At 39.1% G+C, this 144,179-nt stretch overlaps 5 protein-coding genes across 5 annotated transcripts; 1 reads left to right on the forward strand and 4 right to left on the reverse strand.

The window, feature by feature from the left end:
* Window positions 1-4,154: 4,154 nt before the first annotated feature.
* UBE2D3 (ubiquitin conjugating enzyme E2 D3) lies at window positions 4,155-38,951 on the reverse strand. Its single transcript, XM_065633831.1, has 10 exons — window positions 38,711-38,951; window positions 28,415-28,495; window positions 27,460-27,470; window positions 24,948-25,712; window positions 11,557-11,620; window positions 11,441-11,472; window positions 9,015-9,092; window positions 8,081-8,186; window positions 6,626-6,719; window positions 4,155-5,023 (listed from the first exon to the last, which is right to left on the reverse strand). The coding sequence occupies exons 1-10, from the start codon at window positions 38,949-38,951 to the stop codon at window positions 4,978-4,980; spliced, it is 1,518 nt and encodes a 505-aa protein (XP_065489903.1). The 3' UTR covers window positions 4,155-4,977.
* On the forward strand, window positions 38,828-47,916 carry CISD2 (CDGSH iron sulfur domain 2). The gene is made up of 3 exons (XM_065634069.1): window positions 38,828-39,052; window positions 46,307-46,518; window positions 47,553-47,916. Exons 1-3 carry the CDS (start codon window positions 38,950-38,952, stop codon window positions 47,640-47,642), a joined length of 405 nt encoding a protein of 134 aa, XP_065490141.1. The 5' UTR covers window positions 38,828-38,949; the 3' UTR covers window positions 47,643-47,916.
* A 5,518-nt stretch (window positions 47,917-53,434) lies between these two features.
* On the reverse strand, window positions 53,435-68,315 carry LOC135988253 (sodium/hydrogen exchanger 9B2-like). Its single transcript, XM_065634068.1, has 11 exons — window positions 68,223-68,315; window positions 66,504-66,687; window positions 64,810-64,980; window positions 62,032-62,174; window positions 60,383-60,510; window positions 59,349-59,524; window positions 58,697-58,803; window positions 57,421-57,570; window positions 55,000-55,108; window positions 54,649-54,785; window positions 53,435-53,674 (listed from the first exon to the last, which is right to left on the reverse strand). Exons 1-11 carry the CDS (start codon window positions 68,313-68,315, stop codon window positions 53,435-53,437), a joined length of 1,638 nt encoding a protein of 545 aa, XP_065490140.1.
* Window positions 68,316-85,240: 16,925 nt separating this feature from the next.
* CENPE (centromere protein E) lies at window positions 85,241-120,910 on the reverse strand. Its single transcript, XM_065634281.1, has 44 exons — window positions 120,855-120,910; window positions 120,489-120,580; window positions 119,129-119,218; window positions 118,932-119,050; window positions 117,743-117,862; window positions 116,745-116,826; window positions 116,481-116,548; window positions 116,334-116,405; window positions 114,726-114,777; window positions 113,844-113,931; window positions 113,527-113,653; window positions 112,719-112,838; window positions 111,392-111,550; window positions 110,108-110,252; window positions 108,750-108,841; window positions 108,374-108,430; window positions 108,126-108,293; window positions 105,943-106,017; window positions 105,579-105,701; window positions 105,083-105,217; window positions 104,303-104,480; window positions 103,680-103,834; window positions 102,303-102,617; window positions 101,173-101,484; window positions 100,837-100,995; window positions 100,200-100,406; window positions 99,031-99,306; window positions 98,764-98,922; window positions 97,710-97,931; window positions 96,409-96,571; window positions 95,989-96,206; window positions 94,828-94,965; window positions 93,714-93,914; window positions 93,485-93,631; window positions 92,356-92,568; window positions 91,312-91,521; window positions 90,565-90,774; window positions 89,504-89,725; window positions 88,667-88,870; window positions 87,994-88,106; window positions 87,385-87,482; window positions 86,927-87,089; window positions 86,230-86,492; window positions 85,241-85,338 (listed from the first exon to the last, which is right to left on the reverse strand). The coding sequence occupies exons 1-44, from the start codon at window positions 120,908-120,910 to the stop codon at window positions 85,241-85,243; spliced, it is 6,684 nt and encodes a 2,227-aa protein (XP_065490353.1).
* Window positions 120,911-121,589: 679 nt separating this feature from the next.
* Window positions 121,590-128,144, reverse strand: LOC135988560 (radial spoke head protein 6 homolog A-like). Its single transcript, XM_065634610.1, has 6 exons — window positions 127,883-128,144; window positions 127,145-127,376; window positions 124,755-125,510; window positions 123,450-123,594; window positions 122,498-122,615; window positions 121,590-121,833 (listed from the first exon to the last, which is right to left on the reverse strand). The coding sequence occupies exons 1-6, from the start codon at window positions 128,110-128,112 to the stop codon at window positions 121,590-121,592; spliced, it is 1,725 nt and encodes a 574-aa protein (XP_065490682.1). The 5' UTR covers window positions 128,113-128,144.
* Between the last annotated feature and the right edge of the window lie 16,035 nt (window positions 128,145-144,179).

The following is a 144,179-nucleotide window of genomic DNA, read 5'->3' on the forward strand; positions in this document are numbered from 1 at the left end:
AACAGTGGTCTTTGCCAGAGCTATGACACATCTTTGCTATTTACCTTCACAAATTTGTCAGAAGGGGTTATAGACTCACACTAAGCTCTGTACATAAGGTTGCAAACTGCAGTTCCTCACTTTGATGCCAAAAGAATTTGAGTTGCATATTCAGTAAAAAGCTGTGTTCCAGAAAATTCCCTTTAAAAAAAAAGACGACAGGACTCATGACTAGATGGACATGATTTCCTTTTACACTTGCAAAAAATACTGTGATATAAGAAGTACTGAGTCTTACCTGGCCAGAGAGAAAAAATAGACTTCTCTTTTCCTCAGCATAGATGAAACTGTCATATTCAGTGTCTATCAATGCTTTCTAAGACAAGAACATCACCAGTTAGGTAGCTCTTCAAGAACACAAGAAACAGCTTAACTTGTGCGTTCCCTCTAATGAATCACGACATCACATCTAAGAGACTAAACTCAAGTCAAAACTCCCATCCCAGCTAAAGGTAAACGCATTTCCAAGTTCTGACCCACAACCCTAGGATGCCAAAGCAGCTAAAGCAAAATGAGCCACCCAGCTCTCCCGCTAGCATGGGGACAATGAGCTATCACCATCTTCTAAACAACTGATCATACTCTGGGCATGTTAAATCTGTGATGAGACAACATACAGTTAATATGAAGATGACTGAAGTTGAGGCAAAAGCCAGAATTACCTAGGTGATTTGCAAAGCCTAGAATTCTCGAATTCTTGAGTATTTCTGCTTGAAGCTCCTGAAGGGGAAGCAATCTCAACAGCAGCGATTTTGCTAAAGAGAGCAGCCTGCTCTCCCAGAGTCAATCAACCCCACATCAAAGACCAGCTAAAAGCTTCTGAGAAACAACTTCTTTTTCCCAAGATTCTACATCCCCTGATGGAGCTTCCTCTCCTCACAAACTAAAAACATTCACTGTTAGATGATGATACTGAATTCTCACAAACATTTCCAAGGGACAGACAAAAAGAAAAATATTTTGGGCGAATTGGGATGTTTACCGGACATCCTTAAAAAAATTCTTAAGTATCGCTTTACACAGATCTGTCTTATCACAGTCACAGTCATGGATTATTTATCTCATTCCTTTATTCTAGTGCTAATTTGTTTCATTTAAATTTAACTGAAATGGTTGTCTAAGCCTAGTTTTCCTGTATAAAACTACACACAAACCAGGGAAAGAAACTGGATATTTTTTGGGCGGGGGACACATATGAACACAGCAAGAAATCTTCAGCCGAACTCCAACTTCTACTATGAAGTTTTATTTATATTTATAAGACTTGCAGACTGAAGATTTCCTCTGCATCACTAGGCACATCTTATGGACCTATGGTATCTTCTTCAGATGATAATGCCCGTAAAATACTATTTTTTAATAACAATGAAGGCTTTGAAATAAAATGGCTAGAGAGAACAATTGAGTGGAGGCTGCAGAAAAGAACACAAAGTTATCTTGAACACTTCTAGCTGTGAATGTTTAAACCATTACATTATCTGTTAAATAACGCTAATTCTTTTTTGCATAAGCAACTATCAAATCTAACAGGATATAGTGTATCTCCACAGCTTTATACGAACCAGATGCCTTTTAATCGTTTACCAGACTGTTGTTCCATCCCTCCATAGCAATCAGACCTTACTGTTGTGGTCTGCTTGAAGCTAGACTTCTGTTTCAGAAAGAATTAGCACTTACAATCTCTATATAAAAGCTTTCAACAGTGCAACTGAGTAGAATGTTTTTACACACAAATGTACAAGTGTGTTTATACTCATTTTGTCAATGAATACAGAAGATGCTGTGCGCACATCAGCAGACAGGAAAAGATATCCCTAATCAACACTGCAGATAAAAGCTTTGCCTGCATCCTGAAAAGACTCAAAAATGTGCTTAAAACCGCTGCAAGTTTTTCAAGTTAAATTTGAATAAGCTAACTGGAATCTTGTTGTCAAATTCAAACTCCATCAAAACATAGCAATAAATCTTAAAAAAAAAATTTCCAGGAACAGCACTGAAGTGTTAAGTATCTTTCCTTTTTCCATGTTTGTTAAATCTAAGTGCCTTGGCTTGACATGGTGTTCTCTACAAATACCTTCAGATAAAAGCCATTTAAAAAAAAAAATATATATATATTTTGCTCAATTCAAGATTTTTAGGATAGATCTAGCTCCTGTGTTCTGAAGCTATTATTGTATTTATCATCCTGAAATGTCTTTTAATAAAGCTGAAGTACAACCCACTTTTATGTTTTTCAAAGCTTCAGTTTTCACATGAAGATAAAATTGAATTTTTTTCCCCTCCAGATGCTTCATATTAATCAAAATCTACTACGTGCTTTTTAGAATATCTGTAGTTTTGGTAGGTATATTTCTCAGGGGTAATTACTGATTAAGCTTTTTGTTTTGGTAAAAATCCTTAAATTCTTTCATCATCTTATTAGCTCACATTAACCAGCTCCTCGTCCTGCCCCCCCACTTGAACCACAAGCCCAAATACAACACGAGACACAACCAAGACAAAACACCTGCTGTTTCCCACTTGGCAAAGGGAAGATGCTCAGCATGACCTCCAGCATGCATATAACACATTGACAATTCACCCACCATTATTTCATCAAAATAGAGTCTAATTACAAAAAATGATCACAGAAGTACCATCACAGATGTACGAGAGAACTATACAGTGGTCCAAACAGGATTTCCATCTTCCATGTCATATTTTACTATATCCTCCTTCCCTGACCCTTCCTCATCCACAGCTCCTTGAGTTTATAAAGCCTGATGCCTCACATCTCACATTTTTAGCTAATCATGTGATTTCATCAGCTAGGACTACAAAACAAAGTAACGAGCATCAAATTAACACAATTACCAAGAAGGTGACAGCAACATTTGCAAGCTTAGAAATATAAATGTTTATCTCAGCTGTAATGTTACTGGCAGCTGCGTTTTAAGTATATCCATTTTTCCAGCAAAATGGTATAAGCCAAAAAAAAAAAAACAAACAAACCACTTCAGTTAGCAAAGCAGAAATACTGCACGAACTGCAACTTAAATTTCAGAACGTCATTTCAGTGCTGTTAAAGAGAGCCCAGGTTTCTAAATTTCAAGCCAATTAGACTTTAAAATACGTTCACTTTCATAGCTTAGAACCAGAACAAACCATGTCCAAACTACATATTCACATTTTTATAAAAATTAAGGTTTAACATTTATTTTACATCTAGCTTTCCACATCCATGTGGGGACAAGGAATCAGAATGTACATAACTATTAAGCAGTGCAAAAGTGGTGCCAGTGTGAAGTCACAGATGCACAATAAACTGATAATACAAGACTAGAGAAAATGAAGCTACGGATGTTAAGAAAGGAAACAAACAAAAAAAATTCAAACAAGGAAAAATATGAAGAAAGAGGGCAGGAAAGGGGAGAGCTGGATGTTTAATAATGCCCTTGTTGCTGCAGAGATAAGCTAATGGCACAAGACAATGTTTCCTGTAGAACAAAGATCCAATAGCAATGAGTCTTTATCCACGTTTAGTCACCTGACAGGAGGAAAGTGTCTGTTGTATTAAAATAGTCATCAATGCAAATGGCAGCATGGCTGAACAAGTGCTTTTCAACGGTAACGAACATCCCACATAGTAAAGTCACTTCAACACAGCCTCATGACAATTCCCACATCAAAACAGTACTTTATTTTATATTTTTTTTTGCCTCATCATTACTCTCACATTAAGATCTTTCAGCTGTCAAGCGTACAAGGTGAAGAAAAAGGTTCTCAGTCAGCAAACACGGGTGCATCGGGAAGGGTCTCCGTGACACACCACTTCAGATCTGCTGGGTCCCAAGTCCATCCTTGAACGCTGGGCTCCCAGCACCACGTGTAGCACACGACTACGGCTACACTACTACGTTAGCTTATTAATTCTGCATACATCAGGCCGAACAATGTGTCAACCTGCAACAGACTGAGCATTATAACTGAAAATGGCAAAAGATTCACTCTATTGAACTTTACATCATTATTTGATGTTAAACAATGAGGCAAATCCCAACAGTATATACAAAAACCAGCTTTGCTTTTACAAAAGATTTTGTTTCCCATATTGATTAATCCAGGCAGCTAACTCATTGGTTTATGCAACTTTATTGAAGAAAATAAATCAATTACTAGTAGAGCTATTAGTTGATCACTCATCCATTGACAACTTGCATCATTTATTCAGTGCTATATTAAACAGTGTTTTGGAAGACAGATTAACTAATAGCTCCAAGCCTCCTAACAAAATTTAAATGAATTACAAAAATGTTCTTAGACCCTATTTTGGAATACAAGGGATGTTTGACTTCCAATTTCCATTCTCTGTAAAACAAGAACTGGTCATTCCTTTATTGACATGCATAAGATACATCACATTTTCTGTTCTGTTGATGCTATAGATTCAGTACCAATTCTCCAGACACATCAGTTATGAGCAAAAATACATAATAAAACCTCAGTTCTCTAACACTGGCAGGTTTTGAAACAAGATGGATGTTGCTACAGCAATGTTACTTCTTTGATGGGAGAAAATTGAACATCCATCTCCCCTCCCCCCTTCAGGTGATATCTTCAGTATCTGTTAGAGCAGTGAGGAATGTTTTTAATCTCATAACCAAGTTAGAATGAAGACATTGGCCACATAATACACATGCTCCATTAAAAAAAAAAATCTGAATCTTGGGCAATTGTTCTTGTGTAACTACTTTACAGATTCTAAAAGCAGTTATTGTCCAAAGCTGGAAGAACTAAAGTCTTCTCAGATGAGCATGTGCATGAATGGAAGGAGGTAAACAAAAAAATAAAAAAGATGAGGTCTGAGAGGGGAGCAGCCGGATAAGAAAATCAAAAAAGGAACAGTAATTTAAAGTTTATTCCAGCTATAATGCAGGTTATTCTGACTTTAAGGTAGCATCACATGGCATACTTCTGAGTCCATTCCCGAGATATTCTGTTGTACCTGCAGATAAAAGAGGGATTGGTGTCAGCACGAAAATGACAATTTCCTAAGCAGTTCATGACTAAGTATCACTTTATCCCCATCTCCCTATTCTCTTCACACTAAGAGAAGTCTTCTTCTATACTATGATATACTTGAACTGAAAAAACTGAATGACTCCCTACCTAGACTAACTAGAATATTCTCTAATTTATATGAAACACTTCAAATTCAAGACAAGCAGATTTGCTAGAAGTCCGCTGTGAAAAACTACCGAAAGGGAAGGAATAGAGACCACCTGGGGTGGGAGAGGGAAGAGCGTTTCATTTAAATATCGACCTTAGGTAAAGATTATGGAGTTATCACATGCCATAAGTAAAGATTACTTGGGTTAATAATATCATTGGATACAAAATGTCCATTTTCCCATTTTAGAGTAAAACAACAGTAAGCATTTCTTCACACTTAATATTCTGTTTCCACATGAATATACTATTCAATTTTTAAAAAGGACATTAAAAGAATATTTACACACACTATTTCCACAGGAATTAATCTGACAATTAGTTTTTACTTAACTCCATGCTTGTCAGTAAGAAGTTAAATTTTCAACTATACAAGCAGAACACAATCCCCGTACATTTCCCTAGCTTATATATAGAACACAGGCACTGCTGAATAATCAAAAGTTGAAGTTTGGATTGTCTAAATTCACTCGTGTCTACACATGAGGTCTTGCTGCAGGGCATCACTTTTAATGAAATTCTTACAAAATCTTGCTAAATACTTACCAGAATAAGTTGACAAGCTGGTTTAAAACTCAAAAATTACTTCACACTATCTTTTTTTTTTTGGCCATGCAAGAGCAGTATCTGTGAGAAAGAGTGACTAGCCAATCCATTTCACACTAACCACAGACCAAGCTGTTAAATATCCAAGTTCAGTAACTGGTGCATCCATTATCTGTTAGTTAATCCAGTGCCTTAGAGCATGCAGCACCCAGGTGCTGACAAGTTTCCGTTTGGTTAAATGCACCATAATGTGCAGATATTCTTACCCTACAGCATAGCGTATTTCTCTGTCCACTCTCTTGCTAACCTATTGTACCTAATTGGACAAGTATGTTTAGCATTAATATATATATAAAAACCAAAGTCTACTTCACATAATTCTATCTGTGCAAAATGTTAAAAACACATAAGGGGAAAAAAAGTTTTTTCAACACAGATAGGAAAAAGCATTCTGAAGCCTTTTTTCAAGGGGAGCACCAAAATTAAAGACCAAGCTGCTACCAAAAGAAACCACCAAAAATCAAAGCTAGCTATCTTTTTCAGTATGAAGATCTAACTAGATTTATGCATGGTAAACAAAACATTAGGCAATACATACTTTAAAACACTGCCACGCAAATGAGAAAAACACCGTCTCCTTCACCCGCAACTCCAAAGACACTAAGTCCCTTTGTTTTTACATCAGGGATGACCAACAATAGGTGGTACTTTGACATACAAGTTCTCCCCATCCCAGATTCTCACAAAAGGGTCACTCAACACAAATGCTGCCCAACAATGCACCCTTCAAAATTTTTGTTAAAATATCACTCTTACACAACTCTGTACTTACTTGTCTCTGTCTGTTTTATAGATACGTGCAATCTCTGGCACTAGTGGGTCATCTGGATTTGGATCACATAACAGTGAACAAATGGATAAGAGAACTGTAAAAAAGAAAGACAATACTCGATAGCAAAACAGGAGCAACAATCTCAGAAACAATGGAGCACAGATCTTTGCATTAGCACAATGTCGGCACAGGAGAGAACCTAAAAAGCATTTTCCTGATATATGGCCAAAATAAATTCGTAATCCACTCTAAATAAAAAGCCCAGAAAGACTTAAAAGTCCGTAAGAACTATTTGTTTCCTATTTCCCAATACTTAGAGCTGTCAGTACGTACATGAGAACAGCACTGTTGTACCCTGCACTACAACGCAACAGCCAACAAAAGCACATTATTATGTATGCTCATGATCAGCACATTCCATGGTTTGAATTACTAAAACTTCTTTTTTTTTTTTTTTTTAAATCGGACTTAATTGTTTCCTGTTGTATGTAAGGTAGCAATACCCTGGGTCTGCACTGATAAAACTACGCATGTTGCAAAATAAAGTAGTAACACTTGTAGGCGGCTATGAAGACTTCATCCTCTACCCTCACAGTAGCTTTGAAAGAAAAACAATAGTGAAAGCACTAAAATGTAGGGAATCCACATTCAAATCACAAACCTACTCCTCTAACAGACAGGAATTACAAGTTCTATACACAAAGGAGCGTTTTGATGGATCTTTTGAAGCCACAGAGACTAGTGGCTTTGAGGTAAAACAAAATTTGATCATGAAAATATCTGAAAATTAACTGTTATTTGCTATAGTAAAATGAGGAAAACTACAAAGCTTCTATTGCAGCACAACAGCAATTTATCCTGAAGTAAAATGAGTGAGCTTAGTTCATGAAGTAACATAACACAATGCCAGTGCACAGTAGCAAAAAGCAGTATGCATCAATAACAGTTTTCTTTTGTACATCTACCACAGAGTTATGACAATATAACTCTGCATGTAAATATAACATATTTATATAACAATATAACTCTAGACAGACTCGGTCAAAAAACAATGCAGATTTCATTATTAAAAACTGACTTTAAATTAATATACAAGCGTGTATCTACATGGACAGCTGCAAACAAGCAGTTTCACAGTCTTAGCTCAAATAACACCACCACAGCCCTGTTTCAATCCAAACGCTGGCAGATTCCTCCAGGATCAAACTAGTAAGCTCTGATAATAATATTAAAGCAAGTAAGTGCCCTGACAAAGCCTTAAACAGCCATATAGCAGAAGGTGTTAGAAAACCCAAATATCCATTAAAAACACAGTAAAGTAGCGTTATCAAACTGGCAAAACACAGGCTAGAATGAGTAAGGGAAATCAAGAGATGACTAAGAACTCCAGACAATCAAAGCTAGAAGCACAGTATTCAAGACAAGCCGGAAGTATTTCTCCTTCACAAAAGTTACCTTTAGAAATAGTTAAAGCAGGAGACCACTGTGATCTTAGAATATCAAGACAAATGCTGCCATTACTGTTAATATTTGGATGATAGATTCTTGTTGTAAATGCAACCTGCAACAAAAAAAAAATATGAAGAGTGTGTTTTGGTCTATGACGACAATGACATCACCCTTTCTCCTCAGTCAAGTTATCAGTCAACTCAATTTACTCTAAAAGAAAACAGATTAGGCAGCTAAACTGCATCAAATTCATGGAAATGCACCCAAGCCACAATCTCTCAGCTCCCATTTACCAGGCCCTCTATTTCCAGAGAGAGGGCAAGTGCAAGGCTGTGTTTTGATAACAGGTGCCTGCATCATGATGAAGACACTCAACAGAAGTGCCTGAACCACAGTACCACTGCTATCACAGAGCTGCAAAAACCCTCAAACATTGTGGTGACTCCCAGTGTGCGCTTTCATATTGACTGAAAACTGGAAGACAATGCTAGTGGCTGATACAGCTGCAAAGAAGAGAATATTCTGCTGGTTTTGGCAAACAGATGCCATCTTCCCTGATTTTAGGCGCTCAGCAAGTTAATCCCTATCCACAGTGTCACATTCCTATAGATCAACCCAAACAGCTACACTGTGAGACTTGACAGTCCCCTCAGCAAGAGTTTTATTATAGTAACACAAAGCTAATGAGTTTTCCTATCAATTAAGAAAAACAAAAATAAACCCAAGACATTCAGAATTTACATATATGAATTTGCTCCTAAAACGTATGCCAACACACTCACTCTTGTGGTAGTCAGAAAGGGATATAGCCATCTAAGATACTATAAGAATGCGTGAAAGTAGTGAGAACTTTAGAACATTACAACACAGATGCTGACAGTTTGTCCTGTACTTGGTTCTTTAAAAGAACTAATTTTACAAATGAGAAAGCAATACTTACCTTAGGTGGTTTGAAAGGGTAGTCTGTAGGAAAGTGAATTGTCAAGAAGAATACACCACCCTGATATGGACTGTCATTCTGTCAAAGTAAACAAATAATTATCCTATTACCATCTTTAGGACTAAATATCACTGAAGATTTTGTTTTTCAACAAAAGTTATTTAAGCAACTGAACTGTTTAATCCATTAATAAAAAGACAGATGCAATTAAAATTCAATTACTACTTCCTCAGGTTAGCGATACAGAACACGTACAGGTCACTTTCTGAATGGACCTCTCTGAGCTAAGGCTTTGTAGGCAACAGCTGCTCTAACAATCCATTCGGACAACTTGGCACAAGCATCCAAAAGCCTCTGAGACAGCTCCAAGAAGCGATAGTACAGAGCAGGGGTCCCGTCAGGTTCAAAACCCTGAAGTTCCATGTTTGGAGCTTATTTGTTACGACCACCCAAGCTTACAGTGGTCATGGGCTGCTCTAAAGGCCTTCCTTCCATCCCCTTTTAAGTTCTGTCCTTGGCTTAGGCGCTGCTCAGCCCTCCAGAAGACCTACAAATACACAGCTAATTCTTTGTTCATTGCAAAAAAACCCAAAACAACAACAACAAAAACAACCTCACCCCACCAGCACCGAACAAAAAAACACTCCCATCAAGATTAAAGTGAAATCTTCCTCCCTTTCTGTATTAGAAATTCATTGTCATCTAGTACGGAAGAGTATTTCACATTTCCCTGCTCCACGGAAACAATTATGAGGACAACTGGTTCAGGTGTTAGCAGCAAAGCAACAAGTGGAAGTGAAAAAAGCTGATAATAAGCAGAGAATAAATGGAGCGACTAAATAGGGATTGCCTAAGTTACTAGTTATGAGAAGATGTAAGAAGTTTTCACTTGAAACTACAACTAAATTTCTGAAATAGAGCTAACAACTTCACAACTAACCTGAGGACTCATATTAACATTACTATTTCAGATTCATGGCAAGAACTTTTCACCAGTGTAAGGAAATAACTCCATCTTACTTATATACCAGAAAATGAAATTCTGCATCACAAGTGACTCAAACCTAAAAACATACAGGTTATACCCTCTCCAAACTCCGCTGAAAGCCTCGCAGTCAAGACACAACCTCCATTTGATCAATAGATACTACGTGAGGCCTTGAGGAGCCAGAAAGCAACCCTGTACTGCAGACAAATTTTAGCAACTAGAGGAACCCCTCTTAGAATGTGTTAGACCAATACAAGCTCTCTCACATCTAAGAAAACCCCAGCCTGGATAATATCGCATTGCAGAGGTGGAAAGCCAGATGACTGGTTCTACAATCCTTGTTTGTTAGTAAAAGCACAAAGCAACACGATGGGACCACTAGAGCCACTGATGCCACATATCTGTCAGGATACTGCCCAGTCTTGAAACAGAAACGCAAACCTTTTGACACCACAAAAACTACATGAGGAGAAAAGCAGTACATTCCTAAACCAGAAGAGGAAGCTAAAAACAATCATCTCAATTTAAACACAACTGCTATTTAACACCTTATGGCCACGCAGACACCAGCCACATAAAATCATACTCAGTAAAGTGCAGAACATTCTTTGCCTTTTAAACATTAATATAGCTATTAAACAAATGTATCTTTTTGAAGCACCTAGTTACAATCAATGAGGACCACGGACTTTGGAATGGAGAGTCATTTTTTCCAGTCAGGTGGACCTGTAATAGGCACATTTTCCCTAGTGGTCTCCGAAAACCACACTTGTACCTATAAAGTCAGGGCAATTCAGCAACACTGATATTTAATTCCTACTCTGTAGCCTCACCAGAAGCACCGCATTGTGGTTGCAGGTCTACTGGCATCCAATATTTGTCTTCTCAAGTTACAGAAGGTTTTGTTTTCTAAATATAGATAACCAGCCCTGAGAATGCCAGATGTCAAGTGTTTGCAAGTTACCTTTTCAGTAAAGGCAAATATTTGCCTTCTTTAACAAGGAAAGAGTCACATTCAGGTTTCAGATGCTTATTGTACATTTAACACACAATTTTTTTCCTCCAGTCATAACAAAAACCTAACACTTTAGTGACTTTTTCCCTTCTATATCTAGATGTTTTCTAGGTCTCAGTACATGACAGCAGACCAAATATGGATTCCCTGTTCTAAAATCCACACAAAAACATCCCATCTAATTCCTAACACTGGGACCAGCTCCTACTACAAAGCTCATGCTAGATTCAAACTTTAGAAAAAGTTAAATGCAAAGTTTCTAGATATTAAGTGATAATGGCTAACATTGCCCTAGAGGATCATTTCAGCTGAAACACGTGGGCCTGATAAGGGGCGTTAAAACGTAGAACAAAAAACCCCACAGTTTCCACCTGAATAAGAACTACTAGTTTAATATTACGTCACAAGAATTAGAATACTTACAGGTCCCATAATTGTGGCTTGCCAATGAAACACTACAAAAGAAAAACTCCGCATTATTATCTATGCATGATATGCTTTGAGTTAGCAGAGCAACACACAACTGAACGGTTACTTACTGTCATCTCCAACGGGACCTGCTGAACACTGTGCTGGAGGGTCACGGGCTAAGTCACTAAGTTCCTTTAGGAAAAAAAGAACAACAATTAAAAAAATTATTCAGAGAAGAAACACTAATGAACTTAGTCATTTTCACTTCATGTCCAGCAAAAACCTTTAACAGTTTTCCCATATACAAACACAGGAGAATGCGCAATAACAACTATGAGAATCACTAGATCGGTATCAAAAATGCCTTTATAAGAGACAACAATCACCAAAACCAGCTACGAAGGTAAACAGCTACAATGACTATGCTTTTCCAAATAAATATCACAACTGTAAAGACATTCCTGCTGAAGGACAGAAGGAAGAGCAGGACACAGCGCCTGAAGTGGGCCAAGTCTAACCACTTTCTGATCACAATTTTCAAGGATTCAGTCTCAGCTAGAGAAGCCCAAAGTGGAAAGAAAGCTATTGATGAGTCTTCATGAAACAGAAAGCACTATGTAATGTAACACCTGATACTAAGGCTCAGAACAGGAAGAAAAAACAAAAAAATCCCCACCAAACCAACACAGAAACTTAAATTTCATTTTCCTCACTACCCTCATGAGGGATACATCTTACATAGATTAAAGGAGACAGGAAAATTAAAGATGCTGACAAGTCTTGGAATCAGGCAAAATAACTATATTTTTAATTTTAAACTTGACATTTAAGACAATAATACCTTTAAAATTCTGAACAACTGAGCTGCAGAAACAGTTCCCTCCCTCTCCCATTACAGCGGGAATGAAAACAAACTTCAGATGAAGGATTCCTTGTGTAGTATCAAGGTTGCTGTGATTAGTCAAAGAAGCTCAGCATTACTTGGTTTAAACATTCAGCAAGTTACTTGCTTGGACAGTGTCTTTTAAAATTAAATTTATACTCTTCCCTGCTCTCTTTTGAATCTAAAAACAGCTTCAGGAACTTCTATAAATCTGCGCTTGTCAAGGCATCTAGAAGTCATAAGAAATGGGAAAATCTTCAATCCCTCTCCCATATATTAACAGTTGCACACAAGTTATTTTGCTGCAAGTCTATACAGGCCATTAAAAAATGAACTTTCCATTACTTTTTCAGACATTTAAGAAACCCAAGCATACCTATTATGCTGGAAACATATGCACATTTGCACCAGACAGCTGTTTTGTCTGGGAGGATCCTAATGTACATACTTTAAGTTTCACAAATTCTGCACTTGATAAAATTTAGTAAGTGTAATCCAATATGAAGTGAGGGAAAAAATACATTTCCTGTAATTTAAACACCTTGTTCTTTGGCAGGACAATGGCTCCTGCAAACACTGAGAGAATAGCACTACTTCAACATGGAGAAGTCCATACAGTAAGAAAAAACAACAAAAAAAACCTTACTCCTGCATTTCCCCTCCCTACACATGGTATTTTTGATGAGCTTTCCAATTAATCAAATTTCATTTTTGCACTGGAATCGGACTATTTCGTAAAACAGAACTGTATCAGCAATGGCACAATGAAGTTAATATTACGGTTCATTTCACTGCTGCTGTTATTTAGAAGTGTAGGCAACAGCTCTTTCCAGATCATCACAGTAAATCCATTTTGAGGACATTTCTCTACACTCCCGTTATTATTGTGAGTCCCTGTGGTAGACTTATTTCTGCCAAGAAATATCACTTGTTAGGTCCATATGTTGTTCAGTACCTTCCAGAAAAAAACACTAAGTTAGATTTATACTGTCCATGCAAATGCAAGAAATATAAAAGAACCTTCAGAAGCAAGCTCTTCTGAGTTTCAGAATATTTTTGTTTTCCCATTTAACAAATACAGCAGGTTTTGTTAATCAGCTTATTTCTCTTGTTTTCCAATTCTAAGAATGATCAATTGTTCCCAAAAGTTCCACTGGATCTTTCATCCCTTAAAAGTTGTAGCAATAGAATAACCACAAAGACACAAATGTTACTATTTTTATGTACTGTAGTTATTACTGGATTATTTAATTAATCAGGGAAAAAGATCAGATCCTATTTTTTAAAAAGCTATCACAGGGATTAAGAATTATGAAAAGGCTTTTCACACAGTTTATGGAAATTATCAAAACAATTAGCATTAAGACAAGGAAGGGCAAGAAAAGAACAGCATGAAGTGGACTGTCCCAGGAACATGCATTAGACTAGACAGTTCTTCTAAGAGCTAAGTCTAAGAAATTAGTACTCAAGATAAAAATACGGTATTTCAACACAGCAGGAAAATTAGAGTATATTTATAATTCAACTAGGACAAGCAAATACAAGTAGGATTGCAAATGCAAGGCAAAAATTTACTAAATTCTGGTGAAAAAATTTGTGCAAAAACCTCTCCAGTAACATTAAGAACAATTTACAAGCTGAAACACAGTTGTAATATCAGTCTCCAGTCATTTCAAAATATATATCCATGCAGAGTTACTTGAACTGTTCTAGAGAACACACAAGCAGTGATTTTTCATAAGCTAAATGACTAAAGTTTTGTCCAACCCAAACCATTTCTGTAAAAAACAAAACAACCACCAAAAAACTGTGCTAAACAAAGCAGCTCAAAATACAGGTGAGGTTGGGAACACACAATACACCACTTGCATCTCAACCACAAAGCAAACCATTTATCCACTAAATTCAGAAAGAAAAAGCTGCGGCGGCACACATTCTTGTGTTTGCTTCTCTCCGATAGTATGGTCAGAACAGTAAAGTTGCAACTGGAATAACTGGAAACTCAACAACCAGAGGCACACGAGCTGTGACATTTGGAGCCCAGTTGAAGCACTTCATTCAAGGAAAGGGAGGAGCTTTTTTTTCTTTTTTGCCTTTTTTTTTTTAAAAAAGCTTCCCACTCAGCAGCAGAAACACAAACTGACCCTCCTCAGCTCAGCAATCAAGAGCAACTATTCTGCAACAGGAAAATATTTAATCTGAAAAATATTTTTTATCGCAAAATTAAGCTTAATCATCTCCATGAGCTAATTTAATTTTTTTTTTTTAAATCAGCTCATAATCATTCCCCTGCTTTCACCCAATTTCTCACCAAGGTAAAGTCCACATCAACTTTCATTTTACAAAGAGTTTAATGGGTATTTTAGAACTAAAAAAGGTTCCCAAGCATTGTTCTGTGGAATTTCTACATATAGGGGCTTTATACTTCTAATATTCCTTCTGCTGCACTGCTGACTACCTCCAACTTTGCTTCTTTTTCTTTACATTCAGTTTTGGTAGTGCTTTCTATTGTCAGGAGGCACTAATCCACACCCCAAACTTTCTAATAAATCCCCAGAGCAGGACCCACATTTGCCTGGAGTCAGCTGCTACAGTTTTTCACTTTGTAGGTGGCTTAAGAAAAAAAAAATATAAAATGCCAAGAAGCAAATTCCAAAAACTTCACATAGAAACAATAAGCCGTATTTGGTTCAGAGTGACGTGTTACATGCCTGTTGGAAAGGTTTAGTCTTGAATTACAACCGTGACTAGTAGTCTCCCATCACTGCCAGAGGTTTCCAGTGTAGCTCCAGCATATCACCATTTCTGTGTCCCAGTTTCCAAATATAAAGTTGTGATAGTTCCCACCTCCCCACAGGGATGATTAGTCACTTAGCATTTTACAGATTTAAACACTGTTTAAGGAGTAAGTGCCAATGCTGCTGTTAGAGGACATACAAAAAGCAATGCATGTACAATTTTGCAGTTTTGGAAAACTGAGAGATAACTGGAAATAAAGCAGCAGCCCGACCTGCTTTAACATAAATGCAGTGCGACAGCCTTCTGCCAGCTTCACGTTAATTGTGTAGTAAGATGTAATTTTATTGGTGAAACCACCACGGTCTTAATCTTCTTTCTTCATCCATTCATCAAAAAAGCTAACAAAAAATAAACCTGCCCTTTCAAGGAAAAAAATGCTTATAAAAGCTAACTGATCTGCTTGTTTTGCACAATTATAATCGCAATGATTATACATTGTAAATTGTATAACTTACAGTCTATTAAAAATTATTCTATGATAACTAATAGAGAAAATATGGCTTATACTTCAAGTGATGATCCAAAACATTGATGTGCAAGTGTGAATGCAGGACTACAATCCTATTACAAACCACAGTGGTTTTTTTTCTTTTGACAGTAAAGCTGCTAAAAAACCCTCAACTCCTCTCTACCAGATATTTAAAAGATCACAGAAGTTATTTAAAGGGTGACGAAAATTTAAAGGATACCTCATCCAAATATGCATAAGTAAGGCAGTGAAGGAAAATAACTTCCGGGAACTAGTTCCTTTTCTCAAGGTACCAAGCAGAGCAGCATCAGGGCCGGCTCCTTTTCCTCTCATTTCTCAGAATTCATACTCCCTGTGGCACAACTGCTACATTTTTCTAGTTTAAGCTGGGAATAGCCAGGGCTTATTTTTAATGATAGTAGCAGCTGACTTAAATGCAGAGTGGCAGAAGATCACTCATGTTTCCTCCACAGGCATCAACTCACTGTTAGATTTAATACTGGTTTGTAACACAATTATTTGCTAAAATCAGATATTGCAGCTTTCTGGTTTGTAGTCAAGAAAGGATAATGGAAAAAAATGGGTTAATTTGCTTGAAGTTTCCAGACAGTAACTCATTCTACCTTGGAGGGCATGAAAGGCAATATCAGGCTAAATTAGAAGTTTAAATAAAAAAAGAGGCAATTAAAAAAAAAAAAAAAAAAAAAAATCAACATTTATTAATTTAAGTGCTTGTCTAACATTGCCTGTGTCAAACAGGATATTTCAAACCCTAAGCATCCAAAAATTCATCACTGCATTAGTCTTACTCATTAGCTCACAGCTGAAAACAGCTTTAAAAAAGAAGGATTGGAAGCAGCTATAAAGGGAGGGGAAGAACATTTAAGCCTGTTTGAAGATTAAGTAGTGTCAACCAGCAAAGAACTACTGCCTCATCCCACACACCTGCATCTGCAACATTCATTTCAGCATGAAAATTAATTACCCCTGGAAGCAGAAAATAACAGTTTGAAAGAACACTGAATGTGAATTTCTAAGCTGAATAAGAAAGCAGTGGCACAATACACATCGCAACACAAGCGTAACCAGCAGAAAATTATCAGTTTCAAACAAGGTGGCCTTACGGCTGACACTTAATAAATGAATAAAAACAATGTATAATGACAGTGCACAATACAGAAAGATGTAGGTTTCTGTTTTTAAAAAAAAAAAGCCAGAACAAATATGCCAAGAAAACACATGAAGAGCAGTCACAGAAAGCAGCAAGGGCCAAAACGCACAGAACAGTTTTTAAGAAACCCAAAACATGATCCGGAATGTAACTGTTGTGATTGTCCCTATCTTGATTATTCTGCTTGTGCTATTTTTTATGGTTCTCCTTTCTCAAGCCTTTAGTACTAACATTTTTGGGCTACACACTGCATATTGTTTGTACAATGTCTAGCAACAATATAATAATGGTATATTACATGACAAACACACAAATATTAATGTTTTAAGCTTCACACTCAAGGAAGGAAATGCCAGACTGCTGCGCAACTGTAATTAAATCACTTTGTGTGCTTGGGCTGTGATACAAACTACTCAGAGGACTACATGTTATCTTTTCAAAGAACCTACCTCTTAGTACACAAGCCCTCGTGAATGAGAACATTGTCTACAGCTCTTCTCATCTGTTCTGAAATCTGGAAGGTGTACAATGCAGGTAATGGTTTTCAGCAAATTTCAGTTAGCACAGCTAAAATGGCTCTCTGTTGTATATTCCAACATTTTGCAGAGTTCACCTCTGTAGCTGGACAGATCCAACTTGAAAAGGAGCTCAGTTACTGACTTTTGCTTTCCTGGTCACTCACTAAAGGCGTTTGGAACAAACTCAGAAAGAAGGTGGCAACTACACACCTATAGTTGTGCTTTGAACTCAAAGGTATGGCTTGTTTCCTCCAGAGTAACAAAACCCACAGCAACTGTCTTACTCAAGGTGAAGAAAATGTGACTGCTTTACACACACCAATTCTGAAGTACTATAACAATCACCATCCCCTGAAAATAACAGAGCTATTTGAACATATATGCTCAGTGTAGGATGAGGGCTGTGCACGTTGACTAAAGCACATTGAAGGGAAAAGCGTGAAGTGAAAGCACTGGCTAACTACCTATTTGATGATAACTGGCTATTTTAATTCTGGCATTTCCAAGCTTTTGAATATCAGACCCTAAAACTTAGCATGCTTTTTTTCACTGCAAGAACCACACTGGTCTTTGGTTCTGTAACCCAGGACTACAATGGAGCCCGCAGAGAAGAAGGTAACTCGTATAAACAGGCCACAAGAGAAGCAGCAAGATGCACCTAGCTAAAAGAAACACAGTGACTGGGAAACAAAGGGACAGATTAAATTCAATACAGACAAATGTGAGGCGATGAATTTGGAAGTAAGTTTATGTTCAAAGTAAGGCAGCAGCATCTGACACATCAACCAGAAGCAGCGTCTGTGCACGCGCTGCCCCAGACTCCGTGTGACACAGGCCAAAACACGACAACTGTGGGGACTGGCAGCGCACAGGACAAATTTCTGTAGAAATCACAAGTGGCCTCAATTGGGCACTTAACCTCAGCAAGTCTGTGCTTTCTGAAAAAAGGTACAAGAATTCTCCATGTTCTCAAGGAAATGCATGGAAAGGAGGATCATGTAACAAGAAGTTATCAAATTAATATTCTAACAAATAACACCATATCTGTAATCACACTTCATTGCTTAGGTGTAGTCTGATGTATTATTCTGAAATGTAATTATTTAATCTAAAGAACTCTGAAAGTCAGCTTTCTTTTTAAAAAGCAGCCTTGACTTTGACTAGTCCTTGTTTTGTATGAATCCAAAGATGCATGCAAAAGCTACTGCAATATACCATATGGGTATATTCTACAAACACAACTATGTGAGGATGATTCTACTAGCTTATCTACAGCTGCACAATTACCCTGTGATATTATGCTATTGTGTATAACTACCCTTCATAATGGTTCTGCGTTTTGAACAGCCAGTGGCAGAGATGCAGAACTAAGGGTCTGTCTACAGGATTAGGTGCAGTTACACGATCAGCTCACGTTGAGCCACTAGAGCATTAAAAAAAAAAAATACAAAACTGTTTCTGGAGTGCAGCTGCTTTTACAGCTGAGTTCCACCACAGCTATCTAGGGAACAATGATGTCCATGAAGGTCTTTAAAAAGCTTAAGGGGAAAAAAAAAAAAAGGAAAAAGTGTTTAAAAGCATACTTATGAACATAGTGCAAACTGAATTAGAGCAATGGAAGGGGCCCATTGCTCATCCGGCAAATTGTCATTCAGGAGATTCTCCTATATTATTCGAAGCAAGAAGAAATTGAAACCAAGTCTAAAAGGAAAAATCAAGTTTGCAGTTATCTGACTTTGAGAATTATCTGGCACTATTACTCAAATAGGCCAGCAAAGGTTGGGAAATCTTGTCTGAGAGCAGGACATTCATATTTACTAGACACTCAAAAGAACTCTTGGAAGAGCTCACAGACATGACAAGCACCTGGGCAATCTAACTCCAGGTTACAGAGAAAGCTCCCTATAAGGTTAACTGAGCACTGAACACAATCCTCATGGCCTCTGTCAGGAAGACCTAAAGCATTTTAGCTTCTGCACTCAGTTCAGCTTGGAACTCTGGTGTCCAGATGCTTGTGGAAAGGATTAAACATTTGTCTCCTTTCTTTTACTGGGCCTTAACATTTGAAAAGCAGTCAGGAATCCTTCCATCTCACTTTCTTAAAACCAGAATAGATAACCATCACAATTACACTGGAAAAAACTGCAGGAGATCTTGAAAACGTCTAGCATATCACTCACCTCAAAGGGATGAGGTTCAGAACAAAGGCTTCCTTTACACAAAATCTTAATACTTAAGTTTACTGTTGGTAAAAAGGCTCTCAACAATGTTTAAACAAAACTTTTAAAAATCCCCTCTATCTATTTAGCTTTCAGTCCCAAATCCTGCAATGCTCTATTTGGCTCATTTTTCAGTATTAAACCTTGTCTACATCCAAGTGTTTTAGGAAGAGTTGCCAAAGACACAAACGCCAATTTTAACTTGTGAGCATGATTTTAACTTTTTTTTTTTCTGCAAGGCTTCCCCAACACAACCTACCACATTTAATGTACCAGATCAGTGCCCCATAAAAAGCCCACTGAACAGAAAGTTTCTTTTAAAAAAAACCTCCAGTACTTTCCATTTAGACTTTGAAGCGTTCAGATTCAAGTTTACGAAACTGTTCAGCGTGTGCAACTCAACACAGTTTCAGACTCTCTGCTGATAAAGCCGGCTTGACAAAAGCAATTGCATATAAAAATGCACTACTGACTACAATCGGATATACATTCTCACTGCTGCTTTCATTTCTTACCCTAATTTATTTTTTTTCCAAATATCATACTAGCAGGTTACTGCATCACATCAGTCGCAGGAGAAAATGCATGCCCATAGCCTTTTCGGTGTAAATTACAGCATCCTAGCCTAAACTATCACCAAAAGTCAGCTTATATTGAGATATTGGACCTAATGCTGAAGCGCAGACCACACGTTCCCATCTGCCAGCTCTGACGCACGGGGGAGGGACCTACACGAGAACACAGGGCAGTCGGTTAAAGTGGCAAAACCTTAATATTTGCAATAGCAAGATTTATTGGAGATCACATATCAGTGCCCTAACCTGAATTACACAAAAGCTCTACCCTTTTCCACTCCTCCTTACCAGCTGTCACTTGACATCTCAGACAAGGTTAAGAACATCCATCCTCTTTCTGCTTCAACAGTTCAACCCAGCAGACGCAGAGAAAACATCTGCGGGAAAGAGGATGATGCCAGGCTAGAGGTGGCCTCCACAGTTTAACTGCTCTGTATTCAACAGCTGCTGCTTACAGCTGTTTACATCCTTCCCCCCTCCTTTCCCCATTAATGTGTGAGTGCAAAGAAAGGCATTAGTGCTTCAGAGCTGGTTACAGACTGGGGAGGCAGTTGAAGGGAGCTCATTCTGCAGTTCTACATCAGCCCTTCTGTAGGAGAAACTCATGTAAGGAATACTAGCAAAAGTACTGGCTTCCTCTCAAAAACAGATCTCAAAAAGTTGGAATGATCATAAAGAAAAATGCTGGCTGGACAGCCTTTTTACCCTACAAATTATCCCACCCAAATCCTCAGCATACTGGAGAACTCCGTTTTTAAGGTATGCCAGAAGTACCCATCTAATGAAATATTGATCTCTGCAGTTCTGTAAATTACTTAAGATTACGATCCCCTTCTTCCCTCATTCCAATGCACACATTTAAAGATCTATACTGACTGGGAATTTGTTTCACAAGCATAGTGCCCAATTAACAGGAGAAACCTTTAAGTTTCTGCAGTCCAAACTTTCTAGTTAAGGAAGCATCAATTTTCCCCTCTCATAAAAAATGACTAGTTCTTAAAAGACATCCAAGACCCTAACAGTAAATGCTGGACTTGAATACAGGTATGTGCTGGTTTTGGCTGGGATAGAGTTAATTTTCTTCATAGTAGCTACTATGGGGCTGTGTTTTGGATTTGTGCTGAAAACAGTGGTGATAACACAGGGATGTTTTTGCTATTGCTGAGCAGGACTTGCACAGAGTCAAGGCCTTTTCTGCTTCTCAAACCACCTACCAGCGAGTGGGCTGGGGGTGCACAAGAAGTTCGGAGGGGGCTCAGCCAGGACAGCTGATCCCAACGCACCAAAGGGATATTCCACACCATAGGATGTCACGCTCAGCATATAAAGCTGGCTAAACCAATGCAGATTTCCATGCTGCCTTCATTGCTGCATATCACAATCTCTGAAAAATATTACAGATCACTCCAGAGTTAGTAGCATTTCTTATTATGAGCATCTGGAAGAGTGGGATTAAAGTTGCAATTAATTCTACATCTAGGAATAATGCTGGAGCCTGTAGCCTTGAGGAAAAGAGTTATTTAGTCTCCACCACTGTCAATGGAAGCCTTCTATCTGTACTTAAGTAGTGATAAATGGTTTTGCCACCTTCAGCGTTTAGCTTTCAGGATTCCAACTCCACTTAAGATTTTCTAATAAAATACTCCTACATGATGATGCTGACTTGTGTTATGCTTAACCAAACGGATATAAAACACAACAGGCACAAGTCGTCTTAAGGATTTCACAGATGAGACATTTCACGCATACATCTCCTGTATTAATTCTATTTTTAGTCTATCAAGATCACCACTTAGGCATTTTATACTGCCTCGCTTTAACGGATGCATATAGCAGTGATAAAATGGATGTACATCAATGATGTAGTATTCTCAAGTTTTCTCAATTTTATGCATTCCCAATTCCCCACTCCTACATAAACGTTTCCCTGCTACTAGATCATCATCATTTGAACCTGAAGCGCCAACATTCTGCAGCAATTACGGGATGTGCATTTAGCAGGGCCCACTCAACGCTTTGGACAATGTGCCACAAGCATTTAGATACAAGTTCATAAATCAACATCAATTTGTTCCATTGCCTTTATGATAATTTGGGGGAAAAAAAAATCATCTTCATGAAAGGAAAGAGTTAAAATTAAGACGTAGACTCACATTATTCCTTGGCAAAAGCACTTACTTGTTAAACTAAAATAACTGCCATTCTCATGCAGAGCAAGTCGTATCAATAAAAGCAGAGTTTTGCCAATCGAACACAGGCTGCCCTCAGGGCAGATGGCACAGATGTGACGATGAGTTCCAACAAAACATAATCATTCTGGGACTGGCTATGTACCTGACAACTACTTCATTTTGAAGAGAGCTTTATGAAGGGTGTTCCAGAAGAAGATGAACCAACACATAACATGTGAATACTCAGGTACTTTCATTTCCAAATCAAAAGCAGAATTTGCCAGTTTTGTTTTAAGCAGTGGTTTTGTTCTGAATGTGAACCATACTTCAGATTAAACTTAGACTCGCTAACACAGTCTGGTTTACCTAATATAATAAAAAAAGAAAAATCTATTTTGCTTGATACATCAAGTCCACAAAGAGGTAGTTGGCCAAATAGACCGAAAATAGTTTTGCTGGTGCATCTGGAATGTCATTTGCTGCAGGAGACAATGAATTCCAGCCCTGACAGGTAATACCACAATTCAGACTAACCAGCTATGTGTGATTACAATGTTCTGAGGTCCCAGTCTCTCTTTAGCCTGTTCTGATCTAGTGCCAATAACATACTACAAGGAAGCAAGGAGTTTCAAGGTCTGATTGTGACCTTACGATTGGAAGACAGGAGATCCCATCTCACTGGGGACACAGTGCCATTCTCTGGCTTTACCTGTTGGCAAGACCAAAATCTAAATTCACAACCACCTTGTTACAAAACAGGCCCTGCTATTTTTGGATTTCAGCCTCAATCCGAGTAAACATTCATATCGGAAGCCATGCTTGGGAAGAGAGCAACTTGGAAGCAATGGTTTCAGTCTAGCAAAACATCACTATTTTGACTTTCCAAACTGGCAAATACAAAATCAAAACTGTAAACTCTATGTGAATTTGGAAGCATGTCTTGTAGCACCGTGTGATTAAACTGATTAAAAATAGCACCTTAAAAACAACACACACAAAAAACCACCACAAGAACCCTTGCCCAAACGTCTCACCAATCCTAAACTCTAGCACTGGGTAAAGGAAGGAAGAAGTTTGCTACTACACAGTGCCATAGAGCGCAAGGACCAATGCAGGACAAGAGGCTGCTCACAACTGGCCAAAACCTTGAAGTCAAAGAGCAAACTTATTGATTGAAGAGTCATGCTGAATCGTTTTAAGGTTGTGACCACCAGATTACTATGTAAGTGGGGGTTTGCCTTGGTTTATATTTGACAACAAATTCCTACCTGCGGTGCCTGAATGTGTTTCATAAGCACGAGCTGATGACAAAGCATACCAGGGAGTATCCTAGCTGTGCTTCAACTCAAGCGATACCATCCACTAGCAAAGGGGAACAAGTTCTGATGGCAGATTCAAAAAGAATTGTTTTGAAATTCCTGTGATAATGCAGCCGTAATTCAAAGACAATTCACTCAGCCAGCACTAATCCGGAACAGATCTCAAATTTTCAGGGATAACAGAACTATCCTTTCACTAATAAACAGCCTCCTTTTGACTAAAATATGCCCACAAGAGACGTGATGTTACAGGAAGACTAGTAGGTGGCAAACTTTACACACCGCCTATAAAAGGTGTTTTGTGCACCAAAGTTTAGTTCACCAATTCCAGGACACACCGACTTTCTGCCATCTTGCATCTTGGCAGAGGTGACCAAGAAACTCCCCTCGGCTCTAGAAACACGTAAATGCTCCACGTAGCTCGCGTAGGAGCACAGACCAACAGCGACTTCCCGGTAACGCCACTGCGATTACACCCCAAACCATTCCCAAACCCGCCGAGAAACCCTCCAGCTGCCCAAGCGCAACCTCACGTCGGGAGTCTTCCCCCCCCCCCCCACCTCCCCGCCCGGGGAGAGGCTCTAAAACAAAAAAAAAAAAAGGCGAAAAGCCCCTTTCATCACCTCGGCATTTTTTCCGAGTTAGCCGCGAAGTTGCTCCACCCGGCTCCGATTGTGCAACGCGGGGCGCGCTCCCGCCCGGCGCGGGGGGCGAGGGCGGCGGGAGGGCCGGGCCGGGCCCGGGCTGGAAGGGGGGAAGGCGGGGAGAGGATGATGGCACCGCGGCAGCTGCTCGGGCGCCGAGGAAAGCGCGGAGTGTGTGTGCGTGCGTGTGTCATGTTATTGCAGAAAGCGAGAGATCCCGGAAAGAGCCCGAACTAGGCGAACCCGCCGCCATCTTACAATGCGGGAAAGAAGTTACACGGCACAGGGGAGCGAGCGGCCCGACAGGCCGGCTGCCTGTCCCGGGGACAGCCGCGACGGGACACAAACCGCCTCCGGCACACACGGACCGGCACCATCCGGGCCGGCCGGCGGCGGGGGAGCAGCGGCGGCGACGCCACGGCCGCTCCGGGTTCCGCTGACATTTCGGCGTCCCCGGGAGCTGCCGCTCCCCGCCCGCGCCCCAGGCCCAACCGAGCCCCCCGGCCGCCGAGGTTCCAGGCCTAGCCCCGGGGAAACCGGCCGCACCGGCCCGGCCAGGCCGCGGCCTCGCCGGAAGGAGCCGGCCCGCTGCCCGGCCTCGCTCCGCCGGCCTCCCGCCTCCCCTTCCCCCCGCCGCGAAGCCGTGCCCCTCTCCTCCCGGGCGGAGGAAAACAAAAATAATTAAAAAAAAAAAAAAAAAAAAAAGAGAGACCCGAGCCGGGGAGGCCGCAGGAGAAGCCCCGGCGCTCACCTTGTTGATGCGTTTGAGCGCCATTGTGTGCGAGTGCCGCCGCCGCCGGGCCCGTCTGTGCGCCGCGGTGACTCCGCGCTCCGCTCGCGCCGAGGGGGGGCCGGGAGGGAGGGAGCGAGCGAGGAGGAGGGGGAGGAAGGCGGGCAGGGGGAGGGGGCAGCGGCGCTTCTCCTTCCTCCGGAAACAGCCGAGGGGGCGCCCGAGCGGAGCCCTGCCTGCCTGCCGGCGCCGAGCCCGTGCGCCGGGGAGCCTGGGGGAGCGCTCCGCCCGCCGCGCCGCTCCCGTCACCGCCGGGAGGAGGAAAGGGGGTGTGGGGGAGAGGCGCCGCCCGCCCGGGACAGAGGACGAGCGAGCCCAGACGCCGCGGGAGGCGGAGCCGACGGGAAGGGCGGGACGCGGCGGACACGCCGCCAGCAAAACCCCCCCCGGCCCGGGGCGAGTGGGAAACGGGGCGAGCGCTGCGGCCCAACCCCGCTGGAGGCGCGGGGCGGTCTCGTGAGGGACGGGCGCCAGTGCCGCGCCGGCGGGAGGGGCCGGTGAAGGAGCGCTGTGGGGCTGCCCGCGGGCACCTCGGCGAGGGCAGCGGTCCCGCCGCCCCGCTTCCTGCCGCCGCCCGAGCACGACCGGCCGGGGGCTCCGCTGCGGCGGCGCGCGCCGCTGACGACAGCCACCGCCCTCCCACGAAATGGCGGCGGCCGGACCTACATGCGTGAGCTGACGCGGCGGCGCGGTATCCCTCCGCGCGTCAGTCGGCCCCGTGGGTGTCTGTCAGCGCCGGCGGGTGTCGTGCTGGGGAGGGACCTGGCCTGGCCCCCATCGGGCCGCGCTGGGGTCGGGGTATGGCCTGCCTCCGTATTCGGCATCGGAGCAGCTTCCCGCCCCCCACGTTTCCGCGCCCGGCCGTGTGGCTGCGCGGCAGGCGGCTGGAGTGCGGGGCACGGGGCCTGGGCAAAGGCCAAGGGGGTTGCAGCTGTCCCTGTGGTGCCAGTGGTGTCCGCCTTTGCCCGGGGCAGGAGCTGCAGCAACGAGGAGCTCAGGCCTGGTGCCCGAAACTTGGCTCGAGTTGTGTGTGGACGCATGCGACTAAACCAACCCGAGTTTCTCAGTACGGGGCAAAAACATCCCCAAAGGGAAGGCTCGGTAACGGAGGCTGGCAGCACAAGGGCCAGGGTCATCAAATAATCGTTTAATTTGCAGTGATACCTCCTGTGACACTTGCAGCTCCTTGGGGGCTTTATTTTGTGCAGCGCAGATGAACAAACCACTCGCTCTCAGCCAGGCTCCTTTTTTTCTCATAGTAATAAATCGCGTAGATTTATGCATAGTTGTGTACATGTTAAGGACTCCTGTGAAGTACCAAGCAGAGAAGGATTGGCAGACTGCCCTTCTCCTGCAATGAGGGGATAGACCATATTAATAAACGTGGCATTGGCTGCCCAGGGAGTATGGATATGTAATTACTTAAACCCATTGCACTGAAACACGGCTGCATTCATTATAGCGCCTTTAATGCGCTACTGTTAGTTTTCTTGCTATGTAGGATGCTGATTTTTGTCTGGAGAAAGCAGCATATTCGAAAAACCTGATTGTGTAACAACAGTTTCAGTATGAAGCTTGAGAATAGCCAGCAGTGAATTCGGCTAGCAATGCGCGCCTTTTAAAAAAATAATGTAAAAAATACTACTGTGGTAGGGCTGCCATGGTTTTTTAGCATTTGTGTCACATACAGGCTAGAGAGAAAACAATGCCTTGTACTTGTCAAGTCCAGTTATCTTTCTGTGATCACATAAACCGTTTCTAGCAACTTCCTTGTGTAGTCTTCATTTTCTGCTTGTTGTTGTACTGAACAGAATGTTCAGGAACTGTAGTCCCAAACCATTTCATGAATGTTCTTATCATCATTATTAAGAATATTGATGCAAACCACCTTGCTCTTCCTTGCCTGCTCTGGATTCCGGATGCTATTAAACTGCTCCAAATCACCAGCGTGTCCATCTTTCTGTCACAGACATCTTGCTCTGCCTTGTAAATTGCTACAAACTTCTTGAACTTTTTATTTATTGTTTGTCATCTCAGGAGGTTTAGGTAATTAACAGTATTCCAGTTCTACGTTCTTAATTATTATTTGAGGTTAATTACCTCTACTATGACTCTATATTAAGAGTTTTGATCTGGTTTGCGATTCGCATTTTACCTTATAATGGAAGGAATGAAGAACAGCACAAACACAGTTTAAGGTGTGTAATTTTCACTACTAATTTAAGACAACAGGAATTGCTAATGTGGTAAGTCAAGTTTTGTTTGTGTGGCTTCCAACAGTTGCGTGTTAAAATCAATATCTCTGTTAGCATTTGACCCCAAATAGAATTTAAGATGTATTGGGTAGCTCTTGTTTATAGCCATTGCTCAGAAACAGGTTTGTATATGTTGGTTTAGTATGCCTGTTTAGACAAACACTTTATTACACTCACTGGTCACTTTTTTAAACAAATCCGTCAATTTCAATACTTACCTTTAAATACACTTGAGAAAAGTAAAAAACAATTACTTATACAGGAATGGAAAAGGAGATGCACTCTCACAGTTCCGTGGCCATTTCTGCAAGTCACAGCGCACAGTCCTGCTCAGAGAACATTATACTCCTCGCCCTCATCTCTTTTTCCTCAAATGGTGACGCAAAACTCATATATTTTCCCATCAGCTTCTGGAAGTAAATAAACTCAAATAGATTTTTTTGCTTTAGTAGGAATACTCAGGCAAGTAAGGCCTCATAGCCTTAATATATGGATGTGCCATATTCCAAGAGTCTCTCACCTTTACCACATGCAGCAGGTGTACTATGACGCTGCTTGCACGGCTACCTCATGTAGTAATACAAAATACAAGAGGCATTTTGATGATGGTTGCTGAATATGGGCGTTGCAGCTTATTGCACAACTACCCTGTCTATTTGGGTTTGCTTCATTTTAATTTGATTTTTGAAGCTAATCCTCAGAAGTGGCTGAAGAGAGGTATTAACCATGTCTAATTCTCAGATGGTGGTGAAGTTGGGTTAGATTTTCAGAGGGTTATTATGCAAAATAGCTCAGTAGATGTGGCACGGTAATAAACAGTTTGCACAAAAACACTGAGAACAGACCAGCTCGTTTGAACTCCATCTTTGAATTTTGTTTCCTTTTTCAAGTATGGCATTACAGAGCCCTGTGCAGCCAGGTGGTCGATAACCTCCAAAGGCTGAATTTGCCAGTCCGTTTTTTCTGCTTTGTGATGGTCCAGCAGAGCAAGCAGGAATGGAGATTGCCTTGATATACTGTTCTAGAACTTCCCTCAGCATAGAGGGGACTTGAGGGAAAAGCAGCCCAGCCTTAGTTTAAAGGTTAGCGTAGCTTGCTTGCACATCAACATCTGCTTTTCATTTCCACTTGCCTGAGACCAGCCATTTTTACATTTTGAGCATGGTCTCCTACCTGTCTTCAAAATGGGTGGAGCAACCGAGCACCCTGAACACCAAGCAGCATTCCATACTTGCTTCAGGATGCTTCGTCTATCTGAAAGGGGGAAATGAGATGCAAAATGTTTCCAAAAAGATCTTCCTTTTTAGGAAAGAAAAAAAGTTACTTCAACAAAAGCAAGACATTCTTCTTCTTAGTCCATCTGGTAGGTCGTTACTAGTTCTTGTTTGGAGGAGACAAAACACAACAGCTTCTGCTACTGGAAAACAAAGCGCTAAGATCAACAACAACAACAACAGCTTCTCCCTGTTTGCATGTATTACCAGGCCTTAATTTTCTCTGCAGCATCCTGTCTGACTTGTTTTTCCTTTAATTATCCTAAATCAAGCTTGCAGTCAAATCCATCCTTAATGTGAGCTCAACTCACTGTATTGGGGACCCTTTTGATTCCGTGGAGACCACAAAGAGTAATATCACAGAAGCTGATAAGATTATTCCATTGGCTTTTTTTAACCCAACAAATAAAAAGGCTGAGTTCGCCAACCCAAGTGCCATTACATGACAGTGAAAGAAAAGCAGGTTTGTGGATGTCAGTGGATTCCACCTGATCAGTGTTTTAAATACCTGGGCCCATTATGTCTCCTTCTGTTAGGAAGAAGAGGCAGCAAAACCCTTTCACATCTGGAGTCCAGCCCAAGATCAATGTGTTAGGCAGCAGTTGGCTTTCTAAGGAATATTAGATAAAAGGTAACTTTTTGTCTTATATTCCAACTTGGCAATTCTTCACCTCACATCGTTTCTTTGACAGCTTCTCTGACATTCTCACTGAAACAATTTCCAAGCTATTCTACATGTTTCCTCTGTATAGTACTGCTTTTTGTCTCACTGCTAGGTCATGGGGCAAAACCCCAAGTCCCTACATTCATCTGTTTTAAGTTTTTGCTGCTCTACGTAGGGAGTTGTACAATCTAATGTTTAAGACCACATAGAAAAGCTTGAGTGCTTTGTTGAATAATGGCATGCTAAGGTTTCATGGCTTGCACAAGGCCATGTGGGATTCACAAGAATATAAAATACTTCAGTAATTCCAGTGAGATCCACAGACCAAATTTCTCCACAGAATCTTCCAGACTTCAGGATTTTGTTTAGCACTTCATTATTTAGCACTTTTTTAGCCTCATAGTGACAACAGTTTTCTTTCAGTTGAAGAAAATATTTTTCTTCTCTTGAAATCCTTACAGAAAATAAGAGCTAGTTTACAAGAAGTTTTGACAACATAAAATTTGTTACGTTATTTTCACAGACCTAAACAATGAAAACTCTGAAAATTGCTACTGGATATTTATTAGTATTCATACAGAGTACTCATTTGTTTTTTCTCAGCAAAACCACCATTTGATCTAAATGAAAAAGAGATTCAAGTCAGCAGCAGTTTGTGTCAACAAGAATATTGTTCATTTTCTGTGCTGATTCAGCCCTGTGGATATTGAAGCATGAAACTCACATGAGCATGTGCACGGTGTAATTACAATGCCAATTTTGAAAAATGAGAAGTTTCGTTGACATGCATTTACTAACTACCTTTGTTTTGTTCTTTCGTATGAATTCTTTACATTCCTGAATAAACATAGATAATATATGCATACATAGCAAAATAGCATTTTAAAATAGGGGCGCGAAGCTCTGAGCAATTAGTCATAGCTACTAAAATAAAGTAACACAGGCTGAATTCAGCAGGTGAAACTCCTCTCTGGACCAAATTTGAGTTTTATCAATTTCAGTAGGCCAGGGTACATCAGTTGGCGATCTCCTCAAAAAGCTGTTTAATGGTGACCTACTTTACCCCATCCCTTTGGAGGTGGTTGCTTTCCTTGTTATACCTCTTTTTTTGGCCCCTCAGGCTGCCTTCACACTGCATGCTAAGTCTGGAGGAGTTACACTTTTACCAAAAATGACCAAGGTCTTATGGCAATTTTCAGCAGTACTTCATTTGGCCTATTGTGTTTTACCAAAGGAGACGCCAAAGGCCTCTCTGAAGCGCCTTCAAGATACGTCTATTTTTATTACTTTGACAGAATCAATTACTAGTCAGATTTGGACCATCCTAGTTTGGTTGCTCCTCCAGTGTTTGTTCCAGAATGCAAATGTACTAAGCAAACCACAACCTTGGAGGAGTGTTTGGGTTTAACAAATGATTTGGCCAGCATACCTAATACACTATAAAAATTGCTAATCCAGATAAAATGTTAACGATTAAAGTTAATTATTCAACAGGCTAGCTAAATTTAGTGTTATACTGAAGTTCTGTAGAACATCCTCTCTCTCTTTCCCTCCCCGGTTCTGTTTTATACAAAATAATGCTATGTTTCCCTGGGGAAATTATTACATAGTCTTGTAGATGGCAGTGGTTTAAATGTTTGATGCTGTATTGACATATTTAAAATAATGATTTAAGTAAATAGGAAAGTCCATAGAAATACTTCAGGGTTTGTTTATATGTTTGTTTTCTTTGTCTTTGAACTGACAGGAGTATATTTAGACCATGTATTTAACTAGCCAACTATCGTGTGGTACTAGGAGTCATTTCACTTTTCTTTTTGTCCTTTTGAGCGAACTCATCTTTAAAGATTTGGTTGATCTTTTCTGGTTTTGGTATGTCCCAGTTCACCATAAGATGTCCAAGAGCTTGCTTCGACCTCAAATATCCAGGTAATTACAGCCAAATATATCTCTTTGAAGGAAGGAATAGTATTCTTGTTTGTCGTCATACTGTAATTCAGGAAATATTGCTGATTACTCTAAATCACCAAGACTGGAATTAGTCAGTTATTACACTGTCCATCATTATGGTTAGAGGGCTGGATCAGGGCAGAATTTCTGAGAGGGTGGATTGTGACACACACGATAGTCATGAAACATGGTCAGATGTTGGCAAGTTGTTGGAAATTTTGCAAATTATAAAGCAAAGGCAACCTAGCTTCTGTACTCCTGGCAACTTCTATTTTCCAAGGTCAAGCATGCTTTTCAGCCTTTCAAGAAATATTACACAGATTTGTCACTTTTACAAGCAATAGATTCATTTTTATAAAGAAAATGAGGGCTCCAATTTTTTTTTCCTTTGGATAATGGGATGTCATCTTAAAAACAAAACAAAACAAAACAAAACAATGAACCAAAGAAAAAAACACTGAAAAATACTGGCTTAAGGAGTTGGTAGTAGGATCCAAGTTACTAATTTTCTCAGTCATAGTGATTTAAATTCAAGTTAACAGGGAAAAAGATAATTTCTTAGTCCTTCCTGACTATTTGGTGGCCTCTGTTAAATGATTTTATGATCTCTGTTTAGCTCCCATGTTAGAAAAACAAACACTGCTGCAATTAGGCATGGAGGACTCAGGTACTTGGAGACTAAATTATAGCTTTAACCTTACATTGTTCAGGATATTTGACAGGATCAAACCATATTGGACAGGCAATTTGAGGGACTATGTGCAGAATCCATTTCTACCGTACCCATTTTCTGCATAATCAGGACATTTCTGTCCCTGAAGCTGTCAAAATAACTCACATGAAAGTGTAAAAAAAACCGAATAAAAATAATTTCATTCCTCTTGGGGAAGCAGTTTAGAATGTTCTCAAGCATCTTAATAAATTAACTATAGACACCTATGATGACTAATTTTCAATAAAAGACTTTCTGCTCTAAAAAAAGGGGGGACTAGCATATTTTCCTAGTTTCCAATAGCACTCTCCTAGCACGTTGTTCGAGATAAATGCCTCTTAACTACCATGTACTTATTTTTAATTTATTTTTTACCTTTCAAAATCATTAGGCTTACATTTATTGTAAAATAAGTTTTGTAAACTTTGAGGTGATATATCTTACTTTTTGTGTTCGTTGCTTTCTCTGCTGATTCAAAGGCAAAAAAGAAACCAATTTTAAAGAAGTGTATTTACAGACCTAACAGCTCTCTGTACTGGGGTGAAGTGCAGAATTTATGCAAAATTCTGGCAATATCTTGAAAAGTGAGGAAGTAACTTACAAATCTTCTAGAGAATAGCCAACTACCTAGATCTGAAAGTGCGCTGTGGTATAGCTCACCTGCAGTCCACAGGACAGGGAGTGCCTAGAAAAAACAGAGAAGAAAAAGCATCACTGAGATAGGCATAAAATATGTTATGTTAATCTTATTTACCTCCTGTAGTACTATTCCATGTCATTGCCTTGGGATCAAGACAGCCACTTTTTCCCTGCTTTCATCTCCATCCATTAAACAAATATTTGTTGCCTGAAATGGAAGAGGCATGGTGGTTTGGTTTTGTTTTGTTGTTTTTGGTTGGTTGGTTTTGTGCTATTATTTTTTTTTCCTCCTCTTTATTCTTGTGAGATGACAGAGAAGGAGTATGGGTTACCATCAATGCCAGACCTGGCTAACCTTGAAAAGGGGAGACAGGCTCAGAAATCTCCACAGTGCTGTTGTCACACAGCAGCCTGAGGAGGAATGATAAACTGCTGTTTTACTGCAGTGTCAGTGGGCATTGTGACACAGGGAGAACTTAAGAGCAGAGTGCAGTCATATTGCAGAGATCATGCACTCTCTGCTCGGCAGGGGAAGCTGGTAGTTTTTCTGTGCTATAATTAGCCACTGCCAACGAGTGCACGTTGCGTCACAGGAATTAGTCTTGTGGCATTCTCACCTTTGCCTTCCAAAATGAAGTATCTCTCAGTGACAGCTATTATGCCAAAGGAGTAAAGTACTAAGGGAACAAATATACCCTTAGTTGCCTGGTGAAAGATACACAGTCTTCACTAATAGCAAAGATCGGTGCCGTTTAAAAGGGAATGGTGAGTGGTCCCCCGCTGAAAATATATAGACAGATATATAGCTTCTTTTCCCTGGAATTCCCATCATAAGAGAGCAGCTTGTAGTGTTTGGGTAGCGGTTTTAGTTCACATCTGTTCATTTAGCAGTGTGTACTTCCCAGATTGTGTCGGCTTTGTCTTCTGTTGGTCCTTTAGTGTAGGGGGGCATGGATCTGTTTTCCATCACTGCAGCTTCCTCACAGGGGACGACAATCTGTGGATTTTGCAGCCCAGTTTATTGCAACAAACCAGACAGAACCTGCCACAAATCAGTAACGAATCTGGTCTTTTATGGACATACTCTTGAATCCTAAGGATACTTGTTCTGATTTAAGTAAAACTGTTATGAATTAGCAACTCCCTGGAAGCCAATAAAGTTCCAAATCGGTGCAAGTCTGTGTGGAACCAGCAATCGGATCAGTCTGATCCTCATGAGCAGCACATACTGGATCAGCTACCTAATGTGGGTGGAAGAACTGGATGATTCATGTAATGGGTCAAAATTTAAAACTCATTGCAATATTAGAGTTACTGCATGCTTTCTTGTGTATCCTTAATGTTACTTGGCTGATGGTACTTAAAATAGTTTCATGTCATACAACTTGTTACTTTCTATGCTTTAAATAAAGGCAGTTGAAATCAGTAACTTAAGTGTAACTGAGTGGATATTCAGTTTCATCTTGTGCTATTTCTGTAAACATTATAGAAACCACTACTGTGGACCAGTGCTAGCCATTGTTCAGAGACATTTCTTGTTGGAAAAAGCACATAATGCAACTAGAATGAACTTTATCTAGGATGTTAACACTGAATACACCTATTTTTTCTTGAGTTAGGGTTTTCTTCAACTTTGTTTCATAACCAACTCATGCATAACATTTTCCACTCCCCAGCAGTAGTAATCAGAAAAAATAAATTAAAATGTTAAACCTGTGACTGAGAGATCAAAGCATGGTGGTACTTTTCTCGAACAAATAAAACCAGTGTCTACTGCTCTGTTTTCTCATGCACAAAGTTGCCACATTGGAACTTTATCCAATTCTTAGAAATCTTGCCATTTTTCTTTACATTCCTGTTTTCATTCTTCTCACAAATGAATTCAGTACAATCTGTGACAATAAATAGCATTCTAAGCCACGGGGAATTTTAAAATTCAACAATAATATATGCTATTAATAGAACACTGCAGTTACTTAGACAATTAAAATAGTACCTGCTTTCAAAACATAATAGTTATATTGTAAAATTATTGGACATTAGTTAGGTTAGAAAGTGATATCATGCTAATTTAGTAGTAATTTTATAAGATGAAAATTATGCTATCACAAAATTACCCTGTTGATTCTATCATAAATGTGATTTGTTTCCTTAAAACTCGTTTTTCTCATGAACACTTTGCCCACCACAGAATAGTAGTAGATCTTTTCAATAAACACCAGCAGAAGGCACTTAAGGTGCCAGGTCTCAGAGTCGAGTGAAACCATGACAATCTCAGCTTTCTCCTAAAGGCAGTTAAGCCTTTGGATGTAAAAGTAAGAAATGAAACCCTAACCTGCACGCAATGCAATTGCAACTTGCTTGCAACATTCATAAGCATAAAATAGAGGAAAGTGACCTTATAGATATGGTCTTATTCCAGTGTCCTGATTTTTTGAGATTCAGTTATTTAATATTTGGGTGTTGACAGTGCTGCATAACTAACTGATGGAGACATTGCATGAAATGAATCACAGTTCCTCCAGCCCTTCTGGGGTGTCATGGTTTTGCTTGCTTTTGGGGAAGTGGAAGAGACAGAGATCTTTGTGTACAGCAGGAACAACAGCTAATCAAACCCCATTGTGAAATGATTCTATGAATACAAAGGGAGAGGTGTAGCTTCCTCCTAGACAGGGCTTGTGTTTGCTGATCACAGAGGCCAGCTCTTTGGTGACAGGATAGTTTTTAGTTGACAACAGTATTTCGCCTGCTGCAGAGATTGTTCCAGGTACTCAGTATGGAAAATGGCAATGCCAATTCCAAGAAAATGGTTTTAACAATGTAAGACACCCTGTTGGTAGAAAAGCTCATTACCATGAAAGAGTGCTGAACAAATTACTGTGCTACTTAGGCTTGTTTCAGAGATGGAAGGACTGTGTGTCTGCTGCCTCAGCACCTTTCATCTTTTATCCTTACTGGTGTGTACTTGGTAAAAGAAAAGAAATAAATATAATGTATAAATGTTCTTTTCCTTTGCAAATCTAGACAGTAAGTATTATTTCATTTTACAGCTGAATTAAAGGCACAGGGAAATTAAGCAAATTTTGAAGGGTAACAAGAGAAGGAGCACAACCAGCTTCCTTTTTACCTGTGCTCAGTCTGTTGGACCAGGACCAACCAGCTTGTGGATGCTGAAGGCATCTCCTATTTCTACAGCAAGCCGGACCGATGCAGCGGTGTTCTAGTGACATTATGCTTGGCAGAATAAGCTCTGCCAAACATGATCTGCATCTGTGCCACAAACTTCTCTACCATTCTTGTCAAAGCATGCATAGTAGTAAGCTAATTGGGCTGGTTCTCTTTTGGGCTGTTTTGAGAATTTCATGTGAAAGACCTGAGCTAGCACTAACTATGTAGATCTCTTCATGTGGGCTCCAAGCTCCATCTTATTTGTAATGTGCTTGCTACACCTACTGCTGAAAGCAATAACTGTATTTCAGTATCAGAGACCTAAGTTCTGTTCAAGCATCTATGTTTGAGCTTTTTCTGCTGTTGTGTTTATTACAGCAACTCTATATATCCTACTCAATACCAGAGTTTCAGTGGCCAAATTCAGCGTGAAATGCATAAGCAGAAGCAATCTTTTCTTTTTAACAGTTCAGTTAACAGAAGCTAAATATGCAAGAATGAATTGTTGCGTATTCCTCTCCCTCAAAAAGCTAGAAAATTTTCCAGATATCCAACAGCACTTAGATTTGAAGCAAGGTCAAAAAGGATGCTGATAAAATCCTGAAGCAGCAATCTGCCTGTACAGTAAGAACGTCCACATAGGGTGTTAAACATGTTGTAACAGAAGGAAAACAACTGCCTGGTGAATCTGATGTTGACTGATTTTAAGTTCTGACCTCATAACACGGTCCCTGAAGATAAACTACTGCATAAAACCCCGTTCTCTTCTGCAGGACTGAGCAAGCCTGCAAGCTCACATTTTTGCCCTTAAGTCAAATAGGAAGTCTGCAGCCAAGTTGGAGAGTGAACACGCGTCTCCTGAGCCCTAGTTCAAACTGGATTTCTAAAGACCATCTTTTGCCTCCTCTTCAGTTAATAATCTCATTCAGGCTTCATCTTCTTTATAGTTTTTCCATAATCTATGACTTCAGCCTTTCATATACCAAAACCGTTCATCACTCATGTCAACTGACACCCACGCCGACGAGGCAAGACGTGGTGAGAATGGTTCCTCTCTGCAACATGTGCAGATTGTCTAGCAGTGCGCTGAGTGGAGCACTGATCAAAGGCAGCACAGCAGGGCACAGGAGCTTCAGTAAAATGTCAGCTATGTTCCCAGTATCACAGCCGGCATCTAGAGAAGGCTGGAAGAGCAGAAGAAAGGGAGGAGGAGGAAAGGACAGAAGCTCTCAGCTTCAATGTGAAGTTGTTCGATTCAGAGCTGGAAGATTTACCTTAAGTATTCTTCCCTCATAAAGTTCCACAAACAAGGTTACATCATGACATCTGATTTGTAATCTTTACAAAATAATCAAGCATTTTGCTCTTTCATTATCTTGTCTAATAGCAGGCATTTGCCTACACAAGAAGGAATCATTTTAGGACATCAGACGTGGTCATTACAAGGATAAACTTAGGTGAGGCAGGGAACTAAGATAGTCTGAGATCACAGGAATATTCTCACTAGCTAAAGAAGATGATTCATCAGGAAATGTTAACATAGGGTCACAGGTAAAGTAATATTCAGGCCACAAGCAGAACAAGCTGGATTCGTTTGTCTTGAACCTTGCTTCCAGTATTTGGGTTTTTTTGCCTTGGTTCTTTGTGGTGATTTTAACTTTTTGTTAAGATTATCCTGAATTGATCATTAAACCAAACTAGGGAAAGAGATCTAGCCCTCAATACAAGGCAAACATGACTGCCAAGTAGATTCAGCCAAAGACAGACCAGTGAGTTTGTCTGACTCAAGAAATGCCAATAATTCCTCTTTCATTACTTTGCTCAACCCTATTGACTTACCCCAAAACTTCTTAATTACCAATTCTGGGCTGTCAGGAAAAGTGCAGAGTTGATATGGGCAGACATGGTGTGGTTTCCAGACACTGAAGGAAGAAAGAGAACTGTGCTCCCGTCAAGACCACGTAAGGAAGGAGACGCATCTTCTAGAAGGATTGCACTGCTTCAGCTTTCCTGAAGTTGCTCGTGCTATGTGCTATATACACTGTTAGCACTTGGTTGATTCGCTCACGGTAGCAAAGCATCTTGAACCAAATAGTGTTTGACTTGTGACCAAGGCATAATGCAGGAGTTTTCAGGTCTGGCTGGATTGTCTAAATTGACCCAGAATAGCTGCCTACTTCCCATTCTTTCACCTGGCTATAGAGGAGCACTTTCCGATGCCTAATGACCAGTCTCTTGACACAAAAATTAAATAATGCACTGGAGATACAGCTTGTTCTGTGCAAGCTATTGCCAAACATGCGGCGTACAGGCCTCTCCCTGCAATATTAAACCTCTCAGCACTCACATTATCCCACCTCAGAAAAGCTATGATCCATATGAAAAACATCACAGAACCACAGAATGTCAGGGATCGGAAGGGACCTCATCCAGTGCAATCCCCCCGCCGGAGCAGAACACCCAGATGAGGTTACACAGGAAAGTGTCCAGGCGGGTTGGAATGTCTGCAGAGAAGGAGACTCCACAACCTCCCTGGGCAGCCTGGGCCAGGCTCTGGCACCCTCACTGGGAAGAGGTTTCTTGTCATATTTAAGTGGAACCTCCTGTGTTCCAGTTTGTACCCATTGCCCCTTGTCCTATCACTGGTTGTCACCGAGAAGAGCCTGGCTCCATCCTCAGGACACTCACCCTGTACATATTTATAACCATTAATGAGGTCACCCCTCAGTCTCCTCTTCTCCCAGCTCCAGAGCCCCAGCTCCTCAGCCTTTCCTCACACGGCAGATGCTCCACTCCCTTCAGCATCTTCGTTGCCCTGCGCTGGACTCTCTCCAGCACTTCCCTGTCCTTCCTGAACTGAGGGGCCCAGAACTGGACACAATATTCCAGATGTGGTCTCACCAGGGCTTTTACCTCGATATTGTTAAGAACGTCCACAGGAAATGCAACTTTGACACGACAGGCTGACGACAGGTCACACACAGCCTGCAAATCAAAAGCCGTACGTTATTGAAGCCACCCTCCCTTCCCCCTCCCCACCCCCCGGTCCCTCCCGGCGGTACCGGCCGGCGGCAGCGCCCCCGTCTGGGCTCCCGCGGGAAGCGCGGCCCGAGCGGAGGGGAACGGGCCGCGCCTCCGAGCGCGTGCGCGGCACCGGCGTGGCGCCGCCCCGCCCCGCGGCGCGTGCGCGGCGGGAGCAGCGTGAGGAAGCGCGAGGAAGCGCGCGGGGCTCCGCGGCGGCGGAGAGGTCCGTCTGTCCTTCCATCCCCTCTGTCCTTCCCTCCCGGCCGTAGCCGCCGCCATGGTGCTGGAGAGCCTGGCCCGCATCGTCAAGGTCCAGCTGCCCGCGTACCTCAGGCGCCTGCCGCTGCCCGAGAGCGTCGGTGGCTTTATCCGCCTCACAGGTACGTGAGGGGAGCGCGGGGGGGCCGGCGGCCGTGACCCCCTGCCCGTGACCCCCTGCCCGTCCCGCGGGCGGCGTGAGGGGCGCGGCGGGGCCGGGCGGGGCTCCGGCGCATCCCCCGGGCCTGCCGCTTCACTCCGCATTCCGGGCTCCATTCACTTTGTCCCGGAAGAATTTTTTCCTCACATCCAATCTAAACCTCCCCTGGCGCAACTTGGGGCCGTCTCCTCTTGTCCCATCACTTGTCACTCGGGAGAAGAGCCCAAGCCCCTCCGTGCTCCCACCTCCTTTCAGGCAGTTGCAGACAGCGACAAGCTCTCCCCTCAGCTCCTGTTCTCCAGGCTGAACAGCCCCAGCTCCCTCAGCCGCTCCTCATCACACTTGTGCTCCAGCCCCTCACCAGCTCCGCTCCCTCCTCTGCCCTCTCTCCAGCACCTCAATGTCCTTCTCGTGATGAGGGGCCCAAAACTGACCCCGGGATTCAAGGTTTGGCCTCACCAGCGCTGAGTACAGTGGCACAATCGCTTCTCTAGCCCTGCTGGCCACACTATTCCTGATACAAGCCAGGATGCTGGTGGCTTTTTTGGCTGCGTTGTTGGGCATTGGAACAGGCAGTCCAGGGCAGTGGTGGAGTCACCATCCCTGGAGGAGTTTAAAAGGCGTTTAGACGAGGTTCTTAGGGACATGGTTTAATGCTGGAGTTCGGTTGGATTATGGTTGGACTCGATGATCCTGAAGGTCTCTTCCAACTGAAATGATTCTATGATTCTATCTGTTACAGGTGTGGGGAACCCCAAACGTTAGTTGCTGTTGAAGTGTTTAAGGTGCCCTGCGAGGTAGATGGTAATAGAGTAAAAAGTAGCGATAGAGTAAAACCCACCATGCTCCTCGGCCCCACTCGTTTGCACTGTATTTAAAATTCCTCTCTGTGCAGCAAGTCTCAGGTCATGCACACACAGAAAATGGGATTTGGGCTGAAGGCCTAAAACACTCTCTCTTCAAGGTGAAGGTTATAGGAGCATCTATATTGATTAAAGTAAAAATAAATTGTTTCTGGGAGCCTGCTACATACACAAAATTAAAGGGTTTTTATCTAATAGTTTTTTGGAAGCATTTTCTAGGCGAGGGACTGAAAATACCTGTTCATTAATCATAACCCTATCACAGAGTAAACAAGAAAGAAAACTAAATCCCAGCAAATTCTTTAGATGTTCAGTGCATTTCAGTGCTTTGCAAACTGGAACTATCTGAGCACAGGGTCAGCTGGGATAATACAGGCAGAACCTCAAATAATGTCAAATGACAAGATGAGTTTGGTGATCATAAGTAAGATGAATGTTCTAACAAACTCTCTAGAAACAGGAAAAAGCCTTCAAAGGGTAGGATCAATCTTATATGTTTACATTGCAGCACTAAGCTATATTATTTTAATAGTGCTGGAAAATTATTTAATTTAGAACAGGCACAATTTATTTAAACCAGGTTTGAGTACTTTATTTCCCAGCATGTTTATGCTGCCTGGAAACTTAAAGTCCCATTATCTTTCTCATGACAAGTAGAGCCATTTTACATGAACTGTTCTTCTTTCCCCGCAACTACTCTCATCTGAAAATGTTATTAAGTGTATTTACTGAATAGAGAACTTCAGCTGCTACAAAATTAGGAGGAGGGGGATACAATAAGCTACATAACAGTGAAGCCTCTCGTATTCCTAGAATTTGGCAGTTTCTTACTTAAGTCGTTGCTCTTTTAACCACGAGTTGTACTTAAAAATTTGTTAAGCTTGGTTTAAGCTTGAGTTTAATCTCCTCTTGCCTCGTTTGTCCAAACATACACTCCTGTAACAGGATTATTCGTGTGGTCTCTGTATTTATTCACACTATTTAGTAGTAATGTAACTTATTCTGAAAACCTCTGGTCAGAACTTTTTTTTTTAATAGAATGATCCATGGGGGAGAACTGGTTTGCTGTCGTGTTATCTACCCATTGATGGGTACTTCCTTGAATTTGGAGGGAGGGCAAGAAGCAAACGACTGAAACCTTAAGTGGCAACCAAACATCTGAAATGTCAGTCCCAAACGTATGAAACAAAGGTAAAAGAAGAAACCATGTCAGAAATTGCTTGGAGACCTGGTAGGATTTAATGAGCATACCTGAAAAAAAATCCACTGCCTCTAGTTCTTAGTGATTTCTTTGACTGTTCTTGTGCTAAACACTCTAAGAAAGAGAAACAAAGGTACAATTAAAAATACATACCTATAGAGACAACATTTTGACACTCTTCATTTTTTTCAACACTCAGATAATATCTAATATCTGCTGTCATATATCTTCCTCTTAAAGTGGATACGAATGAAAATGGAGGGAAAATTAGGTGCTTAAAGTTATGGCATAGGGTAGATGCAACATGGTGAGGCTTTTCAAAATGAAATCATAGGACACCACATCCTAGGCACTTAAATTAAAAAATTATCCTCTCTTAGTGCTTAGAAGTTATTGAAAGTCATTGAAACCTCATTGCTCATTAAAGACTTTTGTACTTAGGTGTACTCAGAGCTGCTGACAGTTTAAAGTTTCATCTGAGAAAACTGGATTCTTTCAGCAAGTGCTGCCTCTTCTGTATTGTTGTTGTGGTCTTAGTTTGTCCTGTCCTAAAGTCACAAGCCTCTAAGAGCAGAGGATTCCCAATTCTGGGAGTTATTTTGCAGCAGCAGCTTACAGGATCACATCTATTGAATTAGTGTTAGTGAAAGACTATTAGACAATAGAGAAGATTAGTAAACACAAAAGAGAATATTAATCTGCTACTACAAATACAGAGGAGGATATTCTTTGGCAAATGACATATCAAACGTGTCAAGCATTTTTCTTTGCTTCTCTTTGGAAGGTAAGAAATAATAAAAATGTTAAAACATTTAAAGTGTGTTAGTATTTGTCCTTTGGTGGCATCTACTGAACTTAGGGACCAGCACTATAAACACTCGCTGGCATAGACCTTGTTCGCAAAGGGAGGCCAGAAGCCAAATCTGGAACAGCGCAGTATATTGCTTGTTAGCTCTTTTATTGCTTCTGTGAACCTTCATTAGCTTCCCGGCAGATGCAGCTTTGGTTCTCTAGCGCATCAGTTGTAGAAACAACAGACCAAAAGTATTGGGGAGAATCTATATTGTGCTGATTAAAAATCTCGAGACACCCGTTGTCGGTCATCACCTCACCAAATCACAACGGAAAGCTGTTTGCTTGGAGAGAGAAAGACTGTTGACATCCAGTGCAAAACTCCTGAAGCTAAAACCAGAGGGAGGAAGGAAAGAATGTTTGACCTTGAATTTGAAAGTGGATATCTAAATGGTTGCGCTGTTGCTGCTCAGAAGCCTCGTGCAGTTTCTTCTTGTAGCTGCTTTACCCTTCCCTTCTCAAGTTTGCTGAAGTGAACAGTGTTGTCTCATGCTGGCGTTGCTTTTTATCCTGCTACGTTATTAAAACAGCATAGACATTCACCTCAAAATAGCATGTGGTCAGAATGTCAAGGTTTATGGAAGCATCTAGGTGCTAGTCTTCTTTCCATAAACAGGATACAGTCCTGTGTGGGCTGTCTTACATTTGGCCTACATGTTAAGAGAAATTTTAATGTAAAAAGCTGCCAGGCAGGAAGAGGATAGTTTTGTGGATCATCTTTTAAAGTACTGAGGGGAAAGAAGGGTGATACCATTATAATAGAGTCCTCAGAACCCATTTGAATCATGAATTTGTCATTTGCAGAGTGGCTTGCTAACTTACCCATAGCTTTGGCTTTTAACTTACTTAAAGTGTGCTATGTCGCTAAAAGAACTGTCACCTCTTTACCTTCAGACTTGCTGCATAAGCTAATAGACATACTAAAGTGGTGTGTGGAGTCCTTTGTGTTTAGTTTGTGTAGCAATGAGAACACCCTTAAGAGACCCAAGCAAACAACAGAAAACTGTTAGGGTAGAACTGCTGATTAGTTCTGAAGAGAACATAATTAAGTAATTTGAATTTGCATTAAGAATTTAATCAGTTTAGAGAATATACCATCACAATTCCAATCTTAATTTTGGTAGCTAACACTCGTTAAAGTTTTGACCTGCAGTTGAGCTGTTACTGTAAGAAGCTGCTTTTGGGTCTGTATAGGGTCATTTCCACAGAAATTAGCTAAAATATAAATCGAAGTGAAAGATATCAAAAGAGTAGTTGGGGAAAAACAAGCAGGGACCACTTGATTTGATTTGACTGTCAGTGGCTAGCCTGTCCTTTTCTGTTCACAGTGTGTGTGTTTCTTATTTGTTTGGACTTGTTACTGTTAGACTAAAAGTTAAGATAACCCGTCCTCAAAAATGTTCCTCTGGCCTGTCATCTATGGCCTCGGCTTCTTGGAATTCTCTGGGCATTCATGTTTCAGTGATGTTCCTGATACTTTCCAGCACTTATTTTGGGATTGGTCTCTGTCTAACATAAGTCAAGTTTGAAGACTAACCTCTTCAATACTCTACTCTCTGTTTCTGGCTCCAAAGATTGCCTCTTCCCATTTAGCAGAACTGATAAAGAATTTCCAGAATCAATGTAATTGCTGAATTCTGAGTTACCAGCTGTGAAAATAAACAGGCTTGTGAATTGCCTTACATCTGCTTCAGAAAGGGATGAATGGCTTCAAAAACAAGGAGCAGCTTACAGTTGTAGGAAGATATCACTACATTAGTTGGGGTGAAGCTTTTCTCCCATCCCTGCTCACTCAGTCCAAAGATGTGTGACTTTTTTTACTTTGTGCCAGTATCTTGTCTCTCATGCCCTAGAAGCATGGTCATGATGATTTTTCAATCTAAAAGTATAAGCTTCTGGCAGTCTTTTGGCAATAACAAGTGTGCACATTGGTGTAATTGCGGGCTTTCCAGAGACTCCCAGATCAGAAATACATAGAGAAATCATTGGCTAGTGAGGACAAAACTCTTTATCAGCAGTTAGCATGATACAAATATTAAATAATAACCATGATATGTAATAATCTTGTACTTCCTATTCCTGTTTGTTTCTAATTTCTTTTTTCAGAGGGTACAGCTATTGTGTTCCTGTTTCATCTGGATGAACCCAGCTGGTTATGAGTTTCCCATAGAGATGACTACTGTTCCAATTTTTTTTTTGGTCGTATCAGGGAGTTTCAAGCTGTATTGAGATGTCACTTGCTGTTTAGTTGCTGGTCTCTTTTAACAATGTTTAATTCTGATGCAAGACATTTCCTTTTTGTGTGTCAATCTTAGCCCAGCTGTATTCATCACACACTTGATACGTGCTCTGCTTCTCGTTATGGTGTACCTGTTGGCACTTCTGTCTTGGAGTTCAGAGTAGCTTTGTAGAGATCTACCTCTTTGCCAATGGTCAGGTTAGATACTCAATTTGGGATTTTTTTCAGTGACCAAATTTTTTTCCTCTCTTCTAAAGTACGTTCCAAGTTAGTCCTTCATGTAAGGTCAGAAAGTGCATTTGAATTCCTATTGATGGAGTGTTTTGGAATAGTAATGATAGAAAAGACAAACAGGCACTGCTGTCCAGGAAACTCAGTATTTTGTCTAATTGAAAACATTTAAGTATCTCAGTGATAACTGTCATAATTTAGGGCTTACAGCTTTTTGGGGTAACTGAGAAAAGAGCAACAGAGATTAGTCTACTGCAGTGACTCTCAGCAAATTTTATCAGTTGTTTTGCATAGGGACTGCTGCAAGTGCAGGTGTGGAAAGACTACTGAAAGTTCTTGCAGTGCCTTTCGCATTTATACCGTTGTGGTGCATTCCCAGATAAATGCAATAAGTGTGGTTTTTACTTCAAAGGCTGTGGAAAGCTCAAAGAACACAAAAGTAGTCCCACAAAGAATTCTCCTCACATGGTATACTTCCAGAAAATTCAAATTATTAAGAAAAGGCCACTGTATTCTAACTGGAAAAGTATTAGCATGAATGTGTATTCTATTATTACAAATAAAATCGACCTGTACAAAAAAATGTAATTTCTGAGGGCTACAATCTACCTAGCATCCTTTGCTTGCTCTATTGCATTTCCTTGCTTGTACACCTTAATCTCAAAAAATAAAACGTAGAACAAAATTTTTGCTATGTTCTGATCCTAAATAATTTAAAAGAGGAACTTGATTACAGCGTCTTGTCTTACAAAGTGCTTGTGCAGCTATTTGTGCTCCAGCTCATTTCATTTCTCACTTAAAAATATTTTTAAACTCTCTTCCATTTCTGTGTGAGTGTTTAATTTAATGTATTCTCCGTAAATTTAGAAAAATGGTCTCTCCTTTATTGTACCATGGTACTTAAATTACACGAGACTATTGTCATAGCATGTTTTCCTGGAAAAGTGGATCCACCTTATAGATAGATATAGATCTTATGCCACGTGCTGATGAATTTCTTAAAAAGTCCAGTAAGTCTGTCTTTCTCTCACTGGTATGTCTAGATGATTTATAATGATGTAGCAAGGCAGCTCAGTCTGCAGAGGATACTTACCTGTACTTGAAAGAAGTTCCTTAGTTTGGTAAAGAGCAATTTTCCATAGCTTGACTTACCTGATCTCAGGACTCTTTCCTGCTTTGTGTATTGTAGAAACTAGTTGCAGATCCCTGAGCAAACAGAGCTCTGAAAGATAAAACCAAAAAGATTGGTGGAAGTTTTGCTAGTGTGTATCTAATAATCTGTATAATTTCTACCAAAAGTTTCTAAAAAAACTCATAACAAATAAAATGAGGAAAACTTCAAGAAGCTAAAAATCTGAAATAAGTAATTAGAAAAGGAATTGTAAAACATACTGAATACTTCTTCACATACAGAATGTTAAGATACCAGCACTGAATATACTTACTGCACCTAATTGTGCCCAGTTTGCTAGTTCACAGTGCAGGTTTACCTCAGGTGAGCAGAAACCCTGTAATTTTAGGGCTCCTCATTTCAATACCTCTTTTATTTGGTTTGGATTTATTCTCTTCCATTGAGTCATCTTCTAGAATGTTGAAATTGAACTTCAGATGACGTTCTAGGAGTCAAACTTTTACCTTGGCTACAGTAAACCCCACATTTTAATCTGGGCCGCCTTTCTTCTGAAGACTTACTCAATCTTGTTTGCCCTCAGAGCCTTGCTGACTGAGCAATGCCATTCCCTACCATAAGCTGAAGTCATTTGAGGGTAGCTGATGCTGCACCACACTGAAGTGGTGTCAAGAGCTGATCCAAATTCCACCTGTCTTTAGTTTCAGAATGGCTGCGGTTATTGCCTTTCCTGGGTGTGCTGGCCTTGCTTGGTTACCTCGCTGTTCGTCCGTTCCTCCCCAAGAAGAAACAGCAAAAGGATAGCTTGATTAACCTCAAGATACAGAAGGAAAATCCAAAAGTAGTGAATGAAATAAACATTGAAGATCTGTGCCTCACTAAAGCTTACTGCAGGTGTTGGCGTTCCAAGACGGTAAGACAACTTTGTGCTACGGTAGGATTAGAGATTGCAACTTGCATGTTTTTATCAGTGCTTTGTTGGTGAATTGCTACATGTTGACCTGTTGCTTTTCTGTGGAAGTGGAAAATGTTCCTGTTTTTTTTGAGAATAGCGCAGTTCTTATTTTTCTCCATTGTAAGTCTGTCTACACGCAGAAAGAAACTGGATAAACTTGTAAGAAACATGGTGGAGGTTTTCTAGAAAAACTTAGAGTGAGCACCTATGAGCAGATTAAAACCAAGCAAGCCTTGTTTGATATTTGGAAATACGTTGCAACTAATTAGAGCATAACTACTCTATTTTGCCAAAACAATGCTTAGAAAGTTGTTCATATTGTAATGAAAGTGAGGCTGGACCTGTACTGGTGAGGGAGAACATATCCCCACCTGATCCAGAGCAACCAGTAGATGACTGGTTTGGATAGTCCGTATCGCCCAAACCAACTAGATGTACATGGGTATTTTTCATTTACCCTCAATTTCTTTTGAACGTCCTGACTGCAGCCTGATTTTTGTCCTTTCTGGTCTGAATCCACTTCTGTTCTAACAAAAAAATCTGCCCTGGACCTAAGAAACCCTCTCAACTATTCTCCCTTCAGAACAATCAATACAGCAAAGTATTTCAGTTTTCCTTAAAGCAGTACTTTGTGGTTGCAAATGATTAAATCTATTAAGAGCACTGTTACTAGTTCCACAATAAACTTTAAAGCATTTGTGGCTGTGATGGCTGCTTTGCTTGCTGTTCTTTCAAGGTAAAGGCTCTGTCCCTAACTTTGTGTCTAGGAACAGAAATTTAAGGATCTCACAAACTTAGTTACCAGTTAGCAGTGGTTTTTTATCTTAGTAACATGTGTCCTGTGTCTGACAGGAGACAGCGAGTTTGATGTTGAAATAGGACATAGTCAGAGGAACTAGCAACATTATTAAAGTGCTCTTGGCATAGTATAAAAATCACCATGCAATTGCTGTACAGAGTTATACTAATTCCTCGTGTATGTTTTCTTCCAGTTCCCTGTCTGTGATGGCTCCCACAACAAGCACAATGAATTAACAGGAGATAATGTAGGTCCACTAATACTCAAGAAGAAAGAGGTATAGCTGATGCTTAATCCACTAGGTCATGACTGATATACAGTCTTTTTATACTGTTGTAGTTACAAAAGACAGCATTTTACTATGTGATTGGTATGATTTAGTCTAATGATTGCTGTAGATTTCTTTTTGGAATAAACTGCATTTAGACAGTGCTAAATCTGTCACTGTTTTGATACTTTATTCTGAGAAGAATTATGTCTGCCTTGGAAAACTGTAAAGTAACTATCTCTGTAAATAAGTCGTTTATTTCAACAATAAAATGACTTCCTCCAATTAAGCCTTTTTTTGTATGAACATGCATTTATAAAACAGTCGCAATTTCAAAATGACTGAAGTGCACCTTCTTGTTGATTTTTGTTCTGCTGAGAAGCCATGTGTTGTTCTGCTTTTCAGTAACAAATTTAAGTGCACTTAAGTGGGGAAAAAAGATCATAAATTCATCGTTTGAGAATGGATATCACTGAGGGCAGGCAGCATAGCAGTGTTAGGTCATGCTAGGTGAAGGTCTGGCCTGTGCGGTGCCTAAGCGGGCAGTTTGTTAGTCTTGTGCAAAGCAGCCCGGCTCAAACAGACCCCACACAGCCAGGCAGTCTCATACCATGTCCTAGCTGCAGTGCTCCAGTTCCAGACCATATAAACTCAACTATTGAGCAGGTCAGCCACTAACATTATCCCTCTATTTCAGGCTCCTGTGTTGATCATTCATGAGCTCTTGTAAAGAAACACAAATTTGCTCCTTGCAAATTCACTTGCACTGTAGATGCTACTTTTTGTAGCAGAGACTTTCATGGGAGGAATTAGTTAAATGACAGAATCAAGAAAGCAGAGCTGAGCTGTATTCTTGGCTTGTTACCCATTCAGAATGATTATTTGGGCAAGTCAGAACTTTGCTGTGGTATGGCTTAATTTCAGGTGCAGGTAAATAATTGCTACTTATCTAACTGTTAGACTTCTAATTAATTCTTCTAAAGTGCTTTATTCTTCAATGAGAGACTGTATCCTTCAGTTTAAAAACAATTTTTTCATCCATGCTACAATTTTAGATAATTGTACTACGGCAGATTTCAACTGTTTCTTAACAGCATTTCATTTGACCCATTGTTAGGCAGGTGGGAAGCCCCAGAGCCATGTGCCATTGCCAAAGCTGATCGCCACAGTGCTGAAACAGAAAGCAAGTCAGGAAGCAGTTCTCACGTAATGGCTCTCGCAGCAGCAGTAGAACTAAGGTAGATCATTCTAACCTGCGTTTGTAACAGCTGTAGTTCTAGGTACCTAAACCTTTTGCCTTTCAGCAAAAAATGGCAGATTAGGATGTGATTGTATGTTAAATGCCTGCTTTCACAAAGTGTGTCATAGAACTATGGTACAATCTTTAATGTTTACATGCTACATGGTGGTCTTACCTTGATGGGTGAGCAAACCATAAACATTATATTAGGATATAACATAGATAATAGGGGAAAATCCATAATGTTACTAAGTGTCTTGTACTCAGTCTTCACTTACAGGTGTGTTATTATATACAGGTCTGTATCTACTTCCAGTTTCTATCAGGATACTTTTGCACTCATAGTTTGATTTTCTCTTAAGCCTGAGAAGTAAACTACATACATGAATCCTGTTTTTGTTTCTGTTGCTCTACTCAGACAAACCCTGCTGGAGTAAGTAATAACAGCAAAATTGGTTTTGTTTCTCCCACAAAGCTCCTCTAAAAGGAGAATGACAGTGTGAGATTTAACTTTACAAGCAAGATAAATGACTATTTCCTTGCATTTCAAAATCTGTCAAGGTAATACTGTCTCTCATGGCCACAGAATTTTCTGTTAAAAATCTCAAAGAATTTACTAATTGGTTTGAATTATCTACCTAAAGTCTACAAGGATAGATAGCTAAGAAGTGTCTCCAAAGCGCTGTATCTCATGAGCAATTGAGAAAGTTGAACCAGTTACCTGCTATGATGTCTTGCCACTGGATGACTTTTCTAATCTAATTTGGAAGCTCCACACAAAGGGATAAACTTGCCCCTAATGCTAATAAAGGCAAGGACTGAGGCAGTAGACCAGGTCTTGAGGCAAAATCAGGGGAAGCTGAACTTGGCATGTCATGATGTGCCTTTTTTGCTTTATGGGAGCAGCAGTGTTTACCCTTCTCTTGATTATAAGTTTGAACAATAGTTATAATAGACCACAAGTAAACTCATAAAACAAATATGTTTAGAGAAAGGTGTCTGACTTGTGGCTGCTACTAGATAAAGTAAATGTAACTGAGGTACAGCTAGCACAAATCTTCATCTCTTGCACTCCGTTTATTTAAAAAGCAAAATGCAAGAACTGTGTCATTCACTGTTTTGTGGCTGTGTCACAACATGAGTGTTTCAGATAATTTTAGACAGTCTATATTCCCTAAAACACTCAGTTTGGCTGAAAAAGCGAAAGCAGTGAATATAATTACATTATCACTGCATTCCCTGACCTGCATGACTCCCTGCTTCCAGATGGCAAATTTCTGTCTTTTCGCATATGCTGCCTGCTGTAACTCTGCCTGCTGCTCACCACCAGGAACGTGCTGTGCCATCACGCCCTCCTGCTGCAGAGGTTCCTGGGAACCTTCTGGAACTGCACACACATACTGTGCTCAGTACTCTTGCACATTATGCCTGTGATTATGTCTGCATGACAGCGAGATTCCTCTGGTTATAGTTTATTACACGTTGTGCTCTAATTTTATTTCCTGCAAATAAGAGACTGGCATGGCATATTTTATTGGCTTGAATTTATGCATTATTCATCAGTGATTTAATGGCATTTTCTTAAAAGGGAGGTGGTCTTAAATGTCATGACTTCACCCACACAACCTCTGATAAAAAGTGAAATCATATCTCTCGAAGTTAACTGCTATTTCAAATCAGCTGAAATTGTCATGATACTTATTAAAAAGCTCCAGTCTCTTAGGTTCTTAGCCCAAATATAACATTTCTTTCATGACAAGATGCAAGTGTTTTGTTCCTTTCTGGAAGGCAAAAAGAGAAGCATTATAAAGCATTAATGCTTTTCATTTTAGATCTGCAGGTCTATGTAATAGCTTTAACCTGATTCTTCTGAAGATTTCATAAAAGCTGGGGGAAAGGTGTCTTGTGAGAAACATCCACATATGGTGACAAGGAAAGGAAAATTGATCCAATTTAGTTTAGATTAGTGAATAAGATGACACTTTTCATTGGTACAGCTATTCAAGCGCTCAGAGTGGTGGGAGTGATCTAATGAATAGAGAGTGCACTGAGGGTAAGGGAACATGATAAATCCTATTTATGAGATGCTGTTCTGATGGTGAGCAAGTATTAGAAGCTATCATGAACAAGGGCTGTTTATCAGAGCTTTGCTTGCATACCTAAGGTTGTATTCAAATTTAAAGGGCTATAGTCCTTACATGTCACACTTCTGTTATTGAACAGACTCGACGTGTGGCACAGTGATCCCTCCCTGCAGGAGGATTCTACTCTTTATAAAACGTTATGAAAAAGTGAACTATATAAAGCTTTTATTATACTCCTGTAAGTTTTACTCAAGTAGAATTATTTTATAGACAGACAGTGATGAACTGAACACCGTATTCTTTCATCAATTAGGTTTACAGACATGACAATTTCCAAATACAACCACCACCTACTAAAACTACCCCTATTTAAGTAGCAGAGTGCCTCTGTTAGCCATGCAAAATGTGCAGAACAGCCACCAAAGTCAATGTCTGACACAATAACCACCAAGCACAGCACCCTAATCATTCATCAGTGCAGTTTGAAAGCATCTTCCCTTCTGATCAGGGGACAAATGTGACCTGAAGATTTACATTCCCCAAGTAAGTGGAGAGAACAGCAGTGTGTATACTAAGCAGAATGTCAATATACTTGGCAACTGTTAGGGGAATACTTACCAAAGAATTTCCTGGTATTTTTATCTCTGCGCTGGAATTGCAGGGTATAAACCTTAAGTATTTCTCAGAAAGCTTTCTTTTTGGCTTGGAGAGGAATGCACATACAAAGGCACACATACTGAGCTGTAATTAATCTGTATACAGAAGCAGACATGGACATTCTGCAAATAATACAGTTTCAGATAGTTTTCTTTTAAAAGTATTTTTGTACCTTTTTACGTTACATTTTAAAAGTGTAAAAGCTAAAATAGAATTGATTAATTCTTATGCCAAAAATATCAAGACACATCAAATATATTCTCTACAGTGTTCTGTAAAATGAGTCCACTGAACTGTAGTATAGAAATTTGCAGGGAGGCGTTGCTCACCTTGATTACAGGCACAAGCTAACATCCATACTAAAAAACCAAAAAACAACCACCCAACCAAAAACCAACACCACCACACCTTCCAGTTTCTGAGGGATGCTGCACTAACTCCATGCCTCAGAATGGAGCTGGGAATTACCTACTTGGAGCTAGTTACTTGTACAAAACATAGCAGAGTAAGAAAGATTTGCTGATATCTGTCGATACTAAACCCTAACTGATACCAAAGCTAAAGGCAAGAGCAGGATTTTGGTCAATAGAGGAGGTTTGCTCCTGACTTTAGGACAGTCAAAGAGAAGAGAAAGGAAACTCTCCTGGGAATGCGAAAAACCAAATGTGAACTATATTGTAACTGACTGTGCGGGAGGCATCTATATTAAATAAGATGAAGAAAGCTACATTTGAACTTTTTGCTCCCCCTGGTCAAATGTTTCGGCAAGATATTCAACACGATCATTGCCAGTCATTACCATGATCCACAGCGGCACACAACTTGTGTTTCTGGAAAGAACCCCAGGACTCGTGGGTATGTGCTGAGAGTGCCAGCACTATGTCCCAAATGCTGCTTCCTCATGACAGCTGCCTTCGCACAGCTGCCTTGCTGAAGGTAGGTGAGAACGAGGCTCCTTTTGCTTTGTACCATCCCCCTCAGAACTGCATTTTCAAGGCTGTTCATCTAAAGGCTATTGGTTTTCTGCATCAGTCAGAGGTAAAAAATGCCCTGGCAAATCCGAGGGGCTTCCACTCTCCACAGTCAATGCAGCCAACCACCTCTTGGAAAAACGGGCACTAACTGGCTCTATTTTTAGCAAATACCTGGTTTTCTTTGCTGCAGTTATCCAAGTACAGATGCGAGAAGGACCTGATCATGGCATTTTCTCAACCAAATGAGTACTAACTTAGGACAAAGTACCAGGAGATACCAGTTGCTCTATGACCAGAGCTGACAGTGCCTTGAAGGCACAAAGGAGTGCACAACCTGTGAAGAACAGCAATAGTAAAAAAGGCAAGTTTTGGAACCTGAGCAAGGAAGGAGAAGGAAACACCAACCCATAGCAGGATTTGTTCAGTGTGTGTCAGCAGTCTCTTATTCAGAAGTTGCATTATTTGAGCTGTTGAACTTGTCATCTCACGGCCCAGTTTCAACTGTCAAGAAGTTATTCACATTAGTCTCCATTTTCTTCTGTTTATATTCCACTCCATGCCTGAACAATTCTGATCTTCTCCCTGGCCTCACACCCACACATTTCAAGGAACTGTTGACTGCTAACTTTTCAGTGACTCACTGCCCGGCCAGCCTGTTCCCTGTATGTTCAGCTATTTCATCTCTTAAGGCACCATCAACACATAAAAATATTTCATAAAACTCTACCAGGGCTGCTTTTAAAATAGCAGACATAACTGATACTTGTTTTGCTTTCCTCCAGAAAGATTACAAATGTGTTTACTCAACAGAAGTGTGAGGGCTGAAGGACCATATTCCTGTAGATGTCCATCTTAGGAAGGTTCACAGGCCTCTGCCTCTTCTCCAACCTCAGCACCTTCATCATCTTCCTTGCTATTTGTCTGAGCCTTCTGCAAAAGTCTGGGCCCTGCCAAGCCAATAACCAGGGCTCCGACTGGAGCAGTGATCAAGATAGCCAAGAAAGCTACTGTCAGTACATCCATTCCATACTTTTCCAGTTGCTCATCCTGATGACTTCTTGCCATGTCCAGGGCAAGGGAACCTATTGCAGCCTGCAGGAAAGAAAATATTGTTGAGATGGAGCAAGTGACCTTTAGCACTGAAACAGGGAAAAAATGGACTAAACATCAGTCAACATTTAACATATATTTGACATTTTTAGTACATCCAACCCATTTGTTTCTAGGCAGCACATAGGAAAGTAAATGTTCTATTACATCTATGAGAACAATTATCACTTGGCTACACTTTGAATTTCCTAAGGTAATGAGTTTATCTGGGTGATTCCCTCCTGTGAAGAACAGTGCTTAGCTGCCACATGTCTGGAGGATGTGTGATTAATGAAATGGGCCAGTATATCGTGTACCATGGCTGTTAGAATGCCACACTTTGGGAATGCATCCTGACAGCAGTCAACTGGTAGCAGCTTCTGAAAATTTAGTTCACAAATCTTGCAATAATCCTAGCCTGTTCTGATTAGTAGGTTTTGTTTGCAAGTAATCATGCTATTGAGGCAAAGTCTAAATGATAAAACTATCACTGAAATAAAGGAGCAGGAATGCGGCCAGCCTAAGGCTTCTCCAGCAATGTGGCTATCAAACTATCCCTTACCAAAATGACCACAAACTGAAAACCTTCTGAGCCTCTGGTGTGACTGTCCCTGGAGACACTTCATGTGCAGGAGGGAAACACTTCTACCTTTGTTTTGAGAGTTCTCAGAATCTGTATGTAAAGGCACCATAGCCTGCAATAGCTGAGAAATCGTTAAACTTCCTCTGATATATGTACAATTCACTGTCATTATTAAGAGGACAACCCAGGATGCAAGCAAAGCACCTTCACATAGAAGGCTCTCCAAGCACTTTTCAAGCAGACTTAGGGTGGTTTAGAACATGAATTGTCCATATACTACACTCTGCTGTTATTGAGTCTGATCCTTTCTCCATTTACTCCTATGCTACTTACAAGGAGCTTTGCTAAGGATAATAGATTTAGCCTAGAATTAAAGTCATGTTGGACTGTTTACCTGGACAGTGGCTTTGGGAATCCATGCCAGCGAGACAAATACTTTCTCCTTGAAATTAAACCCAGCAAAACACACCATCAGGAACGTTGCTATGATTCGCACAACCAGGGCAATGCCTAATGTAGCAACACAGAGCCCTGCAACAGACAAACACTTCTCAGTATTTTTGTGCATAGGTACCTGACAGGAATAAGCCTCCTAGAACTGTAGCTTTACATTGGGGTTCATTCTTGGTTTGGGTTTTGGTTTTTTTGGGGGGGGGTCAGCTGTAGTCTGCTTTGCTTTAGATTTCTTTATAGAGATTCTTTGGAAGCCAATAGTGAAAGCTGGATATTTAGTAAATGATCTTACCAACGGTTTCAGGCCTAAGAGACATAACAGATACTTCTGCTCCAATTAAACCAAAAAGAAAAGGTTGAAAGATATTCCATGCAACTGCAACAATTTTTTCTACTTCCCTCTGCAATCAAAACAAAAATTTCTGTAAATTCACAAAAATATGGCCAAATAGACAGAACATTTAAATAATCAAGGGACAAACTGAAGATGCATCATAATGATTGTCCAGAATTGCACCTTCTTTGACCTAATACTAAAAGATCCAAAATCAGTTGTGCACCTTTCAAAGGTCAGTGTGTCTAGCCCTGCTAGTAAATAAATGCTTGCTATCTCAATAAAAGAAATAAAGATCACTGATGTTTGAACATCAAGAGAGCAGTTTGCAGGCAAGAGGAGGAAAATAAAGCATAATGGATTTTCAGTATTTAGAAGATGTGATTTGAACAGTTTTGCCATGAAATTTCTGAGCCTTTGAGAACTTCAACGTGTTTTTCCATTTGCATCTGAGCAGAGTCAGACCCTCAGAAAGTTTCAGTCATGACCTAACTCCACTCACACTGCATTCAGAGACCTGCCTGAATGTGAGCAGGAGCAAAGTCAGACTGAGAAACTCTGAAATCCTGTAGTAGCAAGAAGTGTTGAACTTTTTTATGCAATGTACTGTGTAAGGGCAAAGCCATCTTTTCTCCTTGTGTTTACACCTAACAATTTTCCTAAAACAACTGCTGCCAGGATAAACAGGAATCTTCCACTTACGTGAAGAGGTACACATAGCATATCTAGTAGCACTTATTTTTTAATTGATGGAGTTCTGCAATAGCAAATTAACCTTCAGGTTGGTCTGTGTGGAAGATCTAAGTGTGACGCTCTGTCACTTAATAACCAATCCAGGGCCTAGACATGTCCTGTCCTTGGTGTTCTCTCTGGGACTGATCCTGCAACATGTCTGGCTCTTTAGTCAATGGAATAGAGATGACTACAACAGGAGAACTTCTGTAACCTTAAAGAGAACAAGGTGAAAATATACAGACCTCTAAACATTTTTATTTATTTGTCTCATTTCTCCCTGTTATCACACCCTTTTCTTCTTTGGGAAAAAAAAATCCTCTTTCCAGATGTTAGCATTATTTCAGTCTGTTTACTGCCCATTTAACTGTTCCAGCAATAGGTACAATGTTCCTTACTCTCTGTGGACAGCATTTGCCAAGTGACTTAAACCAGAGACAGTAGGAAGCAGTGGCCTTTGAGAAGCTCAGCAGGAAAATCTTGGTAATATATTGAGCATACAGTATGCAGACATCTCTGTGTCTGACAAAAGATGCTAAGGCTTTTGAAATAAACATCCTTCAGGCCAAGAAGCTTCATTCACTAATCAAAGGAATTGAAAACAAGCATTTACAGAATGCATATACTCTTACAGTCCTTACTTCTGAACTGGTTTAAAAAACTTCACAATAGAGAGCTTTATCAGTTGTAATATGCTTAACTAGTTAAGTCCCAAGATGAGTTTTTCTTCTTTTAAAATTGGACAACAATATAATACTTTAAATAGAAACCATGGTTTCTTTTCATTGTTTTAACAAACCTTGAGATCTTACTGAAGTCACATCTGGATGGGGATAATAATATGGACTCTATTATATCTGATTCCTTTTCCTTTCTTTTCTCCCCTTCTCCTACTGCATGTTGCAAGGCTACAGCTGTGGAGAGAAAGATGCCTTCAAAACGTTAAATGTAGATGGTATCAAGCAAAAGCAGCAGTGAGACATGCCAAGGTACAGAAATGCAGTGGGGCAACAACAGTAAGAAGCAGCAGGTTTAGTAGCTACGAGAAAATGACTAAAAAGCAGTCTTTTGTATGTTTTTTGTATGGCCTATCACCATGTATTGTAGGCACCCTGCTCTCTTAATTTATCCAGAATACACTGCCTGAGATTAGGGAAAGATGAGAGAGGATAGCTAATTACTGTTTTCCATTTCAACCCCCCCAAAAAACACAGGGAACAAAACCTCAGAGTATTCAGGCCATGCGCACAGCTGTATTTTGGACACCTATTTGTAAATCTTACCATAAAGTCACTGTGTAAGGTTACAGACACAGCGCTGGGACTTAAAGCTTTGGATTCCTAGTTAAATGCCTTGACAACTAAATCTCCTTTACATGGCATAAGATGTCTAAGAAAAGCCTGTGAGCGTTTTTCTGTCAGTATGTTAGGCTCTGTATCAATATACATTCACATATATGGTAACTTTCTGTGACGCTAAATGTTAAAGGCTTCCAAAATAAACATAGATTTTTTTTTTTCTTAATCCGTACACCCTCTAAAGCTTCATAGATACGCCATTACCACTCCTGACAGAAATTCAAACTCCTGTCAAGTCGTACATTCAAAGGAGTTTTGGTATGGTATGCTTCTTTATGTAAACATTCACCTTTTCATCAGACCATCCCACGCCTGCAACAAAAGCTAAGACTAATGTGCAGAGCCCTCCTGATCCAGGGAAGCCAAAGTAGATGCTGCCAAAAACAGCAAACATGGACAGCCCAAGTACAAAATACGACCTCTTCCATGCCAGAGATGCCTGCAGCCAAGGGAAGAGACAAAAAAGTGAATTTATTTTAGAAATGGAAGAAAAAGGTTACGTCTGTTAATTTTGAAAGTAACAACTTGAAAATAATTATTGCCATTAACCATTGTGAAAGAATCAAAGCCTTCAAGTGAGATTTGACCTGCTTAGTTGACCTGAGGGCTTTTTTGGATATCAATTCCTAAGAAACTTAAATTTTGGAAAGTTAATATTTTATTTCCTCTGCCCATCCAAAATCTTATTGCCAATAGGCTTTTTGTATCACAAGGAACAGTCAAGTACTAGAACAGTTTATCCAAGGAGAAGTAAATCCTTGCCACTGTATGTTTTCAAGAACATGCCAAGCAAACGTTTGCCAGGGACAACCTATTTTAATTTGATCCAGTCTCACAGCAGACAGTTTTATCTCTGCCATTATTCCCTATTTCTGTTGATCTGTTTAGCTCCTGTATCACACTTCTTACATTATTTAATAAGAAGAAAATTTAATCCCACTGAGGGCAATAGATGCTTTGCAAATTGACTTTAGTAGTCCAAAACATATCTACATTTTTCCACAATTTTCTGTTCACTTACTTGCCCCTTGATAGTAGATTCATCTACCACTTCATTTAAACTTAATTTTCATTGAAAGTAACACATTCTCATTAACGCTAATGATATGCACAATCACTTAAAACATATAATTTGTCTGCTTCACTCATTTTTAATCTTAGGCCTACTGGAAACATAGAAGTAAATGTGTGACACATCAATCTAATTGATGATTATTTTACTGTCTGAAATGGGTATCAAACCCTTTCTCCTTTATTTGTGGGCGTTTCCACCACCTTCAGTGAGAGCAGGATGGTGAGCTCGGTTTGGTTCCAAACTCTGCATCAGGAAGGACTGAGAGATCATACATTGTTATTGTTGCAGTAAACAAGTAATCACCTATAAAACACATCCTTACCTTATAGGCTTTGCAACCTGGAAGCTGTTAGCCCTGTACACAGCTTTCCAGCTTTCCACAAAAACAGCTTCACAGGAAGCTTGGAAATTAATAACTACAGAATATCATTCCTTAGCAAAGAATCTCTATTTTATAAAAAGTTGTGGTTTTTTTTTACTGGGTTTTTACCTGATCGTGGCTTGGGAAATATCGAACAAACATTCCCAGAATCCCCCCAGCCGCTATGCCAACAGCAACCTCCACCACTCCACGGAGCACGTTGTACAGAGTAGAACCTATTTGGCAAAAGAAGAACAGGTTCAATATGCTCTGCATAGACCCTGCACACACAAACCACCCTGTAGACCTATGAGGGTGATGATTCCAGGACAGTGTCTGCTTTAAATTACTTAGGGGCAAAGGGGCTAAGGAGGGAACCTATGGGCCTGGAAGAACTGGACAGGGCAACTTTCTCTCTGAAAGCTCATGCCAAGAAAGCGTGCCAGAGAAGCCAGAGAAAGAGCCACTGCGAGAACATTGCCAGACCCAGGGAAATTTGAAAGCGCTTATGTTGAGGATCCAAGGACCAGATTTGGCAGCTGAAGGAGCAGAGAGGGAAAAAATGTTGCCTGAAAGTTGTTGTGACCCACAACTCAGAGCAGACAAAGCTACACCAAGACTTTTGATCATGGGCAATTTCCCTCTCAATATTCAAGTCCATACATGAACTTTATAAGGAGATGTCATTAAGTTGCAAACCAGTCAGTCATAACAGAGCACACATTCTTCAAAATATCACTGTTTGTTCTGGATTTCACCACATACAGATTAACCAGCATACCGGAAGAGAAAGCCATCCCAAGGCAAGTGTTGAAGCCTGTGATAGCCAGAATGTCATCAATGCTGCCAGCTGCCATTAGCAAAGTTGGGACACCTTTCTCCACCCCATATCCCCCAGCTTGTAAAATCAGCATTGAGGGAACCACCACAGCAGGGGAGACAGCACCTAGAACAAAACTGGAAACACACAGCTTCAGCTTCTCTTAAAAAGAAAGCACTGAACTAAAAAACTTAATGTTCTGACCTTAATTCTTTTAAAGTATAAATACACAGACTTTTATAGAAGGTATTTGCCTTACCTTTCCCTGCTAATTACAAAGGAGGGATATTTCTATGTAGATTTGCAATCAGCTTTTACTTCCTGCCCAACTCAGAAGTATTAGAAGTGAAGGGCTCCACAGACTAAGACTGAAGTCTGCACTGCAGGCCAGTTATGGCTTTGATTGTCCAGTTTAGGACCCTGGTCTGGACTTGCTTTATGACTCAGTAGCCCAGTTCTTTCCCATAAAAATCAGTGTGTGGCAGAGGAGGAGGAGTTCATCCATCTTGCTCCAGTATATGGGTCTGGACCAAGTCCACCAGTTTAGATACAGCTAGATGGAAATATAATATAATACGCCATATCTTTATCCATGACTTGTGACAGGAAGACCGTTCTACGTGCATCTCCCTATGGGGAAATTCTGAATTCCAGTGTGAAGATTCTCCAAATTGTGGTATCATTTTCTAACCCTAAAAGCCCTCAGTGTTGTGGTTAAAGACTCAGAGATTGCACTATCCTTATTCCCAAGTGTCCAGATCACAAACACAGAAAAGTAATGATGCAAGTACTTCTCCACAGCCCGGAAATGTGACCTTTAGCCACAGAGCCAGACATGAATGGTAAGCAAACACCCACAGGGGCTAAGCACAGCTTCCTAACCAGCATTAATCTGAGGTCTCTGCTTGGCGCAAAGAAATAACAGCGCTTGAATCATTTAACTGTAATGTGAAAACAGGCACCTTTGTCACACAGGAGAAAAGAGAGTACATTACCCTAAGATAAATCCCCATTGCCATGGCAAATGCATGAAGAAGTAGGCAAGAACAGCAGCTGTGCATGTTTCTGAGAGGCACGGTCCAAAAGAAAGCCGTAAACAGACCGCTTTGAGTTTCTTAAGAGCCTGCAATATAAAAGCACATTCAGACATTAGTATCACTACCCTTGGCTTTATAGAGAGGAAATACAGTTACGATCTGATACAGTTTATTAAAAGAATCCCCTCTGAGCTGCAGTACAGGATATGACAGCTTTACATGGCCTAAGCTAGAGACAGACACAAGCACAACTGGATTTGGATATAAAATTCCAAGTGTGGCAGTGAAACCCGCTGAGTCTAGGTTTGACAAAGTTCCTGCATGTCACAGGAAGAAGCAGCAGAGAATTCTGTTTCGCAAACATGACTCTGCTAGGACAGGTTCCTGATTTTGACATGGGAAAAAAAAAAAGCCAATGAGTTGCACTTTTTACCAGCGCAGTTTATTCCAGCATCATCAGGGCTGAGAATCACCAGAGCAATTAACATCTTTGTCTTCACAGCTTCGATTACCCGAGGAACAATTGTAACTGCATCAAAGCATTGCTGCCTACAGACTCCTAGTGGCATTTTCAGTTGCACATGGGAGAAAAATGAGGCAAAGATGAAGTTCCCTTGGCAAAAAAGGTTGTCATGGAATAGAAAGAAAAGCAATCTCACGGAACTGGGCATCCAAACTGTGTGTAACAATACAGTCTGTGTTGTTACAAGCTTCAATATCCTGGAAAAATAGATGATAGTAATCTAGGAAACCAGGCATTTTTCAAGAATGACAAAACCCTGTTTTGCTAAATATCTGAAGTATTGGCAACTCCCTAGTTTTTGTTGGTTAACAAAAATCAGTTCAGTTGTTCTCAACTAGCTATACTTGACCTAAGTTTTATATAAACTTTAAGCAGTCCCTTAAACAGATAGGAGCCAATATAGTACAGTTTTATTTTGATCAGGCAAAGCCTTGCCTTCTTTAATTTATGGAACATCATGTTTCACAGTGTGTAAAGGAAGACTATTTTTTTTTCCACAGGAACATTATGGGCTTTATTGTGCTGTGAAGCATTGTTTCTGTAGTGCAGCAGAACTCATCTTTGCAATTAATATATTTGCATTAAAATGGCAACGATTAAAAAAAAAAAAGTACAAAAAAGACACCCAGATTTGGATTTTTTGGTTGGTTGTGGGGTTTTTTCGATTGTGTCAACACAAGCAATAGTCTCTTTCAAGGAATGGAGACCCCTTCCCTTACTTGTTTTAGTTTGTCAGTGTAAACTGACAGGGAATTTGTCAGGGAGTGTAAACTCTTCCTGACAGACCATGATGGAACATATGTCCTCAAGATGCTCTGCTCACAAAACGCAGGAAATTTCTTTAAGCCAAGTGGGAAAATAGTCCTAAAATCAGGTTTTTTTCAGGTGTTTTTGAAATTGCTTTCCTACTGTACAAATCCAACTGCCAAGAGTAACATATGTATACAAGAGAAACTCCGCTTTCTGTAATGCTCTAATTTGCAGATCCTCCAAGACCAAACAGTTCAATATTTTCAACAGAATCAATTATTCAGGTTTTTTTGAGGGCTGTTGTGTACTTTGACACAAATGGCTGATTCCATACCTTTGGATCCAGGCCAAGTCCTGCTCGGGTCAAGATAATTGAAAGAGCAATATTCCTCAGTGCTGCAGACCAGCGTAGGTTTATCTGGACAATGTCACTAATGAACGAGATATTTCGGATTAAGAAGCCAGCAAGTAGCATCCCTTAAATGAAAGCAAATAAGCTCCTGTCAAATGACTTGCTTTTATTGCACCAAAAATTTGCACAGAATTTTTAAAAATAGACACCATACTATGTATTTATGGGAGGCAAAGAAACAATTCATGTTCTGAATTATTAGCCGTGTTTTAACAATGCGGGGACTGAAGTACAGAAAGAGAGAGACATGTTTTAAGCGAAAATGGGCTCAGAAGACACCAAGTCACCAGCGAATAAATCCACGGGATGCTGACATGCAGCTTTAGTGCAAGTGAAGAGATTTCAGCTTTGTTCAGCAGGTGCAGGTCGTACTTATCATAAGCAAAGACACCTCTATATCCTTAAAGATATTTTTCTTGTTAGCTTGTTTTAACATGAAAAGAGGAAGATCGTCTGATATTGCATACTTATCTCAGAAGTTAGAAATGGTTAAAAATCCTCCTAGGTGTAAGAAATGCGGGTATCACGGGAACCATAATGCAGAGTTCATTGAGAAATAGAATCTAAACCAACTAATCATGGACTAACTTAGACATTCTAAAATGCTCTGGCAATATGACTCTTATACAAAGAGAGGAAAAAAAGGGGAGAAAAAAATCAGGAACTTGGTCTTATCCTCTATTTGAGCCACTTGAAAGATCCAAGCTTTTGCAAATATTAACAAAACTGTCTAATCATAGACTTCCTGCAAAGGTATTGGAACTGTAGTTCTGGAAGGATACAGAAAAGTACAGGAAAGGTCAACTTGAAATATACATCTGCAGAGATTCATTATAGGTCTTGATGATTCAAAGATACCTTTTTGTGGCTTAATTTTATACTGGCCATGTGAAGAAACAGGAAACCAAAAAAGACAAAAAGTAAACAAATACTATGCTTAGGCTGGTCCCAGCTTGATGTGAGTCTTGGCTGTGGACTTGATTTGTCCTGGAACACACTGAACTTTCAGACGTTGTTCTTCCCACCACTTCACGGAAAAAAAATAGTGGCATAATTAATCTGCGCTACCTCATGACAATTATATCAGACTAGCATAATGATCATATGCTCTTTGCAATATTTGCCTGAGGTCCAAGTCAATGGAGCTACCCTGACCTAGACATCTACTTAACAAAGCAAAAAACTCCATCTCAAAGGATATCTTCACTGTTCTGCCCCATGTTGCCTGCAATACATGCCTAAAATATACTGTAACTCAACTACAAGACTCAGCTGCACCTAGCACTAGTGGATTAAAGGCATGTAAGAGTACAAGATTTGTATTTTTTGTGTAAAAAAGAATACTCAAAGACATGGTCTGTCTCTTCTTCTGACTCATTTCCAATTTTCCTTAAATGCTGGGGATCTGAACAGTGAACTCTGTCCTAAGCAGCTCAACAGGCATGTCCTATCATGCTTAAGTTTCTGTTGTTCAGTATTACCTGTCTGACAAGCACTTTCATGCTCAACTCATAGACTCATAACTTTTAGATACAGATGTAATTTAAAATAAAGGGGAGAATCCAAATGGTCGGAAACTTTTTTTTTTTTTAAATGGGGGTGTTTACTTAGAAAAGGCATACTCCCTGTGTATTACATTCAGTGCTCCTATTATTGCAGACAAGCATGCTATATGCAAAACTTCCCTCCCTCTCATTTGAATTTTTTGAAACTAGGCAGTGCAAGAACATGTGTGCTGCCTGGGGAGAGCCGCATATGAACGACCGAGTCCTTCTGTAAGCAGTGCCACTGTGAGAGACACACCACAGGTCACAAAAATCACACCTGTGCACTACAGGCAGGTATTTGTAGCCCACTCTACCGTGAAGTTTTACTGTCTGTCAGCAGCTTTACTCATTTCTGCACTAAGCATGGTAAGGGAGCAGCATACGGTTGGTGAGAAGAACCTGGAGCTTCATTTTTCAGCTTTGTTGACACCACAGCACTTCATAATAGTGTAGTGATCTAACCTAAAACCTCCTCTCAGAAAGGAGACTGAAAAGATTCTGATGATGTCAGAATTAATGTCATTTTCATCTCCCATTTGCATTTTTATGTAAAATAAAATAAGATGTTGATATGAAAACGAATGTTATGATTGATTCAAAAGAACTCTCTTTGGAACTATTCCTTGTGGTGAATTTATCTTCTCAGGTTCCAGTTATCTTGAAATAAAGGAAGGAGAAGAAAGAAATTCCATTGGATTACCAGTAATAGGGAATTCCTGTAGTATTTTCCTTGGAAAACATTTCCATTGTGTGAGATACATGTGAAACAGCTCAGCAATAATTTCCTTATGAATTAATAATTCTACTGTAACATGAGGACTGGAGTAAGATTCCTGTTTAGTGATATTAAAACCAAATTTTAAGTAACTGTGACAGAGAGGACTGAAAGGGTCCTTTGAATCTGTAGGTATACAGTTCCCTGTCCCCCAAAGAATTAAGAGAAGAGCCTCAGTAACAGACAGACAACTAAACCTGAGACAGTTTGGAGAATTTTGCGCCTTCTTGGTGTGGACCAGATAAAAGTCACTGGGAAAAGCTACAGATTTTGAGCATGAAACAGTTTGTTCCCAACCCAAATATACCTAGCACGCAGATACTACTTGATGTTAAACACCACAAATATGCAGGAAGAAAAGAAGGAAGGATATCTTACCCAGAAGAGCAGGCAGAGGGGGTAGTGTTCGTATTTTAATGAATCCAAAAATTTTACCTCCAATGACAGCAAAAAAATAAAGAAACAGAATTCCAAACAGGTTTCCACCTGGGAGACACTCAGCCCCAGTGATTGACCAAACCACAGCCCAAACCAGGACCACGATTGCAACTGGAACAAAACAAGAAATATTCATATTTAATCATCTCTCAGGTGCAACTTTGTTTGCTATTAGATCACATTTGATTTTCTACTAAGGAAAAAGGTACCATGACTTTCAAAAATAAAATCACTTACCTTAAAAACTAGTTTAATCACAACAATGCATTTAATCTTTGGTGCTCCCTAAACTGATATTCTGATTTTATAGGTGCTAAGATACTTTAAAAAAATGGTAACAGGAACATCATTAGGGATTAAAAGTACTAAGGGAGCCTTGGGCCACTCTGGAAAGTGCTTAACAGGTCCCAAACTTAAAGCAAAGACTTCCACTAACTTATCTTGTATTTGCTTCTCTTCCTTCAGCTACTTCAGAACTGCAATACGAACCCGCTGCTGTACAGCCTGGCATATCTTTGAGCTAATGACTGCAGTTCCGGTCTAATTTTTAAAAGAATTTAAATATAATTTTTTCTTGCTGCATGTGCTTGTGCAATACATTGCTGCCCCTGGGGGAAAAAATAAAAAAAAATCTGAAGAAGGTCATGTCTCTGGACAGGCTGAATTGGTACAGATACTTCCCCTCATACAGCAATCAAAGAGGGATACTACACAGGAAAAAAATGTCCTGAAAAATATTATGAGAGCATTAAGTGAAAATATTACAAAATACATGACAATATTGTAAAATATGTGGAAACGTTATGCTCTTCTCAGGTTCCCAAACCTGTTCCTACAGTTATCCAAAAAGAACAGACATACACTGGTATAAAAGTAGAAGACTGAAGGAGAGGCAAAATGTGTTGAATAAATCTCCCTTTTCATAATCATAAGAAAATGTACCGCATTTTTAGAATGTTTTTCTTAATCTTAGTTGAGGGTGACAGGTGGCAAGGGGAAGACCAAACACAAATGCCTAAGAATCCCAAGTGAGAGACAACGGAGGCTGTGGAAGCAGGTAAAGGCTTTTGTTAGGAAAGGTCTGCGATAACTGCTTAGCCAGGCATTTTTGTCTGCGAGCCCTCAGTGCAGGGCAAATCTTAAACAGAATGGGTCAGTTTGCCTTCTAGTTAGGATTCTTGGCTTTGCAAGCCTGGGGTATTAAGAAACAAAAGAAAGTATCCCTGCAAAGCCTCATATTTGTTCGCTTCAATTAAACAGAAAGCCAGCCAGTGTGCCAAAAATGCCACTGTGTTTGTAATAATCTTAATGCTCTCACACCAAAATGAACTATCAAGATGAGAATTGGGAGGTCACTCTTCTGATGAAAACAATTTGCAATGCAAAAAACATACCTACCACATTAAGTGCAGAAGAGAGGCTGGAGGAACAAAAGCTGTATTTTAAATCAAATCTTTGTTTCACTTCATTTTTTTTTTCCCGCTAAAACATTGAAACATAAGTGTGATGTGCAAAACATAGCTATTTCCCTTCGTTATTTTCAAGAACAATAGACAGATATCATCACATCCAGAGAAATGAGTACTTCATTTGCCGTTTCTCAGTTTAATTAAACTCTGTCTTTTCTTACATACCATTTGTCACTGTTCGGGCCAGTAAACCCTGAGGAGGGCAAGTAAATATTTGCCTCCATGTTCTTTGAGGTATTGAAGACCCTGCTTTTGGTTCTGGAAGTTGCTGAGCGCAGTGATTCAAGAGAGCAGTTTCTTCTGTTTGTACATTCCCATCAGTGCCTTTGGCATCTACTGTTGGTCCCTCCTGAATGAAAACAATGAGACTCCCTCAGAAGTAGCACAGAATAAATTTGAAGTAGCATACAAGACCTGCAATCAGCTGTGGTGCACTAGATCCACACTGTCTACAGATGACTACGTTAACTAAGCAGTCGCTGTAGGAATGGTCCAGCTTTGTAGTAAATTTGGGATTTTGGGTTATGTCTTTGTTTTTGCACGGCACAAAGAACTGAATATGAGAGACTGTGGGACGTTTACCTTTTTACCTGCAACTGATAGGACTCCTGTCCTAATACAAATAGCACCCATTTAGCAACAATATCAGCATATTTGATGAATAAACAATATTAAGAGGCCAGGTTCAGCTTGTCTTGCATACAAGCTAAATATTTATCAACATCTTCTACAATTTAATAGAGTTCTGCTTCTAGACTGGATTCCACAATACAGTTAATGATTGGCATAATTCCAGTGAGACAGTGTCTGCAATATAACTCCTCAATAACTATTGTTGCAAAGCCTTGAACCAAAATAACAAAACCTGCTTGTGATTAGACAAAGATGAAAGAAACAGAAGAGCTGGCCAATGCAAGCATTACTCACATGATCCATTGCTGGAACACTCAAGCTGGTAAGTCAAGGTAGAGATGGAGAAATACTACCATGGGAGTTATTTCCTTGAAGAATGGTTCCTTGAAGCTGTTCTCTTATACTGAGCCATCTACTTACCCATATTCATAGATGAAGCGCTTTTTGACCATTTTTGGATATGTCTCATTTCATTTTAGGGTCCTTATTTTTGACAAGTTAATCACCTACCTTCCCTTATGATTATTCACCTTTATGTCAGCTTGTTGTCATGGCATGGACATGGAATTTTGCCTATACTGTGGTTTGGCCCTCCTCCACTAGTAGTTCCACATTTCCCCCACTAATAGTTCCACATTTCCCATTATTTTTCTGTCTCATCTCCCTCTCTCTCTCCGCCCCTTTACTCAGAGTCACATCTGGAACATAAATCCTGTGAGCTTTCAGCATGGAGTTACTTGTTTGTCTATCCTGTGATTATGTGATCACCAGCTACCTATGTATATAAAGATACGCGATACAGTATCTCTGCAGTCAATACTGTATGTTTACCCTAAAGTGCCTTTTATATTAAGAATTTTATTCTTTCTTGCATTTACTGCAAATCTTTTTTAAAGCCATAGAAGTTGCCAAGAATAATGGAAATCTTTTTTAATAGATAAAAGGAAGACATGCATGAACAACTTTCAGCAAGTGAACTGACAGGCACAATCTGAGAGCAAAGCAGCAATTTTAGGTCCACGTAATTCTCTTCCATAGCTGATTGTAAAACATACACTGATGCATTTTCCACTTCAAGCTGAAATCACAACCGCTGATTTCAGGCAATCCAACATACCACAGACTTTTAAAAACTGAACATTTCTTAATTGTAAGAAATTCCCACTGAGACGATTTCACTAGGTATTCCCTTCAGATGAAAAGGAGGGTTCCCTCTGACTAAAATTGTACTTTGAGATTCTAATTAATCACCTTGCTTTGCTCGTGCATGGCAATCATGCCATTTCTGTCACATACTGTTTGCTCAGGATCTTCGTTACCATTCACAGTATCTTCCTTTACCATTGTTGCAAACCTAAGGAAAGTAATAAAGATAGAAAAGTTAGAGGGAAGCAAATATTATTTCCAGGTAGAAGACTTCTCAGTGATGTTGTTTCCTTTGACACAGATCAGATGAAAAAACCCTGACAGCCCAAGTTGAAATGTAATGCTTTTTGCGTGCTGTATGTTAGAAAAAAAGACAGAAACTAACAAAAGAACAGTAAACTTAATAGCTTACGAAAGCACTAAAAAAAAAAAAATCTGAGTTTTAGAATCACAGTGATCTGTGCTAACCTGTTATTTCATCATTAACAGTATGGCTGGAATATATCTAGAAAGACATCTATTTGTGCCTCCTATCAGCACAAGATAAAGGTTATTTGCTGTCAACGCCACTTACCAAGACCATTAGTTCTGAAAGTGTCCCAGGCCCTGTATTCATGGCAGTGCCAGTGACCGCTTCATACAGCTAAGAACAGTGACCATAGTTTCTAAAGCAAACACATCAGGGGACACTTTTTTCCTGACTTAAACCTGACCAGATCCACCTTGATTTCCAGGGGAATTTTCAAGAACATGGTTCTATTAGACATTGCTATTCACAAGCACATTAACCAAATATCTAAGAAAGAGAAGATGCCTTTTTGTATAAAGATCTATGCACAACTTGCATTCTGTGTTCAGGTGGGGCTGATAAAACGTGGTTATTTTTTACTGCTTATATCCCATGGAGATACTTCTGATAGTAGGAAATAAGGTCTAAGTTGTTTGTGGGTAATTGTCATCGCATTTACTCAGTCTAACTGCTCCACCTCTTGTCCTGTAGATGCTAATGAGAGATATGGCAGTGAACTGTTCTGTATGTCAGAATTTTTTTTTGGTCCAAATATTTACTGTAATTTCACAAATCTGAGCCAGGAAGAGATGCATGCACATATCTGAAGACAGGGCTTGCTAGTGTTCTTCTCTGGTACAGCAAAGGTGTGCATCTGTTCTCTACCAACTACATTTCAGTACTAAACGCATTTTCTTGAAGTCTTTTACATCACTCTGGACATATAAAACACTGCTCAAGTTGAGCCAGAACTTTTGAGCCAAGAAATTGCTTTCTTACTGAATTGCTGGAAGCAAGTCAAAGAGCCGATTCTCACAATTATCAAGCCTTCAGTTTATAATTATATGTTTGATATTTGGGAACAATTGACGCCGTGAACAAAGACAGGGGCTATTGTAACACCTGGGTGGTTTTGTTTGAGCTGTTCTGATATGAAACTGGCTTGAGATACGGCCAAGCCATAGAAGAAGAATACAGAGCCATAGGCAAACACTTTCAGTGTGTTCTAAGGTAACAGCTTTATTTTCTTTCATTTTAAAGTGTAAAGCATTAATTTACTCAAACTCCAGTACTTTTCTATTTCTTTATTTACTACGTGTTGAATCAAGTAGTTGTGGTCTCAAAGTTTTTTAGTGAAATAAGTGATTTTGTTTATGTTTTCATAGGAATGTTCATTGTTTCACTGAAGCTGGGAATCCACAAATACCAGTCTACTAACTGGAACAGAAAGTATCAGCAACATACCAGTGCCTCCCACTGACCACTTCCCCAGGGTATATATAGTTTAATTTTGTAATTCTGAAAGGCGTGTGCGTGGGTAAAGGACAGAAGGATATTGCTCTCCATTCAGCTTTGCATGGGCAACATCCCAGTTCTGGGGGTCACATAATTGCTGACATGAAATATATTAATGCTTCCAAGAAACCCAAGTCCACCTCACAACAGCTTCAGCTCCTGAGTGCATTTGTCACAGTAGCATATAAGAAAGGAAAGATTGACAAAGCAAGGAGAGTGGATGTTCTGCTTAGCAGGAATGGTTTCAAGGTGTGAACAAGGAGTCTGATAGTGTATGTGCTGGTTTTTGTGACAGGTCTTCAAGCTATCAGGTTCTTGCTACTGCAACTTTCAAGCAACAGCCAGTTGGATTAATGAGACCAAAGTGAGTAATTAGTTTATGCACACAAGGGTGGGGGGTTTGGGAGTTTATGGTATTTGTTGGTTTAAAAAATTAAAAAAATTTAAAAAATCATCCGCTATACAAACAAAACCAGTGACTAAGAAATCATGGAGCAGAACTCATACCACAAGGTTAAGGCCTGTACTGTGGAAACCAACCAGTAACAGACTTATTTTAGTACCTCCCTGTAAGATACACTTTAGTACCTCCCTGTAAGATACCACAAGGTTAAGGCCTGTACTGTGGAAACCAACCAGTAACAGACTTATTTTAGTACCTCCCTGTAAGATACACTTTCCTTATTTTGAAACAAGAAAGGTTTTCATTATTAGATCCTCTCATTTGACTTGTTTTGAGTTGCTAGGGAGGAGGAAAGAGAGGGAGAGCTGAACGGGAGAGACTACTGACAGGGCAGCGTGTGCATGGCTGTACTATTAGCCCTGTTGCCCTGGACACTTGTCAACGTTCTGCTTGGCGCACACACTGTACAGAAAGGAATACAAATAAAATACCAAAACCCCTGCCAGAGCAACTGACATTCAGGGGAGATTAAAAAAAATAATTTAAAAAAAGGAGGCAACCCAAAGCATGCATCATCATCATCACCCCCAGAAAGATGTAAACGCACCCTGATGCAACAACCTCCTTCCGCGCCTTCCCCAGCAGCTCCCTGCCTGCCAAGCCCGCTGACAGCCCCCGTGTTCCCCCTCCAGCCGCAGGGGATGGGGATACAACCACACGGGAGGGCAGAAAACTTACCTGGGGAACGGCAGGGATGGGAGAGGAGGCTCCGCTCCCCAGGCAGCCTCTCTGCCCTCCTGTTCCTCCGCACAGAGCCGGGGAGGCAGAACCCGCTCCCTGCCAGCGGCTCTTCCTCCCCGCTGCTGGGGCCACAATCCCTCCTCCAAAGCCACCGCTTCACCAGAGCAGCAGGAAAAACCTCAGGATGGAGCTTGGGAAGACCCAAGGGGCTTCCACCGTGGTTGAGTCCTGGCAGGGCGGTGGGGAAGGTGAAGGGTGGCTCTGGCTGGGCTGTCAAAGAGGTGTTGCATTGGTGTGAGCGATGGACCAGCCCTGTGCTGCCTTTCCCTTGGCTGTGGGAAGGGCCATGGGGGAGCTGCACACAATCCTCTTACTCAGACTGCAGCTGGATAAGGATTTCTAGATGATTCTTCTCTGGGTGCATGCAGAGGAATTGCTTCGGGGAAGGCAGGAGAATTTAAAAAAATATGCTCATTCATGGTGTCCCCACCAAGTTATTTCTACTTCTTAAAGAAGAATCAAGTGTGTCCACCTTGTGTGTAAGCACACATGACAGAATGAGACAGAGCTGCTTTTTCAGCTTCATTTCGCAAGCTACACTGGCTGCATGTGAAAGCAGATTGAAATGCAACATGCTGCTGCTTTGCTTCTAGTTGCATTACTCAGAATTAAACTGGCTACAAATTTAAGAGAAAAAAAGCACTGGGTTTTGTTCAGGTTAAATTTTCCAGAAGGAGTCTGGATCATGGAAGTCTCTTTCCCCCTCCCCCACACGAGAAAATTTTCACCTGGAATCTGAAAAGTAAAAAAAAAAAATCCTCTTTGTATTATCACTGGGGTGGAAGGAAAAGAATCAGAATTACCCAGTTCCATTAAAAATAGGCCAGTGAATTCAGAGGTCACAAGAGCATTATTAAGAAGCATTATTCTTTAATCCCACAAGTCTGCTGGAAAACCCCATGATATTAGAACGCATTTCAGAGTTGTAGCTGTTAACACACCCAGAAAAGTATTGCTAATAAGGCAATTTTGGTTTTTTTTTTTTTTTTTTTTTAGTCCATCAGCTTCTCAGACAACCACAGAAGAAATCCACATCTGTGGTTTTAGTGCAATGTAAAAAGCAGACAGTATCTCCTTTTCTTGCAGGAGTGTTTTGACAAAAAAAAAAACCCAAACAACATTTCTGAGTAGCATCTGTACATTACAGTCACCAGTGATCTTAGAAATGTTAACTAATAAACTTCAATATGCAAGATGTATAATGAATTTTCTCTCTGATTCTTAATTATATTTTCAGAATACACAGTGCAAGTTTCCTCTGTTACTGCAGTGGGGAGATTCTCTTTTCAAGGTAAGCCTTCTACATCTACTACAGAAGGACTTTAGCCTTCATGCTAAACTCTGAAACCATTGAAAACATCCTGCCAGCCTGAACTTTTAATGTTTGAATTTACGTCAGTGAACACTGGTGGAGCTGTTTTCGATAACTTTGGATTTCTGCCTCAACTCGATCCTGCTTGGCGGCCAGGGTCATTTTATTAAAATACTGGATACTCAAAGCTCCATAAACAAACTGCACAAGATCAGAATGCTCCAACCATGATTAAAGGTAAAAGTTAAAGCCATAGTAAGCCTGAGAAAGCCAACATCCACAGTACTGTCCCATTTTAAAAGTAATTTTAAGTAAACATAACTTTTACAAATAGGAAGCCTGATTTTAACTCGTCATGTTCCATATTTTTGAGATCAAATAATTTCTATTAATGCTCTAGCTAAAATTGAAAAGCTTCAGCAATAATTTTAAAAACATGGCAGTTGTTACAGAAACATGCACAAAATATTGTACATTTTTCCCTGTGCTGTCTGATTACTGGTCATACTCAGTGTTTATTCTTTAATTCCTTCCCCCACATATATATGTATTTAAAATGTCTACATATGAAATTGCGTACAGCTTCATTCACGAACTCGATAAATGGAGTTGTGTGTATTTTTTTAAGGTAACCATATTTATAAGAAATCAGCCCATGTCATTCATGGCAATTTTAACAGTATATTAGCAAAACAAATCGGTTTGGAATTCAGGTTATTCATTGCCTTGGATCTCTGGGTCAGGATCTGTGTTTTTCTCCAGTGTATGAGACTGTACAATAATAGGTTTCTGATTCAAAATCAAAGCTACCAGGTGCTCTCGCAATAAAAACATCAAACTCTTGCAGAAACAGTCCTTTTCAGAGAAACTCAGCCTTGTGTTTTAGCATGAACTGCTGTATTAGTATTTGAGAATCAAGCAATAGAACAAAGCCTAGCACACAGTATACAGATTTGACAGTATTTGTCCAATATTAGTACATCCTTTTGAAGAGGAATATATTGTCTCTAGAGTGGTAAAATCCACTCATTTTGCTTACGTACCAGAAGTCAAGTGTATTTATGAAGATCCACTTGTGTATTTAAGAATACTTCTCCCACATACACCCCTATCCATGCTTACCGGAGTACGTCCTTGCATAGTACTTTCTGTATATGGAAGGAAAAAAAAGATAACAGTAATGATACGTCCAAGATCATTTTAGGAGCGATTTATACCATTAATGAAACCGTTCTGGCTTCTGTTTCTCCCACTAGGACCTCTTTTGTACTAATGTACTCATTTTCTAACTGGTTGTAAAAGTCCGTGTGATTCTCTATGCTCTCTACATGCTATAAGCTTTAGGCTGAACTGTTAGAGTAGGCTCTGCTCCATAATTTCTGCTTCATGAAGGCAGTGTCTATAATCATCATGTGCTTAAGCAAAAAGTCCTCCCAAACTCCAAAATGGCCAATCCTGCTGCTTCTAATGGTAAGCTGTTGCCCTGCCCTTTGTACTATGATCTACCCTTTTTCCAGATTTTAACAGCTTAGCTCACCCAGAGTCTGGAAAATGAACGTTGTCGTTGCAACGTCGTTTGCTGTGTGTGTACACTGACTCTTTACTATATGTGCAGCAAGTTTCATGTGCCCGTTCATCATGGATCTACAGCGTGTTTGACTGTCTTGCACCACCCGCTTTGGATCTGCAAGTCTTGTCAGGCTTGGGACATTCTTTTCAATAATTCAGCCTGTTTTTCTACAGCTATTACAGTTCTAAAGCATTTTGTTAATGATAGAAGAGAGCAGAAAGAATTCACTTTGTAATTTGCAAAGCAGAATGTGCTTTCAATTACAATTTGCAACTAGTATGTTCCCTAAGATAGAAACACCCATTACCAGTAATAAAATGTTTCGAACATTCAAATCTTCAAATTTGCTAATATTTCTGCTTTCTTCTGTTTAAACTACACTTTCTTCAGGATCTGTTTGGCTGATTAATAGTAGTTGCTCCATTTTCTCTGAATAGTCTGTCAATGCTAGTGGGAAATCTAATGGTGAATGTCTAACTTCCAAATACTTTGCGGGATGAGAATAAAGGTAGAATTCCTTTCACTCAGATTTGCTTAAAACACAGCTCAGATTTTGTACCTTAAATGATATTCTTTGCCCTCTGCAATCTTGAATGTTAAATTGCTATTCGTTCATGGTTTTGGAGTTACCACAAAATGAAGCCACATGAAGTATGTTTTACTCCAGAGTTTCACTATTTAGGGAAAAGTGAATCAGTAAGATCAATCTATAAAGAGATTATATAGCAGTAGAAAGGCACCCAATTTGTTTTGAAAGGCATCACATGAGTGATGTAAATCTTTGCAAGCTATCTTAACTGAGAAACATGATCCTCACTTTTTGCCTTTCACAGTATGAATTTCCATCTGCAGGTAGGGTCAATCACAAACTCCATCCTCCACCCATGTTTAGTTCATTACCAGTCACATAGGCAGACTGAAATCACATAAAAAGTAACAATAATTTAACTAATTTTTCAGAGCTATTAAGTACAGGGAAACAATGTTTCTTTAAATTTAAAAAAATGCTTTCTTTTTATATAAACAATTTTTTGCTTTACAAAAATACCTGAATAAATAGAATATAGACAAACTTAGAAATAGAAGCCTTTCAGCTAACTCAGTGGAGTGTAGCAAAAGCATTGTTAGAGGCATTAAGATGAGAATGGATCCTGAGTGTACAAACGCATGTAAGTTCGACTTCAGATATCTCACTTGCAGGAATAATACCTCGCACTATGGTGTTATTAGCTCTGTTCAGCTGAGCAGAATGTGACCAGGTCAGCTAACGGTTATAAGGGGACTTGACTGAGAATTTAGATGATGCAGAAAAGTGACGTAAGCAACTGAACTGTTGACATTACCCTCTCTATGCCAGTACTGAAACATACTGGAATGTACTGGAGAAGTGGAATTTTGTCCACCCATGGATGAAACCCTATGATGAGACTGGAGGAAAAAAAAAAAAACAAACCACACACAAAACAAAACCAACAAAACAGGAACTTCACAGAAACACTAAAAGATGAAAGATTACTGATAGCTACCAACATTAAGACTGAATTAATTCCATTAAAGTATTCTGTTATGCTCAGTAGGACTGCTGGACAAGTCCAAAGGAATCCAGTCTCATTTTAGATTCATAGTAAATTTATGACATCTGAAATAACCTTGATGTGTGCTCATCAGTGTTGGTGGGATTTGCAGTGGTCATTAAGAGTTTGGGTCATAATGACCTCAGTGGGTCTATTGTTTTCCTTCTGCTGAAAGGGTAGATTCACTCCGAGCATTAGCCCTTTCAGCTAAAATCTCCAGCAGTTCTACACAAATATTTGCTCTTGAATAGTGAAGGTAGGTGGTGACTACTAATTCTGCCTCCTTAAAACATGATCTAGCTGTGGTACAATCTTGGAAAAGCAGACAAGCCCATTTTTTCTATAATTCAGGATGATCTGCGGTCAGTCAATTTGCTCAGATGACATAAACCCACCAGGCTATGGTACCAAATACGTAACTACCTTAACAATCACTGTCAACACTAAGTACTTTTTTTGTATCATAGGCTGAACTCAGTAAAAGATTACAATTTTTAAAAATTTCTGTAATAATCCAGCTCAAAGACAATACAAATCCTCCTGAAACAAATTCTCTCTATTGTGAAGCAGCAAAGTAGTACAGGATTCAATGACAGGAAATTTTATGGTTCCATACTTACTTCATCAGAGGCCAAGTACATAAAGAGATGGGCCACTTCTTCAGCAGTAGCCATCCTACCAGTCTTCTGTCTGGCTAGAAAGTCTGCCTAGATATATATAAGCATTTGGGATATCAAAAAGATAAAACAACTGTTTTAATCCAGTTAGTATGACATGTTCAAAGCAATACTGAAAACAGGCCGTAAGTCATAACTTCGTTTAGTACACTGAGTAAGGAATTTATGCTACAAAAAGAAATTAGAAGATTAACAGTGGCATGTATTCCAGGTTGAAAAATAGTAGGAGACTGGATCCAAGTCTCTGGTTCCAGAATAAAGCCAACATAAGTCCGTCTTCCTTTGGTAGTAGACATTTCTAGACCCTTCAAATGAGGGCTCAGTTATCTAGTCAGTATGGTTAAGCATCCCAAGTAATTTTGAAATGTATAGGCAAGAATCCCCTTTCTGTCATGGTTTTGCAGTAATTTGTGGCTGCCACATGCCACAGTAGAAAGTGTCTTCTACTTTACACTGGGTCCTGTAACCAATGGTCGCAAATTCTCCCATAGGTGACAGACCCTCTGTATTCAGTAGGCAACAGATTCCATCTGGGGCATTTTAAGAATTCTGTCTAGAGTGCAAACTGACTAAACTGTTGAAGGAGACACTGCTGCTACGTTATCATTGGTACTCTGAAATAGGAGACAGTCTCAAATATGGGCAGATGTGCTGATATATATTGATACATATAAATGTATTTTTTTAAGTCAGTTAAACATATGTATGCACATGATCAAACAAATAAGTTTCTTTCTCACCTGTTCTGGGTTAGGCCGGGCTTGGATACTTTCCTGTAAAGATAGTGTGTCAACAGTTCCTAAGCAAAATTTTAAATTTGATGTTAAAAATCAATTCTTCCAGATACTTTGATAGAACCAGCCCCTCTAACAGAACGGCTGTAGTGCCAACCACAGCTGTGCCATCCCTAGGACAGAAGTTAAAAGAGCAAAGTAACATAACTACACTTCCAGATGAGCTGTAATACGATATGATATAATCTGTGCATTATTTTACCTCATTTTAATAAGTAGCTTCCAGCAATCTTAAGACACCTGGCTTTGCTCACCTATGTCAAGGCTGAATCCTTACTGTGGAATAGGCATAATTCATTATACACTTTGCCTGCACCCTCACTCCAAACTGCATGTAAAGGTTGAGCTGTGCTCCCTTCTCAAATACCCAAACTTTTCATCCAAAGGAAACCTGGTTGAGTGGAAAAGGAGGAGTCAGGGCATTCTCCAGTAGTTCCCTCAGTGCGTACAATGAGGCTCCCAAGACATTAAGACCCTTTGCCACAGCCTGGTCACAGCACGCGCTGGGTATGGATGAAAGGACTTCTAGTGCAGAGCACGTCTGTGTCCCAAAGCATAGTTTTTTCACAATTTAGTCATATGCAACTAGTGACACACAGTCTAATAAATGTCTACAGCTACCTATTGGGAGACTGTATAACAGATGGAGCCAGACTTCTCAGAGGCCCACAGGGGAAGGATGAAAGGCAACAGAAAGAAGCTGGAACATGGGAAGGTCTGACTGAATATAAAGTGTGTTTGGGTTTTGGTGGGCATTTTTTCTTCTTTGAGGTTTTGTTTGTTTTAGAAGTATTATTATTATTTTAAAACCATGCAGGCAGTTTCACTGGAATAGGTACCTACAAAGGTTGTTGAGGAAATTCCTTCATTGGGGATGCTCAGAACTTGGTTCAACACAGCCCCATGCAACCTGCACTAACCAGAGCCACTTTGAGAGATGGGCAGGACTAAAAGGCCTCCAGAGGTCTCATCCAGTGTACACGATGTTATGAAGTACTGTAAAGCTGTCTGTAAAGCATCTGAGTGATGTTTAAATTATGGGAGAATTTGATCTGAAATGAATAAAACCCTGTTTCTTTTGAAGCCAAACTGACAAGTCCATGAACAGGCTTTATAAGCCCTTGTTAAATGATATAGACAGTTTTGAAGAGATTTGCATATAATGATGCAATTAGACTACAGGGTGGTGATTAACATCAGCACTGGAATTACCTCTCCTGGATAAAATTCAAAGACCACAATGTGCCAGGGCTTGATGAATTATAGCTTAACCAATCGTATATCGAAAGGCTAGAAATGACTGAGTACATAGAAAATGATCTCTTTCCTTGTGAACACACCGGCAAAGGGGAAAGCATGCACAGTTAAAAAAATGTAACGCTTTCCTAAACACCCTCAGAATGAAACTGGAAAGTCCTAAAGTTCCTCAAGGATTACAAAGGGATTGCTGGTGGTGAACTCCAGTCAGCAGAGACCAATGTTCACTCTAAAAGCTGTGTTAGAGAAAAGTGGCTTTGCAAATTCGACTGTCACCCTGTAATAGGAATTCATGAAATCCACTTCCTTCTGTCAAATTAAGTTGGAAGCATTTTCAGTTGTAAAATACATCCAAGTCTTATTTTTTATTTCAAGGCGGAAAAAAACGTGGTGGTTTGTTTTGTTTTTGAATATAATATCCCACACTTGTGTCACTTACGATTAAGAAACACAGCTATGCAAAACCTGCTCCTTGAAGTACGTTCCTGTGATATCAGTGGGAAAGCGACCTTCAGGCCTGAGCCTTTGTACAAACAGAACAGGCTTATCTAGTGCTACTAGACAGTTATCCTTTTAATGCATTCCTTAGCAAGTATGGTTCATAGAAATGCAAGACACTGAATATTCTTTTTGTATAACTGGATGTTAGTTTGTGTAACCAGAGAAAAGCATTCCGCGCCTTTCAGAGGGATGTGCTTGACAACTGGCCTAGTGATCTCAAAAGGAAATTGGAATGGGTGCCTTTCTGGGAAGCAGAGATCAACTGCTTCTGTGATACAAGAAACTCAAAGTTACTGCACATACCTGGAACAATACTCTGTCTGATATGCTGATGTCGCAGTATTTTACATGCTAATTCTCTGTCCTTCCACACCACAGAATAAAGCAATGCCAATATCAAGAATTAGTCTGGATATTTTCCAGTTTTTCTGGCATTTTGAAGTTTGTCCTATCCTCATCAGCCAGTCTACAACAAAACTTTTAGGAGCTGAACTACTGCCTGCTATAGGTCATTTACCTGAATATTTCTCCAGTTCTTGCAGCTTGGACTAATTGATGTCTGGAGCAATGACTTTGGCTCCTTCTTTAGCAAAAGCCTGAAAAATACAGGTAAGAGAAGCAGTTTATATTTAGGTATTTCGATCTTACCAGAAACGAAACCCTCATTTCCTTTTTTGGCTTGAAATAAAGGTTGGTTGAAGGCAGCTGATCTCTCACTTTTCATTTTGGGCATGTCAGGGAGTAATGGACATCAATTACCACACATTCTGGGGACAACTAAGTAACTATACATGATATAAGACAGATTTAAATATTTTCCTTGAAGTAACGTATCCACAAGTAAAGTCTAAGAACAGTAACCAGACTAAGATAATTAGTATTATTATATTATTGCCCTTATTAGCTGCATGTGCACTAGCAAGCACGTTACAAACACGTCAGGCTAGAATTGTCTGTATCGTTGGATTTAAATGAAGTTATGGGATTTGACAGGTAAAGGCACAAGTCATAAAAAGGAATGGTGGTGTATAAACTTTGTGAAAATCCTTTGCGTCCAAATCACTGGAATAGAGCAATATTAAAGGAGAAGCCATGCTTCTTTTATACTTAACCAGGGATATTCCTTCATTCTTGATGCTTCCCTCAAAACATGCTTTTTCTGCATTGCTATCACTGATAAATCAACAGCTATGCTAACAAAGTAACCTCCGTGTCAAAAGTATTCTGACATCTTGGGCTGTAGCCCCTAATCTTCAGATTAAGTGTCTCAAGTGCAGCTTAAGAGGATAGTGGCATTAAGTATGCCAGCCTTCCATGGCTTGTTGGGTGTTTACAAAGTGAAATCATCAGGAAAATTACCTGCTCCTTGGGCTGAATGTTTTAATGCAAGTGCCAAAATCAGTAGTCTTCTGCATTCTTATCCACATGCACGAGAAGCTAGCCTGGCAAAAATCCTCCTTACAGGAGATTTTCCTAGATTGTTGATTATCTTACAGAGATACTGGGAGAACTCTACTAGTTTCTCTGTTTGCTGCGGAAGAAGGAAGTAGCAGGAGAAAAAAAACAGTCAAAAGGAATTAAAACGCAACCAGAAAGTTAATACATATGTTGAATTCTGTTTGTCAGTAAGTAAATAACATTTGTAAAGGATTTCTCACAGTTGCTCATTGTGAACCTTGTTGTAGCAGTGCTGTTAGTATCACGTAGACTTGGTTACACCAGCTATTAATGTAGATAAAGCATCTTGGCTTTACTGTAGGGATCTTTGCGGTATCCAGCCATCTAACAAGAAATATTCCCTCTGTCCTTCTTACCTTCTCCCAGGACAGAGCTGCAGAGATACTGGATTTAAGGTACAGACAGAATAGAAGAGCAGTTGCAGGTGTTCTCAAATCTTGCCCTTATCCTTGCCTAATGTCACCACTCAGAGCTGAAGACTTTCAGAAATTCACACAGCACAAAGCAAGTGTCAGACAGTATAGTGACTATATTACTCCCTGAATTTCTCAGTGGGTAGCTCTGGCTTCATCTATAGTTTATTAATTCAAGAACTCGTTTGGTGCAGGTATCATTGGACAAGCTCGCATTAGAGATGTGGCTTGGGTACAGGGGAGCAAACGTTTTCCAATTTACTGTAGCAGCTGCTGGTTCAACCCCTGTGCTGCTGCAGACAGCAGGATGATCTTCCCATCAAGCCGACCCATACTGCTGACCTGTGCACACAGGAACTGTCGTCAAATCTTTAAGAAAAAGATGAGCCAACAACAGACCTTGGGAATCAGATGCAGATGCATTCCAAGAACTAGACATGATTCGAGTACCTCCGCTGTCAAATCACACCACAGATTGTCCTGTTCAGCTGCAGTGTGACCCTGACTCTGCCAGGATTTTGAGGGGGAAGCTGCCTCAACTTTTTTTTGATTTTTTCAGAAGTAACAACCTCAAAAAGATCAAGAGGAATTTGAGCTCAAAAGCTAAGCTTTATTATAACAGAAACTGGACTTTACCTTTAACAGAAAAAAGTCAAGATGAAACAGAAGTATAGTAGCTTGTAATCTAGTGCTCTCCCTGTCCATTGTGTTCCTAGAAAGCGGGTCTTCTACTCCTCTCAACCTACAAACGCATCAACTTCTGAGATTGCAATAAATTCCACACAATACCCCGGCCTTAGTGTATGCTCTGAATTGTCTTGAGGATCCTGCAGCACAGCAGATTCCTGCTCCAACAAGGCAGGAGGGTGGCAGTGGGGAAATAAAGCTCTGTCTAATACTACGTTATGTTTAAAGAAATACAGCATACAAAGTTGTAGACAAACAAACGAAAGCAAATGCCATCCCCTCAGTTCTATGGATTCAAATGTTCCCAGTTGGGTTTTTGGTTATTTAAGAAGTAAACTACTTAATGGGGTGTACTGCCTAAAAAGTAAGGTCACCGTGTTCCAGTCAGTGTGGTATCTGGCATTTGTTGACTCGGTTCCCAACAAGCAAAACCTTCTGCACTTTTATAATCCACAGAGCAAAATTTGTTTATGTAGTCATGAGGGTAAAAAAGTGTTCCAAGAACCCGAAGTTTTAAAATATATACATTAATCCAACATACTGAGTACTTCACTGAGAAGTTAAGATAAAGATACCATAATCTCCCATTTTAGCAGCCAGTGCTATCATCTAGAGATGTTCAAATCCACACTGTGACCCAGATTACTGAATTTAGCATCCTGCCTCTTAAACCAGATTATCCATTGCTCTGACTTTGACCAGAAATTCTATCTGTTCTATCTCAGCAGCTTTCCCCCCCCCAAAAAAAAGTTACAGCAAAACTAACGGTTCCCTGAAAGTTACAGATTCAACAAATCAGACTTAGAATTTTTCAGTTGAACTGGTTTTTTTCTGTTCTGCTATGAAAAACGTTATCTCTTTTGATTTGAAGTCAGACTGAGTTACAAACCGTGTTTCAAGACATCGAAACGTTTCACTGTAGGTTTTCCCCCATAACTGGAACACACTAAAAGAAAAAAACAAAGCACAAAACAAAAGAAGTCTCCTAAGCAAACTGAGATGCAGGAAAGCACAATACCTTAAACACTTTTTAGGGTGGCTAGTAACACACATCTTTTCAGTGGGGAAAAAAACCAAACCAAACCAATCAGTCCAAGTACTTCCCCAAATCACCTTAACACTTTGGAAACAAAATGCACCATAAATAAATTTTTCAGTCTAACAATCAATTTTTATGAGCATTTGCTGCACCAGTTCTATGAAGCATTTAAAAACAACTTAATATAGACACTCACTGGGAGATCTCAAACAGCTTGTTACATTTACTGACCTTTATACAAAAGGAAGTTCTATACTTTTTTGCTGTACTTGGTGGGATTCGTAATGTAACTGGCAAGTTTCTGTATACAAGTGTAATTTCCTGTTGAAACACTAAGATGCTGCCATCTACTGAAACTCAGGATTTTAAAAGTGTGATTTTCTTCTGCACAGGAAAAGACAAAAAAGGATCATGAGCATTAGCTGTCCGTGCTCTCTAACAAATTCAACAAATCAACAGGATTCCCACCAAAAAAGGCCACAGACACATTTTTCCCCAAGCAGTCTCTCTTCGGCAACATAAGCTATCTAATTCTAAACTAGGACAATACTTGTGTGATAATTGTTGTTAAACTGGAGATTTACACAATTTTCTTTTTGTATCTAGTGGTTTAGCTTAGATTTGTTAATGCAGAGGTAGTATCAGATTGGAAAATTCTAGGACAAACTTATTTAGTTATAAGCTCATATCAGACCTAAGGCTACCCTGACAGCAATTGTAAAGAATTTGAAATCCTGTCTGAAAAACGTTCTCTTTTGCTTTAAAGTCAGACTGAGTTACAAACCGTGTTTCAAGACATCGAAACGTTTCACTGTAGGTTTTCCCCCCATAACTGGAACACACTAAAAGAAAAAAACAAAGCACAACACAAGAGAAGTCTCCTAAGCAAACTGAGATGCACCTTTCTGATTAGGGGAAAGCATGATACCTTAAACACTTTAGAAAGCTATCATAGTTAAGCAGACAAGATAAACTTAATATTACTGAACTTTGTGTATGTGTGGCTCAGTTTACCCACAGAAATGGCTTTTCTGAGGAAAATGTGCCTTTCAGCCATAGTGTGAAATTGAAAAAAAACCCCAACATACCAATCCATCCACCACACAAACACCAGCACTTTGCACTTACTACTGTCAGGAAATAAGTTGCTCCTACGTACCTGTGGTAGGAAAGGAGACACTACCCTTCCTGAGTCCAGCACTGCATTTAGAACCTGTATATTTTTGGCTTGTAATATCTTAGTTCCCCCAAAATACATTCCAGACCAGAGATTTAAATACTTGCAATTTCTTAGCAGTTACGGTAGTTGGCAGAGTCTTCGGTATTCAAGTAAAATATATAGTTGGTTGCTTAATAAAGATCTCCGAAGTATTTCCACCAGGTGAATAACCCTTGTGCAATTTTTCAACTCCAGTAACTGCTGAATGCCCATCAATATAACCCCGTGCTTATCAGTTTGGGGAACCCAAAACTGAGTACTTCAGAGGTGTAGCATTGTTTAGAGCTTTATGCCTATAAGGATCATGCTTTTGATGCAGATATGTTTGTTAGGTATGACTTTCTCATCTCATGATGATGATTTAATTCTTAATAGAGTTAATCTCAGGTTTTGAGTGTCAATTTTCTATTTAGTTGGCAGTGGAGGGTGTGTGGGGAGGAAAGGGAGGAGGATCTAACTTTCAGACTTCCAACATTTCCTCACAGAGAAAGATTCCATTAGAAAGAAGAATTAAACAAAACACCAGTGACAGACTTGTGCAACGGTAAATTTGTGCACAAAGGAATTATTGCAGAAACTTAGAGGACACAAACAAGCAGCATAATAATGATGGAACTGCTGAGATTGCTATAAGAGATAGACTTTAAACTCTGAACATTGTAATCAACATCCTTAAATCGTAGCACAAGTGAAGTGACCAGCAAAGTACTTAACACAATACAGTTTATTGTCAAAACAAATCTTATACGAAACATACCAAAAAAAAAAAGTCTCATAATGTAGATAAGCAGCCCAGTAAAACAGTCTGTCTTGCAGCCCTGATTATCCAGTTTGCTTTCCATTCACTAGAACAGCAGAAGTGTCAAGTCTACTGCTTACTAATAAAAAAAAAAAATCTAATACTCAACTTCAGACAGGACCTGGAAGCATATTGAAAGATGGTAAAAAAAAAAAAAATAGAGTTACTCTTGGCACCATAATTGGCTGAGCTGCAGAAATATTGTGAGGAGTTTAAGAGGAACCCTTGATTGTGTGCCCTATAAACAGAAAATTATTAACTTCGGTTGCAATGTCCAGATAGAGAGGTTAAAATTGTGGTGAAAATGCCGTTTCTGTGGACTTAGAGAAAGCATGGTATAAAAACCGTATGCCGAGAAGCAAATAGTATCATTCTTTCCAACTCAGCAGCACTCTGGACATACAAATATCGACCACTCCGAAGACAGCTGTTTTAGGAATGACAGAAGGAAGAGTTTAAGATTGAGAATTTTCACAGATTAGTTTGTGAACCATTTCCGTTTGAATTTTTTTCTTCAACGCATTGACTTTTTTTTCTTTGCCATCCAAAAAAAAAACCCAAACACCACCAAAGTAGAACATCATCAGATCAGCAGGCTGTGGGCAACATGACTATTTTTCCATTTTTGTTCTTGTATTCCAGCTTTTCCTATCGTGGAAGGTAGCAACTCCAAGGCAGCAAGGGACTTGCATGCTATTGAATCTCTTGTCCCAGTTTGTGGAAGAGGCTGATGGCTTTTGACTTGAAGCAATTATCTTTCAGTTATGCAGATTCTGGCTGTAGCCACTGCAAAGGCAGCTTACAACAGAGCGCCTTTATTGGGTGGTGCAGTCAGGGGCTTTATCTTTCTCTGAACTTCCAAACCAGTGCTTAAGATGTTCTTCTGTGGGCTCTATTCCTGCAGATCGTGTATCTGTACAGAAGACAAGAGCATTAAAGTAACACTTAAGCTTTCCCAGTTAGACAAGCAGCAGGAATACAGCAATTTAATCTCAACTAGCATTTGAAATGTCTACTATCAAATCTGGCCTCTGAGGAGCTTTGTGTTGTGAGGAAGCCTGGACTGTTACCAAGTTGGCCATCACAAGAAATGGCAACGAGTCACATTCTTTTGGAATTCTGCCACTAATACCTTGAAAACTGGTTAACTCTTCAACATGTCTGCTGAGGCCTTCTGAAAGTTTTTAGAAGCCAGTGTAATGATGAGGACAGTAGCAGTAATATGCCAGCATAGATCCCTAGGAGACTTCCCCAGAGTCACCGGGTCAGAGATAAGAAATCCTGAGTAGGGCTGAGGAACCGAAGATCTCAAAACAGTTATTACTGTAGCTGGAGCCAGGCAGACTGGCAGATTCAACATCAAAGACTAAAGTCTACTAGCTTAAAGTTTAGAAAAAAACTTAACCAGCATTTAACTTTGAATAGTTTTACCAGAAGTCTGTGCTTAACCAATGTAAAATTAAAAAGCAAAACATTTTAGAGCATCGGCTATCTAGTAATGATATTCTGCTAATTCACTTTTAAAAGTCAGGCATCAACACTTCCACTGCAGTAAAAGAAAAAAAAAGTTTGGATAGTCTTCAGGGGGTGAAAGACTCTTAAGTATTTACATTCTGTAGAGCATACATAAGCTTCACAGCTCCAGTTGGTCAGACAATCAGCTGACCAACCATTCAAGCATGTTATTATGCAAGTTTCGGGTTGGAATGTAGCAAATACAGAGCATTTACCCTCAACTTACAGACCACCCCTTACATTTTGCCTCTCCAAATCCAAAACAGGAGAACACCACTGCATTACATACCTGTTAGTGCAACCAAGCTGGAATTATCAAACAAATTTGTTGGACAGGTCAGTGGCAGAGGCTTTGATATGTCCTGAGTCACAGTTTCCTGAGAAATAGGTTCCTTGGAGGGCAAAGGCGTTTGCTCTTTAAGGGAATGAGACACTGTCTTCCGTGGAGACTTTGGTACTGTTTCTTGAGTGGTTTCTCTTGAGGATCGTTCTTTCCATCTTAGTGCTCTTTCTTTCCATTTTCTAAGTTCCTCTTTCAGTTGAAACTCATTACTGAAAAAAAAGAATAAAAGAAACATTTAAAGTAGTTCCTTTAAATAAGGAAAAATTGCTGACAGACAGTTTCTTTATCTTCAGGTGACATACCACAGACATGGCAATGCAAGACCATATCTGTGTATCTTTGCTTTCAGAGGCAGAACTACTACTTATTTTTTAAGCTAAACTCCTTCCAACATACAGTTTTGAGCATATCTTCTAACATGCAAGAGATTCTTATGAAAGAGAGCAATTTAAAGTTCAAAAGACATATACACATGAACAATAATTCGCCAACTTTTACTTAAAGTTTTTGATGTGAAAGAATCTAGGAAATCTAAAATAATAATTACTCACTTCTATAGGTGTCCCAGCAAGAAACACTAATGACATGCATAGTTAAATAGCAACAAATGATTTGACATGTTGCCGATGAGCTTTGTAGTTACCTTATCAGAGTGTCATTTTGTTTCTTCAGGTGGCAGTTCTCTTTCTGTAGCTTCGCTTGTTCAGATTTCAGAACGAGTATTTGCGTGCTCTGTACAATGCCACTGCCACCACCGCAAGTAAGGGGAATTTGGGATTGCTGAGGAGCTTCTTTTTCCAGCACCACTGGAAAAGAGTTTTATATGGATGTGTGTATTATTTGGACAGTGCTTAAAGCCAAGACAATATATTTTTTAGCCTATTCCATCCTATGGAAACCTCACTAGGTTACAAGTCCCACTGCAACAGCTCTTTTTTTTCTTTAATACACAAACTTTATTTTCCATTTCATCTTCCAAGTACCCAAACCGCCCCATACCCTTTGAGGTAAAAGGCCTGCATCTCAGTCTGAACTTTAACTATATACACTTAAAACTGATGTTTAACGTGGAAGAGTCTCCTATATTTATCTTGAATTTACCAGTAGCATCTTGCTCTTGCTGTGTTCTTCTAAGTTCTTCTTTTAGCTTTCTTAACTGTTGTTCTTGGTGTTCTGTAAGAGCTTTATAATTAGCAAGTCTATATTGGGCAGGAAGAGAAAAAGAAAAAAAAAGCCTCAGTTTATTAATTATTACAGTTGCAGGAGAGCTAGTTTGATTTCCAAATGACTTATCAAATACAAAACATACTCAAGTTATATAGGTAAAACTAGATAAACCTCATTGTCAGTTAGATTTTAGGTAAAGTGCAGAAAACCAAAAGTTGGGCTAGAATTATTCGCTGTATATCCCTTCTCTCTAGTGAACTAGAGAGTGATTTCAATTATTGCTCTCCCCTCAACTTCTTTTGTCGTAAGTTATTTCACTTACAGCTGAACATGGGTTGATTGCAAAATTTTGCTGAGTGTATAGGGAAGTTTTGTAATTAACCTGAGAAATGTCTGGTTTTTGCTTTCTTTGGAGTCTAGCTACAATAAAAACAAAGGACACCAAAGGCTGAATGGCCACTTCTTATTATGTGGAAAAAATAGAAAAGAAGCAGCTAAGAACCAAGTAGCTGAGAATTGTAACAATGTAAAATTTGAACTTACTTCATATCAAAAGAGTTGGATTGTTTCATTCTTTCCATATCATTTTTTACCAACTGTGTTTTCAGATTATCAATTTCGTCTTTGTACATCTCTGCACCTTTATCTAATTTTGCCTGAAAATAAAAGATATAGCATGAAGAAAGGCTTGCTAATTAGCAATGACTTCAAGGGTTGCTTACTTTATATCTTTACTATGATCTGTTAGATTTTACAGGACAAGACTAGGAGCAGAAGTTATTTTGGAGCAAGAACACTCACATTACTAACTAGCACTATAGTATTAGTTGGTCTCCTAACATGGCATCATATTTTAGCAAGTTTTTTTGACTTGTTTGCAGATATAAGTCTGGGAATTTTGAACTAATATGCAAATATATTACACAGAAAAAACAGTTCATGCTTTAGTTTCAAAATTTAATATTTTTTTAGAATGTTTCAGAAACGCATCACGTATGAGTGATAAATTTAGCTTCTAATATCATAACATGGGTTCTAAATTTTGTCTCTGAAGGCTGCACTGGTAGAATGTGAAAATGCATGCTAAACAGGTGAGCAGAGTGTTTTACTCTAAGAATGCCATAGAGAACAATAAATTGACTTTAGAGAGCAATGTGTCATCTGCAGCTGTTCTCTCTGAGATCAGAGGAGAATGAGAAAAGTATTTTGCTCATACCCGGAGACTCTGGTTTTCTGATAATGCAGTTCTGAGGCACTTCTCCATCTCATTCAGTTTGGCTTGCAGTTGGGTGAGCTCACTTGTGTCTGTTTTTATTCTTATATGTGCTTGTAACTTGTTTATCCTGTCATCTTTCTCTTTGATGTCTTTTCCTGCTTCACTTATTACAGTTTCCAGCTTCTGAATTTTTACTTCCATAGCCTATTGAGATATATCAATGAGTTATGAGTAGTCACGCCAAGAGATAAAACAGTAACAGCACACGGTTGTATTCTTCATATAAACAAACGAAAAACCCAAAGCGCACAAAAAAATCTGGCACTATAGGCTCTATGGAAACTCTTGGTGCCTACCTCACTATTTTGTGTCACCTTTTAGTATTCTGCAACACTCAATTCTAAGAAAAAAAGCACTTTGAACATGGGTAACTGTGACATAAAAAACACAGGACAGAGAGAAAAATCAGTCCTCAATTCCTAGGATTAAAGACAGAATTATTCGCCAGCTTCCAGTTTGACATAGTGAATACCATATACTTGAAGGAAGCATCAAGATTATCACACTATTAAAATCAATACTTCAAAACCACATGGGAACATACCCTGTGGATTTCTAGACTGACATCTATTTGTGTACAGAAAACAGGCAATTAAATCATATTACAGGCAAGAGCTCAAACTTTGGGAATAAAAAAGCTCCAAAAATCAAGTGCACTCTGGGCCAGTGTATTTTGTGGCAGAGATTTACTGTTGCCATCAGTCTGTGTTTTCTTTTCAATTTGAAGCACTCACTTCGGAAACAAGCAAAGTTTTCCTTAGAAACAAATACTGGTACCTTTATATCTTGTCCTGCAGCCTTTAATTTGTTATGAAGCCTGTAGTTTTCTTCTTGTAATGCAAGACTGGCAGAGCCACCAGGGCCCAGCTGTTCTTTAAGAGTGTTGAGTTCCTGAAGCAACTCTTCACTTTTCTCTTTTCTCTGTTTCAATTCAACGTCAGCATTTTTACAATAATTGGCAGTTCTGGCATCTAGCTCTGAAGAAAGTTGAAGGAGTATCTGAAAATAAAGCAGTGTCACAAAAATAAAATTTAAATAATTTTTGATTCAGCTAAAAATAGGGTAAAGAAACAGGAAGATTCTTTATTTCCTTCTTGTTTCAGTGTTCCATTTGAAGATGCTTGCTATCAGAAATTTCACTAGAATGCATTCATTGACTACATGGTGGTTTTGGCTGGGATAGAGTTAATTTTCTTCATAGTACCTACTATGGGGCTGTGTTTCAGATTTGTGCTGAAAACAGTGCTGATAACACAGGGGTGTTTTTGCTATTGCTGAGCAGGCCTTTTCTGCTTCTCACACCACCCACCAGCAAGTGGGCTGGGGGTGCACAAGAAGTTGGGAATAGAATAACTTGACTTTAAGTTACCAAATATGTGAGATTACAAATTACAATTAAGTTTTTAAAATGGCTAAGGTAGTTTTGATAAAGTTGGCTCAAGGAAAGCAGACAATCTTGTGGGCATAAAGCCTGGAGAAAGTGATTGTATCAGGCTGGCAAATTCTGCAAGCAAAGCTTTATAACAGTTTTGATCCTATGGCTTCCAGAATTCAGTCTAATAAAACCACTAACAAAGAACACACTCCCCCACCCCCATTTATCACCTTTAAAGTCTTTTACGAAGCAAGTTTCCAAGTTTGGATGCATGACGAAAGAAGTCTTTAAAAACTTTCTAAGTATCCATACATCTTACAGTTGAACATAAATATAGTAAGTGCTGATAACAATAAATAATCTTTAAATAGCCTTTTTCGGTGTTTTGTTTTCAGTCGGACTAGAGGCGTTTACAGAGTCCTTACACAAAATACATTGCTGCTTAAAGAAGATTTAAATTTACCTTTGCTTTAGGAGTCCAGAAGTTAATGACTTGCAAAAGCCTTTCATTATCTTTCTTTAACTTTTCTTCAAGTTCCTCTGCATCACAGTGAGTACCTGAACAAGCTTCCCAGAACTGTGTTGTTTCTTTTCTAGCACTTTCTTCCTGCTGTAACCCTGCTTCTATGCTGAGAAGCTCGCTTTCCATTTCTGATATGTCTTTGAGAATGCTCTTTAAAAAAAAAAAAAAAAAGGGAATTCAAGCTTAAATATTGCTTTGATAACCACATGTCTAAATATACATTTTGCTCTCTTAGCTATCAATACTTGCAGAAAGTCTGTTTTAGCATCCAATTATCATACAGAAAGAGTTTTGCTATTTTTAAATTACACGCTACTGGGAAAACGAGAAGATAATCTACATTCCTGGGGCAGGTGGGAAGGCAGGTGGGAAGGGGACAAAATATGCCTTTTACTAAGATTTTCTCTCATTCTTTTAAAAGTCAGCTTGATATCGGGTAGTACCTATTTTACAGGGCAACTGAGTAAATAACGTTCCAACTATTTTATAAACTAATAATTTCATTTTAAGCCACTTTATAAAACAGAATCTTCATGTTATAGAATCGGTAGCACAAAAAAAATACAAATTCTACCTCCTCCCCTTAAGTGACATGTTCACAGATAAAAGCAATGCCCTTAGATTACCACTACCACATCACCTTCAAATATGCAAGTCTTTCTGTCTGAAAATTGTTTCAAATGCTACCTCTGCATCCAAGTGCAACCTCCGCAGCACTTCACTGATGTTGAACTCCTCAGATGATCTTTCATTCTGGTTCAAATAAGTCTTCCTGAGAGACTGAATCTGAGCTTGTAGCTGACCTTGTTTTCTCTTTTCCTCAAGCAATTCCATTTCATACTTGTTAACAGCAGCATGATATTCTCTTTTCTTCAAGCAAACACGACTGAACAAAAACTGTTGTAGAAGCACAGGATATATCAGCGATTATGCTTTAAAATGGTACCCTGCATCCAGCTAAAATTCTGTATTTTATAATCAATTTACTCTCCTAGTCCATGGGTGTCCAGGACAACCAAAATATTCGCATGTGCTGTATAGCAGTGCCATATAAGACTTTTAGCTGAGTCAGCATTTCTAAAGTATGCTATTAATATCACTGGGCTGATTTAAAGCTTTATTTAGTTGAGCTCACTACTTAAATCTTAAACATCTTTAACCATAGAAGCTGAGACACATGTATGGAAAACCAAAAAAAGACCAAAACCTAAAAACCCTAACAGAAGATATGAAATAAAGCTCTTCAGAATACTTGTAGCTAAAGGATATTTACAGAAACTACTGACTCTCAAGATCATGTCCTGTATTTTTGTGTACTAGACATTGAACTTTGGCCTGTCCCCAGCCCAGCATTCCCCAGCCCAGCATTCCCCACCCCATCACAAATTAAAAAACCCTTAACATTTTTTGATAAAGAAACAAAAAACACTTTATACACAAGTACAGTAAACCATATGATAACAACAATTCATTCCCAATTCCCCTTTATTTTTTTTTTCTGATAATTGGAATCAGTTTCTCCGCTGACCTACAAATTGGGAAAGGTATGCAAGGCTAGAAAAGTTATTACCTGGGTACTATCAATTTTTCCCACAAGATATGCATTCACAAAAATCAAAGCTAGAGTATATAGAATTCTAGCTGTTAATATTGAGAGCTTACTTAAAAAAAAAACAAACCCTAAACCAAAGCAATATGAAGCATCCAGATATTCAGCATTTTAAGTTGTACCTTCAGTTTGTTCAATAAACTCTGGAGATGAGAGTTTATTTTTTCATTTTCAGTGTGAAGCCTTTTGACTTGTTTACTCTTTTCCAATGAGAGCTGAGGCACTATGGCAGCTATCCGTGCTTTCTGACTGTTCAGTTCGTTCTTTAGATTAAGAGAAACTGTAGAGAGACATTCATACCTCTTCCCTATATTTGGGAATTTATCAAGAAGCTCCTAAATGCAAGTGAAACAAATTCATTCAGTCACAGTAACAAAAACAGTGATTAGCTATAAACAGAAGCTTAAAGCATCAGACCCCAGGAATAACCCCTACAGTATGTACTGGTTTTACAAGAGAAAAGCTAATAGGACTAAGGCTTCAGTTTTGACTTGCCACAGGAATATGACAAAAACACCAAGCCAGGCAAAAAAGCAGGGAATGTCTTAGTTTTCTAGAAAAATCGTATTTCACAAGCTTAAGTTATTTTCATGATTTAGATTGCTTAGCCACATCAATAACTGTAGATCAAGCCTGAAAAGAAACCATTGCCTGTTCACAAGTTTGCCAGCCGGGCTGCCCTTGGGATGCGCTCCTTGGTCTTTTATTTAAAGAAAGGGATCACGAAGTTGTTCCTCGCACTCTGCCGTCAAAAGGGAGATGCGATGGAGCAGCGAGTAGGCCGAGAAATGCAACAGGCTTCAGGGCGCTCCCAGTAAACTGCAACTGTAGTATCACATACAAAGCTGCCCAAATCTGCTACACGGATGTATAGACTACAGTACAATGGTACTCAAAGTATTTCATATGTATTCATAAATCCTGGTTTATTTAGGCTTTCAGGAGGTTAGTAGTACTTCTCACATCTGTGAGAAAGTATACTCAGGATAGTTAATTAACAAAAGCTGAGGAATTACGGAGGTGGCTGGACAGTAATGAAATCAAGTGAGATGTCTCAGCTGAGAAGTTCAATTTAATTTTCTTGGAAAAGGATGCACAGCCACTGAACACCAAGTCAACTGATACAATGGTTTGCAGCACCTGAGCAAGATCTGCAAACAATTTTATGGATTTTGCACAGAAGCAGGGTTTATGCTCCAGGGCAAGTATTAAGGGTTTACATACATCCTTCAAATAAGCAGAGATGCTTACCTTAATTTTCAAGGTCGTTTCCTTCAGGCTGTCATCAGCCATCTGTTGTGCATTATCCAGTGGATTCACCTGAATGGACACATCATTCAAGCTTCTCTGCTTCAGTTGCTCTAGAGCACATTCCAGTTTTGCCTTTGTTTCAACATACTAAAATAAAAGCATACATATTTAAGGACCATTCAAGAAGAGAAGGGATGAATAATTTAGGTATGCAACTTGCAACACCAACCATCTTAGAATTTTTTTGCAATTCTGTCTTGAGCTGGTCCTGCTCAGACCTGACATCCTGGAGAAGTTTTTGTAGCTCATATTTTTCTTGATTAATTGATGAGATTTGTTCTTTAAGTTGGAAAGAATGACTAGCGCTTTCAGCCAATAACTGGTCTTTTTCACATGATACTGTATTTAGCATCTCCGTTAACTGTTGAATCTGTAATAAGTAGCAGAGAAAAAACAAGCATTATGATTTGGTCCTGGTCTGTGTACTCCCCTATGAAGTACTCAGATCAGTTGTGTCAAATACAAAAACCACAATTGCTAATAACTCTAAAATTCACACTAACGGCAGGAGAAGTTTAAAAATAATTTCAGTGTTCTAATCACTCAGAAACAGAATGTAAAGGAAGAGGAATAGCATTGCACTCAGAGAACTCTACTTTAATCAACTTGGGTCTTCAGTAAAGCAGGAGGAAACAAACAAAAAGGCAGTCAACATATGTCCACATCACAAGAAAATCAAAAGAAATGGAAGATTAGCATAAGAGATTGGCAATGGAATTGTCTTTATAGCTGCTCTACTGATTAGAACACTAACATATTTGCTGATCTGAAGCAATCCTTAATTATTTCCTTGTTCTGTAGATCAAAGGGTATGTTTGACAGGTGAAAAATGAAGAAGTGAAAACTGGAGAAAGACTGAGCTGGCAAGAGCTAAGCGCAAGACTTTCTAAATAACAGGTGCAATTTGAAAGTGTGCAAAGCACCAGGGATTCCAAACCCACTGAGGATCATACAGGCCAGGCAGCGCCTTTTAAAGTCTGAATAAATACATGTACAACCATGACTATTAAGCCTGCACACATTAGATAAACTGGTGTCCATTCTAATAGAGTGACCAACTCAAGTGTTTATGAGGCTGAGACAAGCTGAGGATGCTGCTTATAAATATCACTAAAGAAACCTGTACAAAATCCTTTGCCCATGTTCATGTTTGTTCAGCACACACAGAAATAATTTGCTGAGAATTAAAAATTAAATAGGATTTGTCTTGAGCAAAAGTTTAGCACAGAGATAAACCATCAGAAGACAACTGCAGAATAGCTACTAAAACCAGAACTCCTCACCTTGTTAGTTAGGCTGTCCTCCAAAGTCTCTGACCGTCGCTGAACCTTTAACAAGCGTTCTTCTCTTTCTTCTGCTTTGATCTTCTCATTGCTGAGGAGTTCTTGTTGCCACTTCAGCTCCTTTTCCGTTTCAAGAATCTGGAGTGACAAATAGAGCAACGAATAGAAAATTCAGTTCTGAGACAGCATGTGAATCTGCTCACACACCAGGCCATTCAATATTTCATAGGAGTCAAAATACTTGGCACAAAATCCCCTCTGCTTTAGTTAGAGTATAAGAAACGTCACATTTCATGTGAAAATTTATGCTTTCACTTAGCAAAGCCTGCCAACTAGCATACTGATAAATCCTTAATAATGTAAAGGATTAGACAAAGCATGCTGCAAACATGTTTGGATGTATTTTCTGCAATCCCTGTTTGCACAGATGAGCAACACAAAGCAGAGATGTAATTTGAGTAGGGTTCACATCAAGAATTATCTAGAAATTATTACTTAACACAATTTTATGAGTTAGACTTGTCAGTGTTGTTAAATTATCTTTCATAATTTATTATAGAATTACCATTCCTTTCACTAAGCATCTGAATTTCCAGTGAAGTTGAAGTTTTTACAGCAAGAAAATTGATACTCAAATGAAGGTGAGCCGGAAGATATTGGTAGTGAGAGTAAGAAGATTCTCCTCCCACCGTGGATTTGAGTTAACTACAGATATCTAAAGTGATTACTAAATATCTGAACAAGGAATGCTGCTCAATGGATACCATCCAATTCACTTATCTTCACTGTTGTCAAGATATGCCTTATCCAGAAGAGAAATAAAAGTATCAGAATTTGACAGCTTTAGTTTCAAAACTTTGGAGCTCAGCTATGAAACACCCTATTTCAGCAAATTAATTTAAAATGCCTGTTAAGTGTTTTGGTGATGGAATTTGTGTATTTTCCGGTTCCTCATTTATTCATAAACAAAGTAGCCTCAGATAATGTTTTATGTATATCTTTAAATACCATTCCACAAGACAGAAGTTAAAGCATGCCAATATTCTTCAGTCTGGGTATATAGCATTAATACTTGTAATATATGTTTCAACACACCTTCAAGAATTAACCATCTTCCCCTACCAAGCATTTATAGTTATACTTTAATCAAAGATAAAGCACCTTATCCACACTCTCCTGTAGGTTAATCTCCAGTTTGTTCTTCTCTGCTTGAACACTTTCCAGCATTTCCTGGAGCTGATCTCTCTCCTCTGCTAACAAATGACACTGTTCCTCCAGCTCTTGAAGTTTATCGCTTTCACTCTCGGTCTTTTCTTTTAGTTCTCCCAGCAGCTGGTGCCTTTCCTTAGTTACCCAATTTAAGTCCTCATTCAACTTGGCTACCTATTAAAAATATTTTTTAGAAGTATAGAATCATACATAAGTATTAGCAAAACCTCCTGTTAGTAAATTGTATTACTATGGCATCATCTATTTGTCCAATAAAACACTACAGATTACCACAGGTAAATAGTTGTTATTCTAATCAGTCTTTGAGGGTGCATCCTCTACATTATTTCTAAGGGTTTTGTATTACTGTACTTGCCTTTTCTTTCAGTTTGTTTATTTCTTCATTCAGTTTTTCTTCAGTGTTTTGCAGTTTCTCTTCTCCGTTTGCTATCACGTTCTTCTGGATATCAGCTTGTTCTTTCTGATGCTTTAATTCTTCCTCTAGATGTTCCATTTCTGTCAGAACTTTTAAGAACTGCAGAACAAGGTATTACATGGATGTTCACTCAGTATGATTAAGTTTTCCTTACCAGGACTTAAGAATGATAAATTGAAACATTTGAATTTCTAGGAGAGAACTATCAGAACAATCAGTCTTTTACTTTAGAAAAAAACCCCTCAGTTGTCATTCCCCCATGCCTAGTTTAAGAACTCCAAAGGAAGACGGTCTTTAGAAATCGTCTTTATCATTAAAGAAAAAAAAAGTAGGCAGATATAAAGAGGAAAGGGAAAAATATTGTGGGGTGAACAGATTAAATAGATGACTTGAAAAAAACCCAAACAGACAACACACCCCACCATGAAAGATACTCGTTCTTGTGGCAGCTGCCACCAGCTACATGCACAATTTGTCCAATTGTTTAGTAGCAAGATGTAATCTAAAATTAAAGATTTGATAATCCTAGTTTGCTGATTTTAGTTTTTAAATCAGTTGGTCTATACATACTTAAAAAGAGATCAGTGGTTCTACCTGAGTTTGCTAAAATTAATATGGAAGCTTTAACTACTTAAAATAATTTGCAGAGCTTCTCTTTGGGAAAAAATACTTACCAGACTTGCTTTTAACTTCAGAAATTATTGATTTGATTTTTGTTAACTACATATCAGAATGAATTTGTCTGAAATAGTGTGCCAACATAAGCATTTTCATGCAAATACTTGCAATATTAAAGTCACTAATCAGCCAAGAAATATAATAAGCAAGGAGAAATAAGATAGCTAATAAGTTTCTTTCCTGGGTTTAGCTTTTTCTTTATCAATCCAGAACAAGCTGAAGGGGTAGGAGAATTAAGCCCTTCGATATTGCAAACCCGGATTACCTCTGCTGCTCAGTGCTAAATACAAAGGCACTGTAGATGAAAGACACAGCAGGAATTTGCTGAGTGCTTGTCCAGGAGGTGGCAGAACTGTGTCTAAACCCAGAGCCACACAGTGACCAAAAGGGCAGGAAGGGGAGAGGCGGGAGCAAAAACGAGAGTCCAAAATCTAGACCAGATTAGTAAACTCAATTTTTAGTTTACTGCTGCTATGAACAAGTGAAGAGAGATGACTGAAATAATTCAGAATGGTACAACCTGCCTTTAAAACAATTATTTAAGAGACTTTATACATACTCTCTCCTTGCTTTCCTGACAGTCAGCCTCTAACTGATGTCTTTCTGCTTTCCAAGTCTCTACCATTTGCTGAAGCTCATCTTTCTCCTGATTAAGTAAAGTGATCTTCTCAAGCTGCTGACAGATCTGCTCCTTCATTGTGCTTTCAATTTGTTCTTTTTCTGCCAGTAGCTTGCCATATTCAGAAGAGACATGGGTCAGATTTTCTGTTACTTCAGTGACCTGAAAGAACAAATAAGAACCAGTATTAGTATTTCTAATTATCTCTAGCATAGGTAGAAGTAATTTGATGGTAAGTTTGGAGAAAAAAAAAATTCTAATTTTTAAAATTTTGTTGTCCCAGTAATCATGTTCTGATTTAAGAAAAGTGTCATTGGATCATTGTTATAATTGAATTATTTTACAGAAGACACCTCTATCCGCTTACTGCTATAGTAAGCAAATAAAGATGTAACAATTTTGATTAAAAGTCTAATTTCCGGACTTCTGTCTCATTGGTAGACAAAAGTGAATTATAATTTCACAACAATGATTCCATTGCTGTATCCACAGCAGACAGGCTTGATTCTAACATGTGTTAATGTCTTCTAAAAGCCACAATAGCTTCAGACATGAAAATAATAAGTAGCTAAGAATTTTGTAATAGTGCTGCAAGTTAAACAATGAGCTGCCTTTTAGTTGCTCGAGCATCTTCAGAGTTACATAGCTAAGACACACATTACTAGAATTTTAAAAGTTTTAAGACCTGGAAAACGCATTGTGGTCAAAGAGCAGTATCGATTCCAAATAATATTCCATCATGCAGCACTAAAGGATGTTTAGTTATAAGTAGGGGTTGTAACTTGCAGGTCAAACTGCATTTGATCATCTTTTCACTGCCTGTTTCTGTAGAATTCTTTCCAGAGGCAGTACAGGGGGAAAAAAAAGAAGGGAAAAACTTAATTAAAAGTTTCATTATTACATTTACTGAGCCCTTACAAACTGAAGTCTGTAGAGGACATGGGTTGCCAGTCCCGATAGAATTTTTTGTTTATTTGACAAAACTGCATCTGACCTTCTGCTGCAGTTCATCACTTGTTTCCTTCAATGCTTCTTGCGCTTTTAAGATTTGATTTTCTTTCTCCAAAATACTTCCTTTCAGCTCCACAATAGTCTCCTGATGTTGTCTGAGAGAGTTTTGAGTACATCTCAGCTCCTCCTGCATCTCTGAATTCTTTGGACACACAGTTAAAGTACATTAAAGCTTGAACAACACTTCCAGAAGTTAAGGCAGAAATTTAGTAAAGCTGCTATCCTAAAGGAATAGGATTATTTTTCTTACCTTGCTAATTGTCTCCTGTATAGTTTCTCTTAGCTGGTCTCTCTCATTTTGGAGATTTTTCAGTTGCATTTTAAGATTATCATCTCCTCCTTCTGTCATAGTGCTCACTTCCGCATAGTCATGGAATTTTGGAATAAAATCTGTTCTCCCCATTCTTTCAGATTCTCTTTGACATTCATTGGCCTTCACTTCCTCCATTTCTTGCAATTTCCTTTGTGCCTGGCTCAGCTCTTCTCTCAGAATACATAATTCTTGCTCAATAGATCTTTCCTGAATCTGTGGTACCCATTTTATACAGAGATAGAAATCAACACATTTGGGAAGCAGCTTTAAGAGAAACATATCTGATCTTTGACAGGTTGATTATGTAAAACAAACAATGTTTGAGAGAGATTTGTGGGTTTTTTCCGAATAAGATTTGATTGAACTTGGTACGCAATTCAAGTTCCTTAAAATAAAAGACATTTAAAAGTAAGATTTGAAGTGAGGACTTCTGAAAGAAGTTACCAGAAGTAGAACTTCATGGCCACAGTTTAAGCCTGAGGGGGTAAAACACAAAACAAAAAAAACCCAACAACAACTCCCCCCCTCCAAACCAAACTAGAGACCTTGCCCATATTTCTAGTCTCAATAGTAGATAATAATGGTGTAAAGGCAATTATTTCCTTGAAATTTTCCCACTCCCCCACAAATAGTAAAATATATGCACTGCTTTACTTTTGTCAAAGTAAATAAATACTTCATATGTAAAATAGACGTGGAATCAGCATGTCCAATTATGAAAATGTTGGCCGCAATGTCCCTTAACATACACTGCCAGGAAAAAAAAGTTAGTTCTAGCTATGCTTTAAAAAAGCAGAAACACCCTTTCCAGATGAGCAATTTCTAGCTTCAATTACTTAATTATAGAACCACGTCTCTGGGCAGATCAACATCACCATCCTGTATCAAGTTAAAGCTCTATTTATGGGAAAAATGTTTGTGATATCCTACTACTAATTGCCTATATACAACAATATGGGTGGGATGTATTTCAAGTAAAAATAATAGCCCTGGTGTTTAATGGTCTTATGTCAACTAGCAGGACCCTTTTCTCCTGTTTGTTTTGTGAATTATTTCCACTCAAGTTTAACTAAGCATGCTGTCCATTACAGCCTTAACATAATTACCAAAGTGCCTTCCCCATCCTCTTCTTTTTTCAAATGTAAACTGCCCAGCTTATCCTGCAAAGAATTGTTCTCTTGTGTAAGAAAAGAGATTTGTTCCTTTAGTGCCTGAAGCTGATCACTTTCTCTGCAGTTATTTTGTGATTTTTCCTCAGCAAGCTGGTCTCTCTCTGATGTGATGATTTTTATTTCTTCCATCATTTGTGATATCTACAAAAAATGTGCAAAGACTGTTATTAATATTTCCATCAATACAAAACCAAAATTAAATGCAAAAGTGGCTCGATTCACTCTGCTACAGTATTTTTAACATCAAACCGCTGTATGTAAACCAGAAAAACTCCAGAACTGAGCCTTTGTCACCAGTTTTGGTTTAAACACTGGCCTTTTAGCAGTCTCTTCAGCAATATTGGCCAAATTTTTATCTAGAAAAAGCCTAAGAGGAAAAGGCTAAATAAGAAACAGCTGTTGGATGATTTTTATGCATCTGTGGCAAAATATGCCCACTTTCTACCGAAGGCCTAGAAATTTTCAAAGAACAAGCAGGAGACACTCTAAGCAGACTAACTAGGCTTGTTGTCACAGTGTTGGAAAACACATTAAAAGCATTTTTATTTTGAATTATTACATAACGTTTTACCTGTATTTTGAGTTCTTTAGTGGTGGTCTCTAGTGCCTCTTCAACACTCAGAATCCGAGATTCTTTTTCAGAAATATTTTTTTCCAACTGCTTGACAGTGTTCTGAGATTGTTTGAGAGAACTCTGTGTATTTCTCAGCTCTTCATGTGCCAAAATGTTCTTTAAAACACCAAAGAAAATACAAATATTTTGGAACATTAGCTAGCATTCCTTGATTAAAAAAAATCCCAAACCATAAGAAGCCACTCCCCTAAATATTTCAATATAGTTTATAAGCGTTCTTACACTCTTCCCCTTAACGCGTATGGTCCATTCCCATAAAAGCAGAATTCCTACCATTGAAACAGTGTCTTTTATATCCTCTTTGAGTTGGTCTGCCTCAGCTTGGAGAGACTCTTCTTTTTGCTTCAAGTAATCTCTTTCCTGGGTTAGAGTTTTTATTTCTTCCTGATGTTCAGTAAGCTGTTGAAGAACTGCCTGGATCTCTGAATCCTTGGCCTCCAGTCTCAACTCCATCATTTTTTCTTGTTCTTTTAATTGCTCCATTTCATTTAACTTCTGCTGAGTCTGAATCAAATCTTCTCTTACCTCAAGAAGTTGTTTGTGCTCAGCTGTCTTTTCTTCCAGTTCTTTCATTTTGCTACAGAGCTTCAGTTTGTAAAGCAAAAGGCAAGACACTTCATTGTAATGCAAATCTGCAGGTGTACACGTTCTCACAGAATCTTATATTAGCTTAGAAAGGGAGAGAGATGCTGGCTTTCGACAAGAGAATAGGACGTTCGTCATTTCACTTTAAGTCACTGCTTATATTCTTGCCACATTAAATAAGCATTTGCTTAGGGAACCTTCCTGTGGTTTCTCCTTAGCAGCGAAAGTCTTACTAAAACATAACATACATAAAACTGTCACGTAGCTTAGGAATTATAAAATTAGGAGTTATCAACTCCATAGCTGGAATGACAGCAATATAAGTGGCAAAAGCCTTATAAAAAATATGGATCTTTACTTCCCTTCTTAAATGTGGTTTGTTTTTTTTTTTTTTTACCCCCACTCTCCCTTTCTAATTGCAAATTTATCCCGCAGTTCTCTTTGGTTTGAAAGATCTTCTGTTCTAAACAGACTCCAGTTCCTGATGAGGAAACTTTGTTGCTATGACTTTGGATAGACTAATTCAGAGCACTGCATTTAAACAAAATATTTGCATAACAAATATATAACTTAAGAACATTAAAAGAATTAAAAGGTCAAGTACAGAAGGAGAACACATGACCTGGAAGAACATGTTCATATATATGAATATAGACCATTCAGCTGCATAACCCTGCAACCTTACACAGCTGGCATAGAATAAGTAATATCCACTCATGCTAGAGGAATTTCAATTCTAATGTTATTTATACCTTTAAAACTACTTAAGTTGTGGGGGTCTTATGTCTTATCTGTAAAAGGAGCAAGCCGACACTGACCTCTAATTTCACTTCATCCAAAGTTGTTTTAGACTCTTGTGCTTCTTTAGATAGAACATCTATTTGGAGCTTCATTTGTTCATTGTTTTCCGATGCAGCTACATATTTTTGCTCTAGTTCCTCATGGAGCTGTTTAAGTGCTACATATTCCTGATCAGACTTTACATATTTAAGGTGAACATCTGCTAGATCATCTTTTGATTTTCCAATTTCTTCAGTCATATGTTTAAGTCTAACTTCATTATCAGCTACTTCAGAAAGCAGCTTTTCTCTTTCCAGTTTCAATAGGCGCAGCTCCTCACATTTCTCAAGAATCTGCCAACAGAAAAGCAATATTAATAGCATCTTCTAAATCCGTATTTGCCATAGTTACATAATAAAACATGTTTATGGGCAGATCTAGGAAATAAAGTGCAGGCAAAGACACAGCACAGTACATTGGGTTTTGCTTTGTTGGGAAGGAGCACTCTAGCAAGCAATCCTTCAAAGAGAACCAAGACAGACAAGCCCCTTCCAAAACCTTGACAAACCTCCCCTCCAGCTCTTCGGATTTTCTTTACATATTTCCTTTTTCCTATGTTTGAGCTAGGACTGGACTGATACTGTTAGGTATAACTTCTAGACGGAATATTTAGATGTATTGATACTTTATTCATGATATAGAGTTTATAAAGTTGTTAACATCTAATTAAGGTTTGTTTTTTAGTGGAAGTAGACCACTGGAAGGGTTTGGAACTTTTCTCAACACATGCATAAGTCTGTGAGATTACTTGCCCTGGATAATTTTCACCGCACATACTTAGTAGCAGGTATTTCAGGATAAACGAACCTAGAAAGTGTTTGCAAACAAACCCTTTAAGACACATTTATGGCAAACTTAGTGTACTGAGCCCTGACCTGCCACGAAACCGAAAAGTTTCCTTACAAGTTTTCCAGAATTTGCAAATTAAATCTATCACTTCTCAAGCAGCATTTCTGCCAAGAGGTACTGAAATTTTATTTGCCCAATTAGACACAAAAAAACCCCCAAACAAACAAAAACACACACAAAAAATCAGTTTTAGAACAGTAAACCAGTATCAAACACTGTTATACATACACACAGTTATCAATGGTGACCAGGGCAAATAGGCAGGCAAATGTTGGACTAGAAATTCCAGTTTTATTAGGCTTTGTGACTAAACACGTGATCTTAAGTTTATTCCTAGGTGCAAATATTACATACCTGAGGAACAATAATTAACTTAGTTGTAATATCTCCAATTATTTGATTCAAGACAACTTTTCGCATTAAAACTTCGTATCCAATAGGTCTCCGTTAAAATGTTACCAGTTGAGTACAATACAAAAACAAGGAAAAAAGTTGGGGTTTTTTACCTCTTTCTGCTGCATCTCAACAGTGTTTGGTAGAGACTGAAATTCTGATAGCTCATTTACTTGTTTTTGTAGAAGTGCATTCTCTTTCAATGCTTTTTCTAGTTCTCCTTTTAAGTCAGCTGCCTTTTTTTCCAGCTCCACAAGAGAAAGCAGATCTAGAGATTTAACAAATTTAGACTAATAAGAGAGCATGAGAGAAGAAAAGCATGTTTTAAATTAAGCAGATGATTTATAATACATTCTGGATGTCATATCAGTATAATTCTAGCCAAGTATATTTTACAGTTGCCAACAATTAAAAGACGGAACTAATGGTCTGATTTTAGTCATCACTTGTCAGGTTAACATCCAGTTTATTTTAGATTCTCCCTGACAGCCTTCATTAACTTGATTACCTTTGTGCAAAATACAAAATATTCTGTAAGCTGCAGTTTTCAAATAGTTCAAGAAAGTGCTGAAACAGTTACTATGTGCCAGCAGTACCATTTACTCTAGCATTTTATATTGACAGAAGCTCCAAGTATTATTTTTGAGAAAACAAGAGTCCAAGCCTTCGTTATCCCCCCACTGCTATGGGGAAGAAGGACAGGAGGAGAAGAAAAAAGCACCACCTGAATCAGTACCTTTTGGAACTTTCCCCTCCATCAGTGAAGTTAGCCTTGTGTTTTCTTGAAATACAAACTGCAACTCTTTCTGCAGGTCAGCTTGCATTTTTTTGTAACTGGCTTTTCCCACTTCTATTTGGCTTTGATAGAGTTGAACATCCTTTTGCATTTGCTTGTAATTATCTAGGAGTTCATTCTTCAGGAAAACAAAACAACACGCAGTTCACACACAAAATAAGAGTCTAGTTCCTTAACATTTAAACATTGCATGTGCCACATTTCTGTTGTCACTCTGAACAACTTTGGCCTTGATAAATATGGCAGAATAAGCCACAAGTTAACTGCATTCCTGTCAGAGTCCTGTAACGAAAAATACCTTACCTTACAGGTCAGGGCCATAACAGCTTCCACTGTTTTTTTTCTCCTTCAAAGCTCAAACTAAGCTTCACCCTTCTTCTCTGTGTTCACATCCCTTAGTCTCACTTTCTGGTGAAATTAGGTGTGGAGTCTTATCTCCTAGTAGCTCCCTAAAGACATCACTTGCTCTCTCTCTACTGCTAAACCTAAAACTCATCACCCACTCCTGTGGAAGAAGGCTCTGTTCTCTTTTAATCTTGCTCCTGAAGACTGACTTTCCATTAATTCCATAATAAAAACATTACTTGGAGCATTAGTCATTATCTTTCTCCAAATATTTTACCACATCTTGTCTTTACCAATTGCCTTCTTCACTAGTCTGGGAGCCAATAGGCCCTTAACATTTTGTACAGCTAAAAATGCAGTTTAACAAGTACTTGCCATCTTCTCCTTCAGATCCAAATTTTCAGTTCTGAGAACAGCAGATTCTTTTTTGGCATCCAAGGCTATGGTTTCACTATCTAAGAGGGATTTATTCAGCTGCTGTATTTCTTCAATTAGCTTATCAGAATCTCCCTAAAAAAGACAGATAAATACTCAAAGAAATCCCAAAATACATAGCCATAATAAAGCGCATGTTCATGGTAACGTGGTTAAAATGGAAATACAGGCTCAGAAGATTTGGTAAATTTACTCTAAAAGAACAGTACCAGGCTTGTTTGAGAGATGGGATAAAAAGCAGCATTTCCCGTAGCTTTACTTCACCAGATTACTGCTGTATGATAATACAGTAATTAGCATTAATAAGCTTTCTAAAAAAACTTACCTAGTATCTGTAGGGAAGTAGATTTCAATTATAATAAGGCTATACCTAGATTTGACCCACCGCCAACAAAATCACAACCATCTCTTAACCCAGCAGAAAACTCAAATTTACCACTGAAAAAGATGTGTCCTTTTTTTCTGCTCCTGCTTTCTCTAATTCTTCCACACGATTCTGCAATATCTTAATTTTGTTCTCTTTCTCTTTCAGCTGTTCCAACTTGGAGCTTATTTCTGCCTGAAAGTTGAAGAAAGAGGGCAGATTCTAGTGCTTTTTGTTTTTTCAGGTAAAAACTTAACAAAAATCTTTATACATAGTAAGCTTTACGGGTTTTAGACATATCGTCCTTACAGCTGGTAAGACAAGCCAGAGTCCAATGATGTCTAGGTCATCCTCAGCAAATATAGCATTTCAAGATAAACGAGCCAAGCACATTTCATACGATTCTTATTGCACATAAATACATGGACAGGCTCACCTCAAGCTCCTCATTGTACACTTCAGCATTTGAAACGAGATTCTTTAAGTTGGTAATTTCATGCATTAGTTGCGTCTGTGGAGCAAATCGAAGCAAAATTGCAGAGAATGTTAGAAAAGCACCCACACCAGTAGTTTTAGTTGCCAACACCATGAAAATAAGCGAGGTATATCTTGTGTTTTCTATTAGTGGGCAAGCCATATATACACACGCATATCTATTTAAACAGCTGCAAAGCAAGTTGCTACATATTCTTTCAAATGGATAGATGAGATGCAAAGCTCTGTTTTAGCTTCCCAGTAATTAGAAGGGATTCAAGTACAATTTAATCTGCCGCAACTCGAGAAGCAAGAGCAACGTGATCAAAGCAATTAATGCAGAAATCATACAGATATGACACTTCAAATTCTAGTCATGTTAAGCAGCTTTTTACGACACTGCAGATATTTATGATTCAATCTATACTACCAAGAATGACAAGGTACCAAAATTGAGCTAAAGGAAGCCATGAACACATTCAGTGTCAGCCTCAAAGGAGGCACGAGTAGAAGACTCAATAGAAAAGCACTTCTAAAATTGAAGAACTCTTTCTTTTGGTCTTTTTCAGAAAAGCTTTACGATAAGCATTTGTCCACAAGTACTTCTGTCTAGTCACAAGTGTAGGTAAGGAGAAATTCCAATCTGTAATTTTAAGATCAGTGACAAGCTTTAAAACAAGCACTCTCCTGTGAGTATTTATACATAGTTAGGAGTATAGCAAGAAAAAAAACTCCACCTGTAATCTTAAAATTAGATGATGGTTGTAGAAGACCTAGTACAATACTACTCTCAGAAGTCATTAAATGTCATTATTCAGAAAAATAGAATTTACCTGTATATATCTGTGGTGATTTAAATTGATGGATTTCAACTAATGTATTTAGTGAATTATCTGAACCTTCAGCATTGCTGTAACTAATCTGCTACAAGGTTATTAACAGATCCTTACATTTTATGGACTGTCTTCAGATACGTATCTGAAAACACGAACCATTCAAAAAGCAATTCGTGTAATGAAAGCTACTTTAGAACATTTCATCTGTTATTAGACACACCAAAGCTTTGCAGTGAAAACTAACTGAGGCTTTGTTAAATGTTGGCTGTTAAGGAAGATAGCACAATTAGTCTAGCATAAAAAAGGTCTTCTAAAACCAATCTTAAATACAAGCTAAATCATAACCTATTATGGATCCATTTTGTTGAAGATCCATACATCTTTGTAGGAAACACAAGAGAAATGAGAGGTGATGTAGTCAAATTGTAACCTAAAACAGCAACGCAAAAGGATGTAACTTCAGCTTCAACCTTAGTTTCGTGGTCAGAGGACATTAAACAGACTAGTGCGTACCCATAGTCTACAGAGAAGGTATAACAAATGGAATAATCCAACCATGTCTCAATACCTCAAGTTGTTGGTTTTCGATTTTTTTTTTTTGTTACTTATTCACAGTCTAGTCCTTTTAGGTTACAGAATCAGAGCATAAAAACATTTGGACAAACAAGGTAGGTCTCCACTAATGGCACAAGTAGGTGAAGAGAACCAAAAGTCAGTATCTCCTCTATCATAATTATTCAGCAGGTAGATTTACCTTTTCTGACTTCCTGGCACAAAATATGTTTAAATTTTCCACAGACATTACTATTCACACTACTACTTTTAAATATTTTGTTACCAAGTTAAATAATATAAGTTAAACTCACATAGTTCAATGGATTACAAAAAGCCAAGGCTATCTTGGATTGTAAACCAAGATGTTTTGCACAATATGTGAAATATGGTTTAGTAACCATACTTTAACTTCCAAACAGTTTTAAAAATTATTTACACAGCAAAACAACTTTCTTCTGCAGAAGTCTAGAATGAAATTCAGATCACGCATCTGTAAAATATATGAATACATATATATACTCATGCAAATATATGCTTAACCAGACTTCATTATGTGACTTTCCAAAAACTTAAGTCTGATTTTACACTCTGAGTAAATCCAGTTTAAATCCTGGGAACGTTCACTCTGTTGCTGAAAGTAGCTTATAACACCAGCTGTCTGTGAATCAACATCCAAGGACAAGTACATTGAATAAACTATAAAAAACAAGCGTAGAGGGTTCTTATCTCTTGTATTTATTTCAATGCACCTCACCTCATGATCTTTTTGTGTTTGTTTTTCCAGTGCTTCAAATTCATCCACTTCTATTTTTTCTTTGAGTTTCTCCTTCATTTCATTTATTTCTAACTTCAACTGCTCATTTTCCAATACCAGGTCATTAAAGTTAGCTTGCAGGATGTTGACCTCATTTACAGCAATATCCTGAAGAAGCAGCACAAGAAGCTTTAGAAGTCGTTGTTGGAATCACAGTCTTATTTCTAGAAAATACGGAACAGACTTACTTTTTCTAGCACTAACGCTTCACAGAGTTGCACAGATTCTTCAAAATCTCTCTGAGTCTAGAAAAATAATTGCTCTCAGTTAATTGATCTACAAGATCAAGTAGGTCTAGTATTACATTAGTTGTTGCTTGTCTTTTTTAGGGCTCGTCTTGTTCAAATACTAAAGCTTACTAGATCATTCACCACAGAACCGTTAGAATTGTAGAACCATCCCACAACTTCAAACATGAGCAGAAGAGACTTACTTTCAAGCCAGTTATAATATTTCTCCTATAACGTAGGAGAACATTGGTGTTCTACAGAAGCGTAAAGCTCTATGAGAAGTATGTAATGTATATGCACTGTATTAGACAACCAAAACAGATTATGATGTTACCCAATTCACTTTAGGTCCGTCAGTCCATTCTACCTCTGAAACTTGATCAGGAAGCAGACACTGGTTGTCACATTCAGAAGTCTCTAATGTAGCTGAAAAGAAAGATGTATTAAAAATACAGAGTAGCACTACATTTTAAACTGGACATCAAGACTTATTTTCTTACTGAAGAATTTTGTCACATTGGCAGCAATCATTCAATGGCAGAGATGTAGCACACTGAGTACAACTCCTGAATCTCATGATTTTGTCTTATGAAGGCAAACAACACTGAAGTCCAGTCCTTACACTTACGCTAACCACCTTATCAGAAGTTAATGAACATTAAACCAAATCCAGAATATACTTACAGAGTAGGAAAAGCGTTTAAGTGAAGAATAACTCAACAGTATCCTAAAAGATGGAAAGAAAAAAGCACACACACCTACCCCATATGGAAAAAAACCCAACAGTCTACACAGAGGCAAAAAAGCTGGACAGGATAGGAAATAAGGCTGTAAGAAGATGCAACTCAGTAACAATACCATCCAATTTTTCTTGTCTTCAGTTCAACTTCCTTTGTCCTTCACTCCTCTAATAAGTCTTTGAATTTCTCTGTATCTCAATCCAATGTTTGAGTAACGACTCCTCTATTCTCCTTGAGGATTTTGGAATTTCACACACCCCTTTTTTTTCCTCCCCTTATTTCTTGGTGGGGAGAACACACTTTGGATGGATAGCCTGTGTTAAAGAATAACTTTGGCTACTTTTACCAAAAAATAGGGGGTTGAGGTATGCTGCATGCAGAAGTATTTATAGACCCTGCCTTTTACCTCACTACTCCTACCTTTGCTTTTAACACATTAAAAACTCAATATCCAGAACAGGAAAAGCAAATAAGTAATTTCCTTGTAAAGTGTGTACAGAGATATTTTTTTTTTTGGTATGATTTTTTATTTGTGCTACCAGACACATGAGTTATTCCCTTTGGGAAACTAAGTAATGCTTGAAAAGTTACCCAACAGGAATTTGCTACACATTATTTCACCTGGGATAGTAAGACTTATGTTCCCACTTTTTAAATGAAATGAACATTATTTCCAGCACAAGAAATACCAGTATTGTTGCGCTAAAACCACTTACCTCACAGGCAGCATTCTTTGCTGGCACACAAATGCAATTTCCTTATGGGTGCAAGTAACTCTTTCAAAACCAGGTTCATGGAACATAAGTTGAATAGTATTATGCCAAATAAATGTAGCATTTGTATTGTTAACAAATTAATTTGCTTTTTTACTTAGATTTATTAAAAACTGATTTTTTCTCATTTCGAAGCTGCTGTGCTGAGTTTCCTTATTTATTTTCCTGAAGATACTTACAATCCTCCATGTCTGGTAGTGACGACAGAGACATTTTCTTTTTTTTTGCTTCAGTCAGCATTGTTTTTTCAAAGTCTTCAAAATAGCTCACATTCGCCTGGTTTATTTTACCAGGAGCCCACGTAACTCTTCTTCTTCTCTTGGCCTTTAAAAAAAAAAAGTACTTACAGAAAAAATGATACAACCAAAGCACAAAGTAAAGGGCAGATGTTGTATTAGTCTAGTTCTTTAACATTAACGACAACTAACTAGACAGCGCTTTGCAGTTTCTTTAAACTACTGCATACAGTTTGAAAGCAGAAGTCTCTGCAGTCCGTTCACTACAACGCAACACAGGATCGATACTCAGAAGTTATTTTAAAAGTTACCTCTTTAAAAATAAGAAAAATTGTGTGAAGATTGTTTAAATTTATTGTTGTCAATATAACTCTGTATTTAATATTACTTTTTGCTAAATATTTCTGTGTGTTGGTTTAGGGGAAAAAAAAACAAAACCAAAAACATCGAGTTACTTTTCTTCATGCAGCCAGAATATTTTCTTCGTGGCTAGTACAGTCTTTTGGTTTGGATTTAGTATGAGAATGATGTGATAACATTGCTTTTTCCTTGGGACAGAATTAGTGTTTTGTTTTCAGCAGCTAGACCGTGTTTTGGAATTGGTATGAAAAGAATGTAAGAACTCACTGATATTTTGGCTGTTGCCAAGGAGACCAAGGACTTTTTCAGCTTCCCAGTTGCAGATGTTCATAGCAGCTGGGAAGAAGGAGAGTGGAACAGCACCTAGATTGACATCCTGGTTGGTCAATGAAATCTTCCCTACCATTAACATCACCTTCTGTATATAGCTGGAGCTGGTTTTTCTGGCTAGTTAGTTCAGTTAGTTCTGTTGGGAGCTCCCTGTGAGTTCTGTTGGAATTTGACCTTCTGCCATTTTGTGGTTTTTTGGCCTTTTCCCTTTTTGCTTTCCTGCTGGGATTGGCTCTTCAAGACCAGCGTGCTCCCTTTTCCGGGACTGGTTGTTCAGCACAACCAGAGTTCATGAGCAATTGCACTGAGTATCACTTGTATTTATGTATATTATTATTTTAACTATGTTATTACTTTTTTTGTTGTCTTATTAAACTGTTCTTATCTCAACACACAAGTTTCTCCCTTCCGATTCTCTCCCCCATCCCATCTGGGGATGAGGGAGGGTGAGTGTGCAACTACCATGGTCCTAGTTGTGGGCTAGGCTTAAACCACAACATTCAGGGTTAACACGTAAGTTCTAGAATGGATGCTTACTTTAGCATTCTCTTTTGAGGAAAAGGAGGCAGAAGTCACCAGCATCTCAGTTAAGTTTCGTATCCTGTCTTCCTGTACTTTTTGAAGAGAATTTTTTTCTTCCAACAGCTGGGACAATTGGTCTTTTTCCATTGCGTGAATTTGAGTCTTCGAAGACACCTTCCATAAAAAGAATTATTAATCAAACTAATATTTAAGAGCACAGACTACTACTACAGAAGATATACAATTACTAATATTTAAAAACAACTACACACATATGTCCTTTAAAGTCTAGAAGAGCTGTCTTTAAATCTTTAACAATGAAACTGACAATTTAGTCTACAATTTACCTGTAGACTTAGTATTTAAAGGGGTCCAAAATCCCCAAACCAATAGCACCTTGGATTTTTCTAGGGACAAAAAAAAAAAGGGGGGGGGCACTCTTTCAAGCACAACATAGTTTAAGATGACCTTCCCATGGTGCCAGAAGACTGAAGCTCTTTGAGAACTCATTCAATTGTCAAATAACAGCAAGCTACTGTAATGCATGTGGAGTCTCAAAATTTGAAGTACTGAAAATTTATTCTGTTGTAAAGCAACTGGATTACAGTAGCTAGTTTTTTGACAGCTTTATCATAGGCTTACAATACTTTACAGTAATTCAAAGTTCACATGGGATTTTCCAACAAACTCCACTGTCATTAATTCACCAAAAGCGTATATTCAGAATTGTGATTTTTCTGTGGTTTCTTTTATAATCTATACTCTAAACAAGACTTACAAGATTGCTCCTCAACTCTAGATTTTTGGAGGAAGATGAATACATGAGACACACTGGTGAGAAGTTACTATTGTTAGTTTTCTAAATGTATCTTCTACCTATACTTGATATATCAAGTATTGCCACTGATCTTATGCAGTTGCAACTTCTTGCGACTCAAACTGAACACAAACATCAGTAAGGGGGAAAAAATATTACATTGGAATCTTTAATTGCAATATAAGAAGTTATGGAATGTCAGTTAATTATTCCTTTTGATCTGTGGCAATATTGAAGTGTGCTAAAAAGTATGACCAATTTCTGTTTCTTAAATACATTAACTTACAGAAGAAGGCAATTCAGTTGATCTCATTCAGTGTTAGCTTTCACACAGATATGTTGATTATCACTTGTTCTAAACTTCACACCACTCTTTCAATTTCTATTATCTCAACAGAAGTTACAGATATCATTTTAAACAGTTTACCTGCCCCTCCAGATTTAACTGGTTTGGGTTTAAAACAGAGTGTTTCCAATAGCTATCAGTACTAAGGATAGGTTAACTTCAGTAAGGTTACTACATACTTCCTCCAGCTGCTTTTTCAAATCCAGAATTTCTTTGCGATATCTCTTCAGGAGGGCATCATCATCAAGTACTTCATTGACTTTTGGAGTATTCTTCATTCTTTTAGCTGTATTGGCAAACTGGAAGAATATACTCTCATGGGCAATAGTTAGAGAACAAATACAGGAAGAGTCTTATTCTGTCTCGTATTTCCCAGAATTAAAGGGACAGTTTATCAGATAAAGAGCAACATATAATTAAGGACACAAATATTTACATTTGCTCATTTTTCACATATTCTAAGATTTAAAGACGTAAATTTTCTTTGCTTTATCTTAGTACCTAAAAAGTGAAACCTACTTTTAAGCAAAGATATACCAAGTTATTTTTTATTTAATAAAAGGCCAAGAGAACACCAAAAAGGAACACAATCCTACCTAAAGAATACAGTTCATGAATAGTTCAGTTACACTCCTTTCTTGTAGGACCTCTCTAACGTCTTGTGTTAGCAAAGGCTTGTAGCTCTAACTGCGTTTGGAAAAGCCAAATAAGGCAAATAAGGCAAATAAGAAAACAGAGGTTATCTACTGCCTGCGAGTTGAGAGAAGGAGCTTTGTTCCACCTGCCAGAAAGCTCTAGTCAGACAACCTAGTACAAGATGACAACTGGGAAAAGATGCTCTGTACCAAACTGTTCCAAGTCCTCAGAGCACCTTTAGAAGATTCTAGTGACTAAAGATCCAGCAGATTACATTTTTCCACCCCTCCAACCTGTCTACAATGAAGTCTTGAGTCAGAATAATGTTTGAAAATAGGTGAGAAGTTTTACCTGAAGAGTACTGAGCGTTTCGTCAAAAGAAACAGGAGTAACCGTACAAATAATAACTGTCTTCGCATTTCCTCCAAGGGAGTTCTGCAGAATTCGAGTCAGCTTGCTGTCTCTGTAATTTATGAAGCTGATGAAAAAGAGGGAAGAAAAAGATATAATATTTCTGAATAAAAAAACCCCACAGTAAATATATTTTCTAGAGGTAATAAGTTATTTGAAATAGTTAGTTACATAAAATAGGATTATATAAAAGGGATTTTAATTTCTTAGTTTATTAGTGGCTTCTCTTAAAACATGTATACAAACAAAGTGCTTACCCAGAAGGATCATCACAAAGTTTTTTGATAACCTGACCCAGAATGAACAAGCTCCGATTTATATTGCAGCCTTCTTTCAGTCGGATACCTAGATATCACACAGTAATTTTTTTTTTTAATTTAAAACAACATTAAGATACATTTTCAACCTGTCAAGCTTGTGTGCTACGTTGTGCTCAGAGGGATTATCCAAGATGTAAATCTCAGATGCCACAATGCACTATGACCCAAATCAGCAGCCAGTATAAAATTCTTTATAACAGCTGAAATGTTTCAAAATAAGAGAGTAATCACAAACATTAATAACTGTTACATAACAAGTAGCTGGGGCCATAAGAACTTTAATTTTGTTTCCAGTTTTGATTTTGCAAATTTCCGTATTTATATGTGTAAGTGTACCGAACAAGCCTCAAAAGTTGTAAAAGAGAATATTAACTTGTGTTCCTCTCGTATCACTTTTTTAATGATAAAGACATTTTTGTGCAGCGTCCTGCTGTCATTGTTAACAATCAAGTTTCCTCTTGGCAAAAGAGTGAGCCATCTATTCACTCTTCACCTTTACACATGAGCTCCTACAAGCTTCTAATGATTTCTTTACTACAAGTGAATCTTTACTGACTCATCTCTATTTTATTAGTTCAGTGCAGGACTGTTGCTGGACCTGCTATTCTAGAAAATCTGTATGACTACCTAATAGTTTGCACTTTACAGCATTTTCAGTATTTTCCTGCCCTACCAAGGGGGAGATTATTATAAGCAATACAAGTATATAATATAAGTAACACAATAGCACACAGATCAAATAATTTCCTTTCTATCATAGTCTCCCACAAGGGTTAATTAACAGAAGTGGTCATCAGGAGAGCCTCATTTAACACTCACCTTCAGATCCTGTTTGACTAGCTCTTTCACTGCCTGCCAGATCTACCAAGTTCTGCAAATTCATTAAATACGTCACAGGTTAGTTCTGAGCCAATTTAATTTTGGATAGTCTTAATTCTAAACCTCTGCTAAGAATTTAAGAAATTAAAGTTACACTTAGAAAAAAGCAAGAGGTCTGTCATTATTGGAAATAATCCATAACTACACACATACCAACCAATACTTTCAAGGTACATAAGGACATGGAATAAGTTTGTATGAACTCTGTTAATACCACCCTGAACCATATTACAAACTTGCAGTGCAATTCAGTGCCCTCAATAACAAAAAGATAAATATCGCTTCTTGATACAGAAGTGTTAACTATATATTCAAGATGTAGAAATCTTCATAGAATCACAGATCTGGTCTAATCTTTCATGGGAAAGAGAGCCTAGATAAGAATATCTAGCACCCTGCCCTGAATCAGTTCTATGTCTCTCCTTGTGGGGATAAGGAAGAAATTAAATACCACAGGAAAAGCCTCACTCAATGTCAGCTGGAACTTTGTAACATCCTATAATGATTTACCTGAGCAAGCAGCCCTCACTTTGATTGGTTTATGTTTCAGAAGAGTAAAATCCTGTACTAACTGCACCAAGCAGCAACATACCAAAAAGGCCAGAAAAACCTCTCTCCCCCACATTGGTTGAGGTTACTATAAAGTCAGTTGGAACAGACAGACAGGACGGGGGGTGGTATAAGGGTAGATCCCATAAGCTACAGTGAGACAAAAAAGTGGGCAGTACTTCACACAGCTACTGCACAAGTAGTGTTTACACTCAGATCCCAGAGCTTTCTCACATGAAGCCAGAACAGAAAGCTCTTTCCACAACACATGAGATTGACTTCACACTATTCCGAATTCTGAATAAGAGTGCTCATGAAGATTTTAGCAAGCTCAAATGCTTTCCTATTGATTTCCTTCCTCCAGTTGACTTGTATTCTTTTCTGAGAATCAAGGGAAGGCTAAACAGAGAAAGCTTCAGAAACCAAAACACTTCCCTAGAAATCAGCAGTGTATTCCCCCAGCACAGGACATTTCATATACTAGTAATCTGAAGAGATACTAAGTGGGCTTACTTTTGAGAAAATGAGTCTTCTGGCCATTGCAGCTGTAAGGCCACATGTTATTTTAACAACAACTAAATCTGAGGGTAAGAGAAGCCTTAAGGTTACCCACTTTACAAGTTATTTTACAGGGCTTCTCAGTGGTCAGGAACAATTGTAAGGGAAGTTGTTTTCAACAAAATGTAAGAGCACTCTCACAAAAGCCCCTTAGGCTCCTGGGAGGGCATAACACTCCCCAACCCAGCACAAATTGTCTAGGAACTATTCTCACATCAGAACACCCTTTGGTGGGAAGACACCCTCTGGATGACATCCCAGGACCCTCCCTCTATACAGATGATCAGAAACACAATTTCTGCTTAAGAAATGCCTGATGGAAGTTAACAACAAAGCATGCCTGTGATGTCATTATAAAGTAACATCCTTCTCTCTAACAAGTGGTAACAGTAAATTCTCCACTTAAATGTCCGTTTAATAACTTCTTGGAGTACAGCTTACCAAGTGGGATACCATCACTGCTCCATCACAGTTTGTATTTGCAGGGTCACTTCGTTCTCTGCTTTCAATGATCTAGAAGAAGAGGGTGCAGTAAAGTTTTTGCCACTTCGAAAATAAAAACTCTCCTAATAGTGAAATGGTTTTTACCATTCTGAAGATAGTGTGAGAACGGCTGCTGTGTTCATTCATTTTTGTTTCTCCATAATGGCGATTTTCTGTCAACAAGTAATATTAGAATACTTTTGCTTATATTCGTATAAACTGGAGATAACAGACAATAAGCACCATTTTAAAACTATGAAAAACATTGATTTCTGAATATAATCTCAAAGAGATACCTCATGATTCTAGATATATCTGATTCAATAATGCTCTTCTAAGATATCAGCTGACATTGGCTAAACAACTTACTTTCTCCTTTTCTGATCCATTCCATAACTTGTTCTGGGGCAACCACCACCTCTTCAATCAGATCTTCTACATATGTATTCCTCTTCAGAACAAAAGCAGTAATAAATTTTACTGAACTCCAAAACTCACTTCAATACATTAAGTTAACATTACCAGCAATTATTATGGTATTTATTCTACTTTGCTCCCTTCTTAAAAGGAAGTAAAAAATCAGTTGAATGTCTTTTACTCTGAACACAAGAAATAGGGAAGTTTAGACCTTTATCAGAACTGTAGCCTAAAGGCACAAGAATCAGAGATCTAGAAAGTTTTCTAAAAATAAAACTGGTAAGAGAAATACCCTTTTGGACATTTTGAGGGAATCCAGGAGTATATTTCTCAGTAAATGTTATAAGGCCATAATCATACAACTGATAAGTCTCCCTTCTTCCCCAGTTCCAAAAGCATTGATCATTTAGGGCATTGAAATTAAAGAAAAAAACATTATTTGCTACAAAACTTAACATAAAGAAACTGAAGATGGCATTAATATATTTATTTTCCCTACTGATCTTACTGAATAGTTCTAGTCTGATGGTTATTCTATGGTTACAGTAGAAGAAAAGTTTATCTACTTTGTAGATGATATGAAGATGGTGTTAAAGTAATTCTCTATCTGTTGGAGACTTCTAACACATTGAGAGAGAGGCTTAAATATCACATCTGTGGAAGTTTTATTAACTAGACAGCTCCCAGGTAATCACTGACAAAGTTAAATAAATATAGTACCCTGGAAAACTGACATTTACAAACATTGACAAAGACAAACCAGGAACAGCAAGTCCAACTTCTCTGTTGTTATTCTACTACATCGAGTGTCCTGCTAATTCTGAACATAATGATTACACAATTTGACACAGAAAAGTTTTCAACTGGATGCCTCTGAAGACTTTCTTTTTTTTTTAAACTCCTTTGACTCCAAGCAGATACATTACTTAGACTACACAACATCCACTTACATTAACATCCTCACGAATTCCCAGAGGCTTCTTTTTCCTGATATCACAAAGCAAATCTGTAATGGTTTCATTGTAGATTTCCATGTAAGAAACTCTTAGCAAGAATTCTCTGTCTGGAATCTAATGTTCAAAGCGAAAGAAAAAAGAAAACAAATCAACAGACTAATAAATGAACACCTTTTAATGCAAGGATTGTAAACTAGAAGGTATGTTTGGATACCATTCCACAGATGTCTTTCCGCCCATCCTCTTTTGCACATTAGCATCCCCCAATACAGAACCATTTTTCTTCTCTCCCACTTCTTTCCAGCTGCATGACGGTATATCACTTCTAGTAGGTTATAAATGAAGATAACTGCCCTACAGAAGCGTGACAATAGTCCTCCAACTTAAATGCCCTTTCCATATCGAATTTCCTCCTGCTTAGGCTCTTTCCTCTCTGTGTACCCAGTCTCCTCTCTGCTCGCTCACATTTACTGTGCTGCTGCTGCTCCTTGCGCTGCCTCCCTCCTAGAGAATCCCAGGGTGAGGAAAGGCTGCGCAATGGACTCTGGGGCTACAGCACCACAGAAAGTTTTCTACTTTTATAGACCCCCTGAGACACTCTGCAATTCCTCAAAGGAGCACTGACCATTTCACCTAACTGATGACTATTACCTGAAATCCTCAAGGCAGAAGCAAGTGCTCTGCAGATGACATTTTGAAAAAAAAAAAAATTAAAAAAAAAAAATCACTGTTTTAACTTACACCTTCTCCTTACTTCCTACTAGCACTGAGCAATTAGCCTATGATTCTTTTGAAAGCCTGAAATACGTAAATTTTGTATCATATTCTTCCCACTATGAGAGTCTTTAATGAAGTTAATTTTAAATTTTAAAATAGCACAATAAAGAACACAAAGGTTCACATTACCTTTTCTACCCAATTAATGAGTAAGCATCCATTTATACTTATAATCAAGGTTTAGTATATTTGAAAATTTAACAAACCCCCTCAGTTTTGTTCTGATTTGATTCCAACTAATAGTCTCATCTTGTTTTAAAACTACTCACCTTTGCAAGACTGGGAAAGCAACTGCAACATATGGTCCAAAATAAATTAATTTCCTTGATATTAAAACTATTTTTTCTCTAACAACCACAAATATTACTTGCTCTTTCAGTCACCTCAATTTAATGGAATTGCTTACCTCACAAATAATTTTGAAAACTTGTTGAATTGCCTTAGGAATAATGCCCGGAGAATATTCATTTCCCATCATTGTGTACGTCTTCCCTGAAGCAGTCTGTCCATAAGCAAAGATTGTGCCTAGAAAGATGGTTAAATTTCACTGATTACTTATGAAATACATTACAAACAGGATTTAAACACTGTTTTAAAACTTACCATTATAGCCTTGCACAGCTGACTGTATAATTGGAACAGCAACACTTTCATACAACTGCTGAGTGTTGTCACTTGAGTGAAATATACGATCTTAAAGAAAAATTAAAATAAAGCATGTAAATCCATCAACTTGCAAGACAAAAAACAAGCTGTCATCTTACTATTGCTGACTTCAAGTACAATAAATGGACATCAGATGGTTTGTAGGATAGTTCAAACATAAAATGTAATTGTGACACTAAGGCAGGCTTTTTTCTTTTTTAAAAAAATTTTTCTTTTTTTTTTTTTAAAAAAAGAAGTATTATGCCCAGAACGAAGAAAGATACAACGAACAGACAAGTAAAAAAAAAAACCCTAAGAATGATGGACCCAGTTAAATAGGCATCCCATTTAATCCTAAACCCAGTTACAGCTAGTTATCTAGGAGGATTATAAACTTGACAGGACAGGCTACTTGTTGAACTCCTAGGCTGAATGGAGCGTGCTTTTATTGAATCTGTAATTTTGAAAAACCTTTGTGGAGGCTACATTCATATTAACAAGTAGAGTGGATCAGTAGGAAGAGATTCGAAGTGAGGCCATTAGTTATGAGGATCTGACATCCACACCAGGCACTTCTCAGTTTTGGGTTCTCCCTTGTAATGCTCCGGACTACCCCTGGTATAATCCATTTGTAACTGGAATTCATATGACAATAATCCAGCTCCAGTGTTCCAAAACCACCCTCCAGCATGAACTAGCACAGAGAAAGCAACGTCCACCAGGAAGCTGACTTAAAGCACGTTCAATGACTAAAACTGAAATCCTGTGCGCCTCAATCGCACTCCTTTAAACTTCCGAAGTTGGAAAAAAAGTTCAGGGACGTTGCAAAAAGGCGAGGCCATTGATGTTAGCAACGTTAAAGTAGTACAGTAGTGGAGGTTCATGTAAGCATCACAATGGAAAGTCCGAGGGAGCTGGGTCTCTTTAGCTTGGAGAAGAGGAGACTGAGCGGGGGGCCTCAATGTTTATAAATATATAAAGGGTGGGTGTCAGGAGGATGGAGCCAGGCTCTTCTCGGTGACAACCAACAGTAAGACAAGGGGTAATGGGTTCAAGCTGGAACACAAGAGGTTCCACTTAAATTTGAGAAGAAACTTCTTCCCAGTGAGGGTGCCAGAGCCTGGCCCAGGCTGCCCAGGGAGGTTGTGGAGTCTCCTTCTCTGCAGACATTCCAACCCGCCTGGACACCTTCCTGTGTAACCCCATCTGGGTGTTCCTGCTCCGGCGGGGGGATTGCACTGGGTGAGCTTTCAAGGTCCCTTCCAATCCCTGACATTCTGGGATTCTGTGAATAAAATAATCACTTTCATAGCCTTACCGTAACTGAATACTTTTGTGCCATTGACTTCGGAAATAGTATTATTTTCACTTTTCCAGTGGAGCGCCACTTTATCACCCAGGGCATTTTCTCTGCAAGAAGAGACACTCGTAAGTTTCTAAGGTGAGGACCGTGCTCCTGTGGCCGGGCCTACCCCGCGGTGAGGCCGCGGGCACCTCTCGGTCCCCCAGGCCCCGCCAGCCCCGTCTGTTCCAGCTCTCTCCTTCCTCCACGGGGACTGACGCCGCCGCCTCCCCCGCTTCGAAGGGCGGTAGCGGCGCTCCCGGGGGCCCAGCAACACGCAGGGAAGCGGAGGGAGCCCGCGGCCAGCACTGCAGCCTCCCCTCCGGCCAGGCGGAGCCTCACCTGGCGATGAGCGGCCGCACACGCACACAGACCGTCACGGCCCCCTCGTCCGCCATCCCCGCGGCCGCTGGGCACGCAGCCGCCGCTCGCTCGCTCGCTCCCTCCTCGCCCGCACACAGACGAAAGACCCACAGCCCCAACCGCCACCACAGTTTGAACTTCTCCCCAGGCCGCTTCCTATTGGTCCGCGCAGGGTAGGCGCCTCGGCGGAGCGTACCACTCGGCAAAAGCTGGCGGGGGTGCAAGGAAGGCGTGCCGAGGGGTGGATGGCTGAGCAGCCCCAGAGCTCTCTCACAACACACCCCCGTCTGCCGAGAGGCCGGCGATGGTGCGGGCCAGCGCTGCGGCGCGCTGAGAGCGGCGGGCGGCAGCGGCCGCTAGCGGGAGCGCGGCGGGCGGCAGCACCGGGGCGGCGGCGGCGGCTCGGCACTACGTAAAGCTGCCTGCTGGTTTAAACGGTACGCTGCCACACGGAAAAGTGACGGTGTTACGTGGTTGAGTTTGGTTTTTTTTAAGTAAAACTTACAAGGTTTTGAAGTGCAGGCTGCCCGCCAGTGTGGTGTGTGTGGGGCGTGGAGGGAGGGGAAGGCGACTGTAAAGGAGAGCCCACAGAAATCAAAAAAGAAGGCGTACTCCAGTTGCATTTCTTTAAAGACCACCTCATTAATGACTAATTTATGAAAATACTATTAACTTTTACAGTTTTAAAATAAAAAGATGTTTGCCCCCGTTATTTTAATCATCATCCTCCTCTTCATCATCCTCAGCAGCTTCTTCCTCCTCCTCCTCTTCCTCTTCTGCAGCCAAGGCCTTTTCCTGCGCAGCCTTGAAAGCCTGTTCCTCCTCCACAGTGGGGTCTGTTGTCTCAGTGATTTCGGGCCCGCTGGGGTATTCCGCTTGCACCGGCGGAGGCAGCGCGGGACTGTGGTTCTCCGGGCTGTATTTGTGACCCCAGCCAAAGTAGATGTTCTCAAAATTCCTGAGAAAGAAAAGTGAAAGATGACACACTCTCCCCCCAACAAAACATCAGTGGAGATAGCATCACGCTTCCTTTCTCTGCTGTGTAAAAGGTCACTGTGGTGCAGATACCCTATAACAGAAGTATTTAAAAGATGGCACCTCTTTTTAAATGCTGTAACTGTTGATTAATATATCTTCTACTTTAAAATCTCCTAATGCTAAAATGAACGTATTCTGTCTCTGCACTATATTGCCATATGAGTCCAACTTCACGTTGGTAACATCGGGCCATTTTGGACACCACTCCAGTGCCCATTTAAAAGCACATAGAGAGAATGACTGTATTGGAAACAAATGAACATTAGAACCACAGGATGTAGCTATTTTTGTAAAAAATACCACAGACTTAAGAATATAGGTTTTAAATCAAGGACTGTGCTCAACTATTAACTGGACATTTACATCCATTAACTTTATACTGGCCTTTCCAATGATTATTCATTTTCAGTCTTAAACACGTATTTACTGTTGCTGTGCACATCGCAGTGCCCTTCTCCATCAGTCTCCGGAATAGTTAGAATTCAGTCTATGAATTAATAATAAAGCAACTTTGGCTTCATTAGACAGGTATCTGTGTTTAGCATAGGCAGTCTGTGTTGTAACCATGTCAACTAGGTACTCACCTGCCAGATGCAAAGGCATATGCTCCGGGCCATCGGTTAGACTGGAGAATTGCAGCAGCGTGGTGTGGGATCAGGTTTGTAGAAGGCTGAGCTGTCCAAGCAGGGATGTTTTGAATTCCTGGAGGCAGCCAAACACACACAGTCTATGAATAAATTGATTTATGAGCCTCTACAAAATATTTAAGATGGAGCTACAAGACTTTCACAGAATTCAAGCAATGGTTATATTAAGTCGCATGTTAGAAGAGCCAGAAGTCAGAACCAATAAATGTAGGTGCTGTATTCAAACTGGTGTTTTGGATGGATGGGTAGGATGGTAGCACAGGAATGCCAATAGAGCCACGTACAGAGAAGATCAAGCTCCTGAAATTCAGTAGTACTCGCCACTGTTTCTTTTGTCAAGGACTGTTTATCACTTATGGATAAATTACATAGTTATATTTGACCTTGGGCAAAGCATGCAGAGTAGGAAAATAATTTACTGTTGATGTAATCTAATATTCGGGTTCCCATATTCCCATGATTTGCTACAGTAATATGCTACAGGATCTAAATTCTTATTTGTATATTTATGCATTTGTGTAAGTAAATATATTTATTTATTTACATGTGCACACATTTTTTTTTTCCTAAAAAGATGATGGAAAAATAGCTGAATGTATTTCATGTAGTGAGCTGTCTTGAACTTGTATCAGCCTGACAAGTCTGAGGTATCTTTTCCCTTTATTCTCAACAACATTGTTAACTAGTAAACCCAGTTATTTAAGTTTTAATGTCAATACCGTCAACCATTTTGCTTTTGATCAATTTTGTAAAAGAATGTGCTTACCCACAGGGGCAAACTCTATTGGTCCATAAAGCGTCAGAGTCCTATAACTTAAACTGTTTACTACCTAAATGCCAACATTCCTAGTGGCTCTCTATCGAAAACTTCACATTTCATGAAGAATACCTTCATCTTCGGACAGTGGAGTGAGGAGAGGAGGTCCTACTTCTTGCTGTAGTTCCTCTGGCTCCTCTGCTTTCTCCTCCTCTTCATCTTCGTCATCTTCTTCTTCCTCTGATTTTTGAATAGGATTAAGCCAAACACAGCGACCCTATAATTGACATGGAAAAATAATAAATACATGTAACAATCACTGAAAGAATGCAAACCAGTTAAAAGAATTGGCTCAGGCACACACACAGTTATGGGAGGGGGAGAAAAGAAAAATACATACTCCATAATTGTTATATTGTTGGCAGAATATTGTATCCTCTTGGCAGAGTGTTCCCTATATCCTTCGTTCCTCCCTCATGCCTGCTTACTATTTCAGAATAACCTCATACCTCTGTCATCAGCTTTTTTTATTTTGTAGTTTTCAGTTCCTTGTCAGTTTGATTTGTGTCCTTGTTACATGACCAGCTACTGCAAGCTAAGAGATTACCACGTACACACTTTGCCCCATCCTTTTAAAGTCTGCCTTGTTATTTAGCTATCAGTCAGAGGAACATAGCAAAATGTTCCTAAGATTCTAATGCATATCGATTTTATTTTTATAACTATTGTTTTGCTGGTCATAATTTTAAACTTTGTTTCCTACCATTTGCTGTTATTTTACACTAGCATTCTTGAATTAGTAGACTGGCCAGCAAGTGATCCAGCAATGATTATCGAATTAGTAATACATCTTTCCAGCGCTAACCTGATATCACAAATATTTTATGGTACAATTTTATTTACAATATTTTCGTTTTAAGCTTTTCATTTGCATGTTTCATGGAAGAAAGTAAGCAACAAACAATAAACTGGAAGAAAACGTCAAATAAGTTCCATTTAGCATACAATCATAACCTATCTATATTTTAGCATTCTACCCAGGAAAAGAGACTTTAAAACATTTTTGTCAAGTAAGGACTTCAAAAGAGAAAACCTAATGTAAAAGATCACCAGAAATTATTGTATCCATCAAAGCCTAACTCCATACTGTTATCTAAAGTTCTTGAGAACACACCACTGGAAAAAGTACCAAACCTCGAAGGTTCCTAGATATATGTATATATATAAATATATGCTGTATGTAAATATGTGCAACATATTTATGTATTATATACTATATCAAATATATTTTCTGTAGAAAAATATTACAGTACAATACTATTTCTGGTGAATAGTTCACATGTGCAGGTGAGGGGTGTCATTTACATTCTGAAACCCATCGAGTACTATGGTGTGAAGGGGACCCGAGGACCATGTGAGCTGTACGCCAGAACATACCTGCATGAGAATGCTCTGGACGTGGTGTACCCACGTGGAGAGAGAATCCACCATTTCAGCCACAGGAAGAGGCTGGAAATCGGGGTTTTCTTCAAATGTATCTCTTCCTCCCTCCTCGTCTTCATCTCCTTCTTCCTCTGCAAACTGGTAAAATCCAATGGGAGAGATCTGGGTTCCTGCTGAGATCCGAGCTATCTGTGCACGCAGGTAATTGGCCTCATTTCCTGGGAAAGGAGGAAAGCTCACAACAGGAGCATCCAGCCTACCGGTGAAGAACTTCTTGATTTTCCTGGCACAGACAATCTGGGCTGGTGTCACTGGAGGCAACTTCACCCAGGGTTTGCCTGGCTCATTACAGACAAAGTAGACATATTTATTAGCCCCAGTCCCATTTTCTTCTTTTGGGATGACAGGTGGGGGCTTATAGGTAGACTTTGGTGGTTCATCTTTTTCTTTCTCCTCATCTTCATCTTCTTCTTCAATCTCACCCATCCCTTTCTCTTCTTCCTCAGTAACTTCCTCCTCTTCTCCTTCCTCCTCCTCCTCTTCCCCGTCACGGTACTGTACTTCAGCTATAATATAGTTCATCTCCAGGCCCAAAATTTTTCCCCAAAAGCGACAGGTCTGGATTGGGTGAACAGTAATAAGATTTTTAAGGGCAAGGTATATGTGATAGGATTCATCTTTGCTCAAGCCAATTCCAGCCTGTTCAAAATAAAAGGCTGTTTCCATCACATTAGGTAGAGGAGTCTCTCCCTGGGAAAGAAGATCTGGAGTTAGAGCTGAAGAATAGTATAATTATCTATTTGAAAAATTAAACATTTTATCTACTGAATGTTACACTTCACTTTCCTGTAGTGCCACTCATTCTCTCAAAGTGCTTTGCAGACACTCACTACATCTTCCGCTATAATTTAGAAAAATTAAAAATGCCATTTGAAGGGTAAAGAAGAGAACACAGATGAACTGCAGCTTTTAGAATAAAGGATTTCAAAATTCAAACTCCTAATTACTTCAAAATAAGGAAAGTCTGAATTCTTGCACAGGATTCACAAAGGACTTCAGCGCTAGGGCACGTCAGCTATGTAAGAGGCCATGACGCACCCAGTGACACTGTGTTTCCTTGAGTTTGTGGCAGATGAATTTGGGAAAAATATAATACATATTTTATATATTTAGATAGCAGACCCCAAATACTTCTCTGGAGTGAATGTTGTTCTTTTGAACACCTTGGCATAAGGCTTCCTGCATTTTTTAAAAAGACTGGCCCCTACTCTTACTGAAGTCCATAATAAGACTCTAGCTGGCTTCTGTGGAAGCAGAACTAGGCCAATAATTAAGATTTCATTAGGTATTTCCATTCACTTGATCACCCTGCTTTCATTTCATGGGAGTTGGTGATTATATCACACAGACAAAGATATTAGAATTGTACACGGCAGGGTAGGGAATTTGGAAGAAATAGTGCTAGTTTCCTACGGAATTTCTTTTGCCCTTCCAGGTTTCTTATATCAAAACAACATAGACAGGAGTATGAAAAATTCAAAATTCCTTTCTGAAATATCCTACCTTTTTCTATTTATATGATTGTATACTGTTACTGTAAAATAAGCAATAGGCTATGGAAAAGATGCAAGAGTCTCTCTTCTGTTGTTAGTATTTGTATTCTGCAGTGGAAATTCATTCGAATGTATACTGGTAACTTCATATATAAATCAAAATCTTGTTGATTGGTTTCCCTTGGTTATTTTAAGAATTCTCTTAATTTTTCGTTGTGTAAAAATGCTTCCACATATAAGCAACTCAATACTGAAAAATCCCCTGTTGTAAGAAGTGTTTTTCAATTTTAGTACTTCTTCATTATAACTATATTTTTTTTTCAGTTGCAGAAGGACAGACTGGAACCACAGCTGGAGCCAGAAGGATCACAAAATTCTCTGTTCTCTATTTTACAGTAGCAGCTGTGCACAATATTCTCAAATTGTGTCCAGAATTATTGTCACTTCAGGTAAAGAAATATAACTTTTAGATAAAGCAAATAAATTTGGATGCAATATTCCATGTTGAACTGACATATGGGAGATATTGTAAAGTTTACTTTCTGTTTGTCAGGTCTAGAACATCTATTATTTTAAAGGCTCAGGATGTTAAACTTACTCCAGGAAAAAATTCTAGTTAACCAGATGGGTTTTCTTCTTCACAACTAGACATGTGACCAACCCAACTATGAAGAAGGTACATGGTACTGTGGCTACAATTACTTATATGATTGTGAGAGGCAATAACACAAAGGAGACCACAAGTTCCTCCCTTCCTCCTTTCCCTTGCCACCATCCTCCCACACATTCCTTGGTATATATGAAGTCTCTTTTTCTCTGATAATAACTCACTATATCTTCTTCAAGTTCTTCAGCTCCTTCTCCATTTGCCCTGAGGAACAAAGCTTTACGCTTTTCTGCAGCTTCAAATGTTGGAAGAATCTCATGTTCATCTCGAAGAGTGTCCATTTTTTTCTGAAACTGAGCCCATTTCACATCCTTGCTGATATTCTCAATTATGTCTACTGCATTTGTGGGCCGTTCATCCAGGATCTTTGTTAACATATTAGCAAGATGATCATATCTGTCATATAAATGTAAATATTATTAGACTACTAGACAAAAGTCTTACAATATTATGTTTTTAATATCAAAAGTAGAAGCTAATCACCTTGAACTTTGGAAAACCATTGGAATAGTTAGATGAAAGGCGGTCATGGAGCATTATGAGCAATTAGAATTGAAACTAGCCTGATTATAATGTACTTAGGAGTAGTCTTATCTTCAATTTTGGTATATACTGTACCTGCCTCAGGAGCTGAAGCTGAATTTAAACTTGCTCTTAATCAGATCAATTTCCCTTTGAACTCTATAAATTCCATTAGGAATTTTGATTCTGAAAGATGATGGACACACACAAGTGTCACATAGCAATGAACTATTGCATTTACAACATATTCTCCCATTCTATACATACCTCCCTGGTAACCCTCCCTTTCTTAACATATCCCTTTGCCCTTTTACCAGCACTGCTTTTCTCTGCACTCATACTTATTACCCCTTTCAATTGTGTCCCTTTTTCAGACTTACAAGTTCAGGCCAGATACTGTGCTGCTTTCCAGTAAATAGGCTTTTGCATTTTCAATTGCCAGCTTTTGGGAATTGAGATCGGGTATCTGATCATCGTATGGACTGTATCCTGGCTGATAGAGACCATAACCTGGCTCATGTGGCTGATAGGGGCCGTGCCCACGTTCGTAGGCTTGACAGGGATCTTGTGTTTGGTAAGAGTCTAATCCTGGCGCGTGCGACTGATCCATGCTTTGCTGTCCTCTGCCTGATAAGAGTCTTGTCCCAGCGCGTCTGTTTATTTCTGGCGCCTGTAGGTTGCAAGAGGCTTGTTCTGCCGCCCGTGGGTGACAGAGGTGTCGAATTTGGGTCTGTGATTGATATGGTGCACGGGTGTGATTGACACCTCCTCTTCGGTCTTGTGCTTGGAAGGGGTCTTGGTCGGGCGCAGGTGGCTGACAGATGCTCTTCCTCAGGCCTGTGCCTGACCAGCCCCTTGCCTCACCCCCTGCTATTCACAAAGGCTCGTCCCGCATCCCACAGCTGCGGCCGAGCAGGGGCTCTTCAGGCTCCGAGCCCTCAAAAGGCGGCTGCCCGGGGCCCCGCTGAGGCGGGTGGTGTACGGCTGTGTCCGGGCTGCAAGTGCTCCCTGAGGCCTCGCTCCTGCCCTTCCCGTGGGTGGGACAGCGTGGCATGCGGGCCAGGCTGGGGACACCGAGCCTCCCCTCCACGGCCGTCGGCGTCGCTCGTCGCGCAGCAACGGCTGCGGCCGCGGGGCGGAGCGTCGCCGCGGTGAACCCGCCGCCGTTGCTTGGGACGCCTGGCGGGCGGTGCCGGAAGGGGCGGGTGCGCGGCGGGTTTTCTGTGGGGACTCGGCGCTGCGGTCGTTTTTACTCCGTGTCTGCGGAGGGGCCGCTGCGTGTGCTGGCGTGCTGCCCGCGCCCGCCGTGGCCCTCAGGGAGCGGGGGCGGTTGGAACTGTTGGCGGAGCCGCGCGCGCCAGGGCCGGCGGTTGAAACCGTTGGAGGCGCCGCGCGCACGGGGCGGCGGGGTGGCGTGGCCGTTGGCGCTGCCGCGGCCGTTGGCGCTGCGGCTCCCGCTCCGCCGGGCTGTCTCCCGCTGCTACCCGGCGGGCGTGGGCTTGTCCCGGGTTGCTGCTCCGGGGTGTCTCCCGCTGCTACCTGGCGGGCGTGGGTTTGTCCCGGGCTGCTGCTCCGGGGCGTCCCGCTGGCGTCGGCGCACGCTGAGGAGCAGCAGGCGGCTGGGAGGACGAGCTGATCTGTGAGGAGGCCGCCCGCCGTGTCAGCCGCCTCCTCAGCGCGGGGCGGGAGGTGCAGCGGCTCCCTGAGGGGAACCCGCGCAGCGGCTCCCTGAGGGGAACCCCCGCAGAGGCTGGCGGTGCTCCAGTCGGGCTCGTGTGTTGTTGCTGTGTTCCCCAGGTGGGAAACCTCCGCAAGCTGCCCGAGGTGTTATTTATTTTTCTAGAGGGGCTTTCCAGTCCTGCTTGTTTTCTTTTATTATGACCCACAAACCATGAAGTGCTGTCAGTACTCTGTTTTGAATGGTTCTGGTACAAGAATCTTTCAGAGCTCTGCTGAGAGCAGAAGAATGCATCTTCAAAAGCGTAATTTTGATTTTTTTAAAAAAGTGACATTCATTTAATTGCTTTTGTTGTGTGCAGTAGGAAATGCAGTTTAATCTTCTGCATTTTAGTGGTAATATATCATGCTGTTGCTATAAGGTATAGTTTTTTCTAGAAGAAAAATACTGTAAAATCTGACAATCACTTAAATTATATTCACAGATCAAAGGAAGAAAACAGATGTAAATTAAGTTGGAATGAAGGTGTTCTGATGGAAAACAGTTTTGTCATGTGATGCGATCAGTGTTAAGGAGACAGCTGGCCATGATGTGAGTAACTTATTTTTACAACACTATTTAAACACTAAAATGTGAAGGACAAATGTCACATTAGAGAGGAAGAACCTGCTAACTTCTATTAATTTAGTTACTTGAGATTTGTTTTACAGAAATATAGTGGCACAGTGTTATATGCTTTTGTTGTTCCATTAGATATTATGTGTTCTACTTGAACCAAGCCCTCATTGTGCATGTAAAATTTGCTCACATGAATTTTCTCCTTAATTGCTCATAATTAAGTATGTGAGGAACTTTTACTGTTTGAGTAAAGTTAAACACATAACTAATATTCAACGAGGAGGTTATGAAGCAAATATAGAGAGCAGATGAGTGTGTGTTTTGATGGTTTTTGTTTTTTAAAGAGCCCTTTTAAGGATTTACATTTTAGCAAGTATCTACAGCAGGCCCAATGGTAACTGTCCAGTGTTCTCTAACAATTCAACATGGAAAATAATAATGTCTTGGAGTATCAATGTGAAGAAGTTAGTGCTGTACAAATCTAAGCAAAATGCCCTGTTAAGGTTATAAGTTATATTAAATAAAGTAGTGCAATACCTGGACTGTAAAATATACTTCTCTGTCATTGGTGGGTCTGTTAATGTAGCTTATAAAAATGCAGTTTATTTTTGATATTTATTAGAAGTAACCAGAAAAAAATTCTCAGATGGGGCATTGCAAATTTCTGTCAAGTTCCAAGAGAGTAAATGCTGGAAGTATCACAAAAGAATATGAACCATTCTGAAACAGCAGCAAAACCTGCTTTTCCACATCCTTTAATAGGCAGAGAACATTTATATGAAGAATTTAAAAGTTTCTATATTGTGTTTTTATGATTCCAACAAATAAGACAAATCATAAAAATGTTAACTACTTCTGGGTTTCACCTTGTAGAGTTTTTATTATTGACTTAGTGATCTTTTCAAGGAATGTGCACAAGTTCATTTTGCAGATATATTTGCAGAACTTGCACATTGACTCCAGAGGGCGTTACAGTACTTGCAAATGACCTGTTAATTCCTTTTTATTTGATATCCATATTTGGAGGAAACCCTAGATTTTTTTTTTAGTAATTCACTTCTATAAAAGGTGTATGAAATTATCTTTCTAGATATGATATTCTCTGTATCTTTTCAATCTTGTTCAGCAAAGAAAGATAAGTGGGGCACCTATGGCTTGTAATAGTATTCCTGTGTACCTTTGTAATTAAATAAGTTAGGGCACAGGTAAAATGGCTCAGGGCAAAGAGTACCTCAGCACAGAAGGATGTTTCAACAATGTTTCAGTTATGGTCTCTCATTGATACAGAAAAGCAGGAAATGGATATGTGCAATATTGCTGCAGAATCTTACTCTGAACACTGTCAGTAGCATGGGTTAATTGACTGAACAGTGACTGGAGTATTAATGTTTTATCTTTCCAAAGGAGATATGTTAATGGTTTGTATTGTCTCTGATGTGACCAGGTAGCAATGGTCCCTTGTCCTGTGGATTCGGGTCTGGTTTTCAGCAGCCTCTTTTTAAACAACAAACCAAAACAACCGAACTCTTGCCTATTGCTGATTTCCAAGTGTAAATCTAAAGATGGTATAAAATGTTGCATATAAAATAGGACATCAGTTGCATTACTATGTAGTTCTATTGGTGAGTTTTGAACGTGCTTGTACTGGGAAGGGAATGTCAGGCAATCTGAATAGAGCTTCCCATTTCAAGTGGTAATGTCTTCCTAGAAGCATGCCTTCATCACCAGACCAATAAGTAGCACCTGTAGCTATTGTGGTGATGCTGCTCTTTACTGTGTAGCAGGCAAGGCAACTTCAGCTGAATTCCAGCCTGCACACTAGAAATCAGGTGTTATTGCTTTCAGTATGAAGCTTGTTCTGGCAAGTGGCTGCTGGGTGTGCTGTCAGCTCGCTTAAGAGGAAGGCTTAATGAGTAGGTTCTTATTGGATTTGGTATGGCATAGGTTTCAAACTGCCTACCATGGTCAAGACTAAGGTGCCTGAGCATATGAAAATGGTCCTTAGCTTTTCCTTTATACTATGTTTATGAATTAAATACTTGTGCTCACTCTGACTGCTTCCAAATTACTTTAAGAGGAAAGGTACTTGGAAAGTGTAAGTTCTGTTACCTATGTTAATTCTCATGAAGAGACTGTAAATGACATAACTACTTTTTAATTTTATTTATTTATTTATTTTTTGTTCAGGAGCCAGTGACATTTATTTTTTTCTGCAATTCCAAAAAAGCAACATGCAATTTTTATGCTTAGTTAAACATACAACAAGTGGTTTTAATTGTGTTAGAGAGTTTTCTTTTACTTTTTTTTTTAAGCCAGAGAGGATAAAAATGTATTTGTGCATCACTTTCAGAATACGGTTTTCCATTTGATCAAAATGATTCTTATGTCACTTCTAATAGCAATTTCCTGCTAAACATCTAAGTGCATTTATATATAAAAGCAAATATTCTGTGAATCTTAGAAGTTTACTGTGCAGAGAGGAATAGATGCTCATACAAGATCTCCTTGAAGTATGGCAGTGACTTCTTTTGTGAGTTACAAGGTTATCACTGAGTCATTACTGCTGGTATACCTCTTCCTTCTTCCACAGGGCTTGATTCTTTTCTCTTCTTTGGGTTGTATGCTGAAGTCAAATGGTGTTCCTCAGGTGGTTATAGACTTTAGGTTAGTGCTGGCAGTCTGAGATGCTTTTCTCTGAGGCAATATGATTGTAAAGCTGAGAGACCATCATCCATCTGCAGGGGGCTGATGGGAAATGCACATGGTGGTCTGAAGAGAATAATAATCGCCTTTGGAGATCTAGAGCTGAATTTTGCTCTTACTGAAGTCTGTGGGAGTTTTGCTACTGACTTTTATGAAAGTAAGATTAGGTCCTTTGTCATTTCATTATCATTTTTCAGCATAGACCAGGTTATATGCTGGGAGATAAAAACCTATTTTACTCCTAATTTATAGTGTAGAATTGCTGTTGTTAAGGCTGAGCGTGAGTTTGCATCCTGAAGTGTGAATTCTGTATTTTACATCCTCTGAGTTCAGAAAATCACTGAGTTACAGCATTATGTTCAGTAGACATTTAACTATAACTGTGCAGTGGCAGCAGTGTTGGTGTGGACCAGCAAAATTTCAAGGGACTAAAAGATTTTTGTATCACCTGGTAATCTGAGTGCTAAACCTACATTGGAAACAAAATTTTTATTCAAACTTTGCTATTACGGTGACATGGTGAGGATTTTTGTTAGGAAAAGTGCAGGAAATGGAAGTTGGTTTTGTTTTTCAGATATTGGAATGTAGCGTCTTTGTGATTATGATTTCTGTTACTGAAAGTGATGCTATTTCTCTGATTTGGGGCATTGCGTGACTGGCCAAAAATTGCAGTGTACATCATGATTATTGCCTTCTGGTCGCTGTATCTTTAATCCATTATAATTTTCATGGATGTTGGTATACCGCTGCTTGTCAGTACCAGCAGAGCTCAGTGTTTTTAGTTGCTATTCGTGAGGAGAAAGCTTAGTTTTCTGGCAAAAAGGATGCAGCAGTTGTGGACCTTTTAAATACAGCTTAGGTACTTTATGCTGGTGCTTGGAACTGAATGTCCGTGTGGAAGAGTGCCTTCTCTTTAAAAGGTCTAACTCTGCGTAATTATGTGTTTTTGTACTATTCTTATTGACTGAACCTGTTTCATAGGTTCATGTGGAAGATACCCACACCTGTTCCTCAGAGCTGTATAGATCCTGATGACTGTGGTGTTGCAACGTTGGAAAAATGGGCCGTTGGGTTTTTAGGATCTTTAATTGCTGCAATAGTGTTAGCAGGTAGGAGTGAGCTTCAAATACCCTCTGCTCTGGCTTGTTGCAGGCTTGTCAAAGCTTTAACAGGCTTGTTTCCCCTTGCTGTGCATCTTAAGTTCTCCTTTCTTTGGGCATAGTGGGGTGAAAGGCAGGGGAGGTTTTGTTCAATGTAGAAATTCTTGGGGTTTTTGTTTCTGTTTATATTTAAGTGACAGTTAAAATGGAGCAATGATTTACTGTGATTAATAAAATGAGGGTTCACTTTTCACTTTGCAGATCTGTAACCTTTATTGTATTTCTGAGAATGATAAACTTTTATATTTATTAGATACTGCATCCAATTTACAATGATTGTATGTAGTGGTTTTATTCTTACAGGAAGCTGAGCAAATGCAATCACTTCAAGAGGATTATAAATTTCCGTCATTATTTTGCTTTTCCCTAGCGGTGTGTGTTATAGCACTTCTCACTGTAGAGTGGATTCAAATGCTTTTTCTTCCTACTGTGGTAGAGCCTCTTGTCTGCAGCAGCACTGTAAAACGGGGTATAATGATTCAACACTATTTTACAAAACTATACAAAACACAAGGAAATGGAGAACCAAGCCTGACCTTTTGCCCTTTCTAATGATTAGAAGGACTATCTCAGCATATTCTTTGCTATTTATCAAATACTTAGAAAAGAAATATTCTAAAATCAAAATACTTGAGAAGTGTAGATATCGTTGTTGTCATTAGGAACTCTGGAAATGCCTAGGAGGTTTTGTGGGACTTCAGGATATACAGAAGTTTCAGTATTTCATGAGGATTAGTCACACTTAAATTCTTTACAGGAGGAGCTTGCCATGTTAGACCAAATAAATATGAAATTCTGCTAAAAAAATCCATCTTTATATTGCAGCGCTATCAGAAAATACATGCTGCTGAATATCACTTTTAAAAAATACAACTTTTCAGACCATGTGTTTTCAGCAATGTCCAAGCAAGTTGTCCTATCTTATGCTGTTTTGACTGTGTGATATGTAATAAACTTGTTTGACGATAGCAGTATGCTTAGAAACAGTATGTTTAATTATCTGCTGAGTTCATAATGCAATTGCATTCTTCATTTGAAATAATACTTAATAGGCTTGCTTCCCCATTGCTCTTTAACTTCACTTTGTGATGATTTCCAATAAAGAGAAATCCATCTCTATTTCATGAAATACCATTAGATCAATCATTTTCTCTGGAAATAATTTCTGTAAGTTCAAACACTCTTTCATTATAAATTGGATTCCTAGGTTTAGTCTCCATTGTTGCAGATAACTTTGTCCCATTTTCTTTTTCCAGAGATGTAGAACTTCCTATAAACAACCTTATGCTAGGAACAAACATACTCACTTGAAAACTAATGGGGTTTTTTTCTCTTCTTTGTTTCTCCCTTTATTTTGGATAGGTTTTCTGTTTTCATGTAGTCACTTAATCTCTACATGTTTTGGTGGGTTTTTCTTTTTTTTTTCTTTTTTAAAATCAGCAATCAAAAGACTATATTTAGGTAAGTAAACAGGAGCATATATGAAAATATACTATGAATTTAGATAGTAGAATAGATTCTATTAGTCTGTGTTTTTCTTGCAAAGTATTTGTGTAACTATTGTAAACATTATCCTCACCTGCATTTGAAACTTGCTTTCCTTCATATTTTGTAGATGAAAACTACTTCTTTAGCTGCCAATGTTACTAAGTGTTCAAAGCATCCATATTGAACCATAAATATATTTGTATTCCTTTGTCAAAATATGAAAAAAATGTTGTGTGCATCTAAAAGCATCTTAAAAGGTGCCCTTAACTATGTAAAACTTAAGGGTATAACATTTTACTTATAGCTGTCTCGTGTGAGACTGAGAACTCTTTGATGCTTAGAGTCAACATACATAGAGTAAAATGTTTGGAAGTTAAGACGACATGACAATCCATGCACTGAGCAAGGATTGCTAACCTGAATTATGTGGAAATTCTGTCATGATATGCTATAAATTATGCATCTCTTCAGGCTTTAGTGACCCTTCTCAGAACTGAAAGGGGTCACGATTATCTGTTTCAGACTCCCAATTTATAGGTCTTCTGCTGACAGAGTAAGCAATAACTGCAAGAAGAAAAATGGAGAGTGAAAGCTCAAGGTATTAAAATAATTCACAATAGAGCTTGAGACTTCTCTTTAAAGAATCTGTTAATCAGATAGTGGTTTGCTTCCTGAAGTGACCGTCATTTTATTCAGAGGGTCAAATTCCATTGTGGAGTTAATTAGCGAGATTCCCTCTACCTCAGTGAGACAGTTATGGCTCAAACTCCTGCCTGTTAAGAATTGGCATTATGGGTTTTCTATTAATGATATTCCACAGAAGGGATATACTAAGTTCATGTATTAAAAAAAAAATTACTTTTTGTACAGATGCATGAAGCAGTAAGAATAGTGCTTCAAGTTTTAAAGAACAAAAAAAAGCACCCAAGCCTCTTATTTACAAAGTGGTGTTTTTACAGATAGAAAATAAATTGTAACAGAAAATATTTTATCAGGCTTAATATGTTCACCTGTGTTGCATATCTACTCTCCTTGACAAGTCATGGTAATTGGTATTTTAGGTTGAGATTTAGTAAATACTAGTCAGTGTTGTGAGGTACTGCTTTGAAACAAACATCAAAATCTAGGGTGAATAGGTTTATTTAGTTATTCATATTCAAAAGAATATCATGGCTGTGAAATTCTGATCTAAATGGTTTAATGATGTACCATTTTACTTTCTATTCTCTCCCCCAAGCCTTGAAGACACATCTTGTTAACATTCTTTCTATGCAGATTAAAATAGCATCTAGTTGGTTTCATTACCAGGTCTGTGAATGCTGTACCTCTTAGAAAAGAGTCACTTCCTCAGCCTGAGATCTTACAGTAGCTCTGACTCAAAGCTGCTTTTAATGCATAATCCAGTTTGAACTTTATTTAAATGACATATAGACTTTGTATTCATCTCTGTATGATGATTAATTTGACAATTCTTGCCATATATTCTTAATCGACATTCACTCTGTGTATTTATTCAATAATTTTGTAATGAGAAAATTAACTTTGAACAATTAAAGCTGGTAATAAAACTACTGGATTATTGTGAGATTACTCTCAAACTCAGGTCCAGTTTTAAATCATATAGTTTATGTTGCCTGTCTCTTCATTTGCTTCGTATTAAAGTAAAATAAAAGGGTAAAAAAAAGTTTCTAAATAGAAGTAGAGTTTTAAATCTCTTAATCTTAAAACTCTTACAGGGTTTAAGTCTGTATTATGAAAACACAGAAATCCAATATAAATAGGCATCAAGCAACAACAATGGTAAAGCTTGCTGAGTACCTAAAAAAATGTAGATGTTAGAGTTACTTTTGGGAAAGAGTGTAGTTCCTGAAATTCTGCATCTCTTCCAGAAATTGCACTTCTTCAATAAGCCTTATCTGTTATCTTTTTTAGTTGTCGTGGTAGATATATTTTTTAAAAGCTGTCACTGTACACATAAGTGTATCTTGTATATGCAGCTGATATACTGGTCATTTCCAGAAGTAACAGAAGTTACTGCCTGAATGATGGAACAGAGAAGAGCACTGTTTAGAAAAAACACTGCTACTTGTGTCACTATTTGAAGGTATTGTGTTTAAATGAACTCTATTTGTAACTGTAAAGAATTACTTGTTATTTTGGACAAAGATGGTGAGGGGAAGAGAAATAGTCATGATACAGACTTTCCAAATAGATACACTTGTAATTATAAGGCTATTCTCAACTGGTTTTAATCAGAACAGTTCTATTGCAATCCCTGAAACTGCATGCTTTTACTTGTTGAAAATCTCTCTTGTGCTGTTTGTCTCTTGATATTTTCTTGATGCTACCTTGCTATCTTCTTCCCTTCCAACTTCCTCTACCTGTTTTAATTCCGAAGTGAAGGAACAAGAGTGTTTTGAGATGTGCAGATAAGATTAAAGTGTCAATAAGATGACAGACCTTCTACTAATCGATTTGTTGATTAACTATCAGGAAAGGCATATAGCTTGGGCTAATAGTATGCCAGAAGAAAACACCATGCCTAAAATTCAACAGTTAAAGGCAATATTCATTTCACTTCTGGAGGTGCCACTCTTGAAGGAGGTTGGAGTTGCATAACAATAACTGTATTCCTAAAATGGATTTCCTGAATGAGAGCTTTCTGGATAAACAACAATCAGAAGAAATTAAGGCTTTCCTGGTAGACTTCTGAGATCTAGCCCAGAAAGATGTACAGTCATTTAATAGGCAAAACCATGTGAGTTTAAAAAAAAATTGAAAGACCTGATCTGACTCTGTTTCAGGTTTACACTCTTTCCATTTCAGCTGGCTAGATTCCTTCTGGCCCTGAGATTCAAATGAAGGGCAATGTATATAAGAGGCAAAATTAGTGGAAAACATTTCTCTAGTTAGATGCAGTGCACCTTCAGGTGTGTGAGTTTCATCTAGTGATGCATTTGTTTCTGTAAACAGGCAGTAAAGTAGTAGGATTTAAAAGCAGTCATTGCTTGATGATGGGAGAATATAATTTATCTGTTGTCAGAAATAATGAAGGTTCCTCCATGCCTGGTTTATATTATTCAGGCACTGAAATCTGTTAAATCAGTAGGTACACAAGAGTGAAAAATGAAAGGGAAACGTTCGTTTTCTTACAGTTAATTCATGTGTTTCATCTGAAATGTATAAACATTGCTGTTCAAACAGTACCTCAACTTCTCTTTAACTGCCACAACCGCTTTTTTCTCCATTATTTAATATATCCAAGTGTAATAATCAGTTAACAACTTCCATCCTGCCTCATTTAATTATGTTTAACAAATAATCAATCTGAATTAACAGCAGGAGACTTCATGCCATTCATACATTCTTAATAGATGTGTTCCTATAATTCTGTGAATATATTTGGCAATGAGGGGAATCTGCTGTGATTCACCAGTTTCCTGGGAGAAGACTTGAGGCACACATCATCTTAATTAAGCATTGTTGTTTTAGGCCTGTGACACATGTGATGAAGTAAAAACATAGTTCATTAATTTCTGTTTATCAAATACTTGTGCTGATAGAGATTTTTTATTTCATTTGTAAGACGGGCCTTTTAAATTAATTCTTGAAAATTTTGCTACTGTATCTTTGGGGGATAGAATGAAACACACTTAACAAATGCATGGTAAATAAATCGTATTACTTTCAAAGTTCAAACACCACAGATCAGCTTGTATTCAATTTTGGTTAATATACTCACAATAAATATAACAGGGGAATTAGTTACATGAGAGAATGTTTGGCTTGCTATGGACTGTATTGCAGCCTTTATTTTAGTTTTTATATACTGTTTTAATTAATCTGGATTTTTAGTCAATTAGAATGTTGCTTATACTGTCCACTCATTATTTAATTATATTCACTATTTTGTGTTTCACTAAAATTGGGCACTGCTAGTTTGCTTTATTTAAAAGAGTTGTATCTAGGGTAGCAAACATTGTGCTTTGTTTACATGGAAGATTCCAATCCCTAAACATGGTGGAGCCCTGTAGAAGATTACTTCTAGTTCTAGATTTAGAAATGTGGGCTGATCCTACTGTGGCTGAATGAGTTGTGTAGCTTGCAAACAAATCTAATACTAAATTAATGTTGTAAGCTCTATGATTTGCTCATTTGTAAATAACATACAACAGTGGCAACATTTGCTCACTAACTGGTTGAGTGTTGCAAATGTTGGTGCTATAAAAGCCTCGTCAGTGGACAGTTAAATCAGCCTCCTAGAAAAAGTAGATAAATTCCTCAAATGACTTGACAGTTACTTATCCATGGCATATAATCTATATGCCATCTGATAAGACACAGGTGCAAAACAAAATGATGTAAGAAAGATCTGGAGCAGGGGGTTGTGGTGTTTGTAATTACAGAATTCACTACTTAATTTTTTTGTTTTGTTTTCCAATAAGCTGAATTGCAGGAGAAGATAGTAAAACTTCTTTTAAAATGTACTTCTGAATGTTATCTAGAAAGCAGATAGGAAAATTCTGTAGCTCTTGGGGAGCTACAAGAGGAAACATTATTTCTCAGATGCCTCTGTGTATAAAATCAAGGAGATCTTTCCTTTCTGTCACTACCTAGTTGTGTCTTTTTGCTTTAGGTATATTTGCTTTATTTTTTTATGCTAATGTGGAAGCAAATGGGAACATCAGCCCATGTATTGTAGAGGACAGGAATTAATTCTTGCAACAGCTGCTGTGGTGACTGGCATCTGCATTAGTGTGTGTGGTTGTCTTGCATCACACTTGTGTAACTATGGCAGGAACAGTTTTAGTATGGTTTGGAGCATAAATATTGTAACAAACTCAACTTCTGTTGCAGAAGAAAATTTGTATTTGAAATATATCATTTCTGTCACTTGTCTGAGTGTTTCAAATGAAATTAATCTTGGGAGTGGAACATTATCACAACAGTAGCAAGAATTTCCTTGTAGGTTAGATGATCAATGTTTCGAGTGTATTGAAGTCTAACTGTTCAGAGATATTGTAGCGTAGCCTAATGTGAAAAATAAATTGTCACCCATATGTTAGGCACAAATTTCCATTTACTGATATGCTGAACTTCTGAAATCATGAGCATTTACAATCTTTTTAAAAATTTATTTTATGAAAACAAGCAGCATCATAACTCGTGTTGGACTGGATCAAAGATTACAAAAGCTAGTATTGCACTGAATACAGTTCCACTGTCTCCAGTGATTGGTCTTTTAGGAGGGGCTCAAGCCAGGAAGAAAGAGGGATACAACTCCTACTCCTCACTTCTGAAGTGGTAAAAAAGAGCATAGATCTTGCACTGGGTGAAGGAAGTGTCTTTTGGTTGTCAAATCCTGCATTTTTAGTCTTCCTGCTGAGGATGTAATAGCAACATTCCCTAGCAGTGTTCAAACATTCTTGTGATTTTTTTTTTTTTTTTTAAGGGAAAGAATTAAGACTTTGCTTTCCAGCTTTAAAACCTCTTTTGTCTTTTAAAACTCACAAAGCAAGCATGAAGTTTTTACTCATGGCAATCATCCAAGTGATCATAAAACTGAGTCATTGATTTCCAACACTGGGAACTATTTTGGATCAGTAGCATTATTTTGATAAGCAAGCAAGCAATTACATGCACAGTTATACTAATGCAAAGCTGCTTAGATGTATTCAAACAGTGATGTGGCAATGCTATTTAGGGTCATGATAGTATACACAGTTCAACTCAAGGGGACATCAGTGGGGAAAGAAAGTGCTACAATGTTTGCAGACTTCTTAGATATTTGGATTCATATGCTGATATTAGCATTGACCATATGGAATGGATGATTGTACTCTATTCTCTACTGTTTTATCCCATACCATGTGCATAGTATGCCGTGCAATAGTACAGGTTTACTAGCAAAAACTATTTTTGAGAATTATTTCATATGTGTAGAAAAGCTCACATAGCCCTGATTTCCTGTAGCAGTGCACTCTTGCTCATGAAGAACTGCTGTTACCTGAAGATTGCCAGTTTCCTTGGTATGGTGAGAGATTTTTTTCTGCTCTCAGCCATGAATCACTGTGACTATTAGGTATGTAAATGACTGGTGGTCATTTTTACTCTTTTGGCTGTGATCTTGAGGCAAAACAATCCCAAACTTGATAGGAGGCACTCGGCACAGGAAATGGGTAGATTCCCAGTCATTAAGTATTCAAGGCATATGGGATGGCAGTGAGAGGCAGCAGCTTTCACCATTTACAGCTTCTGAAAGGAGCTGGTCTGAATAGCACACTGTGAGTATGGAGTATCCAAAAGGCTTTGCTAAAGCCAAAGTACCTACATATCAGCTCCAAGGTTCCTAGATGCTCAGAACTAATGGTAAATTGTGTATGCAATCATTCTTTAAAGCAGACATTAAGCCGCACATATATTGTGGGTGGTAATTTATCAAGTGGAGCTGCTTTTAAATAAAAATGATTCTGTGCAATTTACGTGATGAACAGTTTTTTTCTTGGTGTTGATATGCTTGGATCTGACATAACTGTTATGAGTAATTCAGCTTAATTAGAGGATCATTTGTTTTCATTTTTTCACTATTTCAGAATGGAGGTGCTTTCAAAATCACGATTTAATGAAAATGGGATTAGACAATTTTGGGCTTGTTTTATTCCCTAATTTTTCTGAAGTTGGCAGACCTCATTTCTAGAGGATCTGCTTGCTTTCTTTAAAAAAAACCCAAAAAAGACCAACAAAACAAAAAACCCCCAAACACCTTCGTGTTTTCCTTCTTGAGGAAACAGGGTTTTAGAAAAATCCTCTCTTATCATATGTTTGTCTTAGTCTTGGAAAACACATCCTAATCCTTCATTTTGAGAAGAGGAATGACACTGCCTTTGAGGTGGCACCATGCTCTCTCTAAATGGTGCAAGTCTAGCAAATTCTGAAACGTGGTTGTGCTGAGTCAGTTAAGTTTCTTTGCCAGTCTTGAAAAGGCTCTACTGTCGGTTAAATCTAATTATGTTATAGAGAAAAGAATTGGAGTAATGCGTAACTCCAAAATAGTGTCCAGTCTTCTGTATGAGTAGAAGTTGTACTTTACATGCAATGGTTAATTTTAAAGTGTTTGTTGATGTACTTGAGTGAGATGACTGCTATTTCAGGTTGTGGCAAAGTTTCAGGTTGTAGGAAAGGTTATGCCATTTTGCCAGAAGCAAATGTTCTAATAGTTGTCTCTAACAGAGGCATTTGTTCAATGTCTTATTGCCAGGAATAAGTAAATGCTGCAAAATATGAAACAATTCCAAACCTACGTGAAACTCAAATTTAGGATTTTATTAATATTCCAATTCCGTTAAAAGATGCTTATGAGCCACAAATCCAAATCCCAAATCATGTTCCAAACTCTCTCAAAATTAAAGATTATTCTATTGAAGTTGAAATTGTACTATTAGAATGATCTTTGGTTTTGAAATATACAGTTGAGTTGAATGTGCTTAAATCCTAGGCTTGTAGTGCGTTGCTTTTGCCTTTTTAGAAAAAGATTAAATTTCCATTTCCTTCCTGTGTTTTCTTTTTCCATATGTAAGCTTTTTTTTGCAGGTGTTTCGGTAGCTCTGCTTTGCTTGTGGTATTTAAAAACTGAGTTTGGGTAAAAAAAATCTGGCAGATGGCTTGGTCCAAAGAGTGGTGGTGAATGGAGTTAAACTAAGTCACAAGTGGTGTTCCCCAGGGCTCAGTATTGGCTCCAGCTCAGTTTAATCTCTTTATCAGTGATGAGGACAAGGGGATCAAGTGCACCCTCAGTAAGTTTGCAGATGACATCAAGTTGGGTGGAAGTGTTGATATGCTTGAGGTTAGAAAGGCTCTACAGAGCGATCTGAACAGGCTGGATCCATGGGTTGAGGCCAATTGTGTGAGGTTCAACAAAGCCAAGTGCTGGGTCCTGCACTTGGGTCACACCAACCCCAGGCAGCGCTATGGGCTCAGCGAAGAGTGGCTAGAAAACTGCCCGGCAGAGGGATCTGGGGGTGTTGATTGACAGCCGGCTGAACATGAGCCAGTGTGTGCCCAGGTGGCCAAGAAGACCACCAGCATCCTGGCTTGTATCAGGAATAATGTGGCCAGCATGACTAGGGAAGTGCTTCTCACCCTGTACTCAGTGCTGGTGAGGCTGCACCTTGAATATTGTGTTCAGTTTTGGGCCCCTCACTACAAGAAAGACAATGAGGTGCTGGAGAGAGTTCAGAGAAGGGCAGTCAAGCTGGTAAGGGGTCTGGAGCACAAGTGTGATGAGCAGTTGAGGGAAAGGGGGCTGTTCAGCCTGGAGAACAGGAGCTGATGGGAGAGCTTATCGCTGTCTGCAATTGCCTGAAAGGAGGTTGGAGCATGGAGGGGGTTGGGCTCTTCTCCCAAGTAACAAGTGATAGGATGAGAGCAAATGGCCTCAAGTTGCGCCGGGGAGGTTTAGATTGGATATTAGGAGAAATTTCTTCATGGAAAGGGTCATCAAGTGTTGGAACAGGCTGCCCAGGGAACTGGTTGGGTCACTGTTGCTGGAAGAACTTAAAAGACATGTAGATGTGGTGCCTGGGGGTGTGGTTTAGTGGTGGACTTGGCAGTGCTAGGTTAACAGTTAGATTCAATGATCTTAAAGTTGTTTTCCAACCTAAACAATTCTGTAATTCTGAGATGATCCTTTTTCATAGGCTTGGCAGTCAAGTCTTACTATGTTCATCACACTGAATTTCTTTTTCTCAGTGTCAGCTGCATATAATCACTCCCCTGAGCAGAGATGGAAATTGAATTTGCCTCCAGCACACTTCAACTCAATAAATACTGTTGTGATAGGAGTGAGAAAATGAAAAAGGCTGCAAAACCCACTGCACGTAATCCCTTAATCCAATGTTAAGGATCCTGAGTTTGTCTGTACAAATACTGTCCAAGAACATAAAAGAAGCTGTTCAGCACTAAAAGAGGTATGAGCACTGTTCTTGCTGGAGAGAGTATTTGGAAAGAAAAAATTTTTCTTCCATAAACGTT

This window comes from Caloenas nicobarica, chromosome 4 (genome assembly GCF_036013445.1).
Source record: "Caloenas nicobarica isolate bCalNic1 chromosome 4, bCalNic1.hap1, whole genome shotgun sequence".
Classification (NCBI taxonomy): Eukaryota; Metazoa; Chordata; class Aves; order Columbiformes; family Columbidae; genus Caloenas; species Caloenas nicobarica.

Bases quoted from the DNA above. Each gene is read 5' to 3' on its own strand.
- CISD2 (XM_065634069.1), top strand. From the start codon at position 38,950: ATGGTGCTGGAGAGCCTGGCCCGCATCGTCAAGGTCCAGCTGCCCGCG. The intron at 39,053-46,306 runs GTACGTGAGGGG...ACCTGTCTTTAG, and splicing joins TGGCTTTATCCGCCTCACAG to TTTCAGAATGGCTGCGGTTA. The intron at 46,519-47,552 runs GTAAGACAACTT...GTTTTCTTCCAG, and splicing joins GGTGTTGGCGTTCCAAGACG to TTCCCTGTCTGTGATGGCTC.
- UBE2D3 (XM_065633831.1), bottom strand. From the start codon at position 38,951: ATGGCGGCGGCTACGGCCGGGAGGGAAGGACAGAGGGGATGGAAGGAC. The intron at 9,093-11,440 runs GTAAGTATTCTA...TTACTTTGACAG, and splicing joins AAGCCACAATTATGGGACCT to AATGACAGTCCATATCAGGG. The intron at 6,720-8,080 runs GTAACTTTTGTG...TCTTTTTTACAG, and splicing joins TGCTTTAACTATTTCTAAAG to TTCTCTTATCCATTTGTTCA.
- LOC135988253 (XM_065634068.1), bottom strand. From the start codon at position 68,315: ATGGTAAAGGAAGATACTGTGAATGGTAACGAAGATCCTGAGCAAACA. The intron at 62,175-64,809 runs GTAAGATATCCT...CTTTCATTTAAG, and splicing joins CCCTCTGCCTGCTCTTCTGG to GGATGCTACTTGCTGGCTTC. The intron at 60,511-62,031 runs GTATGGAATCAG...TTTATATTGCAG, and splicing joins GACTTGGCCTGGATCCAAAG to GCTCTTAAGAAACTCAAAGC.
- CENPE (XM_065634281.1), bottom strand. From the start codon at position 120,910: ATGGCGGACGAGGGGGCCGTGACGGTCTGTGTGCGTGTGCGGCCGCTC. The intron at 105,218-105,578 runs GTAAATTTGAGT...TGTCTTTTTTAG, and splicing joins AGGACACATCTTTTTCAGTG to GGAGATTCTGATAAGCTAAT. The intron at 104,481-105,082 runs GCAAGTACTTGT...GTTTTCCTGAAG, and splicing joins TGGATCTGAAGGAGAAGATG to AATGAACTCCTAGATAATTA.
- LOC135988560 (XM_065634610.1), bottom strand. From the start codon at position 128,112: ATGGATCAGTCGCACGCGCCAGGATTAGACTCTTACCAAACACAAGAT. The intron at 125,511-127,144 runs GTGAGTTATTAT...CTTCTTTCCCAG, and splicing joins AAGAACTTGAAGAAGATATA to GGAGAGACTCCTCTACCTAA. The intron at 122,616-123,449 runs GTATTCTTCATG...GGCTGCCTCCAG, and splicing joins TCCACTGTCCGAAGATGAAG to GAATTCAAAACATCCCTGCT.